This window comes from Doryrhamphus excisus, chromosome 17 (assembly GCF_030265055.1).
Source record: "Doryrhamphus excisus isolate RoL2022-K1 chromosome 17, RoL_Dexc_1.0, whole genome shotgun sequence".
NCBI classification, from domain to species: Eukaryota; Metazoa; Chordata; class Actinopteri; order Syngnathiformes; family Syngnathidae; genus Doryrhamphus; species Doryrhamphus excisus.
In genome coordinates, this window is record NC_080482.1 from 13,047,975 (window position 1) to 13,192,153 (window position 144,179).

A 144,179-nucleotide genomic window follows, 5' to 3' on the forward strand; every position below is an offset into this window, starting at 1 on the left:
TGTGTGTGTGTTGAAGGTGTCATATGAGACATGTGCAAGGTGGCGTCCATACAGAAGGTGCAGAGGTGGGATAAATTTAATTACGGCTTCAAATATTCATTTGGCAAATATATCAAGGTTGCAGAGACAGGCCCAGAAAAGGCAAGCGGGCCTGGCAGGCTTCACAATGGTGACAGTAATCCATGAAAGGAGAGCAGACATTTATAGAATTTCCAGGGAGAGGGACTCCTCGCCGCTCTCATGCGTAATGTTTGTGGTGCGTTAAAAAATAAATCAAGGAATCAGCACCTTGTTGCAGACTGATGGAGGTTAATTACTGAGTCGACGTCTCGTACCAGCTTCCGAGAGACTTTAGTGAAAGTCTGTCGAGTTAAGAACGCATACGTTGTCTCAGGTGCACGCCTTGACATTTCTCATCTCCTGGCGTACGCTTGCAGAGACAGGAAGTGCCGCCTCTCTGTGATGTCTTGTGTAGATGTGTTTGAGACACAGGTGGAGGTGCGCCGGGGCGCTTCCTCTTCCTGTGGCGGCGAGCGCAGGCGGCCTACTTTGGCGACGTTATCACGCCTTGCCTTGATGTAATCAGCAAAGATGGGGGAGGGGCCTGTCTTGGCACCCTCCCTTGGTTCTGAAGGAGGTTCTAAAGGCGAGGCGGGAAACTGGATGACTTAACCACAAACAACGCTCGTCCATCTCATTTCCTCCTGGTGGGGGCGACCCTGAACACAACATACCCACGCAGGTGTAGCTTTGAACTAACACCCAACTGACAATGACCTACATCAACTAACCTCAACACCATCTTTGCTTTTTGACTCTGTTTTTACATCTCCTAACCCAAATTAAAACATACAATTGAACTAAAACTGCCATTCCATTTCATTTGGTGCTGCACCCATCTCAAAGACTAACTTGGCATTGGTTGTAGCGAGCGCTATCCAAGACATTGCCTCTTGTGACATTGACTAACTCAATTAACTCATATACCGTAAGTTAGTCACGAGGTCATTCAACTAACTCACTTTCATACAACTTTAACTCATATCAGTTATATGACTGTACAAATTCACTAACACATACTATAGACCAATCTATTGGCGACCGGTATTTGGACGATTTCTGTGAAAAATCATGTGATCGCCATATGCCGATAAATGCCTTTCAACGCCTATCACCTGTAGCTCGTACCACTGCAGCCCGCAGTGATCCCTGCGTGGAGTGTAGTTTTGGGCAATGTCCTCCACCCACGGTCCTTTACAGTGTGCAGGAGAGCCAAAATAAAAACAACCAGCCAACACATGTCCCCAAAAACTATCTATGCTTTAAATTGATATGACATATGAAGAACAAACACTTGTATGGTGAGTTTTTTAGCCTCACAACGAGATAATCATGCAGCTAACGCAGCTATATGGACAACACTCACTTATATGTGCACGACAGTCACAGGGCTAAGCAAATAAACCCCGAAATATTGAGAATTTATTGGATGGGATGACCAGTGTTTTTCAGCGGTGGCAGACACCAGGTTTGCTGATTATTTATTACAATAATTACCAGGTTTTATTACCAGGTTTGCTGAGTGGGCTTTTATCTGGATAGAAATTTCATGACTGACAAAAAGAAAGCAAATTTTGTTTTTGTCTCAATTTTATGGTTCCTTTTTTCATATCATATAGCAGCAGCAGGGGTACACCCAGTAAATCTGGATCCCATTTTAAAAAATGTAATTAGTAATTACTGGTTTTCGGGCCCCAACAATCAAGGGACATTGCAATTGTCCTGACTTTTGCCCTTTATACGTCACCCCTGCCCAGTAGCACTCACCATAAATACATTGAAAAATGTATAATTGATCCATGTGATCAGTATTGTACCATTTCAGTCCTGGATGATTCATATAACTCAACTAATTCACTTTCTTATGAGGGTAACATGGGCGGCACGGTGGTCTAGGGGTTAGCGCACAGACCTCACAGCTAGGAGACCAGGGTTCAATTCCAGTTTGCATGTTCTCCCCGTGCATGTGTGGGTTTTCTCCGGGTACTCCTCCCACATTCCAAAAACATGCTAGGTTAATTGGTCACTCCAAATTGTCCATAGGTATGAATGTGAGTGTGAATGGTTGTTTGTCTATATGTGCCCTGTGATTGGCTGGCGACCAGTCCAGGGTGTACCCTGCCTTACGCCCGAAGACAGCTGGGATAGGCTCCAGCACCCCCCGCGACCCTCGTGAGGAAAAAAGCGGTAGAAAATGAATGAATGAATGAATGAGGGTAACATAGTCACTCACTCATATAACTCAACACACACTCAATACTCAACTAAATCACTCATATACCGCATATCACTCATTCATAAAATCAACAAACATATGACTGTCTGCCATATACTGTAAATCAACTCACTCACTGATAGAACTCACTCACAATACACAAACTCATAACTCAACTCACTCAAAACTCACTAACTCACTCATAACTTAACTCACCCATTCACAAATAAAACGAACTCACTCATATATTAAACTAACTCAGCCCATTTATTCATATAACCCAACTCACTCACTCATATAAATGGCTCACTCATATACCTCAACACACTCGGTTACTGGTAACTCACCTCCTTCATTCATAACACACACAGTCATTGCATGACTCACTAGTACTCAATTCACTCACTCATAAACTCAACTCATTCCTTCATATCACACACCTCACTTATATAATTCAACTCACTCACTTGTAAGACACACACTCATGCTTCAACTCACTCAATATTCAACTTACTCAGTCATTGAATGCAATTCACTCACTCATAAACTCAACTCGCTGACTCACAAATCACAAACTCTTTAACTCACTCACTCGTGACAGAAAGACTCATAATTCAATTCTCTCAATACTCAACTTACTCTCATATGACTGAACTCACTCACTCATAAACTCAACTCACTGACTCATAACTCACACACTGTCGGCACAACTCACTCTATACTCGACTAAGTCACTCATATAGCATAACTCATTGAGCTCTAATTTTATTAGACCAGGCGCAGCGCAGGGCAGGGCAGGTGCCAACGAGGTGTCGACAGCGCACTTTGCAGCGCACCAACGCCTCCGTCCCTCCCACCGGCACAAGTAGCAAAGAAGGAGGAGAGAAGGTGTGAGAGGGTTTAACACAGCCCAGTGTAAGCTTAACCAATCAAATGAATGCCTCTCATTACCTTTAAATGAACTTCACATCAGAGGCCACCATGTGCGTCATGCACCACGTAGACCACCTTGTGAGACACGTCATCTGTTCCTGACAGTTACATTGAACACAGCAGCACACTAATCCAGGCATCTTGCTTGGTTTCCAAAAGCATTCCTGCGCTAAATCGCTATATCGCTATATCGCTATATCGCTATATCGCTATATCGCTATATCGCGAACACACTCAAACTGTATAATTCAAGTTACTCACTCATATAACTGAACTCACTGACTCATGTAAATCACAAACAGGGTGACTTATACAACTTAGTATGTAACTCACTTATATACTGTAACTCAATCACCCATAACGCACACACTCATGGCACAGCTCTCTCTGTACTCAACTAACTCACACATATCACTCAGCTGACTGACTCACTTGTAACAAGTGCCTCACTTATTGACTCCCTCATGTAACTGATTCACTTTTAATTTAACTCAGTCACTCATAACACAACCCACTCAGTACTCAACTAACTCACTTGTAGCACAACTCCCTCACTCACTCATGTAACTGACTAATATAAGCCAACTAACTCACTGTATGTATCCAAACATAATAAAACACTAAGTCATAAGTCAACTCACTCACTCACTCACTCACTCACTCACTCACTCACTCACATAGGTCAAATAACTCACTTATACAACTCACTCACTCGTAACACACAGACACACTCATAATTCTAGTTACTCTATACTCAACTAAGTCATATAAACTCAATGGTTTAAAGCAGCAAAGCAAACAAACATGAAGGCCATCCAGGTGTGCTCCATCCATGTGGAGGTATGGGGTGGGGGGATTGATGGTGGGGAGGGCGGGACTGAGGTGTGAGGAGCTAATCGTGAAGGGAAGGATGGATGGAGGAAGAAGATGAAAAAAGAGGGGAGGGTGTTGGATAAATCCTGATCTGTGCCACGGGGCATTTTACGGCAGGCGAGTGGGGTGCCTAAGGCATCCCGGGGGACGAGGATACGGGGAAACGGGTGGGAGGACGCATTGTGTGGCGTGTCCGCGCCTTTATAGGATTGAGCTCAAGTTTTCTTTGTGCCTCCATTTTGTTGAGGGATTATGTTCTTTGAGAGAGCGCAGCCAGGAGAGTGGAGGCGGCGAGGACGGCCGAGGGAGGACGTCTTTGTTCGCTGTGGTGATGGCGAGCGAAACAGATAGCACTCTGTGTGTGTGTGTGTGTGTGTGTGTGTGTGTGTGTTTGATACGTGTGTGTGTGTGTTTTTCATGTGTGTGTAAAGTCAGGACATGAGACAGTTTGGCCTCCCAGGAAAGAAGCCCACTCTACGTGAAGTTCCACTTGCCCAGCGTAGCGTGTCCATCTTGGGACATGTTCAGTGATCAAACAGTGGTCACAAGGACTGGGGAGGGGGTGCGGCGCTGTGAATTTCAATAAAACACCTGAAACTCAGCATCCACTCCAAGCAGTCTGAGCTTCCTCGGACAGGCTGAGTTGGGCCGAGGTCCGTTTCCGCGACGAGCGCTCCATCATTTGCATCCCAGCGAGCGCGCTCTACTAAGCGTAATTACACGTGACACCAATTACTCTGTTACTTTGTATTAAATTATAATGGAAAATTCCACTGGAGAATTGGAGCCTAATTGCATCTTAATTTGCATAATTTTGCATATTAATCACATCTCAGATGAATAATAAATTTCGACAGATTTTTTTAATTTATGTGCAGATTAAAAAAACAAGTGTGAAAATAATTTGTGAGTAGAGGGCTGCAAGGGACGTCCACTATTACTTGCTAATTTCTCTCATTAGGTCAAACTTAACTCAAAGATGTCAGACGTCACATCATAAAATATTTTCACTGTGAAGATGACAAATATATTTGAATATTAAATCAGTTAATCATCATTATCTCATATTTCATCATATGGATTTCAGCTATATTATTATTGAAAAGCATATATTTCAAAGCATTGTTATTAGAGTGGTTGGAATATCTGCACTGCTGATCAACACCACTGCAAACTACAACCACAATAATAAACATATCATTAACCTTAAAAGGCAGAATATTAGATCTCTTATAGCATATACAAATAAAAATGTTATCAGTCACTTCTTCTCTGGGACTCAACCTACACATTTTTCCCCTGATATGAATTGACATTAAGTGTGAAATTGTATATTGACTTGTAAATTTAGTCTGCATTCCAATATCACACATTGGTTCTTCACATATTGGACTGACAGCCACACATGTCATACTTATGCTTCTAAGGTCTTGGGTTACCATAGATCATAAAATACTGTAATGATTTATCAGTGGCAACACAAATTGACTAGTACATTATGTATTATTTTATATGTGTTCATAATTGTATGTCAGAATGAAAGCACTACATTCTTTAAGAATGCTTTTGTAATTATTTAATCAATATTGCGTGATTCATATTTGAACCATTGTTGGTATTATTGAGCCTTTTATTGTAACCTGTCACAAATGACATTTATTGCATGATCTTGTTTTTAATTCTGTAACACAGCACAAATTATTTGTGTATTATAGACCACGTAGATCTTCATGCTGCTGCTCAGATTAATAATAGTAATAATAATAAACATTAATATTTCTTCAAAAATATATTGTCCCCTCAGCACTTTTTGTATTGTAACTATTGAACAATATGATTGTGATCCATATTTTCATTCAATACCCTGTACCAATACTCCAATGTCTCACAAATGAGTAAAAAAAATGCTAATTGTTGATACATTAAACCCGGAATGGGGGCGTGGCTAACATATATTTTCCTAATTATTTTTTTCACTATTTTCAGACTTTCATACAATTAGTTGTTGCAGCGGTGCAGAAAAGTGAACCTGGTCCACATTGTGTGTGTGTGTGTTTGTGTTTAGAGTAAAAAAAACAACGTAATAAACTTCAGTGTGTTTTTTTAACCATAAATGGTTAACGGAAATATAGCTAAATGGCGCTCTCTGCCGGATCGATGAAGTAAGGACGTGGGAAAAAATGTGAAAAGTCCTTTCAGTAAGCAAATGTATTTGTTAATTGTATGAATACAACAGATGAGAGGGTGAATAATATAAATGTATAAATAAAATATTTATGCCCACACAAAACCGTTTGTGTACATTTTTACACGAGAAATGTTTCATGGTTCTTAAAGCAACATGACTTGGTTGTCCGATGTCCAACAGTATTTGAAAGCATCAGTGACGTCAGCAAACCCCAAAGCATTGTGGGGAAAAATGGTTACTCTGTGTGATGTTGTCCAAGGTGGATGTAAACACCGGCATCTGGGCCTCCTGCTAGCTGGTCCGACGCCGCGTCCCCCCCCCCGCCGTCATGCTGCGCAGCAGCCGCCTCGCAGCCTACCTGGAGCTCACGGCCTGCTCAGCCAGTATCCGCGTCTGTAGGAGCGGGCTTTATCAACCCGGGGTCACGAGGTTGTGCCGGTGGGCATCCTGCCGGCGAGAGCTGGTAGCGCACGCCGGGAAGAGGGTCGTATTCTGGGGTCAGAATCAGCGAATGTTCTGCTCGCAAGTGGGAGCTGAGGACCCGGGAGGAGAGAGCCCCGGTCGGCAGCCAGACATTTCGGTTGTCGGAATCCCGGACCCGCTCACTTGGATCCGGTGTAAAGTAATATTCTTCTTCATTGAGCTCTACTTCGACCTGGACGTCAACTCCAAGGACTTTGAAAGAGGAGTGAAGCAGGTATTATTTATGAAGATAATTGTCTTCACTTTCCAGATAAACACGTTTATTCTTATGGTTGAACTCTGCTGTTGCATTATACAATTTTTTAATATAAATAGGTGAGTATCCAAGTACTAAGAACAGCTGTAATAAATGGTGTTCAGTGTGTTTGAGTGACAGTGAGAGGTTGAAACAGTGATGTTTGTGTCCCAGGCAGTGGTCCACATATCCAGCTTGATGTCCAAAGGCAAATACTTTCAACTGAATGGGGTTGTGTCCACTGAGGTAACACTATTGACCATAATACCATAATAATACTCAATATGTCTACTAGAAAGTACGTAGTTTTACTTGTCATTCCGTCCATGTGTTGTCATTCCAGATGATCAGGTACATTGAGGAGAAGTGCCAGCCTCTCTCAGAGTGTCAGAGGCAACATCTCTCCATCCGCTTGGAAGATATTTTGTTTGTCCACCCAGAAGACATATCTGTGGTATTTGATGCTCATGGTGAGTTTGGTCTGGAAGCTTCGTTGTACTGCAGACTTCATCAAAATTCAAAATTCCTGCTCTTTGTTCTGCAGGTAGAAAGTTCTGCAACGTCGTAATGAGACTTTGGCACCTGTCCTCACATGAAGGCCCTGATGACCCTGAAGGCAGCAGAATATTTGAAGTGTCCCCAAGCAGAGATGGCGTCCCACAGAAGAAAATAGCAACAGCCGTCTATGAGTACGTTTGTCAATTTATGAGGCACCTTTTAGTATGACTTCTTTTCTACTAACACGCCAAGCTAGGATGGGAAGGATTGGAATATCTTACTTTACTTTCAAGGTCAGACAAGAGGACAAGTTGCTGCTTCACAACAGAAGAGTTTTTATCAAAGTTAGACAATTGTTTACATTATGAAAACTGGGGAACGGTACCAAAGGACCAGTTTTTGGCCAAGCACGGTGGTAGGGTACCAGAAAGGTGTGGCGCCAGACACAGTCATGCTGTAGAGCTCAACTGTGTAACTTCATTGATGTGACGCTTGACTTCTTGTTTTCACTTTCAGGTTCCATCAGGAGTTAACAGGCAACGCATCTTCGGACTGGACCGTAACCACAGTTTGGCACTGGACCTGGAACTCAAGTCAATCTGAGTAACGGAATATTATCAAACTAAAAGCAGGCAGAGGACTCGAAACCTGGACCCAAAACCACATAATCCTCTGGTAGGACTTTAAAACAGGTGTGTCCAAGGAGAGACTATTTTCGTGCCTTAGTTTGTTTTTATTGGCCATACATACATATGCAGTGGTGGGACAACAATTAACACAAACAATTTAAACACATTTAAATATTAGTCAATGACAACACAACTGAACACAATATGCTGCTTTTAATTAAACTAGCAGCAATGACTCATCCAAGAGGTCACAAAAGACCCCACAACAACATCCAAAGAACTGCAGGCTTCACTTGTCTTAGTTAAGGTCAGTCTTCATGACCCCACCACAGAAAGGACACTGGACCAAAACCACTGCTGACAAGTTGAAGTTTTTGGAAAGAGTACATCTGGCGTAAAAGTAACGTCGCATTTCAGAAAAAGAACATCATAGCAACAGTAAAATATGGTGGTGGTAGTGTGATGGTTTGTGGCTGTTTAGCTGCTTCAGGACCTGGAAGACTTGCTATGGTAAATGGAACCATGAATTCAGCTGTCTACCGAAAAATCCTGAAGGAGAATGTCTGGCCATCTGTTCGTGACCTCAAGCTGAAACCAACAATGATCCAAAACTCACCAGCATGTCTACCTCTGAATGGCTGAAGAAAAACCAAATGAAGATTTTGGAGTGGTCTAGTCAAAGTCCTGACCAGAATCCTATTGAGATGTTGTAGCATGACCCTAAAAAGATGCTTCATGCTGGAAAACCCTCCAGTATGACTGAATTACAATTCTGCAAGAAAAATGCCTCCACAGCGCTGTAAGAGACTCATTCCAAGTTATCGCTAACACTTGATTGCAGTTGCTGCTGCTAAGGGTGACCCAACCAGATATTTGCATTAGGGAGCAAAAGTAAAATCAGGAGGAGAGTAAACACGTTTTCTACTCCCGTCAACAACAGCGAGAACACTTACATTGTCTGGTCTCGTTGGGGTGGCTGTGTCTTCCAGCACAAGACGTGTGCTCCAGTCCTCAGGTAAAAACTGCTGACGGCAAACGAGCATTTTCTTGAGTCTTTGTAGCGAAACAGAGAGCTTGGTATCCACTCTTCCATCTGTAAGCGAAGCTGACACAAACCGCTCGCTTGTGTTAGTCCGCCGGATATCATTTTTCGTGTTAGCTGCCACAATAACAATATCACTGTAGCTTGGTTAATATAGAAGTCCGTTATGTAAATGTAACACTGTTGCCATTTTTTGAGTTTTTTGTGTGAGGGCTTTTGTGTCAAAATACGTATTTCCCATCATGTGCATTGTTAGCTAGCTCATATTAACTTTTTTTTTCTTGAAATAAAACAAATACTTTATGTGATCATGTTTCACATAAGGATTGTGAACGTTGGGCAATATTCCCCAAAAAGTGCAGTTCCCCTTTAAGGCTCTTCTTTGTCTGTTTATTTTTTTCAAGCAAGGCGGAGCCGGCCTGGGGGTGCTTTTAGATGGAGGAGGGGCCCACAGCAGCACCCAGTTCTCCTTGAGAACATATACAATATATATATTGTATACATATATACATACATTGTATATTGTATACATACAATATACAATACATGCTTCTGTTGCCAAAAGTCTCAACTAGTTTTGAAAAAGAGTACTGGTATTCACTGGTGGACAATGTGCGTTATACTGAGTTTATTAGCGAGGGCGGACAGGTAGTGCCATATTTATTTGTGTTAGCCCGCCCTACATAGATGAATGTATGCTGCTTGAAAATGTAGAGACTTGTTATTTCGAGTCTGAACGGCTTGTTGCCTGCTTTAACATGTTGGACCGTGACACATTTGTGTTGTAAGAAGAACACAACAAGAAAGTGCACAAGAATGTAGTCATAGGAAAAAGTGTCAGACATGTCAGCAACATGAAAGCGACGTGTCGACTCATTCTGTCAACACTCTTGAGTCGCTTATGTTGACAATCAAGAGCGTTGAAATTCACGCGTGACAGGATTAATTCTTATTTTCTTTGTGTGTGTGTGCTCCAGTGGCATCCTAATGAGATTACTTGTAGCGCCGTTAGCTTAGCAACACGATGATGGACGTTAAAGAATTTGTCACCCCGCTGCGTCGTTCCCTTTTAAAGACTAAGAACACAAAGAATACGCCGACATCTCCTCTTATTTTATTTATTATTATCATTATTAGTTGCTAAACTGCGTGCGTGAGTCAAGGCCGCCTGCCAAAACCCTTCATTATTCCACTTAGCGAAACTGATGGCAGCTTCAAGGAGCCATAAATGAATTGTTTTGTCTCTTTAATACAATTACAGCTCAGACTGCTTCGAAATCCAACCTGATATTGTCACAGAACAGATGTGAAATTATCACTTTGCTTGCATTTCCAGGACAAATAAAGGTTTAGCAATTTTTAAAATGATTTTATGGAAACATCATGACACATAAATATGTCACATTTAGTAACAAAATAAACTTTTCCACTCAAACATTGCCTGATAGGCAGTAAAAACAAAATGTTCTGGTTATAAAGCTTTTATCTCCTTTAGGACCCTTCGGAAAGCCTCGACACAGACGTCCCCCTCGGGATGCTTGGCTGACGCCAGCTTCCAGGCCTCCCCAAACGTCTCCTCGGAAATGTTCACACCCACATTCCTGAAGATCTCTGCAATCTGTGAATGGCAGGGTGGAAACTTAGAAACCAAAACCTCTTTAAGCGAAACAAAATTACACCAGAACTGTGTCAGTTCTTTTTGCATTGCATCATTTTTGCTATAAGTATTAAAACTACAGAAAAAGACAACTAGTTAGGCGCACACGGCAAAAGAATATGTAGCCATGCGACCATACTGTGGGGATAATTGTCACTTTTGATCTTATTTTCAGTTCAACTTTTCATTATGTGAGGCAGACTCTGAAATAATAGTTTCACAAATGAAAGTGTAGAACTAGCCGCTACAAGTGAACGGATAACTTTTGCTGTTATAGGCATTTAACTGCTGAGTTAGTTTATCCGTAGTTGGAATGATAAAGATGAACGTTGCATTTCCGTGTGACACATTTCCCTACTTACTACAACGAATCAGCTTTTAAGCCAGCTGATGATGTCGTAGAACATCTAGAGGTAAGGTGATGATCGGATAATCCCCAATGATCACAGCAGGCAATTATCATTACACATCAAAATGTAGCGCTGAAAACAGTGCGGGGTCGGTAATGAGTCAACAGGGCCTACCTCTTTCTTGGAGCGTGGACAGAAGAAGTCGTCTTGGTAGACGCCGTGGCGGCCGTTCACTGATGGCAGCAGCAGATCTATTGCCGCAGTCAAATCGCCGTAGTTAATGTTGTCGTTGACTCTCCTGTTGCGTGGGGCTGAAATGTCTGTGCGGACCGACGGGATCCCGAAGGTGCGAGCGTCTACCGAGAAAGACAAAGGAATGTGACATCCTCAATAGACTGTTGCGTACCAACCCCCAATCACCAATTACTTGATGACAACGGTTTCCCAATGGCAGCCCCGATGAAGGAGGAGGAAGTAACGAAGCGGTCTGAGGGAGATTCCGGTCGTCGGAGCGTCCTCACTTTCTTCTTTGAACTGCCCCTCTTGAAAGGCTTTAGGTCTCCATGTTTTAACAAAGCACTGGAAGCCGAGTCGCCATCTGAGCTGGTCTGGGTCGGGGCTGGACAAGACAGAAGAGGACTAGAATTGTTATTTTGCAAGAACATTCAAGAAAAGCCAAAGCTCACCGTGCATGATCAGATCTTGCTCTTCTCTGTTTAGAGGCATCTTGTCCTTCCAAGTGAGGAAGTTGGCAAACTCCAGAAAGTCGATGAATCCGTTTTGATTGGTGTCGCAGAATTGAACCAGGTCGTCCAGGACCGACTCGCTCACATCCAGCTCAAAGTTGTGGCACACTTCCTTAAGGTCCTCCTTGTCAATGTACCCCTTGCCTTTCTGGGGACAAACATGCTTCTTGTCAGTGTTGACTGCCATGATTGAAATGGGTCATGAAGGTCTTTCTGAAACCATACAGAATGCCATTCCCATGGTGTGTCCACATGTACCTTGTCATAGTGCCTGAAGGCCTCCAGCAGGGACGAGAAGTTCTGTAAGTTGATCATCTTGAGGTGGTGTCGCACTGCACCAGACAGTCTACGCTGTCGCTCTGCTTGGACGTTCTTGCCTGGCTGTGTGCAGTGGATTAATTCTGCAACGCCTAAGGAGGAAATACGGAAAATGTCACCATCGCATCGCATCGTCTCGGCTCAGATGTTGGGATAAGACAACTCACCGAATTCATCATGAGGTATGTTAACTCCAAAGGCATGGTTTGGTGGCACCTTCAAGCTACTTCCTTTCCTGGGATAATGACAAGTTGAGCATGTAAACTTTATTTAAAAGTGAGTTTTACAATACATCATAAAAAATCACTCACTGTTGTGAATGCAGCCTTTCACTGCAGTCAGGATTTGGATTGTAGAAACTTCAGGAAAACAACAATGTAAGACAATCACTATAACAATACGCCGCATCATAATACAGTCAAATATTGTACACTCCAGTTTTCATAGGATTCCGATTTGGATAGCATTTGTTTTGTTATGGATGACTGTGCATTAATGACCATTTGCTTGGGACTGCATTCAATTATCTTTGATAAATTATAATTGATTGGCTCCAAATGAATGGAAGATCTGTCAGCTGTGTCTCCTGGCAACAATCGCTGCTAGGCAACCATATGGTCTGACAACACTACTAGAACTGGGCCTGGTTGAGCGTAGGCTAATTTAAGGTCTAGACTATTAGGTGCAACTCAAATCAAGTCCTGGCTCACTTGGTCTCGCCCAGCCAGTGTAGACATCTGCTAACATAGCGTCCGTCGTTGAAATGAGGCGTTGGGTTCCCAAAGCGGCTGTCTTTATTGTAGTGGCCCACTGTGTACTTCCTGTCTACTTGCTCGCCTGGAATACAATAGACAAGATCGCAGGTACACAATCCAATGAGATCCATTAGAAGATCTGTATAGAAAAATGTGACTGTTCATTAGATTCTAAATTGCTACATGAACAAATTCCGATGGAAAGAGTTTGGACACCCTGGAATTTAACCATATGAGAGGGTGAAACCAGCTCTCTGTATGAATACAGTAGTTGGACATAAACCTCAAAGAAGACGTTATGTAAACATGTTCTCACCAACAAAATAGTTGTTGTGACTCTGGACATAAAACTTGTGTGCCTCCTGATCCTCCCTGTCCAACTCCTCGACTGTTTTAGGAGGATAAATAACATCCCAGGCGTCCAAATCTGCTCAAAAAAAAGAGGCAAAGAATGAGGGATGAGAGTAAGCAGAAAAGCGAAGGTTTCACTTGGCGCGATACGCACCTCTTACAGTTCTAACTCCAAACGTGGTTTGGTTGTTGTACCAGGCGGGTAGTCTAGAGCGTTGGTCGGGTATCTGCCCCAGCGGCGCCTTCCTTTGGGAAGCATATACGGCCTCGCTGAACTCTTGTAACGTCTGCTGGAACTTGCTGCTTGGGGGCGGGTTGAGGGAGGCTCCTGCCTGTTGGACCAAAAAGCAGCATGAATTAAATAACGGATATTCTATGGTGAGAATCTTGCTCACCGTCAGGGAAGACTTGTTGCATATGCCGTGGACAAGTGTGTCTGCGATTCTGGGGTCATTGGCCTTCCCGTGGTGCACTCGGATCACGCCAGGCCCGGGTCGGTTACTGTTGTGGTACTTCCTAATCGTGGGCGGGGTCGGGGCCTGGGACAATAAAGATGGCGGCAAATAAACTTACTTTATTGTATTGTTTTGATTGTTATTGCATAGGATTTTACAGTCAAGTTCTATTTGGAACATATTTACATTTCACGGATTACAACAGTACTTATGAGGATGCTCAGTGTGATACATTGTGATTGTCTAAGAACCTATAATTCCGAAAAGTCCAACATGGTGGCTTCAGGTATACCAGCCCTGAGCTGGTACACCTCAAAGGTTTTCAGTAAGTACCGTGGGCGTTTTACGTCAGTTTTATTCATAGAGACTACCAGCCAAGTTTCACGGATGGCCACACGGTGGACTAGTGGTTAGCATGTTGGTCACACAGCCAGGAGATCTGGAAGATCTGAGTTTGATGAGTCCGATGGGCATCTCTGTGTGGAGTTTGCATGTTCTCTCCAGGCATGGATTTTCTCCGGATACTCTGAGTTCCTCTCACATTTGAAAAACATGCATATTAGGTTAATATGCTCTAAATCCCAGACTATAAACTGCCCATAGGTGTCAATAGATGTGTATCAATACATCTATTATAATACATCACGGCTATATAATACATCTCCTTTCTTCCTGCAGCTGTCAGGCTGTACAACCAGCACTGCTCCCATAGACTTCTACACCACTATGTACATCTGTGTAATACTTGCTTTTATAGTCAGTATAGTTACTCCAGACCCCATTTACTGTGCAATATCTGATCAACCTCCATGTGCAATATTAAGGGCTTTAAATGCAATATACTAAGTTCTATGTGAAGTATTTCCATAATGCCTCATATTAACTCTCTAACAAGATCTCAGTGTATAGACTGGTCATATATCTCATCTCGTTTCATATTATCTACATACTGTATTGTATATAACTCTGGGAAAAACTGTTGATTTTGTTAATACTTGGGTTGTTTATATTGTTTATTTTTCTATATTGTGTATTTTGTACTGCTTAACTGATTCTGTACTCTTGCTGCTGTGCAATGCAAATTTCCCCACTGAGGGACGAATAAAGGCATATCTTATCTTATCTTATCAATATGTGTCCTGAGATTGACTGGCGACCAGTCCACAGTGTATCTCGCCTCTCCCCCAAAGTCAGCTCCAGCATCTACTACTTATCCCCGTAACTCTAGTGAGGATAAGCGGCGTAGAAGATGGATAGATGAGTTTCACTCAAGTCTTTGTCAAGCACCTGAGTCAGTGAAAGTCAAGTCTTTGCTGAGCCCCCTTTTGTCAGTGAGATCTGAACACTCATGAGTCTGTGAAAGTCACTGGAACTTGACTCTTTTTTCCGAACACCCCTGAGTCAGTCAAAGTCATTGTTGAGCCCATGGGAGTCAGTGAAATCCAAGCCTTTGTTGAGCCCCTGTGAGTCAGTGGAACTGTAGTCTTTGTCGGACACCTGTGAGTCAGTGAAAGCCAAGTCTTTGTTGAGCCCCCATGAGTCACTGAAACTTGAATCTTCATCAAGCACTCGTGAGTTAATAAAATTTTAGTCTTCCTTTGAGTCCCTGTGAGTCAGTGAACGTTGAGTTTTCATTGAGTACCTAACTTTGTTGAGAGATGCAGCTCGGACAAGAAGGGGAAAACAGAGTTGATCTGAGGCAAGTGTAACAGACGCCCGCTGTGTAGTACGGTGTAAGTACGTTGGTAACCCTCGCTCCCTGACGCCTTAAAGAGCCGGGCTGGATAACGAGTCGACAGCTCAGGCTTTTAGCTTGTTGCTCAACTCTAAGTTGCCGGGAATCTGTGAATGCAGGTTTGAGCTCAGGATGCAGAGCTGGCTGGACCGTGGGTGTCAAACATGCGGTTAAAACACTTGGCGGTGCTGTGAAGTCTTTTAAAACCAGACAGACGAGCCTCCGAACAACAGAAATGGACTCAAAACAGTATTTTGGCATATTTAGACCATATTAATGTTTACAATTTCACATCTTAGCTGTGAGTCCCTCAGATGACTCCTCTCTAAAATACAAAGTTATGCACTAAGACTTACCCTTTTTACTTCTCGAAGACAAGACTCAGCGCTGTCCCCTATGGGGACTTTCTTTCCAGCCTGGAACCCAAAGGTGCACATAGTCTTTAATGTGTTTCTAATAATATCAAGGTATCTATTGTATTTAATATAAAGTCAGCATTCAGTGTTCATTATCAAAGGTACAAATTGTACTAAATTGAACTTACACTCGGTAGTTGCGTCAGTCTGTCTGTCAGATTCATTCCGTTCGATGTATTCACCTAGAAAGTCCTTTAAAAAATATTTCATACAATGTATACTGTATGTTAAAAATATTCCCTGAGGAGGAAATGTGAGGCCTAGCTTGCTAACAGTTTGTCGTTGCCTAGCAACGTGTCCATTGCAAACGCCGACAGTTTTGTGTTGGGAATACTTTAGTACTGAAAAGATGAGAGGATATAACAATAATAAAATAAACATTATAAATATATTGGGAAAATTGACCAAAATTTGACCCCACAATGTACGAATGATGTACGAACAGCCGAGTTACATTTTTACATTTTTACTGTCTTATATTGTTATATTTTTTCCGTTGTTGGTTTGTAGGTTTTGTAGGTGTATTGTCGCGTAGCATGCACTGTTAAAAGACATTTATTTTATTAGATAAAGCAAATGTGAACTGCGTGTTATGATTGGCGGGGCTCGACCAGACGTAGGATTGTCATACGATCTGTCATCATCGTGCTACAAAGCCAACCGGGAAGTTGAGACAAGTGGCGGAGCCTGCTGGAGAACAACCGGATGTTTCACTAGCTCGCCCGGCCGCAGCGCACATTAGACAGCCTCAAGTGGTTGTTTTTTGGGGAGGACATTTTGATCACATTCAACGGCTTCGTCTCTTGGCTGGGTGAGTAGCCAGCATTAGCCGCCGTTAGCTAGCAGGTGGGCTAAGCGGAGGGGGCTCCTCCCGAAACGAGCCGCCCCCAGCGCAGCGCCTCTTTAGCGGGCTAGCTTGTTAGCGCTAGCCGCCGTCGACACTGGAAGGGCCGGGTAACTCGCTGGCGTGATGACTTGGGCGACTCCGACTGGCGAGTTTGCGTCATTTGTCATGTTCGGGTGAAAAACACTGACTCCAGTAAAGCCTTGTGACCATTTTCCACCACTAATGAGTTGACCAGTTCGTAGTGACAGCTAGCCAGTAGCGGCTAGCACAGCTAACGTCAGCTATCTGTCACTAGCCGTGTGTACACACCCAAACACATAACTTACACCACATTAGATATGTTTGCCAAAGCAACATTTAAACACGCAAACTACACGCGTGGGTTATGTCTGTGTGTCCAGTTGATACGACACAATGTGTTGCAGACTTGATCGCTGTGAAAGATTTGTCTTGGGGAAGACATTACGAACTTTAGTTAGCTGCGCCGCTGACGCTAGCACGCTACTAGTTTGTGCTAAAAAACAATAACAGGACGACAGGTTGCTTAAAATTTCGTCTTTGAGCTAGAACCGCAACTGTTATCTCTTACGTCTTACTGCAATGTTACATGATAATTAAGTATTATATATAACTACGTGGCTGTCATAAATTATGTTTCTGACTTTTAATATGTGCATCATAGTTCAGGAACTTTACAATATGAATTCGAGGCTATAAATGAGAACATTAATGCGTGGTGATTATTGCTATGGCCGACACACCTTATTTGTTTAGTCTGTCAAGCAACCACTGTTTGCCTTTTTGTTGTGTGACCCGGAATACAAAACTCTGGCGGTGACTCATGAGTCCATGTGAAGCATTACATTACAACTCATAAGGATGTTCTTTCTCTTCACACCAAAATATCAGCTTACTGATAAAATGTTTTATGAGAGCAAATTACCTTCAAAACTACCCCAGACGTCAAACGCAATCTATTGAGGTATTGATATCAACATCCCATAGCATGTAAATAGAATTTCACCTGTTCCAGTGTCAAACTGTGGCCATCTTAAAATGCTTCCAAAGTGTACAGCTAATGTACTAAGTCACATTTTAACATTCTTAACCATCATACTCTGTGTCGGTCAAATACGAAGATACGATTACAATTATTTAGTTACTTTTTTTTTGCTGACATTGCAAAGTAAAGGACAGTGCAGGTGGCCAGAGCCAATGTTAGCTGTTCTTCCAATATTTTTCGGGTCAGTCACCAAAACTTGATTAAACTGATTAATGCGGTAGCCTAGCCGGGACATTGAGAGGTCAAGAAGTAAACAAACCTCAAATTCTGCAGAGCAAGCCCTTTTGAAAATGACAAAAATAAAGAAAGATAAGGATTATGGTGAACAACTATGCAGCAATAGAAGTCACATTAATGGTAAGAAGTATTTTATTTATTACTGGTTCACTTCAGCATAACAATGTTATTAATGAATTCAGAAACTAATATACTAAAATTGTTGGCCTTATTTCTTTTTGCATAGTCTTTACACAAAGTTTGTAGGTGGTTTCCCCAGAGAATGATGTTAAAATAGTATTTAGGCCTTTTAACTTTTGTGCTTTTATCTATAGTTTGACCCGCTAATACTTTTTTTTTTTTTTTTTTTATGTAATTGAACCAGCTCTTAATATGATGCAGGAGCAGTGTTTCACACTGCCATAATTGGCCTTAAAGCATTTGCAAAAAACATGAGTAAAAAAAACATACTCTTACGCTTTTTTCTGTTTTTTTATGTCACAAACAAGACTGAGCACCCTGCAAGTTCTTTCAGAAGGGCCCAAAGCAGCACACCCTGTGCGTTGATAAGAGCGATATGTGCTTTCATGTCATGCTTTCATGTCTCTTCACTAGATTTGTCACCAGCCACTTTTTTTGAAAGCTTATCTGATGACTGGCTAAATAGCTGGCAACACTGATCCCCCTCCTGCTACATTTTCTTATTTTGCTCTTCTGTGGCGGCTCCACACAAATAATTAAATGTAAGGGAAACAGGGTGTAAACTTGTACAAACTTCATATATCGTTACATTTAATGTAGCTCAGGCATGTCGATCAAAATTGAGCAGGTTATTCAAGGTCATTTTTTTGTGTGTTCCCCAGCATCCGAAAGGAAGCGTCCGGAGAAAGTGACATGGCAAGTAGAGGCGGAGCTACCCGACCCAATGGGCCCAACGGCGGCAACAAGATCTGCCAGTTTAAGCTGGTTCTGCTCGGGGAGTCAGCGGTGGGGAAGTCCAGTCTGGTGCTCCGCTTCGTCAAGGGCCAGTTTCACGAATTCCAGGAGAGCACGATTGGAGGTTTGGACCTTGACTGAATGAATATATAAAGAATAATATGAATATTCCACTGGATGATTGAAACGATTTGAGTTCATGTCATGGCCACACCTCCTCCCCATGCTGGTGGCGCTTATTCAACAGTTTTCAACAATGCTCCCAAATAGTTACAGCAATGATTGACCTTTGACCTGCTCTGTATCCACCACAGCTGCTTTCCTGACCCAGACGGTATGTTTGGATGACACGACGGTCAAATTTGAAATTTGGGACACAGCCGGCCAGGAGCGCTACCACAGTCTGGCTCCCATGTACTACCGAGGCGCTCAGGCCGCCATTGTGGTCTATGACATTACCAATGAGGTGAGGTCGTATGTCTGTTATTCCAGTGTAAAAAGAAGTGATCTACTGTTAACACTAATGTGTCGGTCTGTGCACTTGTGTAGTGCACTATAAGTATGTGGATGTTGTAGTCAAAACTGCCTTAAATGGAGAGTACCTAGTGATGAGCGCTTACTATCCTCTTTAGGTGCCATGTTATGTTCAGTCCTAACACATTTTTAATGACTGTAAAATCAAGAAGTGGGTGAGTTTAATAAGCAAAGTGATTACATCATTCACAAGTTTCTCTTGATGACACGGAACCGTCTAAACTTATCGCATATTTGAAGCAGCGTTACACGGGAAACACAATAAAATGAAAGTAGATCTGTGATCAATTCATAGTGAAGCTGAAGTTCATTCATTTTCTACCGCTTATCCTCACGAGGGTCGTGGACGGAGCTGGAGCCTATCCCAGCTGTCTTCGGGCAAGAGGCGGAGTACACCCTGGACTGGTTGCCAGCCAATCACAGGGCACATATAGACAAGCAACCATTCACACTCACATTCATACCCATGGACAATTTGGAGTCGCCAATTAACCTAGCATGTTTTTGGAACGTGGGAGGAAACCGGAGTACCCGGAGAAAACCCACACATGCACGAGGAGAACATGCAAACTCCACACAGAGATGGCAGAGGGTGGGATTGGTCTCCTAGCTGTGAGGTCTGCGCGCTAATCACTCGACTGCCGTGCAGCCCATAAAAGGTTCATATCATTTAAAAAAAAAAAAGAGTTCAGACTTTTACCAGTCATCCCAAATGAACTCGGGTTTGCACCCTCAGTTAAACCATGCAGACTTCTATGACTCTGCCTCTTAAAAGCATTGGAATCGGGAATCATTAGGAACCAAAAACGAAACGAGTATTTGGTATCAGAACCTGATTTGTTCAAATTGTTCAATGATGCCCAACCATGGTCAATAGTGATAACAGAAAAGATGACCAGACCCCATTGGTGGTGAGTACAGTCGGGTTTAAACTCTTTTGCCTATCTGACACTACATTGTGGATGAAACTATTAAAGAAGGAAATGGGGCTGTTTTTCTCATACTTTGTAATATCACTTGTTCAAGCCTTTTCTAACATTCCACACTACAAATGCTGTAATAAAAGTATACATGTGTTGTGCTAGTATCGGATTGCTATCTGTATCGGCCTACATTCAAGGCTGCAATGTTGGCACCGGGACACCTCAGAAAAGAAATGAAGCAGTTTTAATAATATGAAAGAGTATAAAAAGCTATTACTTCAAGTCAGTTGGTGTAGTCTATGTTGGAGTCTTATTGCTTTGAATGCTTTTGAAAACTTCATTTATATTCTTCTCTTACCACCACGTGTTGAGACTGAGACTTTTTCTGAAAGAAGTGTTGTGGAAGTGGGGAAAAAACAAAACAAAACTGAGGTTGATGATTTGATGACCTTTGACCTGGCATCCTGGCTGATCGTCCTCCCAAATATTCATATGGTCTTCCCATGTGCAGGAGTCATTTGTACGAGCAAAGAACTGGGTGAAGGAGCTCCAGAGACAAGCCAGCCCAAACATCGTCATCGCCCTGGCAGGGAACAAAGCTGACCTGGCCAACAAGCGAGCGCTCGACTTCCAGGTTGGTCCATTTCTTTCCACTGCATCCACAAAGACTAGTCATGTTTGTAAACAGACAGGACTTGATGGAAAATGTCCTTTGTACCAAAATATGGTAGTTACAGGAGCCATCTGTACTTTATCTCAGCCATGGGAAGGAGTTAAATTCTGGGACACGTCATCAGTAGTGTACCTTAGAATCAGTGGGTGTTTCGGCCTTTCACTAGACATCCTCATCAAAGGTGGCCAGCGACAGGGTGATCAAGTCTGATCATGAGTAAAGTAGTGCCTGGAGGGGTTGGGGGTGGTCAGGTGTCGTAAGTTCAGGATCTGGGAACAACCCCCCTCCCCCGGGTCGTCGCTCAGCCTCCCCCCTTCCACCCACATCCCACCCTTATTATTTTTCAAGTACAAAATACTAAGGATGTGTACTGTTTTTCTTCACCTTATACCTTCCCTTTAAGAAGGGCCTGCAGGTATACCTAATGAGGTGTTCAGGGAGTGTAGATTCTAAAAGGTGGATTTGTTAGTTGTCTGGTCACACATCGCACGTCTACCAGCCAATTAGAGAGGTGACGCTGATGATGTTTTCATGTGAACAGGACGCACAGTCGTACGCCGACGACAACAGTCTGCTCTTCATGGAGACGTCAGCAAAGACCTCCATGAACGTCAACGAGATATTCATGGCCATTGGTAAGTGTTTCCTTTAAAACACTTCACCTGACACAGTACTTAACATGTCAGCGTGGCACCTTGTTATTGTCATGCTTTTATAGCATGTTTTTTTGCTAAAAGCTTGATGAAAAGTGTAATTTACCAACCTCCCCACTCGGGGGAGCAACTCCACCCATACTGTGCTTTGGGCCACTTGTATGTTGCAACTAATGTGGGAAAAACCACAGTACTTGTGGTGGGATACATTGTGGCCAGTTCTTGCTACCTTTTATTAAGTTGTGCGGAGACGTGTACGGGGACGAGAATGCACAACCTCCTCCTGACAGGTGAGCTCACTGTGTGGTGTCATCACAGCCAAGAAGCTCCCCAAGAATGAGCCACAAGCAGCCGGTGCCGGCAGCGGGCGGAACCGGGGCGTGGACCTGACGGAGACGGCTCAAGCCAACAGCCGCAAATGCTGCAGTAACTAAGACCACCCCCCCCCCCCAACACACACACACACACACAAACACACACACACACATCGGGCTCCTCAGCTTCCTGACGTCAAACCTTGGTCTTCACCCCTTCCTCCTGGAATAGCAAAAGACTTTGTATAGCTGCATTTCTAAACCTCTTGTTTTGTTAATGTTCCTCTTTTTTTTTTTTTACTTTTTTTAAGAAGAGTATCTCAGTATAACGGATGCATGTTATCACTACAACGCCTGACGAAAACTAACCGCCCACCTTCAAAAGACCAGCCTGCCAGCATAAGGGCGGGGCCCCGTTAGTCGCAGGTGGATGCGAGCGGGCACCCTTTCACTAACTAATCCCAACAAAAGCGGTCTTTTCCTGCGATGTCCCGGCCTGGTTGAGCTGCTGCTTCTTCTTTTGGAAATTCATTTTGCTATCATGAGACCTCGGTGAGATGCTTCCTGTTGTGTCCTGCCGCAGCAACCTTCGTCAGCATCATCACCCTGCGGCTCATTAGCTTCATGGGGAAGGGGGGGGGGGTTGTTTTTGGATGTCATCGCTGATGAAGAGAAGATGCAACGTCTTTGTCTGGGAACAAGAGACATGGCTTTGGATTTCGGACAGTCAACACCACAAACGACCACAAGGCTTGTGTGGCTGCCGGCGAGCTCGCCAAGAGATTCCGAACAATTGTACAGTCCTAAAGGGTCCTTGTTGCTTTTTGTTTTTATTTCATATTCTCTTCTTGTCTCCAAAACTGGTCAAAGCATAACGCTGTGGTGGTCTTTTTTTCGTATTAGCTCTGTGTAGTGTTATTAACAAAACAAAAAAAAACCCTCTGGTGTCGTTGAAAAGGAACTTTTAATTGCATTGCACAGTGTTGATCATCATGTCTTCATTTTATATGAGCGAGTGCTTGTTGTGACTTGCTAACTCTCAGCTCCGTCACAGCAAAGTGGATTTTAACCATGAAAAAAACATGACTATGATGATGGACTGATCACCTACAACTTAATAAATTCAATAAAGAAGCTTCTTCTACGCTTTTTTGTCTGGCTCTGGCTGTGTGAAGTCATGTGTTGCAGTCCCATTGGTGGCCGCGCGGGGGCAGTAGTGCACCGTGACCTCCACAGGCAACCCAAACATCAACTCCATTGATTTATTACACAAGTGGCATTTCATTATAACATAAAATCTGATCTATAATGGAATAAATGTTACACGTGTCATAAACTCTTGAGTGCTCGTATATGACACGACCACACAGGCTTTGACCTTGAGGAGGTCAACATGAACGACACAGCCAGTGGCATGGCGCCATCGTCATTCGAGCAACAACTCTTGCTCTGTGCTCCCCGGAGGGAGGAGAGTTGGGCAGTATGGCAAACTTTGTACTCGGGCGCTGACGCAAGCTGCAGGCTCAAGGCTGGGCAGAGGAAGCGGTTACCACGGCGATAGGGTGCAGCTACTTGTGAAGGTCACTGCTGTGATACACCTCCAAATAGACCTCGTGACTCCTACCAAGTGCATCATACCACCGCATCACCTTCACCAGGGCACTCAAGACAAACAAAATAACACAATGTATATTTTCCCTTTAAGCTGTTGTATTTGGTATATTAAAACCTTTTAAATATTTTCTTCATTTTAATAACTATGAGCAACCCCTATTGACATTTTAAGAAGTATTCTACAAAGGATGTGCATCGCTGTGGTGAGGCACAGAGTAGCAAGTCAGCCCATTCTGACATCGTGCTGATTGCCACAATAATGATTGACAGCACATAGCAGAATAATGGAGGGCCCGATGAGGGTTTTCATTGAATGAGGCCCAGAATTCCTGGCAACACCCCTGTTGAGGCAGGCATTTTGTAATGGGGAGGGGACTCAAATTCATCCTGGGTTGTCCCTGAGGCCTCCTCCTGGTCTGACGGCCCCCTGGGGGGGTGTCCGTGCGGCATCCTGACCAGATCTCCAAGCCCAGTAGCTCTACTCCCGAGTTTCTCCCAGATTTTTTTGGCTGGGAATGTTGTCCTTTTGATCCCTACTCAAACCTCATGACCGTAGTCAAGGGTATGAACGTAGATGAACTGGTAATTTGAGAGTTTACCAGGAAGCTGAGCAATCAGCCGTGGATGAAGGAAAGTCCATTTTTATGGCAAATGTTTCTTAAGTGAATAATATCTCCCACTCACTGTTGTTGGTGTTGGTGGCAGTAAAAATGTGTGCTGGCAAGCAAGGAAGAGATCAGATGAGCTTCCGGAAGGTTCTATTAGGAGATTGGAATCTGGCTGTTACACCTCCACCTCATGACTCACTTATCCACACGTTTAAGACGTCTTCTGCTGGCACATTTAGTAGCAGCATCCTATATGATCCTATATGATCCTATATGATGGTTTGAATGACTTCACAGGCTCCGTATTGTCTGTCTCCCATTTCTATCTGAGACAAAACGTACCCAATTCTGCAGCAAAGGCCTACTTACTGATGGCTATTAAAGATGAGTTTAGATGTTTTTTTCTCAGTCGTATATCATAAATGTTAAACATTCAATTCCGATACGGTGATTGCCGGTGTGGAACAAACAATAGCCAATCAAGAAATTGGAAAGAAAGCGAAAAAGACGAAGCTTGGAAGCACACCTGATTGTGTTGATGCAAACAAACAGATGCGTGTTGTTTGTATGTGTCCCAACAAGCCTGATCCACCAGAGATGTACCACTCACCACTTTGGTTTTTATGCCATCCGCCATCCCATAATGACATCTGAAATGGGTATCTTGGATTTGGAGTAAGGGTTGTTTTTTTGGTTACAGGTGTTTGAGTTAGGGTCTAGGATTAGGGTTTTGGTCCGGGTAGGGCTCGTGTTAGGTTTAGGTTTTGGGGTTTTGAATGGGGTTGGTGTTAGGAGTCATGGAGACCTCCACCCTGATCAGGGGTTCTGACAGGGCAGTTGTGGCTTTGGTTATAGATGGGATGGGGCAGTTAGGGTTAGAATTGAAGTTAGGGGTAGGGTATGGATGGGGCTGAATCAGGATTAGGGTTAGCTTTATGGTATGGGGTTAGAGTCGTGGTTGGGACTAGGCTTTTTGTTACAGTCAGGCTTAGGGCTAACTTTAGGATTAGAGTTGGGATTAAGGGTTACAGTTGAGGTTATGAATCGGGCACGGGTAGGGTTTGGGTTTTGGTAATGGACAGGCCTGAGTCAGAATTCGGGTTAGCTTTAGGTTAAAGGGTTAGCGGGTCGGGGCTAGGGTTCTCATTACATATAGGGTTAAGTTATCTTTAGGCTCTGTCCACACGGGAATGTTCCTGGGATTTTTTGGACAGTTTGGAACCACATGACGCTCCAAACTATAGAAGAACGAAGGCATGTGCATAAGTTTGTCGTCTTTCTGTTTTCAAGGCATGGATCATCGAGACTGAAGACGGAGGGGAGTTACTTTTACAAGACACGGAATATAAGTCAAAATATCATGAGAATGTCAACTGGGATGAGTCATGTCCTTCAAAATATTAATATTTATGTTGGCTTGTTGTCAAAATCACTTCTGGTCATGTGACGGCAACGGTTCGGAAACGTCATAATTTTTATGACACGCTGGCGTTGGGATTTTTCTCACTCTAATAACCGTTTTCAAAAAATGGATGAAAGGATGAAATACTTAGCCTGAAAACGTTTCTGTGTGAATAGGGTTAGAGTTTGGGGTTTGGGTTATGAATGAGCGTTATGGTAATGGTGGGGGCTCAGTCAAGATTAGGGTTAGGGTGATTGGGACTTGGCTTTTGGTTATGGATAGAGCTGAGATGCGGATAGTTTTTGTGTTGGGTTAGTCTTCTTTACTTGTTTACATCGCATTTTAACTTTCCCATCCGTCCATTTTCTATGCAGTTTTTTACTTGTAATAATTTTAGACCCGCACTTGTACTTGAGTAAAATGTCCTGTGTGTCTATCCATTAGCACTGATGACACTTTGGCTTCTAGCAAACATTTTGAGACACTCAGCATTTTAGAATTGTGCTCTTGAGCGCCGGACAGAAGGCCTGTGTTAAAACTCTGAAGTGAATTGAGTTTTAAGCCACAGAGAGGTTTTGTTTGCAATTGAGTGACTCCAAAGGTTTTGCTCTCATTGTGACATTCTCAGGAGAACAAAGCTGAGAGCCTAAAATAGCTCGGGAGTCAAAAGTTGAACACACAAACGCACAAGAGCATCAACCCACACATGACCGTAAAAGCAGCTGCATTTTATGTGAGCAAATACGGAACGGGTGTTCATCAACTGCCGCAGCAATTTTAACACTTGCTAGGTGTTAGCATAACTGTTTGCATGTAAGCTATTTTACTCATGTCAAAATGCAAATATTTACATGGCATGACGTAAGAATGCCATACAACTATCTTTGCACTTTCGGAACAGACCCTTAGCTAGCTAGGTGTTACCAAATAGCATGCTAACTGTTAGCATCATAGCCATTTCACCCATTGAAATACTATATATCTTCCTATATGACGTGAACTCACTATAAATGTGACTAATACCTTTCAGTACTTGGTGCTATCTTGGTAGGTGCTAACATGTTAGCTATTAGCATTGTGAGCATTCCCGTTTTCCGATGGATGGGGTTAGGCAGCAGAACCATTTCAAATTTCTGCGACAATTTTTCTAGTTTTTTTCGTGTTATCAGTCTTAGCATTTAGGTCAGAGTTCATCATCAGGGCATTAGTTTTTTTCCCGGTTGCAAATGTTTCTGGTTACTAATCACGAATGTTTCACAAACATGTGGAAAAAGGTTACACTCTTAATGAAGTCCGGTGACCTAAAACTCCCTCCATTTCTCCAAAGGAAGTCCTATTTAGGTGCACACGTGGAAAAGGATTCAGCGACACAGACTCACACACGGAAAAGACGACAAAGACCAATGAGGGAAGAGTGACAGTAATTACCAGACAGTCAACATAGTAAAAAAAACGAGCTTGTTAAAATTTTTGGGGGGCCAATTTCATCAGGTCTGAGTCACAACTCAGACCAATCTGACCTAAATAAAATCGTCTTGGGTCAAGTCCATTACACAACACGTTCTACCTGGCAGCGCTGACAATGTGGGGAAGAGGCGTCATGGCGGGAGCATCCCCCTTCCAGATGTTTGTCATCACGGCACCTGGGGGGGTGGCAGTGTGTCACATGGGGGAGAGAGGCGGGGCTTGCGAGCCAAGCTAGAAATGAGGGATCTGTGAGTCATATGATGGGAACAAATGATGGATGTGCCCAAAGTTTTCATCAATGCATTCAAATATTTTCTTGCATGTTTAAAAGCTGCACCCCATCCGTGTCCATGTTAAAGTATCAGTTTGTTCAAATTTACTGTAAATTCCAGGGTATAAGCTGCTGCTTCTTTCAAAACTTTGAACCTTATGATTTACAGTCATGTGGCTCGCGAGTCAGTGAGGAAATGGTAGCTGCTTAAGCTATATCAAGCTTGTCAACCCGCTGGAAATATCAGGAGGTCATTATATATAACAATATATATATAATATAATATATATAATATATAATAATATATAACAGTCTGGCTTACTGTGTCATCTAACAAAGAACACTAAACTCATCACATCACTTAACACTCAAAAGGTATACTTGTGAAATATACATGTACTAATACAAGTAATATAATAACTATTAGTTTTCCCATAATTCTTTGCATTTGAGCAACGTATTCACTAGGGCGCTGCAATGACGTCAGCCTCCCTCTGGGCTCCAGGCTCCTCTGACTCTCTCTGGTGGACAGAGGCAACATTGCCTCACCAGCCATCCATTTTCGATGCCGCTTGTCCTCCAATGAAATGCGTTGCTTGACAAAATGCATTCGAGGAAAACTTTGAATTGTTTTTTTTTCTTTTTAAACTCATACCTAATGTGAAGTTGCTGTGTGATGAGTATAGTGTTCATTGTAAGATGTGAATTTTTGCATAGCTCACAGTATCTGTGTCTGCACAGTGTCCTGTGCATACGGACTTGTGCGTGCCACAATATGAAATTTTATTACGTGGACACTTGACTCATGTATTGGACATTTGCGTATATCATACACCATTTTCAACTCCACGTTTCCTACCTGAGGCTTGTCACTCACTTGAAGAACCTACAGTAACTGCAGCACTTTTACCAAAGTAGGACTCTTTTATTTCCGTCAAATGCTTCACCTTTGACACATAGACATGGAACACAGAAGCATGGGTGGTCCGTCATGTGGTCTCAGACATGTCGACAAGGATGCCTGGCGCATGGATGGAACGTTCACTCAAACACACACACACACGTAAGGACAAATAGAAAAACAACACACACTGTCACCATCAAACACCATCTAGTGTCTTCCGTGCACGTCAACAGAGGCTGAAGTGCAAACACGAAGAGAGTGACACGAACATCATCATGAAGTCTGCATAGTTCACATGTGGTTTACATTATTGCCGTCAAATGTGCATCCGCGGTCTTCGGGCCCCTTCCCCTTCGTCAGAGAGGCGCGGTCGCGTCTTAGCTGTTCATGTAGCCTCGTCGGGAGTGGCGACAGGTGTCAATCACGGCATGAACCCTGAATGCATAGACTGGTTGGAGTGCTGGTGGGAGGAGGAGGGGGGTCAGTAGGGGGCAAAGAGGACTTGAGGGTGGGAGGTCCTGACAGGCCCGGGAGCGGGGCGGAGCAAGGCGGCGGGGAGGGGCTGTGTCTGGAAGAGGGTGGGAGCTGTGGCGCTGTTGGCGGTGTGGCCGGCGGTGCGATGCGTGAAGGTGTTGTTGATGGCGGCCGCCATCGCTGCCAAGTGGGCGGGTAGCATGTGGGCGGCGAGGGGCGGGCACTGACGCTCTTTCCCCAAGGTCAGCTTTATCTGCTGGAGGACAAAACATGGTCGGTGGGGGGGTCAACTGGCCTGTACGAGCAGATTTGTTTAACAATAATTATTAAAATATTTTTTGTCATTGGTTGTATATTTCTACATTATTATTATGATTATTGTTCATGGATTTGTTTGATGTATTAACAGAACAATTTTCCAAACAAAGGTATTTGAGTACTAGTAGTAACAAATAGAAAAGGTAATCTAGGAAGGGTACAATACGTAATATATAAATGAGTACATATGATTCAGTATACTGTGTACTTAATTCCAGAGTGTTTGAGTTTTGAAAAATGAAATTGCAATGTTTACGTCCTACTTCTCTCATTTTTAAGTTTGGATGGGTTTTGTAGGTAGTACTGCTCCTTCTGCTACGTAGCCAAGATGGCGACTATTGAGCGTGGTCAGTGCCTACTTCTCAGAACTATGAACTGACAGTTTTTGGCCATTTGGGTAATGAACAGTGCACTGCAATCACCTAAGCACCGAAAGGTCAGTACACAAGTGTGCCAGTTGAGATCATTTGAAGAGGAATATGAACAAACACCAAATAAACTGATGATTTGAATGAATCACGGTCAGCACACTTTTGATTGTTCACCACGAATGGCCAAGGCTTCCAAAGAGGAAATATATTTTGGAAGAATGACGTTGATGCCTCCAGAGACTTTGCGAGAAAGCCTTCCAAGAAAGCATGACGATGCTGAGCAGACACCAACATGGACTTTTTCTTTCCATTTGTCACCTGACTGTACCTCGCTGCACCGCTTTCCAGCTGTGGAAAGTTCCTCCTGGGTGGAGCTCACGGCCTCAAGGTCACACATTTGCAAAGCACAACCTTGCCATTGAGGGGGGTTTATGCGCATTAATGCAATTTTTATTGCAATTGTATATTTAACAGTGTTATTTATCATAACATTACAGCTTTAGCATCTGGTATTGTTTCCGATGGTCTTCATGTCTGCAGATAGCAGCAGGCGGCGGTGTTATTTGAGGTTGTCGTTGGCGATGCAGCGCAGCAAGCTAATAGGGTGAAAAGGTGACCAAAGTTATCCGGCCTAATCTTCTGTATCCGTGATGAAAACGCAGAGCTCTTGCGGAATCGGGATGCCAGACGATGTCACGGGTTATCAATCACCGACTCGGGCGATGGGGGGGTGGGGGCGCCGCACATCAGAGAAGCTCCTCTCCGTTAACTCGGTCAATGATGGGTTTCACAAAAAGCCATTTCGCCTACACAACTAAGACACCCGACTCCCAAACACAACTTTCAGAGAGCACGAGGCTCCTTACGTGACGTCTTTGTGGGCACCTGCAAAACTGCTACAACAAAAACATACTTTCAAAATGTCTTTTATGAGCATCTGTTACACAGTTGATGGCCAAATCATATCCAGCGTTTGAAAGATTTAGAGACATAAGGTGGGTTACCATGTACTCTACCTAATACAGTCAAACCCAGTTTTCATATGATTCAGTTTTCAACCAAAATGTTTTCTTGGTTTAGGTACAATGTCTTAAACTAGTCCCTGAACTGCATCCTTCCACAAAACCAAGTACCCAAACAAAGCACCCTACAAACTGCTGACTCAACATCTATTTATTGGCTTTTATTGCGAGCGCCTGCTACTAAATAACCAAAAATGAGACTTGATAAAGGTGAGAAACCCTGTTGATTTCAAGAAATAACTCATTCCAAGGTAGAAAAATGACCCTCCCCCCTCTCAGTTGTAATTTATAATGGTTTGGCATTGTTTTCTGCATGTTAAAGTATAATTATGCTCTAAAAAGTGACTTTTTTGCTCATATGTTGTTGTGTCTGGATGGATTTCCACTGTCCCCTATCAGAAACATTTATTTGATTTGGCTGCATGGTGGGCTAGTGGTTAGCGTGCAGGCTTCGTAGCTAGGAGACCCGAGTTCAATTCCACCCTCGGCCATCTCTGTGTGGAGTTTGCATGTTCTCCCCGTGCATGCGTGGGTTTTCTCCGGGTACTCCGGTTTCCTCCCACATTCCAAAAACATGCTAGGTTAATTGGCCACTCTGAATTGTCCATAGGTATGAATGTGAGTGTGAATGGTTGTTTGTCTATATGTGCCCTGTGATTGGCTGGCCACCAGTCCAGGGTGTACCCCGCCTCTCACCCGAAGGGATAGGCTCCAGCACCCCGCGACCTTCGTGAGGATAAGTGGTAGAAAACAAATGAATGCAAGAAAGGTTCTGTCTGACCTTTTGGAACAAATTAATAAGTGAGGTACAGCCATCCCTCGTTTATCGTGGTTAATTGGTTCCACACCTGATAAATTTCAGCTGAATTGAATATTTGTGTAGATATAGCATAGAAAACCTGTTTATGACTTTCTAAATACATTTTGTTATACCATTATTAGAGTCCTGTAGACATGAAGTAACACCCCAATAGTCACTTGAGCCTACATCATGCAGGCTCCAGGATCTCTGCAGGGACATAACAGGCGGTTGCTATGCTAGCAAGCTAACTAGTTAGCATCTCCAATGTAGTTATTCTAAACTTATGAAAGTGTTTCAAATAGAGTGGGGACAAAGGACAAAGAAGCCAAAAATGTACCACTTCCACACAGAATGAGAGGAGACTCTATCTCAGCCATGGCATGTAATTTAAAGTCTCATTACATTGCTGATGCCAAATGACCACAATACTATATATACTGGAACTCGTCTTTCAATATTTTTGACTCGTAATAGGTCATAGTCAACCACGTAACAGCAATTATTTATTTATTATTATTTTTTAACCAGGATACAGTGAGAGGGCGACATTCAAACCTATGATATAGCGATAGACGACGGTACTGTTGTACTTGTAAGCAACTACAGGTATGCAAAAGGCTTTGTACATTTGTAGATAAACACGACACCTGAGTGGATTTGTTATGATGAACCTGTGGGAAGGTCACTAGGGAGGCGTGTGTGCTCCTTTTATGAAATTTCAATCATAAAACTCCATTCTGTTCTTAACGCACAAGCACCACTTAAGCAGACGCTGCATTGTGTCTCAGACACCCGTGATGAATCCGGGTCAATGTCAAGAACATTTTGTGACAAAAAGCAAGATGATGTGGAATAGGAATATATAAGAAGTAAGCAGCAATAGCAAACTTTGCAGTGACAAAAGTCTTATAGTTCTTCCTGAGAAGAAGCGACTGTTACGTGCTTTCAGACTCACCGTCTGCTTGGTGGCTCCTTTCTGTGGTTTGCTGTAGGGGCTGTATTTGGGCTTGGCTGGTTTCCCTGCGGCTCTGTCTTTGTGACGACGACTGCTGATGTGCTGAGGACAGAACAAAACGTCACATTCGCTGCTGATGAAGTCTGATTTTTTTCAACTGAAAATGCGCCAATTGAAACCGGGTGCAAACCGGGTCCGTCGTCTACAGCAGTGATTTTCAACAACTGTGCCGCGGCACACAATTGTGTCGTGAGAAATCGTCAGGTGTGCCGTGAGGAATTATTCAATATCACTTTTTTTAATTAACATGTATTAATAATTTTCTGCAAATATTATGTCATTGGTGTCAAGACTGGCAGAGCAATGTAATATTCGTCCGTGTGACAACACGTAGCTGATTGCCTCGTTCCTCTAATAGACTTAGTGATGCACGTGAGAGGTAGTGGTGACATTTTGTAACATTGTTGGTTACATTAGTACGCGGATCAAAAGGATCTGCTGTGGCGAGTCCGTAATCAGGAAAAAACTGAAAGAAGCAAATAATGTTGGTTATTGGTGTGCCGCAAAATTTTTCCAACGTAAAAAACGTGCCGTGGCTCAAAAAAGGTTGAAAAACACTGGTCTACAGAAGCAAATAATCACCAGGGTCCCTGATTAGCGCTGGGTCAAAAACCATCAACGTTATCATCTGTCAGGAGAAAAACTTCTGCTGTTGGCTCCAAAATAAATGACAGGGAAGACAAGTTCTTTGAGAATAATGACATGTAGAATGTAATAACACTTGTCTCCAAGGAGACACATCAATACAACCTAAAATGACAGCTTGTGAAGAAAATGTCTTGACTATTCACACTAAAATGTTACTAATATAGGAAAGCAAACATGCCAGGGGAGGGCGATCGCTGCCTCCTGTGAGAGACAGAAATGGAGAAGGGAAGAATGTATAGTGGTGCCTCAGTTAACATCCGGCCTGGTTAGCACATTGTGCCTTGGTTTGCCCTGGTTTTTGTTAGTTTCAATTATTCATACATTCATTCATTCATTTTCTACCGCTTATCCTCAGAGGGTTGTGGACATGCTGGAGCCTATCCCAGCTGTCTGCGGGCGAGAGGCGGGGTACACCCTGGACTGGTGGCCAGCCAATCACAGGGCACATATAGACAAACAACCATTCACACTCACATTCATACCTATGGACAATTTGGAGTCACCAATTAACCTAGCATGTTTTTGGAATGTGGGAGGAAACCGGAGTACCCGGAGAAAACCCACGCATGCACGGGGAGAACATGCAAACTCCACACAGAGATGGAATAGAACTAACTATGTGGCCTGCACGCTACCCACTCGGTCACAGTGCAGCCACTTTCAATTATTGTCTATGGCAGGGGTGCTCATTAAGTCGATCGCGAGCTACCGGTCGATCGCGGAGGTGGTACTGGTCGATCGCTGGTCGATCGCGGCGTGACATTAAAAAAATATCATCCCAGCATCAATGCCGTCACTTGATTGATATACAGGGCAGCCATTCAGATGACAACTGAATGTTGCCCTTCGGGCGACCAATCAAATCAAACAACGTCTCTAAGTGCAGCAGAACTTACGATGTCAGCCTATCATCCATCCCCGTTACTTGATTGACATACAGGACAACCAATCAGATGACAACTGAATTTTGACCTTTAGGTCACCGCTCATGCGTAAACAACGATGCAAAGTGCTAAGCTAGTCGGCGAATTGCGAGATTTTAAGCCCTCGCTAAAGTTTATGGTCACTAAAATGAGCGAAGGAGCTGGACCAAGTAAAAAGGCAAAAACTGGACCAAGTAAAAAGGCAAAAAACATATCACTTCCATACGGATATGGAATATTATATGGATATTATGATACGGATATTATCCATGACTGATAAACATTTGGAAGTGTGCTTGAGGCTGGCTATCAGCAGCTACTGTCCGGACTATGCATCCCTGGCTGGTTCAATTCAGTGCAAGTCATCAAAGTAAACTCAGGTAATTACAAAAAATGTTAATAGTTAATTATGTGTGTTTTGCAATATTGGCTCATTTGGTTATGTAAGGTACATCAACATACGTTGTACGTACAAATAATCCTCAATACATTTGAAAATAAATAGATGTTTTGCATTTTTGTAGTGGGTAGATCATTTTGACTCGGTCATTTTAAAAGTAGCTCGCATGCTGAAAAAGTGTGAGCACCCCTGGTCTATGGGAAAAATCGCTTTGTTTCGAATCCGCTTTGGTTTTGGTTTGAGCCTTCCAGACAGATTAATGATGTGAACCAAGGCACCAATGCATGTTACTACATAATTATCGTTATTATTAGTACAGTCAAATGAACTCATCATCTTTCTAAACGTACATTAGTTACTACCAAACAATATAGCGCTGCGGCATAAATGTTGTTGTTATGTGACTTAATTATACTTAACACTGCCTCTCTTCCTTTTACACTTGAGTGACACTCCAGTAAGTTAAAGTGTGCCTTCAAACATTACACCTCGGAACTGATTCTTTTTCCTATTGTCTGAACCGAGACTGTTCAATCTCCGAGGCGCTTGCAGACGACTTCTACTGTTTGACTGCTTATATCGGGAAGTCCTGACATGAAAAATTCATACAGAGCTTCTCTTTTTCCCAGTGATAAATCTCAGAGTGAGCCCAGACAAAAGCCAGAGCAGACTTACACATAAAATCACCCCCCCCCCCACTCTACCCTTACACACACACACACACACACAGTGACAGAATAACGGGTGGCGATAGGAAAACGAGATTTGAAACCTGAAGTGATGACCCAAACACAGAGGCATGGTTTAGTACAAGAGACGTAAAGCCTCTATTAGCAGAGACTTATTGAACTTCACTTTGGCTACAAAATGGTGTGTGTCTTCTTAGGCAGGGCGTGAATGTTAAAGCACAGCAGAGGAGATAAAAAAGATCCCTCCTGAATGGAAGCCTGAGAAACAATAACTTGAGCTTCACAGCCTTTTTCAATAAATAAAGGATCTATAAGGGATAGCAAGGGCGCTAATCTGATTCCACTGTTTATTGCTCATAAGCAGATGGCAACATGTATGCACCCATGAAAAGCCCGAATATGGTAGATGAAATGATGTTGTCATCTAATTTGCATAATTGGCAAAGACGCATATGCGTGTAATTGTGATGGACGCTACAGGCGAGGAGAATAACATCAAAAAGAGAGCAAACGACATGAAAAGCAAAGCGAATATGTTTAGAGATATAAATTCAGTTGCTTCGTTTTTAAACTCACAAAACGGAGCCAATAGTGACTTCTGTCCAATGTGGGAGGGGCCCACAGCAGCACCCGCTGCTTGTTGAGAAGAGCAATACATAATTAGTTTTTTATCAATAGGGCTCAAAATCGCCAAGATCCCTCCTGCTCCATCTACTTATTTTCTGGCAGACCGGATGAGCTAAGGGAGCGCCTAATCTGTTTGTAGCAGGCCACCGCAAATAAGCAAATTATTACAGTAGAACCTTGGTTAGCGTTATTAATTTGTTCCAAAAATCATGAAAATCCAACTCATCCATTCCAGAAAGCCAAAAAATATGAATCGAAAACATGTTTTTATTGTTTTACTATTGTAGTTTATATAGTTTATATAAAAACAGATAAATGGGATAAAAGAACCGACTCCAAATTGTCCATAGGTATGAATGTGAGTGTGAATGGTTGCAGTAGAACATTGGTAAGTTTCAGCAAAATATATGTTCTCAACAAAAAAGGGAGGCAAAAATGGCTTTTTGGGAAAAGATGAAGTCATTTTTTAAAGAATCACTTTCATTTTGACCCAAATTTAGCCATATAGCGTATTTTCCGGACTATAAGTCGCACTTTTTTTCATAGGTTGGCTGATCCTGTGACTTACACTCCAGAGCGACTTATGATAAATGAAAAAAGTGTTTATGTTACATAAACACTGGACACCTTTTCTGTTCATGTTTATTTTTGTGTAGCTGAATAAGCATTGTGTTAGCATATCTTACACCTATTCAGCCTGTTCTCTATTCTTTTATTGTTAGAACTTGCCTTCCAAGAGGACGTAATGTCGGTTTTGGTCAAGTAGTTTGGAAAATAAATTACCCGCAAAAAATGCGACTTATGTATGTTTTTTTCTACCTAATTATGCATTTTTGGCCCTGTGCAACTTATACTCCGGAGCGACTTATAGTCCAGAAAATACGGTATATTTAGCCTAAACAAATGTCTAAACAACAATTATTTTTACAAATCAGCTATTTACAATTTTCACATATGTTCAGATTTCCCCTCAACACTTAATCTCTTAGTCTTCTCACCTGCTGGTTGCTGTGCTGCATATTTCAATGGAAGAGATACTTATAATGTCACGATTGGGCTTCACCCCCTCATGACAGCTCTCTTAGTTTTAGTTTTCCTCTGTTCCTGGTTCATGCCCTTATTTTGAATTCACTTCCTGTGTTCCTCTGTTTTGTTTTCCGTTGCTTTCCATTATCTCCCGCACCTGTTTCCCATTTTCTGTGATGCCCATTTAGTTCAGGTGCGCGCTCCTTTAGTTGTTGGGTCATTGTCGTTTTTATGTTGGACATGCTAGTGAGTGGTGCTGGTGCATAGCATCTACAATAAATACATTTTTACCTGCAATTGGGTCCTCATCGCTACACTACACGACCTTGCCCGAACGTGACATTATAAATTGCACTTCTTAAAACTGCACCAAACATGCTCCATTCTACTGTGGAGTTGTATCATCACCTCTTTGTGTCTTTCACTCAATAAAACAAAAAACATATAACTACATCTTTGGGAGTGAGCGGTTGGGTTGAAAAAAAAAAAAACATATAAGTATGTCTTTGGTAGCGAATGAGTGAAGAACACAGTTGGCCTCACACAGACTATTAAATATATGTACATATACATTTTCACCGTTAACCGAAATACCAGGCCGTACGCTAACTGAGGTTCCACTGTTTTCAGCGTGCTAACCTGGATTGTGGCTACACAACATTAGGTACACAATCCAATGAGATCCATTCCTCCAAGAATTGTCCAAGCACAATAATAAGCATATTGTTTAATGAACACACCTCTTACAGCTCTTGTAGTGGGTGTCATTAGAGTGTGTGTCTAATGGAGTGGCCAGTGAGAGTGTGTGTGTGTGTGTGTGTGTGTGTGTATGTGTAATAACTTCACATTCAAGTGCAGTGTTGCTTACTTAATGTGCACGTGTTAGTAAATGGAGAGCTCCTCTAATGCACTGCCGGGTGAATGATTTCATGCAAAAAATGTAAGCGATGTAATGATGCACAGCTGCCAGAAAGAGAACGCTAATGACCGGTTTTGAAAAGCATCGCTGGCTCTGCGTTGGCCAGCCATCACTTCCATCGACACAAAGCTCGTCAAAGAAAGTATTCCATATCCCGGAAAGTTTACTCAAACAAATTCACTATCCTTTAATTTGACATGCTGTCACACCCGCCGGACTCAAATGAGCGATGTCAAAGTCGTGTTTGTGTTGCTGTTGGCTTGTTGCCGCGGCAACGTTTCATGTTTCTTCACCTGATGTAGAAAGATTCCTTTTTTCCTGTGTTTCTGATGAGCTGTCTGATAATGATGCAAGGAGAGCGTCACCATGGCAACTCTCCCTGCATCACAACATTAGTCACAACAGCAGCCGCTGTCAATCATACTCAGTCTTTCCCATACATTCATTCCGCTGTGGTAGCCCGCCACAAATACATTTGGCGCTACCTGTCCGTGCTTGCTCAAAAACGCATGACAGCGTACTTGGTCTTTACTTTATACTTTTACTTGATATCATTATGTTATCATGACGTTAGTTTTTACTCTCACCTGCTTCAGCTGTGTCTCGGAGTTGACGTGCACGTCGCACGTCTCACAGTAAAAAGTTTTGTTCTGTAGGCCCGTCGACGTTTTGGACGGCGGCGCCAGTTTGCCTTTGACTCCAGCCCGTGGGAAGGACTTGATGGAGCCAACCCCACTGCGGGCCTCCAACATGGTCTTGTGCTTGGTACCTGCAGGATGTGAGCAGGAAATAGCTGGTCAGGAAGTAAAGTCAATAAAAGACTTTAGCGACTTTATGATGAAAGTTTTTGTTAATACAAATATCCATGTTTGGGGGCAAATGATTTCACGATTGATTTCAAATGATACTTGTTTGGCACGATTGACTTCATTCATTCATTCATTCATTTTCTACCGCTTTTCCTCACGAGGGTCGCGGGGGTGCTGGAGCCTATCCCAGCTGTCCTTGGGCGAGAGGCGGGGTACACCCTGGACTGGTGGCCAGCCAATCACAGGGCACATATAGACAAACAACCATTCACACTCACATTCATACCTATGGACAATTTGGAGTCACCAATTAACCTAGCATGTTTTTGGAATGTGGGAGGAAACCGGAGCACCCGGAGAAAACTCCACACAGAGGGTGGAATTGAACCTGGTCTCCTAGCTGTGAGGTCTGCGCACTAACCACTAGACCGCCGTGCCGCCCACAATTGACTTCATTTACTTAAAACAATTGCTATATATGTCATAAGAGGCAATAACTATTAACTTATTGACATTGTTAATTAAAAGCTTTATAAGTTTGATTTTTTTGTGTGCCTAAATTTTAATATTTATTCTGACTATAATCCCGATCAACACATTAGAGGTAGAAAAATAAAATCATTCAAATTAAAATTAGCAGCATCTGCCATCAGTAAACGGACAAAAGCGACAACTTCCGTGTCAGTTTAGCATGCTAGCGATTAGCATGTCTTCATTCAAGCTCTTTTCACTGTGTTGCTCCCGACGGCCGAAGTACACTTGTTTATTCCCTTGCCTACTCGCTTGTCCGTGTAATCATTAAAATTAGCGACAAACTACCTTTTTTTCTCTAGTATCTACACCAACCTTTTTTTGGTCTACATTTTGCACCCGCCGCCGCTGACCAATTGGAGAAGAGAGCAAAATCATGTGACACATTTAAATACGCTTGAAATGCTTACTGTTTTGAACAGGAACAGCAATAAGGGAGAAAGCAACTATGTGTGAAATATTCCATATTTGACTGTATTTAATGAATAGAAAGATAAATGATGAGGTAAGACACATGAATGTTTCTTGAAGCTCTCACCACTATTGTGAGCCTCCAGCTGCGATGCGGAGTTGACCGCCACCTTGCACAGCGAGCAGTAAAGAAGACGCCGAGCTTTCTCCTCCTCTGTCTCTGGGTCTGGCTCCTCCTCGGCTTCTACGTCAGGGTCCAGGTCTGGTTCTGAGGGCGAGTGGAGCTGTAGCGGCCCCTCGTCCATCCCGGCAGCTGAGGTAGTCTCTGGGGCGTCCGGGACTGGTGGCGAGGCACTGACTGCAGGTGTCGGGGTCGCGAGGGTGGATGTAGGCTCAAGGGGATGTGGCAGTGTGAGTACGGGGGACACCGGAGTCACCGCTGTGCAGGGGACACCCTCTGGAGAGACATCAATAGACAGAGTCCTTTTACCTTAAAATATCCTCTATAGAACATCCTCCTAGAATAGGCACAAAAACAAGAAATAACTAACTCACACCTGAGTTCAAGTTGAAAAGGTTATAAAGTAATTTGATTTGGGACTCCAGAAAACCACAGTGAGAGCCATTACCCACAAATGGCAAAAAAATGGAACAGCTGTGAACGAGTCATCCAAGAGGTCACAAAAGACCCCACAACAACATCCAAAGAACTGCAGGCCTCACTTGCCTCAGTTAAGGTCAGTGTTCATGACTCCACCATAAGAAAGACACTGGACCAAAACAGCCAAGATCTAAACCACTGCTGAACAAAAAGAACATTAAGGCTCGTCTCAATTTCTACAACAATGTCCGGCCATCTGTTGGTGACCGAAAACTGAAACCAACTTGGTTGTGCAGCAGGACAATGATCCAAAACACACCAGCAAGTCCACCTCTGATTGGCTGAAGAAAAAACAAATGAAGACTTTGGAGTGGCCTAGTCAAAGTCCTGAGCGGAATCCTATTGAGATGCTGTGGCATGACCTTAAAAAGGCTTCATGCTGGAAAAGCTTCCAATGTGCTCGAATGACAACAATTCTGCAAAGATGAGTGGACTAACATTCCTCCACAGCGCTGTAAGCGACTCATTGCAAGTTATCACCAACGCTTGATTGCAGTTGTTGCTGCTAAGGGTGGCCCAATTCAGTTGTATTGTCATTGACCAATACGTACATTAGTTTGAGGTATTGAAACATTTACTGTGTGACAAACATGCAAAAATATAAGAACTCAGGAAGGGGGCACACGCTTTTTCACACCACCGTATTTACACTATGCAGCCAAAAGTCACATTCCTGAAGGGTTTTACTTGTTTAGAAGAATGTAAACAGCAAAAGCACGAAAGGAAACAACTCATAAAAGTGTCACGATTCAGGCTAGTTTACAAATATGCAGACCAGTTGTGTATGTGATCTACAATACACCTTAAAGGATCCACGGGTCTAAATGAACTCTGCTTTGGGGAAATCCATACAGAGAGCCATGAAAATGATGGATGACAGTGAAGATGCACGTCTCTGCAGTCACCAAAATATAAAATAAAATCAAAACATGAGTATGCCGAGGCTATTTCTATTATCCCAAACGACACGGCAAAGTCTACGTTTGATTAGGTACACCTGTGTGGGTAAATGCCTCTCAAAAGTCAGCATTTTCGAGGCAGCTCCAATGTATGCAAATGGGGCACTGAGTGTTTGTGAACATCATTAACATTCGGAATGAAGCGCATTTAGGTTTCCTTGAATAACCTCTGACCCCCGACCTACTCCCACACAGCACTTTGCAGCACAACTTTTTAAAAGTATATATATGTATAACAACTCACGATGCATAATATTTAGTAGGAAAAGTGAGTCCAACGGATGAAATAACTTTCTGGTGCTATATATCCATCCATCCATTTTCTATACTGCTTATCCTCACAAGGGTCGCGGGCATGCTGGAGCCTATCCCAGCTGTCTTTGGGCGAGAGGCAGGGTACGCCCTGGACTGGTGGCCAGCCAATCACAGGGCACATATAGACAAACAACCATTCACACTCACATTCATACCTATGGACAATTCGGAATCACCAAGTAACTTAGAGTGTTTTTGGAATGTGGGAGGAAACCGGAGTACCCGGAGAAAACCCACGCATGCACGGGGAGAACATGCAACCTTCACACAGAGATGCCCAATGGAGATTCGAACCCAGACCTCTAAACTCACAAATGGACCAAAATTCCTGTAAACATATTGTCCATATTGTATTGCAACTTTCTATAGGGGGTCCTCGTATTACGGCATATGCACTCTTATTAATAGACACGGGTTACAGAAGAATTCCATTCCGACGGCACAATGTTAGTGTAAGTTGGAACACGTGCTTTAAATTAACACTCAAGTCACTCATATTGTGCAGAGAACACAGGACATTAAATACAGTAATTAATTAAACAGTAATAAGAAAAAAACATAACATAACATATAAAAGATTATAAGAAACTATGCTGCTTAGTTATTACTGTTGCAGATTCTTTTACATGCTCAAGCACACTGTAGCACCCTAGCAGTTATATACAGTGTTAAACAGTGTTGTGATTTCCAACTGTCTGTGAACCTGACATAAGTCCCGACTGCGTGAGCTCAGTTTGCTGATGTTGTTCTGGTGACATTTGTCTGTTTTGTTTTCACAATGAATATGATTGTTGATCGACCAACTCGTTGTCATTCTCGCAACATCAGTGTTCCAATAATTTTTTCCTATATTATACTTTTTCCACTTTCCTGATCTATAAATGTAGTTAGAATGTTGTATTCTCTGTATGCTCATTTCAAAGTGAGCCCTGAAAGAAGTTTGGGATGGCTCAAAACACTGGGTTGCAGAGGGCGTTGCAAAACTGACACTTTGTCACAGAGGAGCAGACTTTCTTATGGCTGTGGCTGCAGGGCAGATACACTCTGCCACGTAAGGGAAAGCCACCATCAGGCACAAGTGGTTGGAGTTCCCGATTCCCAACCATCAAAATAAATATATTTTAATCTGTAAACAGCATTTCACACTGGACTGTTTTGGTACTGATTCTGTAAGAACTAGAAAGCTTTGTGTGCTGGTCATTGTGTGTAGCTGCTCTATAGGAGTCCAAAACGCAATACAAAGGGACGAAAAATGAGCGTAATAGGTAACAATGGTTGCGACAGTCCAGTGTAACTACAGTTGTTTCTCAAGTGAATCTCAAGTTTTTGATGAATTTATGTGAGTGTATATGTAACCACGGAATGCTGTAAACTGAGGACCACCTGTACTTTACAAAAAGAAAAATAACTATAGTCACGTGTGCATAGTGGATGATAATATGGTCATGTTGCTACACTGAGGACATCACTTTTGTTTTGTCTTTGCGTCTGTGAAAAGGAAAGTGAAATTCAGCGTTGAAACACAGACCGGCATTGGCTGCATGCCGGTCCAAGCCGTTCAAAAACAGCGACCATCATGGAGGATAACAACGGTATCTTGGAACATGTGAAAAGATCTGCTCCTATGAAAGGGACAGTGATAACTAAGCAAAAAAGTGGTCTTCCTTCCTTGCTTTTCATAAGTCTCGCCCTCCTTTGCAACGCCCCTTCCAGTGTGCAAGACAACCACAGGGATAAAAGTAAAGAATTGTTCTCTTCCTGTTTAAATCATGTATATATTTATTTTATTATTATAATTTCCTTGACCTTCATGCGTTCGGAGTACAGTGTGAGTGTTAGTTTAGGTATTGGCTTTCCCCACGTTTCTTTTTCCCTGCATGATGTCATAAAATTGCCAAGGTGACGCCAATCAACTCCAAGGTGACGGTATATTTATCTCCACCTTGTTCCATGCTGAGTCATTTGTCCTGGTTGTTGGCCAGCACCATTAAAGAGACTTTAGAGCTGAAGGTGATTAAAGTTTACGTTGAGGGGAAGCCTCCAGTATTCCGTATCTACGCATGGCCCACTTTGGGGAAGTCAATCGGCTCTCGTTAATGGCGGTAATGACTGCCATCCATCTCATGTCGGACGGCCGACAGCAGCGAGATAGAGATTGAAAGAGAGGTGACGCTGCGAGCTGAGCAAACGCGGCGAGGAGCACGCTGGATGAAGAAAAGGGAAGCAGGAAGTTAAATGAAAGTGAAAGTGGGGAACGTGAGCTCACTCTGGAACCAGAGGAGAAAAAGGGAAATGTGGAGGTTGGCGAAGGACAGGGCAAGCTGAGAGGAGAGATAAGGCCAGAGGAGAAGGTAATTAAAAGGAGGGGACGGGCGACAAAGGAGAGAATAAAGGGAATGGTGACCCTTGGAAACAAGTCCTCTTTTCTTCCCGTCATTCACATCAAGTCCCACATGGAGCAGCTCATTTAAGCCTGTGGCACCTCCTAGCAATAAAATGAAATTACTACACAAAGCTGAGATCATTTTTATTTACATATATTTGATAAACCTGCAGAGAAAAGTTCAAAGTTAAGGGTAGACAGGTATGGTGAAGACTAGCATCCACCCTCATCCTTTCACTTTTCCCTACCGTGAAAAAGTATGGACATCCCTCCCTTCCACCTGGATGCCCTCCTGATGCTCCTTTGCAAATCCTTCCACTCCACTTGGGCCTTCACGCAAATCACATGACTCCCCGGAGATCTGATTAACTTTCGAAAGAAGCGTTAGATTAAAAGCTTTTAATTAAAATCATTACATGCTGTCACTACTTAAAGGACACAAATCCCTCGTGGCTCTCAAGTGCTGTCAAATTTCTTTTAGCCTCAGTCGGCATCGTGTCGGAATATTGATAAGCTCCTTAAAGGAGCGCACCTTCATGTTTGCAATCTGCACTGAAACGAAGACTCCACAGCAGCACCAGAAGTTGCTTTCACTTGTATTTCCTTTTTTCCCCCAATTTCATCTGAGGGCAAATGATCCGCGGCTAATTTCTGTTGCTCCGTCTCAGTGGTTTGCACGCTCGCACTCCAAATCTCATCAGATGAGATCGCCGGCAGCTTGAGAAACAGCCAACATCATCACACTGTCATCGGCAGGCATCTGTCTTTACAAGGAGGCAGCATGAGGTGGAGGAGTGAGGATGCAAGGTGAGGAGATCACAGAGGATACACTGTAGGACCATGCTGAGGGAAGCTGGAGGAGGCAGAAAGGTCAGGGAGAAAGGACAGGACTGAAGGAGACTGGGGGAGGCAGAAGGACGCAAAGTAGCAAGAAGGAGGATTGAGGAGACTGTGTGATATAATGGCAGGATGAGGGGGGAGGATGTAGGCAAGATGGAGCAGGTAAAGGAGTAAGAGAAGCTAAGAGAAGCTGGAGGTGGCAAGAAGAGGCAGGAACGTCAGTGAGAAAGAACAAGACTAAAGGAGAAAGATTGCATGAGAAGATTAGAGGCCTGGGGAGACTGGAGGCATGAAGGAGAAATGACTGGGGTAGGCAGAACGAGGCAAAGGAGGAAGGAGGAGGCAGAATGTGGATGGATGTTGCAAGAGTGGGGGTGCATAAAGAGGAAGGAAGCTGGAGGTATAAGGAGGATGCAGGATCCTGAGGAGGAGGCAAGATGAGTAAGGGGGATGTTGATGGAGACTGGAGGAGTGAGGATGTAGGGCAAGGAGATTAGAGGAGGTACGTATATTGTAGACATATACCAGAGGAAGCCAGAGGAGGCAAAAAGAGTAAGGGGGATATTGATGGAGACATGGAGGAGTGAGGATGTAGGGCAAGGAGATTAGAGGAGGTACTTATATTGTAGACATATGCCAGAGGAATCCAGAGGAGGCAAGAAGATGTAGGAACCTCAAGGAGAGAGGGCAAGAGTGAAGGAGACAGGGAACATGAGAGAATTAGAGGAAGCCTGAGGAAGCTGGAGGAAGAAGGAGAGGAGACTGTGGGAGTTGCAATAGTGGGGGTGCATGGAGAGGAAGGAGGAGCATGATTTTAAAAGATATTAAAAGAAGGAGAAAACAGGAGTTTGGAGGAGGATGTTGAAGGAGACTGGAGGAGTGAGGCTGTAGGGTGATGACATTAGTGGTGGTAAAATTTAGGAGTACTGTATGTTGGAGGAGGCACAAAGAAGTAGGAACCTCCAGGAGAATGGGCAAGCCTGAGTGAGACATGAGGGGATTAGAGGAGGGATGAGGAGACTGGAGGCAGAGGGAGAAGAGACTGGGGGATGCAGAAGGAAGCAAGGTAGGAAGGAGGAGGAAGAAGGCTTCCACGGTGAGGGTGCATGATGAGCAAAGAGAGCATGCTATTGAAATCTGAAGAAGAAGGAGGAAAGACTGGAGGAGGTGTAGGAGGATGCTGAAGGGTAAGAAGAGGCAGTGACATGAGGGAAATGGAATACGGCCGAAGGAAACAGCTTAAGAAGATGCGTGGGGAAAAGGAAGGCAGAAAGAAGCAAAGGAGGAGGAGGCTAGAGGAGGCAAGGAGATGTAAACTGAGATGTGAGGATTCAAGGGGAGGAGGGAGGATGGAGGAGGCGTGATGCAGAAGAAAGCTGGAGGTGGAGGTTGTAGTCTGTATGAGGAAGAAGGCCAGAGGAGAGGAGGATACCGGTGGAGGAGAAGGGGACCAGGTGGGCAAAGAAAAAAGCAGGAGAAGGAGGTTGTGGGAGAACGGGGGAACAGCAGGAGAATGCAGACATGAGTTGGCCTCCTTTGCTCCTCCTCCTTGTGCTCAGCCTGTGGTGACAATGTGATCTTTAATAGCAAACATCAGGCTACATTTCATCACCACTCAACTGGAAATGAAAGATGGAACACCTGAAACACATCTCTCTCTCTCTCACACACACACACACGCACACACACAGACCGTCCAGCTGGCCATTTAGACATCACACAAGTTACTTCTGTAAAAAGTCTTTGAAGACAAACTTCATGCAGGCAGACATTAATGCATGAAATGTTTTCATTATAGATCATAATGAAAGCTTTGTGATGACTTCACTTTTTACAGCGTGCACAATTTGCCCACCTGCGGTTTACCGAAGTGACTGATAAGCACAGCAGTGACAAATGCCACTAATGTACAAGTAAAGTACTAACTTCAAATATATGACAAACAATAACAAAAAAACAATAGAAAAATAAGAAGTGTGAAAGTGGCCTTGAAAACACATTTTACCCTGCAGCCTTTTTACTTAGCGCTCGCCCGCCTCCACAATTAATTCCTCTGACATCTAAGTTCATTAATATTCATTAGCAGGTGCCACCGGTGACAAAGCGGCGCCCCGGCCTGATGCATTGTGGGTATACACCACGACGGCGATACGCTGCAGAAATGTGCAGGTGTCTTTCAGGAGCTGCGCTGAGATGATTAATGGCCGATGGTTTGCACGCTTCTACCATGGCGGAGTGTTGCTGAAGGTTGCAGAGGTCGCCGCTTGGTGCGTGATGTGTTTACATGATGTGTTTACACAGCTATGTGATGCAAGGAACTTCCTATAGTGTCCAACAGGGATCCATTCCTCTTTTTCACAATTGTGCGTGTAGATTTTTTCCTAGTTTGGACCTAAAAGATGAAGACAAGAAGGTGCAATCTGCCTTGTTTGGTCACTAGATGTCACTAGATCTACAAAACACGCCAATTAGCGACAAGTTATGCTACGTCTGAGTATTGGAATGCGACTTTGGATTGGATTCTCGTTTGGCCCGCCGATGAGAACAAACCTTGAATGTGAGTTCTAGCAATTTCTCTGATTCCTGTCAGATGTTCCAAGTGGCAGCTTGTCTTTAAGTTGAACCTCCCACAGGAATAGTTTTGTTGCTGTCGTTTTTTGTTTGACATCTGGCTGAGATAATTAGATTTAAACATCCACCTGGTAGCGATTTGATGAGTATTAAGTTATACCGGCAATAAAAATGTAAATAAACGTTGAATAATGGGCCAGTGAATGTTTATCATTGCTGGACTGTGCCAGTTATCCTCAAGTATGGAATAACATGGAACTTTATTGTCATTGTTAAACAACACTAAAAGGCAGTTTGTCTATTTGATGTTAATTCTAAAGTGGAACTATTTGTTTCTGCGAATACTTTACAGGTTTTAAGCTAACAAATCTATTAAGTAATGCTAACATAACATGACAAGTGTAACAGATGCCAGCTGGTTCCTTGGTGAACCTCACCCCCTGACAATAGCCACGTATACATGGACCCAAATATAAAAAAAATGTAACCTTTGTATACACCTCATTCCGAAAAAAAAGTGCCAATCCGAATGAACAAATAATTGGATTCCCTGGGGTGGAATATTCCTTTCCCCAATCCGATTGAGGTATCTTGTACCCCCTCAAATGGAAAGTTGTCAGGGTGCGTTCTTCTTCGTGGTGTTTTTCTTCTTCTGCTGCGGAAAGTTTGTTTTTCATCCAAACTAACTTTCAAGACTGGACAAACGAAAAACTCACAATACGGAGTTATTCCAACAAGTGAAAGAAAAACTCGTGGGAAGTCGGTATCACGTGTTTACTCTTTACTGCGGATGCCCCATTGACTATTCTGGTTGATTATAGCGGCGCATGTAGACAGGATATTGGAAATATTCCTTTCCATGTATACCATTGTTTTCAGAAAAGTCATTCGGAAAGACGAAAACTCCTCATGTAAACGTGGCTATTGTAAGAGTTGCACTGGACAGAGGCTTTTAGCTCAATGGCTAGCATGTTCCACTGTTGGTTGGCTGGACCAGGTGGAGAAAATGATGAGAATGTCCGTGTTGTCATAAAATAGAGGAGCATTGATGTAATCCTTGAGAGGCTGCCGTGTTGAAGTAGTGTTGCCAAAGAAAAAGCAAAACATCCTCTGACACTGGTCTTGTAAAACTGAGGTTTTCATGCACAACTGCAATTCAAAGTTAAGTTCTTGTGATTTTAAAGGGCACATTTTTCCAAAAATATTGGTTACATTCCAAAACGTAACAGCGTTTGACCTCAGTTTCTGTTTTTGGAATGTTTTTTTCAACGATTTTGAATGTCCAGTAAACAAACTCAACGTCTAGTTTTTGGAACAGCAGCAGAAACCTCTCCTGATCCAGTCCAATGGTCTTTGGTTCAACTTGATCGCAATGCACATGTTGTGTGTGCAGCTGAGCTAAAACGCTAACAAAAAAGTGGAGCATTCTGAACCAACCTTTCCTTTCGGCGCTGCCGGCGACCTGCGAGTTGTTGACGCCTGCGGCAGCCTCCTGGCCACCCGTCTCCTTGGCGACCGCTGAGCCTTTCAGCTTACTTTTGGGAGTGTCCAGGGCTTTTAACTTCTTGGCGTGCTTGGTCCCCTTGTAGTGGGCCAGGGCTTGGCTCTGCCAGGAGAACAAACAGCAGGCTTGATTGAGTCACCTCGCGCAGGGACCAGGATGAAATGAAACATGAAAACTAGACGAGCACGGAGGCAATGAAGCAGCTTAAAGCTAATTAGTCCCGCCAAAAAACGCTAACATTTGATTTTCTCGCTGCCAGCTTTGAGCAAATCTTACAGGATGATTTATTGGGTCATTTCAGCTGCCATTTTTCTTCTTTTTTCACCCACTGGTGGACTTATTCACTTGTAAATCACACTATTATTTTATTAGCCTTCAACAATGAATGCCTGAGACCAATATTCCCACCATGTTTTGCCTGGAGGTCACAATACAATACAAGTGCTGTATCAAAAATTCCAAACTAATAACCCTCACTTTTGTTTGGCATTGTCAGAGAGGTGTTCGTTACCTCTGCCAAGGTTGGCAAAAAACATCCATCCATCATCTGTCTATCCGTCCAGACCTTCATCAGCTATGTGTCCATGCTTCCATCCGTCCATCTGTTCATCTATACATCAATTTGTCCATCCATCCATCCATCCATCCATCTATCCATTAATTCATCCATCTATCAGGTATCCATCTATTTGTACATGTCTATCTACGTATGAGCTATCATTTATCTTATTATCTGTCCATCCATCTGTCTATCCATAAATCCATCCATTCATTCATCTGTCTGTCTATCTGTCCATCAAGCAATTCATTCATCCACCCATCAGCTGACTGTCTATCCATAAATTTGCCTTTCCATCTGTTAATCTATGAATCCATCCATCCGTCCATCCAGCCATCATGCCATTCATTCGTCCACCCATCAGCTGACTGTCTATCCATCTATTTGTCTGTCCGTCTGTTCATTTATCTATCCATCCATCTGTCCATCCATCCATATATCCATTAATTCATCCATCTATCAGTTATCAGTCTATCCATCTATTTGTTCATGTCTATCTATCAACTATCCATTTATCTTATTATCTGTGTGTCCATCTGTCTATCCATAAATTCATCCAGTCATTCATGTGTCTGTCTATCTGTCCATCAAGCCATTTATTCATCCACCCTTCATCTGACTGTCTATCCATTGACTTGTCTTTCCATCTGTTAATCTATCTATCATCCATCCATCTGTTAATCTATCCATCCATCCATCCATCCATCATGCCTTTCATTCATCCACCCATCAGCCGACTGTCTTTCCATCAATTTTTCTGTCCGTCCATTTATCTACCCATCCATTCATCTGTCCATCCATTCATCCACCCATCCTTCCATTTATCGGTCTATCCATCCATCTGCATGCCTCTGTCCATCCATCCATATATCCGTTCTTTCATCCATCTATCTACCTGTACGTCTATTCATCTGCCCATCCATTCATCCACCCATCCCTCCATTTATCGGTCTATCCATCCATGCATGTATCTATCTTGGCTGAGTAATGAAATCCTTTGAAGGGTGTGAATGGGTTTTATTACATACCAAGTCAGGAATTTATCCATCACTTTTTTTTTTTTAGAAAAGGTCATTAAAGTGCTGAATTCTCTCCTCATTCTTTTTGAATGAGCCAAAAAATGCCACTCAGTCAAACTTGTTTTGAACATCCATTGTCTTGGTGCATGCTGCAGAGACAGATAAGAGCTTAATGCCACGCTGGCACTAATGTCACGTTCATCCCAGCAGTGAAGGATGAAGGGGAGTCAAAGGTGGCACATGGAGGACTCACATATAGCAACTTCTGATCAATCCAAATCAATTTCCGACTTAAAATAAGCTCAGCTTCAAAATCTGCCCATTTATGGTTCAACCACACCCACTTCCAATGTATGCCCCGCCCACTCCAAGTACAGATACGGATACAGATCATTTATATGGGTGAACAGATACAGATAGAACCAGAGAGCAATAAACAGTGTGGAGTGACTTTTGATTGAGAACCAATTTTGCTTTGTTCAATATTGAAATATTTCTCCCCATCTTATGTTGTACAATATATTTGTGATATATTTTTGTTCGTGACGTAATGTCACTTAATGTCAGATGTCATTGATGTACAAGTTGAACAGTTTTGGTCCCAGTATTGACCCCTGGGGTACTCCACACGTAATATCTAACTTGCAGATGTGTGTTCTCGTAGCTTTACATAATGCTTCCACTTCATAGACAAAATAGATGTATCCCAATGACAGCATTGTAAGCTAGCTGAAATGAACTTGTTTCTAGTGTTGTAATGAACAGAAAAGGGAAAGAAACTTCACTTGATACAAAATAGTAACAAAAAATTATATCAGAAAGGCAGTAAGTAAACAAATGTAACAGTTGCTGAATGTAAAAGTACCAGATAGGGTTTAATAAGCTTTGCTTCTTCCTACTCCTTTTGGACATGTGGAACTGTGAACTTATTATGTGATGCACTCAATTGTAATCTGATGCATGTTCAAATGAAATGAAACCATTACCATTACCATTACATAAAGATTGTGAATGATGGGCAAATATTTTTTAAAAAGTACAGTTCCCCTTTAAAAGGTACAATGACAATAAACACATTGCCATCATATAATAGCTCATTTAATACAGAAAAGTTTTGCTTGCGCCTCCTCTGGCTATAACTATGGTCTTGGACCCACGTTGCCAAGGCGACACCAGCAAGCCGTCATTTGCTGGGTGTAAGCACTCAGCAAGACGAAAGCGGCTCTTTAACTGCTTTACGATTTGGGCTTGACTCAATAATGTGAATCAATTCAAAGTTGATAGTGTGTGCTCAAGGTGGTACAGTTACCCAGAATGCATTGTTTCACAAATGAAACCATACGGATAAATATCCATGATAAATAATGATTCAATACGAAAATGTATTTTTTGTGTGATGTATTATAAGTATTTCACGGATTATAAGTCACTCTGATACGATGGAGTATTAGGGCCACAGTGAAATAAAAGTTCGGAAATTTTAAGAATAAACTTGTAAATTTAATCTAACAATATTTAAAAAGGTAATCAATCGAGTGAACCAATACTAGGAAATAAAGCATTGGATTTAAGCACGGTAGACTTTATATGGATGTGTGGCTTTAAAACAAAAAACCCATCCTCATCCGAGTATGTGGTGGTCATGTGAGTTGTAGTGGACCTGTGAAATACAGTTAATCCACTTCATACAGTATTCAAATTTAACTCATCCGTCTTTATTTGAAAGTCACTTTATGTGACATTTATGGGGACAATATGCAAAGTGCTGTAAGGACGTTTTGTACATCTAATCCAGGGGTCGGCAACCTTTACTATCAAAAGAGCCATTTTACCCCCTCGCTCACTGAAGAAAAATAGAATGGAGCCGTGAAACATAATTTAACAGCAGAATATAGGGGCTGCATAGTGGTCGAGTGATTAGCGCGCAGACCTCACAGCTAGGAGACCCGAGTTCAATCCCACCCTCGGCTATCTCTGTGTGGAGTTTGCATGTTCTCCCCGTGCAAGAAATGTGTAGCAACATGCTCACATCCAGAGCAAATTGCGAGTCTCCCAAGATTTTGATTGACTCCCAGATTTGGAGGGAATTTTGGGGTATCAAAGGGAGGAGAAAAAGTGGAGTTGATCAAGTACTCTTGCTAGTATACGGTCTCACAGAAAGTCCCATTTTTTTCAAAAGTAATTACAAAGATGCATATTTTCCTCATTTGGGTGTTAAAACAAATATTTGAGCATTGCAAAGGGAGCCACAACAAAGAGGCTGAAGAGCCACATGCGGCTCTGGAGCCGTAGGTTGCTGACCCCTGATCTAATCTATACGGCCTACGGTCCAGTAACAATGACCCTTAGTCATCATCGAGCGCGGCATGTGCAGGTCAAAAGACATATGTGCTCATTTGTGTATTCTTGCTAGTTGCTGCAGCGTTGTTTCAAATGGTTGCTCAGTCGGATTATCAGCACAAACCAAAGAGCCGTTGCTGCCATCAGCCCAAACAGGTGAGAAAGTTTCAACACCTAATTTAAGATACCATTTGTTGAGGACTTTGCACAATGTCCCTCAGCTTTGGGTGCAAAGTGCAGGTTTGGATTGCACAAATTAAATAATTCATCGTGCGGCTGCACAGCTGCCTAGTGGTTAGCGTACAGGCCTCATAGCTAGGAGACCCGAGTTCAATTCCACTCTCGGCCATCTCTGTGTGGCGTTTGCATTTGCGTGGGTTTTCTCCCAGTACTCCGGTTTCCTCCCACATTCCAAAAACATGCTAGGTTAATTGGTGACTCCAAATTGTTCATTCATTCATTTTCTACCGCTTTTTCCTCACGAGGGTCGCGGGGGGTACTGGAGCCTATCCCAGCTGTCTTTGGGCGAGAGGTGGGTCCAAATTGTTGAATTGTTGAGGTATGAATGTGAGTGTGAATGGTTGTTTTTTCTATATGTGCCCTGTGATTGGCTGGCCACCAGTCCAGGCTGTAACCCGCCTCTCACCCAAAGACAGCTGGGATAGGCTCCAGCACAACCGTCACCCTCGTGAGGATAAGCGGTATGAATGAATGAATGAATTCATCATAATACATAATACAGTATACTAGTATATTCATACTATTCATCAACTACACCACCCTCTGTTTTGTTTTGTATTTTTAACTAACCTTTTTGTACTGATTAATAATTTATTCCAAGTATGTCAGCATTATTAATAATTTATACCTGATTCATTTACAAAAAACAAGCGTCACCTTCATTGTCCAGTATCTAGGTATTTATTACACTGGTTGAATTTTTGGCTACAAAGTCATTGAATCAATTTAAAGTGACTGAATCGTTTTAAATGAATTGTCCTTGAATATTGTCCTTGAATTGTATCGGCAACCACGAATCAAAAAATGACCATTGCCCAAAGCCAAAGGTCACATCAGTCCCCCCTTTTCAAAGCTGTCTCAGAAAATGCCTGTTACAATGCAATATTAAAATAATCTGAGATTTCCAGAAAAAAGTTGTAAATGTATTGAAAAAAAGAAAGAAGAGCAGTTGAGATGTTGACAAGTCACACTGTAATACAACATCCACGCCAGCAACAGAACAGCACTACAAGTTGCAGGAAACTTGTCTGTTGGAAAAGCGCTGGGTTAGCTGTTTAAAAAATAATAATGGAGAATAAATATTCAACACAAAGACTTGCATGCGTTGAACATTTGTGCTGACACATCACTTTCTTGTGCAATTGATATGGCCTGATTTAAAATGTATAGCCCGAATGTACAACTAATTCTATTCAAATGTTTTATTGATCAACATCAGCAGCCACAAACACACACACTGACACACACACACGCGCGCACACACACACACACACAGTTTTTATGAGTAACAAAGAATGTTCTGGCTAAAGTGTGTTTGCACATGTGGACTGATGGTCTCTCACAAACCCAGTGGTTCTGTGGATTGTACTTGACCAACTATTTTTAAAAGTCTCTGAAATTAGCAGGGGGCGGCACGGCGGTCGAGTGGTTAGCGCGCAGACCTCACAGCTAGGAGACCAGGGTTCAATTTCACCCTCATCTCTGTATGGAGTTTGCATGTTCTCCCCGTGCATGCGTGGGTTTTCTCCGGGTACTCCGGTTTCCTCCCACATTCCAAAAACATGCTAGGTTAATTGGCGACTCCAAATTGTCCATAGGTATGAATGTGAGTGTGAATGGTTGTTTGTCTATATGTGCCCTGTGATTGGCTGGCCACCAGTCCAGGGTGTACCCCGCCTCTCGCCCAAAGACAGCTGGGATAGGCTCCAGCACCCCAGCGACCCTCGTGAGGAAAAGCGGTAGAAAATGAATGAATGAATGAATGAAATTAGCAGAATACGACCCCTTGAAAATATCCAAATAATAATTTTATTTGGAAGGGGGGGGATTATGTTGGTATGTCAGTTTATGTGTCATATTGCTAACCTGCGAGTTAAATCTCAGCTGGCAGACACTGCAGGAGACGTGCTTGCGCTTGGCAGCGGGTGGGAGGCCAAGGGTGTGATGCAGGACGGCCTTCTGGACCGGGTCCATCTGGAGGACAAGCAGGGGAGACACAATAGTGGATGGAGGTTAATTGAAGATCTCTGTGAATCAGACTTCACAGTGCGATGAGATATAACAGGTTGCGCATCGACAAGTGCTTTGTGGTTGGACCCAAATACCCAAAATACACACTGGTCATAGTCCAGGAGACCACAGACTGGCAGAGATGCAGAAGGACAGAACAAACCACAGTGTGGACAATGTGCTGACAAACAAGAACCCTAGACCTATTTATGTAACGGATACCATCTGGTGCAGCTGTGTGAAAATATGTTGGTAAACATCACTGCCAGATGCCTTCGGAGTTGCGCTGGACATCGAGTTGACAGCTGGGGCTTGTGGCTCGATGGCTAGCACGCTGAACTCGCTTTCGGTGGAACCTGGTTGGAGTACCTGGTTTTGTGCAGGAGTGGACCAGATGTGTTCCATTACAGTAATCCCTTGTTTATGGCAGATTAGTGCAGAGGATTCCTTGTTTGTAAATGAAATATTTTCAGACTTAGAGCACAGAAAACATGTGTCAGAATGTCTAAGTATAGTTTTTAACATGAGAGCTCTCTAGACATTATATAACACCCCTACAGTCAACATTAAAGCCAGTATAGTAAACATAATAACACATTTAAGACATATGTAAGTGAGATGGCTTGTGTATAATCACCCAACATGACAGTAACATTACTGACACCTAGTGACCAGTGTAAAATACTACATATCATCACAACGTCTAGGAATGCATCTTCTGAATGCCTTTTATTTTAGCTCTTTTAGCTATTTTGTGCTTTAAAATGCTTAATTTAGTTTAAAGAGGGGCTTTTTTTTTAAATCTGAATATTCTTAGACTAACAATATGCTGTATTCAACCACAAAACAGTAACGTTTATTCATTCATATATTTTTAAGTGAAGGCCGCAAAAAAGGTTGTTACTGTGCATACGCGATAAAATACTTTGCCATCTTGACCTGAAATAATTTCCATGTGGACAGCCTCTCGGTGTCTTCCACATGACAAGATAATGCAAACAAGCTAACTCCGTGAACAGCATGCTGGTTGCATGCTGGTTGCAACCTGTTAGTGTGATCCAAGTAACTGCTTTAACGGGCCTGATTGCAGACTTTCAGAATTCCCTGGCGATGTCTGATCGAGTTTCATACCTATATCCATCCGTGATGAATTCCGAATGATGTCCAGGTGCAGTCGGAAAGAGTTCCCACAGACAGATGAAACGATGAAATTAGGTTTGACTGGGCGGACACGTTCATATTCATGTTGGGGAAAGAGACAAGATGTCAAATGGTTTCGACAGCTGCTGTTTATGTACCAGCAGAGGAGGATATTTAACGCATATACAGCATAGTTAGCCATCTAGCTATGTCCATCATTCCATTTTGAAAGAAATGTATGCTGAACAGCTGGGGCGTGAGTACAAAGCCTTGAGGAACTCCACTCCACCCTGTCAGTCAGTCTATTAAGCCATCCATCTGCGCCCACATCTAAAAAGCGCCTTAAAATGATTGGAGTTCTGCGTCTCCGTACAGCGAATACCAGTGAACTGCATGAAAAATCTCTCTATTCAGCAAGACGGGTTTTTGGCGTTACGCAACTGCAGCTCTCACCCAAAACTTTGAAAAGGGAGCAGTTGTGGAGGTGTGTGACACATGGAGTTGGCGGGGCGTGTTGGCGGCACGGAACCAGACGTAGCTCAGCATGCGGGGAGACCAGAGCTCGCACTGTGGAAAGGTAGCGCCAGTTAAAAACATCTGGGCCATGACAGAAGGGATGACCTGTTGTTAGAAGCACGCTCTGGCCTCCAAATGTTTTTTTTTTTTAAACATTCTCTCAAGCGTGCTTACATGTGGCCCGAAGACACGGCAGCAGCATCAGGACCGACTCATGGAAACATCCGTCATTAGAGGATTGAACAGAGGATTTATTATTTTTGGCTGGATTGAGTTGCTAATTTACCCACAATGCAGTGAAGGATTTCAACCTACACCTACATCTAAATTTTTTCATTCATTCATTTTCTGCCGCTTTTCCTCACGAGGGTCGCAGGGGGTGCTGGAGCCTATCCCAGCTGTCTTCGGGCGAGAGGCGGGGTACACCCTGGACTGGTCACCAGCCAATCACAGGGCACATATAGACAAACAACCATTCACACTCACATTCATACCTATGGACAATTTGGAGTCGCCAATTAACCTAGCATGTTTTTGGAATGTGGGAGGAAACCGGAGTACCCGGAGAAAACCCACGCATGCACGGGGAGAACATGCAAACTCCACACAGAGATGGCCGAGGGTGAAGGGTGGAATTGAACCCTGGTCTCCTAGCTGTGAGGTCTGCACGCTAACCACTCGACCGCCGTGCCGCTTCCCTCTAAATTCAGTCATGTACCATTTCATTCCTTCATGGTGTGTTCAGGGCTCATCTGCAGAGTGGGGAAAGTGTTTTGGTTGCCATCAGCCACCCACTGAGCTGCACGCGGGACACGCCTGCAGGCGACAAAACTGCCGCCGCCACTGCTGGGACAAATGAAGCGCTGTACTCGCATAATCACGTCTGAACCCCCGCACGCGTCACAAAGCATCCCATGCTCGCTTTTCTGCAACATCACTCAGTCTAATCTGCCTAATCACTTCCTGTGTGATTGTACAGCACTCCTATCGCACGGGGGGTGGGGGGGGGGGGGGATAAAGGGAGCCTCTCTCCTCGCTCTGTGGCGCTCAAACCTGTCAATCACCCGATGAGCTGCCTGACTTGAAGCAGCCCCAGGCGGGAGGAACACTAAGAAGCTGCAATCACATACAAGAACTTGTTTTTGCAGAATTGTGTCAAGGGAAACAACATCCTATCGTGGTTCTCAATTATTTTCTGTCACTCCCCAATATTTTTTTCACGCCCCCCCGATTTGAAATATTACTGAAAAGCTGTAATCTGTACAAACCACTGTATGAGTTGCTGGCACCAGCATGAATAAACACATCGAACCTGCCAACCTTCAATAAATTTTATTATATAGTTCCCCCCGGATCTTACGCCCTCCCTGACACCTCAACAGACTCCCCCCAGGGTGGCCTGCCCCATTTATGAAAAGCACTGTCCTACATAAACCAGGGAGTAGCCTAAAAACACATGGACATTCCTCCATTTATGCCTTAAATGATTTATTTTCGGGCGGCACGGCGATCTAGTGGTTAGCGCGCAGACCTCACAGCTAGGAGACCAGGGTTCAATTCCACCCTCGGCCATCTCTGTGTGGAGTTTGCATGTTCTCCCCGTGCATGCGTGGGTTTTCTCCGGGTACTCCGGTTTCCTCCCACATTCCAAAAACATGCTAGGTTAATTGGTGACTCCAAATTGTCCATAGGTATGAATGTGAGTGTGAATGGTTGTTTGTCTATATGTGCCCTGTGATTGGCCGGTGACTAGTCCAGGGTGCACCCCGCCTCTCGCCCGAAGACAGCTAGGATAGGCTCCAGCACCCCCGCAACCCTCGTGTGGAAAAGCGGTAGAAAATGAATGAATGAATGAATATGTCTCAGTTTTTGTACAGACGAAAAAAATGGTTTGTTTTCCCAAGTATCATTCCGTGTAATGAAGTACCCAAACAAAGACTCACTTTGGAACATGAACCCCCGTCTTCGCAAGCATGATAGTGCAAAACATTACATACGCACTTTTCATAAAACAAAGGAACCCACTTCATTTTGCACAATGAAATGAAAACGTAATCTTTATAATGTCAATTGACTTTGCTTGACTGCTATTGTTTTTTTACATTTGGTAACAGTGGAAAGTGGTTAGCATGCACGCCACACAGCTAGGAGACAAGAGTGCGATTCCACCCTCAGCCATCTCTGTGTGGAGTTTGCATGTTCTCCCCGTGCATGCGTGGGTTTTCTCCGGGTACTCCGGTTTCCTCCCACATTCCAAAAACATGCTAGGTTAATTGGTGACTCCAAATTGTCCATAGGTATGAATGTGAGTGTGCATGGTTGTTTGTCTATATGTGCCCTGTGAGTCCATGGCGTGCCCCTCCTCCAACCCGAAGACAGCTGGGATAGGCTCCAGCACCCCCGAGACCCTCATGAGGATAAGCGGTAGAAAATGTATGAATGAATGAATTTGGTAACGGCAATTATGCTTCTTCTTCTTTCTCTTTGGGCTTTTCCCTTCAGGGGTCGCCACAGCAAATCAATCTCCTCCATCTGCATCTGTCTCTCTCACACCAACTACCCTCATGTCCTCCTTCACTACATCCATAAACCTCATCTTTGATCTTCCTCTACGCCTCCTACCTGGCAGCTCTAAACGCAGCATCCTTCTACCAATACATTCACTATCTCTCCTCTGGACATGTCCCAACCATCTCAGTCTGGCCTCTCTGACTTTATCTCCAAGGCCTCTAACATGTAATGTCCCTCTGATGTACTCCTTCCTGATCCTATCCATCCTGGTCACTCCCAATGTGAACCTGAGCATCCTCATCTCTGCTACCTCCAGTTCTGCTTCCTGTCTTGTCCTCAGTGGCACTGTCTCTAGACCAAACAACATGGCTGGTCTCACCACAGTTGAGGTGGTGATACCTCAATTATGCAGTTACGGCAATTATGCATTGGGCCCAAATGGAGTACTGACCCAACCGATCCTGAAGATGAGATTAGATTAGATGTATTGAGGGGAATTCATAGTCAATGACCGTACCTTACATGGACAATAGTACAAAGACAACAAAGCATATCCTGTACCGTAACAGTAATGACATACAATCAGCATGACAAATAACGGCAACAGTGACAGTACAGTAGCAGGTCAGATCAGCGGGGCCCGCTATTCAGGGCGGCTATGGCTTTTTCCAAGACAGGCCCTCCTGAACTTAATTGATCTGTATCTTCAGCCTGAGGGAAGATGGTCCTGTTTTTCTAGAAAAGCCTTAGATTGGATATTATTATGAATAGACTAGAATAGTTATTGATCGCACCGTCTGACACGAGAAAATTGCAGAGAGGGTTGTACTATATAAAAATACACGCAGTTAAGAGGACATCATTAAAAATATTTCAGCCTCCAAGCATTTTGGGTTTTTCTGGCTAAAACGCCTAAAAGTAATTCCTAAAGTAAATGTGAAGCTGTCATTGAAGCATTAGGACTAGAGTCATGGCTTTGGGCTTCCTTGGAACCTTCTTTTATCCCCAGCAGTCAGAATGTGTGAAAATGCTACTGACACTGATTTAATATGTGTCAATACACTAAGAAGAATATTTTTGGTAAGGACTGGAAAACACAATGGGGGCATACTTACTGTATGCCATTTCAAATATGACAATAATAGTACAAAACTAGAGTATTTTATACAGTTTTTTTCTGAAGTTAGGATCAGACCATTTGTTAAAAATAAACAAACACACTGAAGGAATTTAAGGGTGTGTTTGCGGTCCTTTTGGCCCAAGGGATGGAACTGTTTGTTAGTCTGCTTGTCTGGGGCTTAGTTGACCTGAAGCGTCTTGCAGAGGGCAGCAGGTCAAACAGGTGGTGGGTGGGGTCCTAGTCATGGTTGATTTTATTGCTGCAGAAGAATCTGGATATGTCGTCCAGGGAGGCCAGAGGGCAAAGGTTCTTCTTGAGGACACACAAGAAGTGAAAATGCACCCAATTGCTGTGTAGGTGAAGAAATAATAATTTCCCAAAGTAAGAATATTTGACAAAACAATAATTGGATTTTTGCCAGATTATTTTGATTAGTGTAAGTCCTGGGTGTCTAAAAGGTTTTATTCTCTGATGAGTATTTTTTAGTGGCCCTTGGCAAATTATATTGAAAAATAAGTGAGATAAGCAATACAATTGATGCTTTACTATCACGAATTTAGGAAATTTAGGGGAAATGTTATCTGATTTCTGATGACCTACTGTATTTTTGGATTTACCCCCCAAACCCCCTTCTAAAAAAAACAAAATTACTTTTTAAAAATTTACTAAATATTTTTTATTTATGATTCATCATTTAATCCAATAATTCATTAAAAAATAAATGTTTAAATAATTGCTAATAGTAATGGTTTTATTTAATTTGAACATGCATCAGATTACAATTGAGTGCATCACATAATCAGTTACATTTGTTCACTTCCTGCTTTCCATAATACAGTTTAAGTTTATTTATTTATTTATTTATTTATTTTTTTAATAATGCACCTCGTACTTTGGTAAGAGGGGATATGAGCATCCAATGACATAATGTGTACCATAGTAAGTGTCAATATAGTGATATATATAGCACATCATGACTGGTTCAAGACTCTTCATTCTTGTATTTAGCAAACATCAACTGCTTGTATTGTTTCTTGAATTGGCTCATTGTTGTGCATTGTTCGAGGGTCTTACTTATTTTATAACAAAATTGGATTAAAACATTTTAATATTCAAATTTGAAATGGAAAACGTATTAATTAATAATATTATATAATTAATTATAATTAATAATTCTAATAATATATTTTTGACTAAAAGTAAGCATCTTTGCAGGGATTCACTATACTGACCTACACAACGCATTGGTTTGAGAATCTTTAATGTACTAATGCATGAATGTGCCCCCCCCCCCCACAATTGTTCATTGGCCGTCATGGAAACATGTTTCAACAGCCCTGGTTTAATCTAAAATGTTACTCAGCCAAGACTTCAAATATGATGCAAATATTGTATGCCATATTGGTAGACAGTTCTAGAACTGAACAGAAGGAAAGTGGTGTAAAATTAAAAATATACATGTTCACGTTCATACGTTTTTTTTTCCCCCACCTTGTGGGAGGTTTGGAGTCGCCTGAATGGCGTTCTATTTATCTTATTACGTGCAGATGTTTTGAGACAGCTCTTGGATCTCTTGTATTGGATGTCAGGGTTGTCTGGCGTATGCCTGCAGGTAGAAGGAAATATTTGGATACTTTTTTCCTTCCATCTTATAATCTAAATCAAATCTCTCCTCACCGCCGCCCGAGGTCATCTCCTTTGGCGCGTCTGATTCTCGCAGACATGCGGCCATCAGGGGAGACCATGGCAGCATGCTGACAGCGATGGAGCTAAGCGGCCTCATTTAGCGGATGTCATGCGACAGCCCACAGAAGGCCTGTCCGTCTGAAGGTCCGACGCTCACCCGATGCCGCGGGATACGTGACAGGAGGAGACAGTGATGAGCCGCCACGAGCCGACGACACCGTCTGACTTTTACAGGAGACAACTGATGGGAAGGACAAAAACAAACAGTGATCTTTGCGAAGGAGGCACCAGCTGAGGCACAGCGCGTGACGATACAAAAAAAAAGCCACCTTTAAAACACCCAGCAAAAAGCCAGGGAATCAATTACTTGACATTTTGTTCAATTCGCGTGTCTGAGGAATCGATATGTCTTACTGGGCCTAAAACAACTGAACATTGACCACCAATCTTTCATTTCTGCTGTTTGCTTTATTGCTATTGACTTTCATCATTTGAGTGTTTGGCAGCGCCGATTTCATTCTAATACAGCAAACATTCAAATACGTATTGATGATACTTCATCAATATAAGCTCTCAACTGTTTTTCTATATAACAAGATTTTCTTTGTCGCCCCATTTTGCTCTTTATTAGAATTCAAGTTTGTTTTTATATGTTGCTAATCAAATTGAACCCTTGAAGCCTGCAAATTACTTTCATTTCAAATTGTTTTATTGCCTCCGTGCATCATTTTCTATACCGCATATCCTCATCATGCTGGAGCCTATCCCAGCTGTCTTCAGGTGAGAGGCGGAGTACACCCTGCACTGGTCGCCAGCCAATTACAGGGCACATATAGACAAACAACCATTCATACGAGGCACCAGTTAACTTGCATGTTTTTGGAACTTGGGAGGATAAAACCCAGACACGCACTCGGAGAACATGCAAACTTGCGAACATTCGAACTCCGGTCTTTCCGATGTCCTGACTGTGTGGCCAACATTCAACATGCCAACCACTCGCCTACAGTGCGGCCTAAAACCAACTATTTGAGCTGTTATTGACCTCTATTTTTTGTCAATCTGGCCTTTGGTATATTTCCTTTCTGGTTGGTGATTGTCATTTTTCGTCTCTCTTTAAATGTCAATGTGTTTTATCAAATGTGAATGTCTTTCACTTTTTGTTAATGTGTTTTTTGAAATAATCAATTGACTTTTGTTAACATGAATGTCAATTTGTTTCACTTTCTGTTCGTGTGAAATTAAGTTTGTGTTTTTATGAAATATACATGTATTTCAGGTTTTGTTTTTTTTAATGTTTCCTAAATTGTTCATTTGTTTTGCATTTTTGTTGTTTTTTCAGAAACGTTGACTTTCTGTTCATGTGTTTTCTGAAATGTTAATTAAAAAATTTTTTTTGCTCACGTGTGTTCATTCATTCATTCATTCATTTTCTACCGCTTTTTCCTCACGAGGGTCGCGGGGGGTGCTGGAGTCTATCCCAGCTGGGAGGCGGGGTATACCCTGGACTGGTAGCCAGCCAATCACAGGGCACATATAGACAAAAAACCATTCACACTCACATTCATACATATGGACAATTTGGAGTCACCAATTAACCTAGCATGTTTTTGGAATGTGGGAGGAAACCGGAGTACCCACGCATGCACGGGGAGAACATGCAAACTCCACACAGAGATGGCCGAGGGTGGAATTGAACCCAGGTCTCCTAGCTGTGAGGTCTGCGCGCTAACCACTAGAACACGGTGCCGCCCCACATGTGTTCAGAAATGCAAATTTTATTTTTTTTTGTTCTGAAATATTGGTGATTTACATTTGGTTAAAGTGTTTGTTCCCCAACTTTTCTTTAAGCTTCCAGCTTTCTGAGTCCCGAAATGATGACTTGTCATAAATGCTCCCATTAACGCTTCTTGACGATCACCTGCAGTCTACAAAAGCAAATAACCGCCAGGATAATGAATTAGTATTATCATTGTTTGTGGTCTCACACCCCACATACAGTAATACAGTAAGTCAGATGTGTCTGTGATCAAAAGACGTACTTAAGCTCTTTTTGGACACACGCCTGTCTTTGCTACCATTCATTACAAGTATAATAATTAACAAAATAAATTCATATACCTATCCATGCAGTGGAGGAGTAGGTGCGGTGCGGTCCGAGAGCTTTGCTCAGCGCCGCCGGCCTGGCTTTCTATTGGCCAAAGCGGGATGAATTGCCTGTCACAAGTAATCCTCGCTGTTAGGTGTCTGCTAATTACCTTCGGTGCCTGACCCGCGTGCTTAGTCCATCATGAGCCGCTGTCACTGGATTAGCAAGTCAGATCTGAGGGGTTAGGTCTTCCAGGTATGACACAGACAAAATGAAAAGGATCCATTCGCTGATGGATAATTACAGCTCAATGATGAACATGACAACGACTCAGCAGGTATGAAAGGGCAAAACGCTTGCTTTCACAAGAACGAGAACAGGTCCAACAAATAAACCTATCCTGAAAGGCTTTAGTAGTAGAAAAAAACAACATAAGAACATAAGAACGCTGATGAGACGTTATGACTGCAGTAAGTGTCTGTGGCTTCAATAGAGCTGAATGATGGAGTGTTGCAGGTTGTGTGTCTTGTCAAAGTAAAGCTACTTGTGATGATAAAATGATGAGTGAAGGTAGTGAAAATAGATGCTGAATCGTTTGAATTGAAGTGTTGCCCCGTTCAATTCCTGTCCTTATATTCCATTCTGCATCCTTGTTTTCCAGCAGGTACCAATGTTCTTTCTGCTCTTCCCCACTGACCCTCTCCCAGCAGCATGTTCCATCAGGATGATATATTGAACCCCCCCACTCCAGGCCATTTGGCCGCTTGGCCGGTCATCTCCTCTCCAGGCCAAATGAAAGAGAGAAGCGCAGCACCGCTAGCTCCAGTCACACCTGGTCCTGCCGCAAAAGTGCCACAGTGGACTTCTGTTGGCTCTGGGCTGTCACGCAGTCATCATGCTGTCATTGCTGTGATTAAAGATTTATTTGGATTCTTTCTCCAGTGTGTATATCACCCTGGCCTGTGTGACCCGCTCACAAGCATGTTTACCAGGAAGAGTTCACCGCGGGGCGGCATGCACGTGACTGGCGGCCCCACGGGGCCTATGGGTGCTGCTGAGAGGTGTAATTTATTAGAAGTGAGATACCAGAGCACCTCAGGACTGTTCCTGAAATAGCTTTGTCCTACTTATGGATGCTGTGGCTTTTATCAATATTGAATGCGCAACGGACACAAGGTGCAAAAACTAACAAGACCAGCATTCAGAAAAAGGAAAAACATGTCTAAGGCCGGCGCCAGTTGGTGCCAGTTCGCGGCAATGCAATTTGCTGTGGCGCCTAGTGTCGCCAATAAAGTGCCTAGTGGCGTGCAGTGGCTCAAACTGCCTCCCAACTGGCTCGTGGTGGCCCATAACGGCAAAAATTTAATTTGGCGGCAAGAAAATTTCAAAATGTTTAAAATCTTTGTCGCACCGTTTGCTTGATGCAAGTGTCCACCAAGTGGAACCAAATGTCCCAAACAATCCGCCTATTGGAATCCACTGGAATGTAATGGCACGTGCCAAGTTGCTGGGCTCGCGCCAGATTATGTGATTGGCACGTAGTGGCTCACTGTGGCGCCGAATAATAGCAAGATGGCAACATGCCGAGCCAACATTAATTCAGCGCTACAGCGAGCCACTATCGAATTCTTGCTTTTCACTTTTCTAATTAGCCAATGTGCTCCTGGCTTTTCACTTTCGAATTAGTCAATCAACCCCTGGCTTTTTACTTTTCTAGTTTGTCAATCGACTCCTGGCTTTTCACGTTTCTAAATAGCCAATTAGCTCCTGGCTTTTCACTTTCTCCACTACCCATTTGACTCCTGGCATTTCACTTTCTAATTCATCACAAGTACCGTAAAACGGGGTTGTAAGGTACGGCGGGGTAATACGAGACAATTTTCGGGAAAATGTTTTTTGAAAGATTTGTTCAAGAATATATGCTTCTTTTAAAAAAAAAAAACAGCACAAAGCAGCTTTGTCTTTAACATGAAAAGGCAGAATTACATTTAAAACATTTTCCCGAAAATTATCCCTTATTATCCCGAAAATTGTCCCTTATTACCCCGAAAATTGTCCCTTATTACCCCGTCGTCCCTTATAACCCCGTTTTACGGTAACCAATCTGCTCTTGGCTTTTCACTTTCTAATTATTCAATTAACTCGGGCTTTTCACTTTCTAATTAGCCCATTTCACTTTTCCAATTAGCTAATCCTCTCTTGGCTTTTCACTTTCTAATTAGCCACTTGGCTTTTTCACTGTTTTACATGGCCAATGAGCTCCTCGCCATCAGTCTAAGGGTTTATTTGAGTCAGGTCTTGAAAAACCACTTCTTATTTCTTCTTCTTTCATAAGCAGGAACTAGTATGTGTACGTCGCCAATACATGTGGTTTGTACACTCGGGACATGAAAGCGTGGTCTTCCTGCCCTCCCACCTCTGATGAAAAAGTGCAAGCGCAGCTTTAAGAAAATGTACCTTGACACGGAGTTTACTCAAGTGTTTGCCTCTGAGTGTAGAAGTGCAACGTCAGACAAGGCAACGTCATCTCCTTTATAAATCCTCATCTGTTGGACCACCGAAATGCCAGTGGATGGAGTTCGATTGTGTTTTTGCAAAAATTCCCTTATAAGCTAATTTCTAATCCATCATGCCACCATGCGGCTCGAGAGGGGGAGGGCGCGGAATAGGAGGTGTCTCGCCGTGACAGCGTTCAATGAAAACTAAGATTAAACGATTTATCTTCCCATAATATTCCATCATGAATCTCAAACAAGGCTGCTAGCACTGTAATGAGAGAAGAGCTGTGTGGACGGCTATTGGATTTCCAAAAATCGATGTCCTCGGACGAGAAACAAAGCACGAGCCACATGCAAATGATGAATGTTAACAAGGAAACGTGCACTGTGTCCCTCAAAGACGCTTCCTGGCTTCTACGTCCAATGAAGGTGAGCATATTGTGCTTTTTCAAAGACGACGCTTGCCAGGGAAAGGCAGACGTCTAACGTTGATACAATATCGATTGTTAACAACACAACAAAGACAAAACAAGAATCCTAATAGGTCTACCTCAGCAATAGAATTTCTAATGCTATTTTTATATTACTGTAAAATCTGATCTTTTGAATCATTCCAATGGTTTCTAAAGTGAGTTTAGTTTAATTAACTTTAGTATAAATATATACATATATATACATATACATACAAATATACATAACATTTGCTTAAATATGCATATTTTTACACTAATTATAAAAAAAAATGATGATTTATTGATACATTTTGAAAAACTGGAAAATTTGAAGCGCAATGTGGCAGTAGATTTTTATGCCCCATTTTTTTTATGCCCCATAAAACAGTAGAACCCCCCCGGTTCTACTGTTTGTGTTTTAGTGTTTGTCGCTTTCAACAAAGCAATTGAATTAGTAATGAAATAACTCCTTCACATATGTAATTAGTTATCAGTGGAAGTAATTATTGTGTTACTTTTTTTTAATATCCTCAAATATGTAAACAAATTTGGCTTTTATTTCACTTCTTTAGCAAAACACAAGGAGGAAGTGTTTTCCTAACAGTGAACAACCACAACTCTTATTGACTAGCTATTTAGCTTCCTGTGTAGCATTAGTGAACAATGGCGGCTGTAGCCACATCCAGATGGCTGATATTGGTACCAGTGCATAATAACATTTCAATATCGGTGATTGTAATGCTGGAATATAGTAATTAATTATATTAGTGATGAATTATTAGATGACTACTAACACATAGCTGTGGATGACAGAGGCATTCAACCACTTTTGTTTGGTTTCTGACTGGACTAAATATGCAAGACAACTTTTAAGAACTTTAGACAAAGTATGACAACATGCTGTCTAACACAGACACAGAAACACCAAACTCGGAAGACCTTTCACTTGAAATAGATGTGCACACACATAGTTTCTAGGTATGCCACCATTTTAAAGAGCAAGTAGCTGGCTGATTCCTAATATCCCGACTACTACTACAACAGTTATGGCCATTGCACCACCTATGACCAAAGTCATAAAAGGAAGCAGATCAAGGTTGCTATTCAGAGATCAATCAGACTTTGCTAAACCTTCGCTGACTGCTAATCGCTCTCTCCAGTCCTTGCTTGTAATTTACTCCTGTTTGAAAAACTCCTAGACTGATTGCACAGCACATGAATGCCGCTGGTGTGGTACACTGAATTGGGGGGGGAATGTGTGTTTTTGAAAATATCTATTTTCGGGTGGACATGGCCTACATTGGAAGTTCAAAACAAGTTCTAAAAATAAATATGTATCATATTTACATATTTACTGGTACAGCATGTACAGTATGTTGGAAACTCTGACACATTAAGAGCCATGCTAGACATCAACAGGGCTCGACAATAACGATGTACCGCTGGCCCGGCGCAAGTTAAAACCAAATTGGGGCAAGTAAATCCAATCAGTGATATTCCCGTCGGGCAAGTGCACTTTGGCATGCCATACTGCCAAGAGTTTTTTTAAAAGCGGTTCTTATTGGGTGTTGGTAAAACACGGACTGCATAATTCCGGTGGTAATTTGCAAACCAATCCTTGCAAATCTTGAAATGGACCAATCAGAATCGTTTATTTAGACCGCGGTCCATAGTCCACAGTCCGTGTTTTACCCACACCCGTTCTTGTTGGCGATCAACCAATCAGCAATGGTTTGACTAGGAAAACATCTATCATGGCGTCCCTGCCAACATGGTCTAATACTTCAACAGCAAAAAGTGATGAACCAGTGCCTCCTAAACAAGTATTTTATTAGCGGCAGCAAATCAAATGATGGCACAGGTGAGTGAATCACATTGCTGTGACAATTTGAAGTGGTCACAATGAAACACCACCCATTAGATCCAATACAAACACAAGCTACAAAATCTAGAGGTTCCATTTCTCTGTGTATTTTTCTCACCTTTGCTTCACAAATTATTGTTTGACCATTGAGCATTTTTTTCTGGATTAAAAACACTTTACTAGTACACAAATGTGCCTATTCAATAATGTTTCATTGTGGTGCACAACTTATAAATATCACTGCTTTCTACGACTACCATGTGTAAGTTAGTATGGCATGCCATGTTAACATACATCTCCACTATTTTTTTTTAAGCACAATGTTTATTCAATCATGAATGCACTTTTATTTATCAAGGCAAAGTGCCTAGAAGTCTCTTGACAATCCAGATTTCCATGCAACGTCATGATCTATGGAGGAAAACAACCACAAGAAATGATAATCATTTCATCTTTATTTGAGATTCTCATGTGATGCCACAAAAATGAGATGATATCATTATGGCAGTCTTTTCATTTTACATGGGGCAAGTTTGGGCAAGTAGTTCTCACCTTAAGGATTCCCCATGGGCAAGTCATTTTTGTTTTTAATGTAGAGCCCTGCATCAAGTTGAGTCCAGCCTTCTAACTCGATGGCTAGCGCTCTCGAACGGGCAGGTTCCATATATATAGAGTGACATTCTGACTGGCAACTACGCCCAATCACAGTAAAAACAGTGACTCAAATGCTGGCCAATTATTGCAGAGTAAAAAAAAACTTGAGGTAATAAAAATAAAACAATGCCTAGATGCCTTTTTTGTCTTTCTAAACTTGCTTTGATGAAGACAGGATCTGACGTGCCAGCGCGCTGTGCCTGTGCATTAGCTTGATGCCGCTTCATAATCAGCTGCATTTCAGAGGCGAGTTGTTGCACGTCATTGAGATTTGACCGTCGGCCTTGTTTCTTTCAACTGCGGGGCATCTCTTTCTAAGAGCGGAGTAGCATGAATGATTTATAGACGACCAGGAAGTGGACAAGCACGACGGCAGCGAGTGAAGGCCAAGGGACCCCCAGGCTGCCTCCAAATGACAGCTCAGTCCAAGAGCCCGTCAGTCACTCGGATGTCCTCGGTCAACTTTATCCTCGGGCTTAATTCTCCCTCTGGGATGGGTTCGCTTTTCAGATAATGTGATTGGGCGGTGCAGAGCAGTGAAACAATGCAGGAGCACAGATGTTGTACTCCCAATAATCACATGCATGGCGTCCAGACCACAGTAAGTGCAGTGGAGAGAGTTCCCACTGTTTCACATACAAGATTGAGGTGAGGTGGAGCAATAAGACTTTATTCATTTCCCAAAGGGAAATTGGTAACACGCCCAGACAAATTTGATTATGTATGCTTCACGTAGTTTGCACTCAAGAGTTTGTGCTCTTTCATGGTTAAATGTTCACATTGTGGCAACTCCTGATGTATTTTTGTGGTTTGGGTCACGGGTGAATGTAGACGCCATCTTTAGGGGCTGGAGATGAATATTTATAGCCTGGATGAGCAACCCTAACATACTTAGATTGAGCGTGAAGTGCTGGTTTGCAGGTTGAACAAAGCAACGTACGATAGAAACATTTCAAGTGAAAAGAGACAAAACCAAAAAAGTGGAACAAACTAAAAGAGAGAATGTGTTGCTCCTCCCTCAAGCTGATAAAATACAAGCGGACAGCTTGAAGCCATTACAGTTATCAGCAGAGTTGTGACTTTATCTCCAAGTCGCCTGGGCAACAGATTCCTAAAGTTGTTGGTTGGAAACCTCACAGGTTGTAAATCTTTTGGAGTTCAAACGATCCCACTCTTGCTAAAGAAACCTCGTGCCTGTTGTTTGGTCTCCACGAAAACATTGGCGCTATTTTGCATGTATGTTTTCTTTCCATTGGCTCTTAAAGGTTTTTTTTATCCCTGCTCTCTTGACACCTTGGTGCAACACTCATGACCTGAACTCCTCCTCATGCCTCAGTCCCACGCCTACCAAACACGCAAACCAAACCACAACATCTACGACATTGCTGTTGTCTTCTAGATGTGGCAGTGTTTCTCATGTCATTTTTAAGATGCTGAAGCAAAATAAATATGTTTAGATATACAAATGAACTTCACCTGTCACCTATTTTTGTGTTTTTCTTTCTTGTCACAACCAAGACGAGCCACTCGGATTAAGAGTCTCCAGAAACAATTGCCAGATTTGCACCGTTGGTGCCGTGAAGCCCAAAGGCCGGACCTGAGGGCGTTGTGTTTACTAACTGCAGACAATCTTGGCACAACATCAGTTGTGGAAATGTGACCATTGCGCCTTTTTTGCCAGACATCGGTGAGCACTGTGGTTCTCTCCACCTCTGTGGATGTGCAGCCTGTCCAAGATTAATGCACCTTTCCCGGCGCGAGCACGCTGCTTCTGGCTTTACGTTTACGTTCACAAAAACAGAGCTTTGGGGAGGGCAGAGAGCGTATCGTATAAGGAACCCCGCTCCTCTGTGACATCACAAAAGAACAGTTTTGAAACGACCTCTGAAACCGAGCGTTTTGAGCCGTCCCGAACTTCTTTCATGGCTCACTTCCAAATGTGCAAACCTCATTATCTGATACTTTGGTATGGTTTAACCTGAGAATATATAAGAAGACAAGATGCATTCACAGTGGAACCTCAGTTAGCATAAGCCTCGGTTAGCGTGTTTTTCGGTTCATGACAAAAATGACTACAGCATTGTGTTATTATACACATCAAGGCAAACTGACACGGCGGTGTCAGTAGCATAAAACTTTGTCGAGCTCCGCCATTAAGGCATTACTCTCCTCCGATCACTGCAACTCTTGCCTGAGTCATTCTATTGGTATCTGTAATCTTTCTTTAATTACTGAGGTTTGTTATTTAAACACCGCTGCACCCATCTTGCCTCTTGTAGCGTCCTTCCCCGTTACAAATGTAAATGGACAAGAGACAGCGGGTTTCCTCCATGTTTTTATAGCGTTATCCATTGTTTCCTATTTGTTGTTTGTATTGCAATGCGATATCATAACAATGGAGGTAATTTGCCTGAGCCTGAGTTAAACCAAAAAAGACCACGAAATTCAAACTGATTGTGGAGCCATGACAATGGAAAAGCAAAGCACAAAAGAACCAGCTCCAAAAATGTGAACCAATAACAGTGGAAAAAGGGGCAACAGAGATGCCCGAAAGCAGATTCAAACCCTGGATCACAACCCCAGGCCACACAGTTTGGAGACCCGAGTTTGATTCCACCCTTGGACATCTCTGTGAGGAGTTTGCATGTTCTCCCGTGCATGCGTGGGTTTTCTCCGGGTACTCCGGTTTCCTCCCACATTCCAAAAACATGCTAGGTTAACTGGTGACTCCAAATTGTCCATAGGTATGAATGTGAGTGTGAATGGTTGTTTGTCTATATGTGCCCTGTGATTGGCTGGCAACCAGTCCAGGGTGTACCCCACCTCTCGCCTGAAGACAGCTGGGATGAACGGCATATAAAAACAGCATATAAAATGAACGTATGGAAAGAGCACGGTCTTGAGTCATCTTTTGTTGTAGGATGACCATTTGGACCATTAAAGCCAACATCCTTTTGTCCATCTCCACCACCGATAAATAAGTAGACAAAGACTGACGCTTGTCAACCATCACTCAGGCAACACTAGACATGGATTGACATGAGCGTTTGTGGTGATTGTTTGATATCAAACTTGCTTTCCGAAAATTCAGTCAAAATTAAATAAATGAGACAAAAACTCTCCAAATGAGCTGTGAGAGATGTTAGTGTGATGGAGGGTTAGTGGAGGGTTAGACCTGGCTGTAAAAGTACCACCAAGTACCCCCAGGAAAAAAAAAACTCTTTTCATCATCCGTGCAGAGCTATGGAAGAAGGAATGGGAAGCATCATCAAGGGAGAGCGCATCAAGACTGCCTCTCTCAGTGGTCGGTGGAGGGTTTAAGAAGCCGCACAGCAAGATGCTAACAGGTGCAAAGACAGCTGGCAGCGTGGCGGTGCCCCCCCCCCCCTGCATCATGTCACCTTTGATCGCTCTCTGCTGTCATGAGCGCTCGCCAGCTTCCTGGAGAGATGCCACTGAAAGGGACTCCACCGGTTGTTTTCGGAGGAAGAAAACAACGGCGTGGAGTCACCGCTTTGTTCTTTTCATTTGATCAGCGCTTCCTGCTCCGAGCCATCCTCTGTTCATGTCAAGAACAAAAGGAGGAGGCGGATGACGGATCTATTTTCTGCCCTGGTAAAGCCAAGGATGGGATTAGGGAATCAGGCAGGAATGCTCCAGTGATGATTCAGTGAAAACATGTGAGTCTTGTAAACCATCAAAATGGTCACATGAGCGCCACGTGATCAGGACGGGGAGGGCTGCAAGGCCCAGATGGAAGAATAACATGAAGGAAAACCTCACATTACCATATTTCAAACTTATAATACCATACTTCCTGTGTATGATTTTTCACATATGCCACTGCCACTAGGAGAAAAATACCATACAATAAAAACCGACTCCCCCTGGATGTCGACGCCTCTCAAACTGGCTGACTGGCATCAATATCAGCAGTTGTCAACATAACCAAAACCGAAACTAGCATGAATACAGAGAAACGTCGGTTTTCGTACGTCCCACTTTTCATATGATTCTGTTTTTGACTAAAATTTTCCCCAAAATGTTTTGTATATCGCCTGAGCTAAACATTGTGCACAACAAATTAATCTCTTTGCCCTTGTAACGTTCAGTGGAATTGGGTCCCCGAAAAAAGCATCCACACATCCAGTATTACTGCAAATAACCCACCATGGGGCCTAAAAAAAACCGACTGAATTAATGAAAGAAGTCATCGCAAAGTAGAAGGTTGTTGTCTCGTCTTCTTGCTATCTTGGCCAAAAAAGGTCTTTCATTCATTCATTTTCTACCGCTGATCCTCACGGGCAGTGCTGGAGCCTATCCCAGCTGTCTTTGGGCGAGAGGCGGGGTACACCCTGGACTGGTCGCCAGCCAATCACAGGGCACATATAGACAAACAACCATTCACACTCACATTCATACCTATGGACAATTTGGAGTCGCCAATTAACCTAGCATGTTTTTGGAATGTGGGAGGAAATTGGAGTACCTGGAGAAAACCCAAGCATGCAGGGAGAGAACATGCAAACTCCACAGATGGCCGAGGGTGCAGTTGTACCTAAACACTTCTCCACCGTGCAGCCCCAAAAAGGGTCTTCAGTAAAGATGAAAAATTGATAAATCAAATCACATCAATAAACCAATACCAATACCTCTCTGCCTCTCTGTCAGTGACAATGAAAAAGAATAAATATCACCCAAATAACAAAGTTGAAATGACAAATACTGTCATTGAATAAATGACATAATAAGAAACCAGCCAGAAGTGAGTGAGAAACTCCTGATCTACTATTCAGCACAAACGCTAACACTCGCTTAGTGATGGCGGGTCCACACCCAAATGGACTGTGATGGAGGTCTGTTCGTGTGTGCGTGCATGTGCACGTGGGACTCCAAAGCAATTTCCCAGCGTGCACGTCAGCATGCACAATCAATAAATCACACTCCTGATTACTCTGCAGGGGGAAATGGACTTTGTATTGTTTCTCTAAGACAAATGTCGGCTGCGGGCGAGACAGATCCTATTTTCAGGCCTTCAGCCGCACGCACACACACTTTCACACACACAAAGTTTGTGTGTTAACCAGAAAGCTGCTGCCCCCTTTTCAAGTTTCTCTTTCATTACACTCCAAAAGGTTCAATTCCATGCGAGCTGCTCTCCTCTATGACTCCATCCATTGCAAGATGGAACTTTATCCTGACAGATCTTCACGGCTCACTTTCTTTTCTCTGTCTTTTTTTCCCCTCAGCTCAACCATGAGTCTGAACCAAAGACCGGCGACACCCCATGACATCTACCTCACCCTAAAGAAAAAAACAACCTTGTTATGCTACATATGACAAAACATTTCCAGTTCCAGTATCAGATTTCTCCTCTCACAGTGCCTTTGGCCAAGTGACAGAATGTTCCACATATTTCTAGTACTAACTCATCATTTACATAACCTCCATATGATTTGACTATAAAGAAGTATGTTTAAAAAGGGTACATTTTCAGTACATTTTCTATTAAAAACACGTAATAATGCTATCCGATACAAGACTCTATGGATGCATGTGGTGACTTCATGGAGGAAAGACTGCATCCTTTTTGCAATGATGATTTCAAAGTTTCTTGCTTCTGTGAGGCATGTAAGCAAGTTCAAGTAAAATGTCTTCTTATTTCATTTTATTTCTATTTCTCTCCATGACAGCCAGTCTTCCCTCTGTTTGCTCTGTTTTTGCAAAGACACGATTAAAATCCAGACTTGCGATAAAGTTTGAGAAGCATCCTTATCAATGCGGAGCTTTGCTCGCTGTGCAATCACGCCCTCAAATAAACCCACCTTTGTTGCAGCGGGGGTCTCGGAGGCACGGCAAAGCCAGCGCAGGCATAGAGGGAAGCTCCGCTTCCTTTAAATCCTTTATAATAACACTGCTGCTATCATCTTGGCGGAGTGTTTAATGTGTGTCGGCACTGCCTTTTCATTTCCGGGGCAAATTGTGTGAGAAAATATGCCTCTTAGTTGCAAAAAAAAACTTCCACTAAAAGAAAGACGTGGGAAAAGAAGACGCACACATTCCTGATCAAACTTTAAAGACCAGTTGAAAAAATTGCAAGAATTTAAGGAGGTTCTAAGTAGAGCTTCAAAATGGGAACAAGACAAAAACATTTTTGAGAAAGTAATTTATTGCACACAAGCATTAAGGTGAAATAGGCTGTTCAGAAAAAGAAATAAAATGTTGAAAAAAAGAACTCGGTAATGAGTAGCTACCGCATTTTTGCTAATTTCTTTGGTATGCTTGATACCACAGTGTTTCCACATGGTAAATGGAAATGTTGCTCCAGGTGGAGCTTCACACAGGACTTCACACTGTCTGGAACTGATGTCCTTTTTTGTAACCTCCCATTGTCACCCATCTGCAAATGTTCCAAGTTGGATTTAGATGAGGGGAACATGCTGGATAATTCCAAAAGAGTTATTCCTTCCTCTGGAAGAGTCCTTTGTCAGGCGGGTATGTTGAACTGCAGCGTAGTCGTGTTGAAAAAGCCAGTCATTACCACACAGACGAGGGCCTTCAGTCATGAAGGCATCATCTCCAGATATCCTGTTGCTGTTTGACGCCCCTGCACAACCCGAAGTTGCATTGTTCCATTGAACATCTCAGGTGGGATCTCCATGTCATGCCAGCAACATCAGGACTGTTAAGGTTCAATGTCCCATGCTTGATGCTCTCATGCAAATTGCAAATGGAAAAATTTTTTGCGTTGAAGAACGTGAGGCCTTCAAAGACCTTTTTTTTGCCTTCTGGACTGCACTCAGCTTGCAATTGGCCACCTTAAATACCCTATACCAGGGGAACTGTGCTGTCTCCTGTTCTGTTTACTCTGTACACGTCCCACTTTAAGTTTAACTCTGACTTCTGAATGGACAGGAGGATGAGTACATAAAATGAATCCAGTACTTTATATCAACTGGTGCGATTCAAACCACCTGCACTTCAACACCACCAAGACCAGGACTTCAGGAGAAACAGGACACACCATTAAAGGTGACCATGTGTAGGTAGTTCATGCCTACAAACACATGGGAGTGCATCTGCATGATATACATACTGAACTGGCAACATACAAGAGATGCTTTGTGCAGGATCGGGCAGATACTACATCTGTACTTCTTCAGAAGGCTGGCGCCCTTCAACATATGCAAGTTGCTGCTACAGATTTTCTACCAGACTGGTAGAAACCCATTACAGCAGATGAGTCAAAAACCTCACCCATCTCTAACCTGGAGGTTCGACTATAAAAAGCACGTGCAAGGGTATGCAGATGAGGTTCTGCCACATCTACCAATAGCAGGTAATTGGAAGCTAAGCTTAAGAAGAAGATGTATGAGAGTTCCTATCAGCCACTAAGGTTCTTGGTATCGTTACACAATTAGCGATGAACTCCTGAACCTCTCGTCTTCCTTCCCTGTGGGCTGATCTCCATTTCCTTCCACCGCCTCCGTCATTCTCCAGCTGTGCTCAACACATCCAACCTTCTTTGAAATTGAACCACCCTCATATTTCAAAAGGAAGATACCAAGGTGTAAAATATATATGCATAATACATATAATGTACTGTATATAGGTATATATTTTTTTAAATCAATTTTGCTTCTTTGTTTTGGAGCCGATCACAAGGTTTTGATGACTGTGCTGATTCCAAGCGCAGCCTGCCTCATATTTCCTCGTAATGACTTTGGAAATGGAAATCAATCGAGAGCACACTAGAGGGAGTGCACTGATTCAAAAATCCACATTTCAAATTTGCACAATTAAAGAGTTATAAATTTAGACATAGAGAAGAGGTCGGATCAGATAAACTTTGCTTCTTCCTGCTGCTTCTTGGACCAAAAAGATGTACTGTCGTAACTCGCAAATTTGCTCTTACAATTTTGTGGCTTCACTCTTATAGCAGTTTTTCAAAAATATATTCATCAATAAGCCATGCTATTTTGTGGTTGAATACGGCCTTCATCAAAACATTTGACGAATATGACAAATTTTTGCCCTAAATGAAGCATTTTCAAGCATTAAAATGGCTAAATGAAGTAAAATACAAATAAGGCATTCAGAAGACCCACTGAATGTGATGAAATGTAGTATTCTACACTGGTCAGTAGGTGTCAGTGTTACATTGATGAGACAATAGACACGACAGGAAGTGCTGTACAGACACCGGAAGCCAGCATGTTCTCCCCGTGCATGCGTGGGTTTCCTCCAGGTACTCCGGTTTCCTCCCACATTCCAAAAACATGCTAGGTTAATTGGCCACTCCAAATTGTCCATAGGTATGAATGTGAGTGTGAATGGTTGTTTGTCTATATGTGCCCTGTGATTGGCTGGCGACCAGTCCAGGGTGTACCCCGCCTCTCGCCCAAAGACATCTGGGATAGGCTCCAGCAGGCCCACAACCCTCTTGAGGATAAGCGGTATGGAAAATGGATGGATGGATGGTAGATTCTAAAAACTACGAATAAAACCATGTGGAATTTTGTACTAGTATGTGAAATAACTGTAAATATGTCTTATATTTTAGATTCCTCAAAGCTGACACAAGGGCTGCAACTGATGATTATTTTAATAACCGGATTATTTTTTCGATTCATCAATAAATCTGTTATTAAAAAAGTGCATGAATTGACTTTTTCCTTCCCCAAAATCATAGCAAAGAGAATGAGAAAGAGGACACCGAAAATTGAAGTAGAGAAGATTAAGATTAAGATTAAGATATGCCTTTATTCGTCCCTCAGTGGGGAAATTTGTATTGCACAGCAGCAAGAGTACAGAGTCAGTTAAGCAGTACAAAATACACAATATAGAAAAATAAACAATATAAACGACCCAAGTATTAACAAAAATCAACAGTTTTTCCCAGAGTTATATACAATACAGTATGTAGATAATATGAGACGAGATGAGATATATGACCAGTCTATACACTGAGATCTTGTTAGGGAGTTAATATGAGGCATTATGGAAACACTTCACATAGAACTTAGTATATTGCATTTAGAGCCCTTAATATTGCACATGGAGGTTGATCAGATATTGCACAGTGAATGGGGTCTGGAGTAACTATACTGAATGTAAAAAGCAAAGTATTACACAGATGTACATAGCAGTGTAGAAGTCTATTGGGAGCAGTGCTGGTTGTACAACCTGACAGCTGCAGGAAGAAAAGACCTGCGATATCGCTCCTTCACACACTTGGGGTGAAGCAGTCTATCGCTGAAGGAGCTCTCAAGTGCTGTCAAAGTGTCCTGCAGGGGGTGGGAGTCGTTCTCCAACATGGATGATAGCTTAGCCAACATCCTCCTCTCTCCCACCACCTCCACTGGGTCAAGAGGGCAACCCAGTGCAGAGCTGGCCTTCCTGATGATCTTATCCAGTCTCTTCCTATCCGCAGCCGAAATGCTGCTGCCCCAGCAGACCACTCCCTGGAAAATGGCTGAAGCCACAACAGAGTCATAGAACGTCTTGAGGAGTGCCCCTTGCACTCCAAAAGACCTCAGTCTCCTGAGCAGATAGAGTCTGCTCATGCCCTTCCTGTAAAGTGCTTCCGTGTGATGAGTCCAGTCCAGTCTATTGTTGAGATGAACACCCAGGTACTTGTAAGATGTCACCATCTCAATGTCCATTCCCTGAATGTTCACTGGTGTTGGAGGAGAGTGGATGCGCCTGCGGAAATCCACCACCAGCTCTCTGGTTTTCCCCGTGTTGATCTGGAGGCAGTTCCGCTGGCACCAGTCCACAAAGTCCTGTGTCAGTCCTCTGTACTCCAAGTCGTCCCCATCTGTGATGAGGCCAACAATTGCAGAGTCGTCAGAGAACTTCTGCAGGTGGCAGGTTGGTGTGTTGTAGGAGAAGTCTGCTGTGTAGAGGGTGAAAAGGAACGGAGCCAGGACCGTTCCCTGCGGAGCCCCCGTACTGCAGACAACTGTGTCGGACACACAGTCCCGTGTCCTCACATACTGTGGACGGTTGGTGAGGTAATCCAGTATCCACGATGTGAGGTGCAGGTCCACCCCTGTGTTCTCCAGCTTGTCCCTCAGAAGTGCTGGCTGGATGGTGTTGAACGCACTGGAAAAATCAAAGAACATGATTCTCACCGTGCTCCCAGGTTTCTCCAGGTGAGAGAGCGCTCTGTGCTGGAGGAAGATGACAGCGTCGTCCACCCCAGTGCCAGGTTGATAGGCGAACTGGAGCGGGTCCATCGAAGGACCCACCAGGGGGCGGAGATGGTCAAGGATCAGCCGCTCCAGGGTCTTCATCAGGTGTGATGTAAGTGCCACCGGCCTGTAGCTGCTGAGGTCCTTGGGGTGCGGCGTCTTGGGGACAGGAACCACGCAGGATGTCTTCCACAGCTGTGGCACCCTCCCCAGCTTCAGGCTCAGGTTGAAGATGTGCTCAACAATCCCGCACAGCTCGTCCGCGCAGGACTTCAGGAGCCTGGAGCTGATGCCGTCTGGTCCCGCCGCCTTCCTCGCCTTGGTCTTCCGGAGCTGGTTTCTCACCTGGGATGTTGTGAGGGTCAGGTTGGAGCAGGGGGGCTGTGTGCGGGGGGAGGTTAGTGAGGAGGTTGAGCTGATTAGGTGAGAAGTGGTGGGGGATGGCTGTGTGCAGGAGGGGGAGGTGGGGGTAGGGCTGTCCACTCGAGGTGTCGATGGGGGGAGTTTCGGCAGAAGTTTCGGCAGGAGGTGCTGGGCCGGGGGATGGGCAGATGGTTGATCAAACCTGTTGAAAAATAGATTCAGATCGTTAGCCTTTACCTGGTCCCCAGCAGCCTGGGAGTCGGGCCCCTTGTGGCCAGAGATGGTTTTCAGGCCTCTCCAGACTCCTCTGACGTTGTTCTGCTGCAGCTGTTCCTCCATCTTTTTCCTGTAGCAGTCCTTCCCCTCCCTGATTTTCCTCCTCAGCTCCTTCTGCACAGCCTTCAGCTCTTCCCTATTTCCTGACTTAAAGACCCTCTTCTTCTCCTTTAGGAGAGCCTTTATGTCCGGATTAATCCACGGTTTGTTGTTGGAGAAACACCGTACAGTCCTGGTGGGTACAGTGTTTTCCACACAGAAGTTTATGTAGTCTGTGACGCAGTCAGTGAGACTGTCTATATCGTCCCCATGAGGATGGCAGAGTTCCTCCCACACTGTTGTGTTGAAACAATCCTTCAGAGCCTCGTCGGCTTCATCAGACCATCTCTTCACTGTGCGGGACACAGCTGGCAGCCTGCGTACCAGAGGTTTGTACACAGGCTGGAGATGTACCAGGTTGTGGTCTGATCTTCCCAGGGGAGGAAGTGCTGTTGAATTGTATGCCTCCTTGGTGTTGGCATAACACAAGTCCAGTGTTTTATTGTCTCTGGTGCAGCAGGTGACATACTGGGTGAAGGTGGGCAGGGTGGAGGATGGAGAAGCGTGGTTGAAATCACCTGAGAGAAGAAGGAGAGCCTGCGGATGTTGTGTCTGTAGCCGGCCCACGGCAGAGTGGATGACGTCACAGGCCGCGTCGGCGTTAGCAGAGGGGGGAATGTACGCCGCTATCGCGATAACGTGCGAGAATTCCCGCGGCAGATAGTATAAGTATAAACAATCAACTGACAAACATCTCAAACACTCAAATACTGCAAACCAACGAGTCGTCGGCACAGACAGCTACATGTGCATCACCAATGAATAAACAAGAAATAACAAATAAACAATCTTGAAGGGGAGGCTTTGTGTTTGGCATTGGCTCGTCCACTATGGGGGAAAGGGCAGTGCCTTGTTTGATGGTCAAGTTGTGAAGCACGTAGCAAGATAATTTACTGGACAGGCACAGCCATAGCTATTTGTAGTTTTACTGTTCTACCACAAGGTTTTGTGTGTATACACGTATTTTCCTACACAATTACAATTACAAGTGAACAAATCCCATACTTTGCTTGGGAATGTTCTTTCGCACGCTCTACCACACATCCCTGCAGTGGTTTGCTTTGCAAGATATCAGGAAGAGGCAATAATGATTGCTCTTTTCCAAAGTCAAAGCTGATACGTGTGACTATCTTGTTCTGTCTGAAACACAAAGATAACAGGTTCGCTTTCATGGATGGATGACTGCGGAAATTAAAAAATATTCACATTTAAGAGGCTGAAATTAGGATATTTACAGTACATTTTGAAATGAAACGATTAATCAATTACTAAAATTGTTGTCGATTAATTGTATAATCAATTAATCATTGATTCATCTATTCATTTAATCATTGCAGTTCTAGTAGCCACCCTTTGCTATTTTGATAGCGCTGCAAACACTTGGTGGTCTCTCAATAAGCTTCATGAGGTAGTCACCTGAAACAGTTTTCACTTCACAGGTGTGCCTTGTCAGGGTTACTTAGTGGAATTCTTGACTCATCAATGGGGTTCAGATTGTGTTGTGTGCGTCCAAACTTTTGGCCTGTACTGTATATTTGGTCATCGGAGTGTAAAGGTGACTATAGGGGTTCTATTGTATGTGTAGAGGGCTCTAATGATGTTCAAATATGTATTTAGAACTTCGTAAACAGGTTTTCTATGCTCCAACTATGAAAATAGTCCATTTCAAATTAAGGAATCCTACCTTGCGGTAAAGCAGCTCCCCAGCTCCTTCCTGAGCCTTTCTCAGGTGAGCAGAGTTTGCAGCTAAGAGGGAACACGTGTGAGCATTAACAAGGAGATGACTCGTGCTTGGCAGGCAAATGCTGCTAAGAGGAATAATGTGCTCCTCCAGCCTGAACATAAATCAGCAGAATATGAAAGTCGTTTTCAGAGCAACACGTACAGCCCTGCCACACACACACACGTGTCTCCAGAATGTGTAAATCGCCACTGAAATTCATCACTTGTCTTTTTCTCTTTTGAGTGTTTTATGATTTTTTTTCTGTAAAGGAAATATTCCCCCATCTTTCCTGCACACAGCTCTCTCCTCTCATGACGGCGCTGACATTCTTTTGTCGAGTGCGCTCTTACGGTTGTGTTCATGACTTACATTTTGTAGTATGGCAAACACTCCCTGCTTCCACTCGGTGGGAACAAAATTACATAAAATAATAAAAAATAATCATGTCCAGTTGGAGAAGCTTGCCTGCCAAACACTGTTGGCATGTGTAGTTACCATAGTGATTATTCAGTATTTTAAAGCAAATTATGTTTTCCAAATGCTCTTACCAACAGACTGACAGAAAGTACAGTCAATAAATGAATTACCCAAGTCTGACATAATTTACAAGTATTGGTAAACATCAGTGAGGATTTAGTCTTCAACAAGATTTTACAGATTTTATGAACATTAAAGACAATGTATATCCTTCAGTGAAGGTAGCAAGCTAGCATAGATGTTTCTGTAAAGAGCAAAATACTAATCTGCACAAAGGGATCATGACAGGCTGCAATGGCCAAAGGTGATGGGCGTTTCCACAGAAATCAGCCAATACTGATCGGTGACCTATCGATCAGAGGATCCCTATCTGTCACCAACATTACGCCAAGACAGTTAAACGCTGTCTTTGCACCATTCCAAGCAACCACTGAGCGTAGCTGACGTTTGGCTAACACTGGTCTGCTAAAAGGCATGGACAACGTGATGTGACTCACCGCGTTGAATCCTGGGAAGAGTCTGACGGCTGCTGAGGCGTTGTCCAAGGGAAAAGGAAGAAAATGCTTCATGCCAAGTGCGCTGTGAACAGACGGCACGGCGGGCCGGGCGTTGGCGGGCACAAGGCCGTTGTGACAGTTGTTACCTGCGGGTGCGGGTACAGGGGTTGGGGGGACAAAGCCAAACACAACACGGTTATGAAGGACTCGCCACACTAGTATGTCACACTGTGGGGCTCTCTGTCATTTTATTGGGCAGCTGAGATATGCCTTTGCATACGTTTATTCCAACACGTCCATTAGCTTTATGTCTTCAATATTTCATTTTATGCTTTCACACTGATGACCAATTTTACGCTTGAGCATTAATTATAACGATTTTATTTTTAGCTCTTTCTTCACCTTGCAGTGATGATGAAGATCACCGCGAGCGTTATTATTCTTTGCCGTTGTGACACTTTGGACTTCATGCCTCCATGCAAACACGTCCTAATAAGCAAGGACACTAGAATTGAATAGGCTGTCAACTCTGCATCCACCTCCGTAGTGTACCATGAACGGGTTTGGCCGCCATGATGGTGTGCAGAATCCAGAAACATTGCATTGTAAACACTCTAATAGATGGTCCAAAGACAAGTTTGGAATTTTCAAGTTCCCCAAAACCAAAGACAAGTATGTGTCATGAAAATGTAGGTCATTTCTGCTGTATAATATATTTTTACACAGAAATTTCAGTTAACTGTATCATATAGCAGACGAACAGTGATAGATGAGAAGTCAAATGAAGTTTATAGGATTTACAGAAATTGTGCAATATTTATTTAAACAAAAGTAAGCAGGTGCATAAATTAGGGCACCCTTGGTGTAATTTGTTTGACTTTGCAATTTGTTCTCCTCTTTGCATCTTCTCTGAAGAGTAGCACCATGGTAGCCTCAAAACAACTGTCAAATGAAGAGTAAAGATTGTTCAACATCATGGTTTAGGGGCAGGGGTCAGCAACCCCCGGCTCCAGAACTGCATGTGGCTCTTCAGTCATTTTGTTGTGGCTCCCTTCGCAATGCTCAAGTATTTTTTTAACCCCCGAATGGGGAAAATACGCATCTTTGTAATGAGTTTTTAAAAATCTGAAAAGGGAAGTGTTTGGCTGCCTGCTTTGGTTAGGATGTTACATTTCTTACCCCAACGTAGTACACTAAAAATTGAATTTACCCCCCACCCCCATTCACATTTTTTATTCTGCATGGACAGTGCGCTTCACACTTTGAGGCATTCAGGTACACTCATAATTTTGAGTGTTAGGCGCTAATTGTTTGTCATTTTTATTCACATACCTCTTATGGCAATAGACGTACCCTGAGGGGTACCCCACTTTGGGAACCACTGATATACAGTATATTCATGGAGGTCAGTAAAGTGTATGCACAGCGTATAACATTATTTTATACTCAGCTCAGACCTAGTGAATACATTGTACACTTTTGTCCGATTAGCCCCGCCCACCCGTCTTGCTCACTGTTATGGTGGACTTTTTGCTCTGTTCCTTTCATTTGCAGCCAATCAACAGTCCTATTCAATTCTAGTGGACTTGCTAATACGTGTTTTTATTACATATGTGTGTTTTGTTTATTCCTTCCATATGCAAAGTTCTGCTCCAAACATCTGTTCTACATGAAGGACTTGGCACCGTGTGTTTTCTCGAACACAGACTATAACCCCCCCCCACTCCGGAATAAATCCCACTCCCATGGTCTTGCAAACACAATTCTTTGAATGTGACTCGTTTATTAACAATTAACCGCTTTCCAGGCCAGTTTTAATCAGAAAGCAAGCACTCCATCAACACGCTGAGCTCATGTTTACACATTCCAATAGTCACCAAGAAACACAAGTGTATGTATAACGGATAGGTCACTTCCACCTCCACAGGAAGCTCCTCCCACCAAGGAACTGTTAAACACAACAATATGACTATCCAGGCCAAATGTGGCATAAAAGAGAGACAAGAGAAAAGACTGGACGATGTTGTGTTATAAGGTAATCATGAAAAATACCAAGTAAAAGTCATCTTTTGCAGCATTCTGATGGATTCTGCTCATTTCAAAGCATAGAGCAGGTGTTCACTATTCAGTCAAGCTAAAAAGATTGTTCACATTCCAAACACCATCATCAACTGTTCAATATTTTTTTTTAAATAAGAGGCAATTCTGTATATTTCCTACAATATTAATTAGTGTTGCTGCATGGTGGACAAGTTACACAGGTTACACAGCTAGGAGACCTGGGGTCGATTCCCCCCTCAGTTCTCCCCATGCACGCGTGGGTTTTCTCCGGGTACTCCGGTTTCATCTCACATTCCAAAAACATGCTAGGTTAATTGGTTCATGACAAAAAATTATGCAAATGCTTTGTATCAGTTTGCGTATTTTCCGGTTAGCTTACAATATGGCACACATCTTGCGTGTTATTAATACACACCTTGAGTGCAACTGTGTTCTGTGTATGTTTTATCCCAAAACCTTCTTGTTAGGCAGGGAAAAACAGGAAGCGGAAGTACTCCGGCTCCCTTCCACATTCCAAAAACATGCTAGGCTAATTGGTGACTCCAAATTCTCCATAGGTATGAATGTGAGTGTGAATGGTTGTTTGTCTATATGTGCCCTGTGATTGGCTGGTGACCAGTCCAGGGTGTACCCCGTCTCTCGCCCCAAGACAGCTGGGATTGGCTCCAGCACGCACGCAACCCTCGTGAGGATAAGCGGTAGAATATGAATGAATGAATGAATATTATAGTAAATAAATGATTTTGTATTTCAAATATTGTATCTGTATGGTATCACAAAAATGTCCTGCAGTTTTTTGCCACACTTATGTGTCATTTCATACTTTCCTCTTTCAATAGCAAGGAAATCTGTTTAGCTCCAAATATGGCCAGGGTATGAGTCATTGTTGCACTGAAAAAAATGAATATAACCAATGCAGGGTTCATAAAATTGCTCTTCACACCATGAAAACACATCAATATCTCATGCCAAGGCAACAGATGGCGCTACAACCCCTGAGTGTAAGGTCATTTCTGCCTGTCAACATAGACAACAAAAACGAAAAGAGAATGTAGAAAACGGGATAAACACGATAGGCAATGATGCAGAGTTACACCTGAATTTTAAGGTTGAAGCTTCGAAATTAAGCAAGAAGATAAGTGTGTCTCCTGTGAGAAGATAAAGGCGCACATAGTGACATCATGCAAACGAGGAAAGCCAATAAAAATCACATTTTCCTGTCAACAAAGTCAGTTTTGTCTTTATCCTAGCTGTGGTTTTCCAAAAAGTCAGTTTTCAGCAACGTAAAGCCAAGCTTGCGTGCGGAGCAAAGGCCAAATAGAATAGAAAAATATACAATTTGAAATATACTCATGTGGACATGGCCTGAAGTGACCACCTGTGTCCTATCAGATGGTAGACCGCATTCACAGTGCGGGTCATGCCAGCTGAATGTTTTATAAATCACTAATTGGAAACAGCATGACATGCGGGGGGACGGTGCCAGTATTAAAGAAGAAAAAGCAGATAAAACCTTTGAGGCCTTCCAGAAGTTTTAAGGAATTAAAGGAGCCATTTGAGCTGTAATGAAAACCAGAGGGAGGATTTTAGGTTTTTTTTGCCAACATGACTCTACAGGACATCAAATGAATTAGAGAAGGAATAAAACCAGGGCGGCGGCGTTTCAGTGTCTCTGCCCGGGGAAGGAGTAAATAACAGAAGATGTCGTAAAGAAGACAGGCGAGAGAAGAGGGAACTGACAGCGCCGCCATATGCTGCCAGGAGGCCGCATGCAGCGACTCATGCGGTGGCTCGTCCAGAAGAGCTCAGCCTTCAGTGGCGAGCGTGCAACGTGCCAACGTTGACGTCAGCCCGCAACAACGCCGCACGCTTGTGCCAGGGACACGTTTGGTTGGGACGACGTGACACAGCGTAAAATATGTGATGACGGTTTTCCACAACTACAACTAACCTAATTAAAGGGTAAAATGTCACACACATGCACAATTTAGCAAGAGCACTGTTTATACTGGGGGTGTACCTGTACATGCAGTTTGCCCGCAAGGTATGCAGCGGAAGTGAGGGACAGAAAATGTATATTCATAGGACGTTTCACGTCCAAAACCCAAAAAGGTGAGGCATTCGAAGCCAAGCTATAGCCAGGTGGAAGAAAACAGTGCCTCCTGAGATTAGCGAGACTCACGGCTAGCAATATTTTCTGGATGCCCCTTATTTTCAGCAGCAAATGTTGAGCGGTACATGCATTTTATACTGGCAAATTAGAAAAAAGTTGAAATAAACATATATCCATCCATCCATTTTCTATACCACAAATTCTCATCAGGGTCACGGGCATACTGGAGCCTATCCCAGCTGTCTTCGGGTGGGAGGCAGGGTACACGCTGGACTGGTCGACAGCCAATCACAGGGCACATATAGACAAACAACCATTCACACTCACATTCATACCTATGCACAATTTGGAGTCGCCAATTAACCTAGCATGTTTGTGGAATGTGGGAGGAAACCGGAGTAAACATGCAAACTCCACACAGAGAAGCGCAAGTGGGGAATCGAACCCGGGTCTCCTAGCTGTGTGTTTGAAACAAAGTGGAAAGAAGGACAACACAAGAAGCCAAAAATGTACCACTTCCACACACATGCAGTGTATAAGTAATGTAATCTAATGTCTCATCAATCCTAGTGACCAGATTTTTACATATAACTTGTCTTGTCACGTTCGGGCTTGAGAGCTTTGCGATGCGACCCCAGGATCCACAGATGAGGACCCAATTGCAGGTAAAAATTTATTTATTGCGGCCAACATAAAAACAACAATGACCCAACAACTGAACTAAGTAGACATCACAGAAAATGGGAAACAGGTGCTAATGGAAATGGAGATAATGGAAAGCAACGGAAAACAGAACATAGCAACACAGGAAGTAAATACAAAATAAGGGCATGAACTAGGAACTGAGGAAAAGAGGAACTAAGAGCTGTCACAAGGGGGTGAAGGGGTGATGTCTTTCAATATCTGTGGACTAATAATAAGCCATAGTCATAGGCCACAAAACGGTGATGATCCATTCGTCCATCCATTTTCTATGCCGTTTGTCCTCATTAGGGTGGAGGGGGTATGCTGGAGCCCATCCCAGCAAACACCCAGACACCAGCGTTCATTTATTAATTAATTAACTTTTGAAAAATCGCAATGGGTAGCGATGTTCAAACTATGTGGGACGACTGTACATAAACATTGTGAGACGTTGAATGTGATAAGCTAACATTTGTGACATACTGGACACACTGAAATGACATTTTGGTGGGTTTATGCAATCATCAACCACAAGTGTATGGTATTATTAAAAATATATATGGCAGTTCTCTAGAGAGAGCCCCAGACTGTTACGTTTAGGTCAGCGATTCTCAATTATTTACTGCCATACACCCACCTCCCACGGGAAAATAAATGTTTTACATTATGTTATTTGAAAGACTATTGAGAAACTGTAGTACACCCGAACCTCGGTACTGATGAATTGGATTTATTATTTCTCTTGGGAAAAATTCATCTGGTTAATGTCTGACCTTCTGGAATGGGTTAATGAATGACACTAACCATGGTTTCACTGGTTTCACTGGTTTCACAAACCACTGTATGACTTGCTGGCACCAGCATCTGACTTGCCAGCATTGACCTGCCTCTCACACCCCCTCGGCACCTCACTGTGCACCCCCAGTGACTTAGACAAGTAGTTTCTGTGAATTATGCCATATTTTATTATACTGTATAATACAAAATTAGGACTTAATTCTGGTACACCTTACTACTACTATGCACCATCTCTCCATAAAGTGAATTTGTTTGGGAGTCATCCTGCTCGCCAACAAACAAACAAAGAGCGATGACAGTCATCTTGGCGGGGTTAATTACACCACGTCTAATTAGGGGGCTTTCAATCTTAGAATGTAATGCTCAAGAATTCCCTTGGGAATAACTCTGCTATGTGAGGAATGACAAGAGAAAACGTTGCAAGGAACTGCAGGACAGCGGTGACATGCCCAACGTGTCCCAACACACACGGTACATTCCAGCTGTCCGGCATGTTTACCATCAATGCATCATCTGATCAACTGTATCAGCATTTGGATGAATATTTGAGAATCCGGCGTGGAACTGTGCTTGGATCACCAAACAGCTGTCCATGACATGACGTTGTGATAATATGTAGAATTCTACACTAGCTGTTTGTAATGTTACTGTAAAATTCAATGAGACATACAAACACCAGACTGGATTGCCGATTTTTAGGTTTTCAGGTTTGAATGATCTCACAACAGGCACAATAATCCCTAGTCTCTGTTGTTTCCGTAACCTATGCCAGGATAAAACTCAACTCTGAAGTCCCTACTTCCTGTCCATCCCGCACTCAGCTCCTGTAGCACCGGAACACATTTACAGCAACACACATAAGCACATGAGTCATATTTATGTTTTAAATGTTTTCTCTTATTATGTCGACTATATTGGGTAAGGAATGTAAAGGTGACTATAGGGGTGTTATTTCATGTCTACAGGGCTCTAATGTGAAATAAACATATTTAGAAGGTAGTTAAGACGTTTTCTATGCTCGAATCCCAAATTCACTTATCACAGCCGGGTGTTGAATTAAATTAACCTCAATAAGCGAGGGATTGTTCAGCACATTTAACCCAGACAACATTTTGCCAAGGTTTGTGTCAAAAACCGAATCATATGGAAACAAGAAACAAGAGTGTGCGAAAAATGAACAGGAAATCATCGCCAGGAGTCCATTGAGGACAGTGCGATTCGGACCGATGGAAGTTTATCAGTGCACTTACAAGTGGAGACGCGACCGTTCCCAGTAAAACAGATAAGATCCTTCTACAGACCCCTAATGACGTCTCTGGGGCCGGGCCAGATCTGAAGACGTCTGATGCAAAAGTGCTGCAGGATGATGACTATTTTAACGATGGACATGGTGTCCTCTGTGGAGGCTGGAGAGGAGCGTCCAGATTGTCGGCAGGTTAATATGGAAACGCATCTGTGATGAGGAAGGGGGGATGTCAGGGCTATTAGTGCCCCATTGCATGGTGGGTAACTTGCACATCTGTGAAGTCTACATTCCTGCTGGAAGCTCAGAGGAGACTGTGGAGCAACATATGCTTCCATCCACCGTTGCCTGCAGTCCTGTCTCCTGCCTTCAATGCATGTTTGCGCACCGTGGAGCACAACCCAGGACAACGCAACAGCACTACAGCGTTAAAGCTAAAGCTGTTTATCAGGCACAGATGGGAAATAAATTAATTTTGGAGTTGTCAGATCCCCAGCGCTTACTGAGCCTTGGCTAGGTGATGTAAGAGTGTGGTAAACACGCTGCTGCCCTTTGAGGAAGATGACGCACATTTCACAGTGTGGCTCTTTTGTTGCTTTATTGACAAACCCAACTGTGATAGCAGAAAGAGCGCGGACTTACGCCAGGGATGAAGTGAACAAAAGCAGATGAACTTTCACTGATGTGTCACTGGATGGCATCGGATGAAGGGAACGTACCCTTCGGGGGCATCCGCGAAAGCAGCACAACAACCCCCTTCTTTAGTTGCCTGATGTATGGCCTACAAACTCCTGATGTAGGTTTAGACCACACAAGATCATACTGATGAAAATGGATGGATAATGACTGTCTTATCAACGTAACGTTACTGACACTAAGAGACTGGTGTAGAGTACCACTGTACTACCGCGGGTTTGTGGTTAAGGAGAGACTCACCATGATCTTCCACTGCTTTATTAACAAACAGAGAACATTCACACAGGGGCTGCTGTCAGCCACTCTCTACACTGCTAACCATCAACTCTACATCACAAGTCACAGATAATGTATTACTTCATATCGCGACTTTTGAATGCCCTACATATGTATTTTCACTCATTTATCTTGCTTGAAAATGATTAATTTAGGCATTTATGAATTAATTTTTATAGAGGAAGGGCGCGATGTTCAAACAACAATGTGGCTAGAGACGCCTGTATTAGTAAATACGACTGCCAAGCGTGGCCTACCAAAGCAAGTGTATTGTGTATTGTCTCCTAATTACCGCCAGCTTATAATTAACCACTGTGGCAGTAGGCAACCACCTGATGGTGATTCTTACTGGCCACTGATAATATTTCAGGTGCAGCAACTGAAGTATGTAGCTAAAGTGCAAAAAAAAACCCATTCCATATTTTACCAGGTTGTATGTAGTCACAAAGCGTATCAGCATATCAAGAGAAAGGGTTCAGTTCTAATTACAGTATATGCTTTACATAAACTGTGAAAAACGGGTGTCAGGGAGATAGTTCCCTAACAGAGGAGCCTGATAACTGAAGGCTCTACATACCTGTTCTACTTCTAAATATGACAGGAGTGGCAAGTAAATGTAAATTCTGTGAGTGCAGTGTTTTGCTGGGTTGATAGGGCATTAGAGGTTCTATATACTGGTGCAGTTCAGGGGTGTCAAAACGTTTTCCACCAGCGGCCACATACTACACATACATTTACCTAATATTTCAACTTTCTTCTCGTCAGATTTCTTAGGTCATTATTTCTGTATTATTTTGACTGTATTTCCATAGTATGTTGACGCATTTTACAATAATTACATTATTCTTCATTTTGTTTATTTCTCAAAATATTACTTTTTTTTATTACATTATAACAGCTTTATTTTACTTCATATTACGTGACAACTTTCTTTTAACATTTTGACTTTATTTCGTACACTTACTGCAGATTTTTAAATTTTTGCTGTTCTTTTTTTTTGTTTGTTTTCATGCTCAATTACATTTTTGGCATGTGCCAAGTGCCAGTAAAAAAAGAGCCACTGACCGAAAATAATTTCTTCACAAATTTGACAGGTAACCAGTGCAGTGAGGCTAGTTCATAAAAAATATGAGCTGTTTCTCTGGTTCTGGTTTAGACTTGTGCAGTAAGATATCTCTGGGCAACCTTATTAACAGGGAGTTACAATAATCCAGCCTGGTGGTCAGAGAAGCTTCACTTGAGTAGATTCTTTATGGATCCAAACTGCAGGCCATCTGACGAGTAACCAGTTTAATGCGGTTCCTTGAATGCCGAGGGCAAGTTCTAATCTCTGTATCAAAATTTGATATGATGATATATTTGATATAATGATCGTGCCGAGTGCCGCTGTAAGATCTAATAAAACTAGTACTGAAACCAGGCCTTCGTCTAAGGCAATGAGGGGGTCGTTTGTAACTTTTACGATTGCTGTTTCTGGGCCACAGTGCATCCTAAATCTTGATTGAAAGTCCTCAAATTGCTGATTGTTTTGTAGGAAATCCTGTTAACTGTTTGGCAACTGCTTCCTCTAGAATCTTGGAGAAAAATGTCTTTTGGTCTGGAGTTCGATAAGACATGAGGATCAAGGTTAGGTTTTAAAAGAAGCCACTATGAATGACTGTGGTACATACTGTATCCTGTCTCTAGTCACAGAGCTGTGTTAACCAGTCAAATGGCATCCTTGAGCAAGCCTGGAACGATGCAACCTGAGAAACACTAGGTCAGGAGGAAATAGTAGAGGAGAGTTCAGAAGAGCTGATGGAGCAAAACTACGTCAGATTTGCTTAGTTTTGGGGTATGAGCGATCGCCCGATCCTTATATATGAAACCGATCTTACCAACTAATCTTATCTACCGCCACAAAGCTCTGAAAATCAGCCACTAACAGACTGACAGCGAACAAATCAAGTTAAGGCTAAATCAGCTAAAGCTAGCCGGAGCAAAGAACCAGGCAGCGGAATGCTGTTAGCGCTTATGAGCAGTGAAAAGAGCCAATCACCTGTAACTGAGGGTTTCAGAATGCTCGTTGATGTTAAGTTGGAAGTTCGGGGACCACTGCAGCAGAAAGCACATTTATTCATGTACACAGCTGATTCCCTTGCAAAAAAAAAAACGAGGAAACTTCATCTTTCATCTGCACTGTGCAGTATCCAGGTATTTATTTCACACTCACATTGGTTTCATGTTTTGCTAAAAAGTTATTGAATCAATTTTAAAATAATTAAATCGTTTTGGATCGTATCATTCTAAACAATATCGTATCAGCAACCATAAATCCCTATTCGAGTCGAATCGATATTAAAGCAAATTGTTACACATCTAGTGTCAAACAGGGAAGAAGGATAAAGATGACATGAACTTACCACTTCCACACAGAATGGGAGGAGAACCTTTTTTCTCTCCCTCCCAGCCATGGCATGGCGGCTCGGCTCTGCAGGCTCAGTAGCCAGTCTCCAGCTTGTCTTTCAATATTTTTTGACTAATAATAGACTAAAGTCATTTCTTTATTATTTTTTGCAAAGCAGCGATGTAGTGAGGGAGCACTATTCAAGCTGCAAGATAGCGATGGACGACTACGGATCACTACCAGGAAAATGATGGCGTTCATGGCATTGGATGACCAGTCACCAAACAGGCAAGAAGAGAGTTCACTCTTTGTATTGATTTCAGCACCTTGGCGTGTTTGTTCCATAGAACAACGGCATGAATGGAGTGAGACATTTTGTCAGTCATACAGTCTTTGTGTCAATGGGTGGAGGCGAGGTCGTTAGAATACACACAGAGTGCAGATGAGTGTAACGCAGTAGAAATTAAATGAGTACACTGCAATATATTGTCATCCATTCATCCATTCATTTTCTACTGCTTATCCTCACGAGGGTCGCAGGGGGTGCTGGAGCCTATCCCAGCTGTCTTCGGGCGAGAGCCGGGGTACACCCTGGACTGGTCGCCAGCCAATCACAGGGCACATATAGACAAACAACCATTCACACTCACATTCATACCTATGGACAATTTGGAGTCACCAATTAACCTAGCATGTTTTTGGAATGTGGGAGGAAACCGGAGTACCCGGAGAAAACCCACGCATGCACAGGGAGAACATGCAAACTCCACACAGAGATGCCAAAAGACGGCCGAGTGGATGGCCAAGCATGTTCCAAATATACTAAAACATTACATCAAGTTTGAAAAGATGACTAATAGACTAAAGTCATTTCTTTATTATTTTTTGCAAAGCAGCGATGTAGTGAGGGAGCACTATTCAAGCTGCAAGATAGCGATGGACGACTACGGATCACTACCAGGAAAATGATGGCGTTCATGGCATTGGATGACCAGTCATTTTCTGTGGCTGTGCACATTGTTTTTGGTAAGAGGCTCAAATCAGGTCTGCAGTGTAACCTAACAAAACCCTCATAATAACTGCCAGATTAATGCTGCTCAAAAATGTATAACTTGTAGGCGTTTTTCTCTCAAATAGTGTTGACAAATCGGCCAACCCTGCGTTAGTGAACACTCCTCTGCTGAGATAATCCACCTCATCCACCTCACAGGTGTGGCATGTCAAGAATGATCATTGCACAGGTGTGCCTTAGGTTGCCTTCAATAATAACTCCAAAATGTGCAGTTTTACCATATTGTCATCATCTCATCATTGGTGGAAGAACATTCTCCATGTCTGCGTTTAATTACATGCCAAACTCGAGGGAATCCAGCCTGACATTTGATCTCAACCCCGATCACCCCAATGATGCTCACACCAAGGAGATGTAGGACAGGAGGAAAACATCCCCACAAGACGCTGTCACAAACACGCACACTCCGCATCGCTGGAGGTGTAAATATTTGAGTTCATGTGCACACGGAGGCAGCAGCTTCTACTTTTGGGCTCCGAGGACTCAGGTGGGCAGAAGAAAAGAGTTGACAAGGAGGAAATTTGCATGACGCCCGCGAGGTTCAGGAGACCCAAAACTGTAATAAAATGAAAATAAAAAGTCTACTTTCTCCTCCAGGGGCTTATAAACGCCATTGAAAGATGTGGCAGGCAAATAAGGACGTGACAAATAGAAACAGGAGAGAAAGCCTGCTTGTGTGCTAAATGTGACATTTATGAAGCTGCTGAGCTTGTCAAATATTTGCCATGTAAATTATAACGTCATATTTTTATCCCCGGCCACAGACAGCGAGCACATAGCTGAACTTCTGCAACGTGTCCACAAACGCAGGGATGCCAAAACAAGTAAACATAACATTTATTATGCACTCGGAATAGATTGTAGTTATGGGCTACATGGGCAATCGCCAACGGTGGCATTCAATCTCTAAGGGGCGCCGCAGAAATGAGGCAGGGGAAAAAAAACATTCATATTTATTTGGGCTCAGGATATCAGGATATGTCTGTCAGATGGCCGCCCCCTCATACTACTTACATGAAGTGGATAAAACCAATCCATTGAGAGGCAGTGACATACGTATCTATGTCAAAGTAAATAAGGAAAATAAGTACTCTATTGGGGGTGTCCAAAGTGCAACCTCGGGGCCATTAGCAGCTCATGGCTGTTTATGTATTGGCCCGTGGTACATTCTAAAAATAGCAGCACGAGGCCGGGAAATATAACAAACAAATTAATTTATCACACAATAAATTAAAATAGGCGGCACGGTGGTCGAGTGGTTAGCGCGCAGACCTCACAGCTAGGAGACCAGGGTTCAATTCCACCCTCGGCCATCTCTGTGTGGAGTTTGCATGTTCTCCCCGTGCATGCGTGGGTTTTCTCCGGGTACTCCGGTTTCCTCCCACATTCCAAAAACATGCTAGGTTAATTGGCGACTCCAAATTGTCCATAGGTATGAATGTGAGTGTGAATGGTTATTTGTCTATATGTGCCCTGTGATTGGCTGGCCACCAGTCCAGTGTGTACCCCGCCTCTCGCCCAAAGACAGCTGGGATAGGCTCCAGCACCCCCGCGACCCTCGTGAGGAAAAAGCGGTAGAAAATGAATGAATGAATGAATGAATAAATTAAAATGAACTCAATCATTTTGCTGGTTTTGATATATTGCCATGTGCATGTGTCTGTTTTTCTTGTCTCCTGCCACCAAACAGGCAAGAAGAGAGTTCACTCTTTGTATTGATTTCAGCACCTTGGCGTGTTTGTTCCATAGAACAACGGCATGAATGGAGTGAGCCATTTTGTCAGTCATACAGTCTTTGTGTCAATGGGTGGAGGCGAGGTCGTTAGAATACACACAGAGTGCAGATGAGTGCAACGCAGTAGAAATTAAATTAGTACACTGCAATATATTGTCATCCATTCATTTTCTACTGCTTATCCTCACGAGGGTCGCAGGGGGTGCTGGAGCCTATCCCAGCTGTCTTCGGGCGAGAGGCGGGGTACACCCTGGACTGGTCACCAGCCAATCACAGGGCAAACAACCATTCACACTCACATTCATACCTATGGACAATTTGGAGTCACCAATTAACCTAGCATGTTTTTGGAATGTGGGAGGAAACCGGAGTACCCGGAGAAAACCCACGCATGCACAGGGAGAACATGCAAACTCCACACAGAGATGCCAAGAGACGGCCGAGTGGATGGCCAAGCATGTTCCAAATATACTAAAACATTACATCAAGTTTGAAAAGATGTTGTGTTTCAGGGCCTCAAATGAAGTTAAACTGATGAAATTAGCGCAACAGAGGAGGCACGTCAGCTGATCTTGTGTGTTTGCGCTGGCATTTAACCAGGTTGCACCAACGTCTACATGTCACCATGCGAGCAGAAGCAGAGCAAAAGCAGCACCGGCATCTCATTGGACGTCTCTGGACCGCGGCCGTCCTCTACCTTGCCCTTCAACATTCACTTATCTGGGCTCAGCGGTGTGTCGAGAGTGAGTAAAAATGATGTCTGGAGGACGCCGAGGGCCATTAATAATGAATCACCTGGCGGCGCTCTCGTCTCTTTAGTGCCGTAGGCCTTAGTTCCGTAGACCTGAAGCTCAGCCCGGACAGGCTGAGAGTCCAAATAGCCTGTGTGGACACAAGCTGCACGGCCGCTATTCCCTCAGCAAATAGGAATCCAATTATTGTTATTATGAGCCCAGTTCTGCTGATAGTTCTACTGCTGACAACAATTACAGCCCCAGCGCAGTGAGCGTTTCTGTCTGGGCTCGCTTACTATTATTTTATATACACGACCATCTCAATGCTTTAAAGCTGACTTCATACTTTTAGTTCACTATTTAACATTCACACTAGCATTTTTGCTATGGTACACAAGATTGGACAATATTTTCACATATAGCACCGGAACACAACCAGTCCAGCTGGGATAAGCTCCAGCATACCCCACGACCCAAATAAGGCTATAGCGGTATAGAAATGGATGGATGGACGGAGTCCCTGAACAATTTCCCTACTTGCAGAACAATCGCACCACTGCTTGATTCACCTGAATGAAACCTGGGACAGTAGAACCTGGTTAAGTCCACAACCCTCAGACCATAATGAATGCAATTCAAGGGAAAAATAGGCAAAGTACAAAGGCAAGAAGGCAAATTAGTTGCAAAGCATATAAACACACCACGGCGCATACCTAGCTCACTAACTGCTTGTGCTCATCCATTCCAACTGTTCTATCGTTATGTGATAGCGTCCTCAAAAATCAAAACAATTCAAAAACGAAACTGACAAAATCGTATTTAATACATTTTATGACATTGTTACAGAGCTGCATTCATGTATTTTTACATTCTAAAGCCTTACATTCAAGGGCTGGAAACTTTTAAGACCCTGCGAGTATACATCGAGATGCAGAGCCTTCGTTCTGACAGTCAGCACTCACTTCGTAAATCATTCATTCATTGATTCATTTTCTACCGCTTATCCCCACGAGGGTCGTGGGGGTGCTGGAGCCTATCCCAGCTGTCTTCGGGCGAGAGGCGGGATACACCCTGGACTGGTCGCCAGCCAATCACAGGGCACATATAGACAAACAACCATTCACACTCACATTCATGAGATGCTGATTTTTAATACAGTTAAAAAGCCAGCATTTCAAGAAATGCTCCAAATGTTTGACAGACAGTACGAATTGCCTGTGAGAAAGTACATGTTCCATAAATGGAAATTCCACAATTTTACAAAGTGAAATATTAATATTTTAATATGGAAAATAAAATACTGTTTATTATATATTAATTATTGATTATATATTATTATATATTATTGTGACATTATTGGCTTATGTTGATAATAATATCGTTTAGCTTCAATATGTGGGACAATAAACATTTCAATATGTACCTGCATTGTTTTATGACTTAGTGAAATGTAAAAGTTTTTTTGTCCAGTGTCTCTTCTCATTCTCGCAGAACCAGGCTTGTGCATCGTCTTGTGATTTATTTTATTTTAAACACAATCCTCAGTTTTGAAGGTGTACAATTGATTTGGCATCACATTTCTTAAGTACAAACCCATCAAAGTACCTTGCAATATGCATGTAACAATGCACCCTGCATTGTTACAAAAAAAAAAAAAACACAATTAATGGCATCTTTCAACGTGGACATACAGCAGTACCTCGGTTTTGGTTATTTATTTGTTCCACAAGGTCTGACGCAAAAACGAAATGTTCACATTGAGGGTAGCCAGTTCAGGTGGCTCCAGAATCACCTCCCTGGTGATGTGTTCCGGGCAACAAACCGTGTGTTCCAGTCCCGCCAACGAGCGCTTGGCCGCATCCTCAGATTAGCATACTGACGCTGCGAGAGGATCGCTAATAAACGCCTGTGAGCGGGCCTCCTACAGTCACTCCTCATGCACTCTGTAATCTGAGGTTAGCCGAAAAGACGCTTTATGCATACCGCAAAGCCAGGCGCACACCCAGTGCAGTTTCTCCGGCCCTTTGAGTGTGTTTGTCGTGTGTGTGTGTGAGAGAGCGACAGAAAGACCACTGCACGGCCTCTTGAACGTCCTCACCACATGTTTACGATCCACTCCCTCTCTTTTTTAAGCAGCGGGAAGCTGACGTTCCAGTTAAAACTGCAGGACAAACTGTTGCATGAATAATTGAGAAGCCGTCAAGTTAGCAAACGGGTGCACTCAGGAGCCATAAAGGCTGAGGGAGATTTTAAGTGCGCTTGTTTCACTCTGCATGATGCAGATAAGTTAAAAAGATTGATCCGGGCAGGCTCGCAACAACAGACAATGCAGCCACGCTGCCTCCTGGCTCTGCAGGCTCAGCTCGTGAGTCACGAGCACTACTTCTCTATATTCACAACATAAAATAAGATGAAAGAACAAATGTTGCTGTATCTTTCAGCACATTTAAAGAAGTCACCTTGAAAGGGACACTAAATGTCACACGTCTCTGAAAATCCCCCTCAAAGATAGCACAGAACTTATATATATATAACTGAAATTATATCTAGCAAGCAGAGCTCACTTAGCATTTTATACCATTAACACTTAGTGAAGCTTCCACAGTTTGACCCTGGAACAGATTATTGCCATTACCAGTCTGTCCTGTAGAAAAATGGTTTCAAAATCTTAATGATAAATTAATTGGAGACTCTCAATTTTCCAATACGAGTGTGAATGGTTGGCTGGTGACCCGTCCAGGGTGTACTCCACCCTCACTTGAGGGCAGCTGGGATAGGCTCCAGCATAACCCTGACCATTTTGAGGACAATTAGTACAGACAATGTGGATGGATGATTGGGAAATGACGTTTTACTACAAATAATGTAGGCAGCATGTACATGTGTTTATACAACTACGTGCCTTGGCTCAATAAAGGTTGATCTGATCTATCACTGATCTATACTGTCTTGCTATCATCTCCAAGAAGGGTTATGTAGCTTCATTTTTAGCTTTGCTTGGTAAAATGACACAAAAAATACACGGGTATTGTCGCATAAAAAAGGTGGATTTGTTTGCACAGCGCATATTTGGCAGGAGCGTAGACCGTGCAGAGGGAAGCTCTTGTTTTCTGTTCAAACATGGCCTCTTACTGTACTACTTATAGACAGCTTATCGATGTAATATATGACCTCTTTGTGTTCCCATGAGGATTTAGGGGAAGGAGTGAAGCATAATGTTAGAGAAACAGAATGAATTCAGAATTTAAAGTCATTCATGTGACCCCCTAGTGGAGAAAGAATGAACTTTCCTGATACTTGTGTGTTACGTTTTGTATTTCCACCATAAGAATATGAAAATATATTGTATATATTTTTAAATGAGGATATGGTTTAAAATTTTAAAAAATCTAAAGTGTTAAAAGGGTTAATAGTACAGTCCGAAGTCGTGAATTTAAAAACGTGAATATTTAAAAACAACAAGCACGTGGGTTTCTGTTGAGAGGTTCCACACCATCCATCCATCCATCGGACCTTTCCCCTCCTTCCTTCCATCCGCCCCAGATGCCTTTAATCCCTGGGATTACTTTCATGAAGAAGGTCACCCCGTGAGGAATTGAACCCGGTTTTCTCATATGCAATGCCGTTTTGTAATCCGTGAGAAGAGCTCTTGACAAGGAGGCTGCCTCCTCCATAACAATGAATGAGTCCGGAAGCTTCCTTGGGATCAAGTGGCACCGGGATCGTATGGATCTTATTTTGGCTCACAATGAAAGCGAACTCAAGTGGGTCACCTGTGGGACCGGAACATCACACACTTGGCGCGCTTGTCCTGTCTTTGCTACTTTTTGCCGAGGAAGCACTCATCTTCATGCTTTTTTATTCGTGGAGTTGTGGCAACATGCTGGCTTACACACGCGCGCGTGCACACCTTCTATGTACGTGTGTGTCACCTGACATATCAAACATGAGAGGAAAAGACTCACCGAAGAAGATGCTGCCCTCCATCGCTCCTCTGCTTCACTCCCGGTCAGTGTATGTGTTTGTGTGTGTGTGTGTCCAGCATGGCTCATACACTCCTCAGGCGTGTGTGTGTGTGTGTGTGTGTGTGTTCTGTGTCTGCACGAGGATCTGTTTCTCTGGCTCGCGCTTGCCTCTCTCTCCCCCTGCATTCTCTGGCCTAGCTCGTCCCCTCCCCTCCTCTTCAGCTTCCTCCTCCTCCTCCTCCTCCTCCTCCCGCTCCAAAGTGTCTATCTACATTTTCCAGCCTCTCCTCTCCCAGGAGGTATCTCATGTTTGTTTTATGTGTCAACCAAGGCTGTCTTTCCTGCGCGTCTCGCCGCTCTCACCTTTTCATTTCATCTCATTCCCTCCAGTGTGCTCCCATCTCCAAGCTTGTTGTCTCCCTGTTTAATCCCATGTTTTCCATGCATCCACACATCCATGCTTCATCATCTTTACTTGCCCTTTGTTGCCTCTATATCTTTTGCTCTTCTTCCTCACACTCCCGACAAAGAACACCGTGCCAACTACTACAATAGTGGAAGGCAACCACAATCAGGGACTCCCAGTAATTCTGGGCCCAATGACCCCCCCTCCAAGAGATGAAGGCTAACACAACATGCTAGCACTCTTTGTGGGCAGTAGCTAACGGGTTGATTTCCACGACACACAGCCTGGCTGGGCTAGAAAAAAATTGGGTCACACATTGACACCCCTTTCTTCTCTCCACTGTTGCCAACTTATCAGTGAGAAAAGTAGCTATTGGCTGCCCTAGAAGTTGGTAGATGATGCCATCGAGGAATTTGCATATGAATTTGTGAGATGCCGCAGGAAAAGAGGAAAAATACCAGAAAATACCCCAACAATGCCAGGAAAAGTGGATAGATTTATCACTAGTCCCTTTTGAGACAACCAACTACTCTCTTGCTCTTGCTTACTTACTCTCTACTCTCTTTTTGCTCCCAGACATTATTTTACTAGGCACTGGCAGCATAGTTTCACTCTGCTCTGTCACAACTGCTGACGGCCAACATGCTGCAGCTATGAAGCCAAAGCAAGGTGAAGGTAGTGGTGGACCAAACCATTTCATGTAAATATGACGGGGTAGTCAGTCAATATTTATTTGGTAAATGTTACTACCAAATACAAGCGACTGTTTTAATCATTTTCCCACTACAGTATATTTAAAGAAAAAATCAAAACCAGAGAGAAAAATTTGTTATCTCCTTGTCAATCATGGGCCATTGGAATTGTCCTAACGCGCCACCCCCAATGTATTGCACAGGACATCTTGCTAACACAAGTAGACAAACATGATTAGGGTGTAGTTGCTCTACCTAGTGGTGTTGTTGGATAATTACAGTTCTATCAACCCCTTTCTAATGCCACAAAATCAATAATATTAAAGGAGGAGATCCTTTTTTTTGTCCCATGTTGTTGCTAATACACAAATAGATTGTACTTGCAAGTGGTAATTACAGTAATGGCCATTTACATAAAGATGCTACAAAATCATCAGAAATGAAGGAGATAGTATTACTGGCCATGTTTACTAATACAAAATGAAAGTATAGTTGCCTCACCGTTTGTGTACTTTTTGCTTTTTGCATGGTATTCATCTTCTTCTCTGCCTGGCCTTGCTGCCATGTTCGCTGCCCGGCCGTCCTTGCTCTGTCCTTCAAAGGTTCCCCCTTCCCCTATTCATGGACGATGGGCATCAATAACTGTCTTATCTACTCACACTAAAGTGTCTGGATTTTGGAGTTCAGCCCACAAGCCCAAACCTCATCCTTTACACTAATACACAATTAGAGCGTAGGTGCTCTACCTAGTGGTGTTACTGGTCATTACAGCTTTATTAACCCATTATGTTGACATCAAAATGCCAGAAAATCAATAATATTCAAGAAGGAGATGCTTTTTTGTTCCATGTTGTTGCTAATACACAATTACTGTAGATCATAGTTGCTCTACCAAGTGGTGACTTTGGTCAGTTACAGTTTCATCGACCATGTTCCATTAACATAAACATGTAAGAAGATCATCAAATTGACCTTAAAGTACATATTAGCAACATTATCAGCTGCTTGGTCATAAGTCCTCTAGGTGTTAATTGTTCGCCTAGGTGCCAAGGTCATTAGAGCCCTTTCCCTGATATTGAAGCTCACAAGGACAACGTGGAATCGACCACTCCAAATGCAGGTACATGATTCTGGAACCCCTCGGCTTCCTGTTTGGATCTCACATCCCTTAACGTCACTGGTCTGACTCGCTGGGGCTGCTGTCATCCATCATGTTCACCGCCGCTAGACGGTGGTCTCCAGGGGAAAAAAGGTAAATTTTACGCTACCTGCTTAGTATCAAGACCACAGCTGCTTATTTCCCAAAGGAGCCGCTGCAGACCCAAACAGGACTAAAAAAAGAGTTAATGTGGGACCCGGCAGGTGGCCTCTGAATGAATAGAAATCTCACACCGATCAGTGCGTCACATGCGTCTTGTGTTGCCCAAAAAAATCCTTCAACATAATTATGCTTGATTTCAGTAAAAATAAATTAATTGCCCTTTTCAGTTTGGACACCAACCACTAGGGGCAGTATTGAGCGCCTTTAAGCTTAAATGTGGACATCCACAAAGCATTATCTCGTCAATGTTTGCCTAAGTGAAAACCACTTCTTATATTGATACATTGTTGATTTATGTTCTTAGACTACATTATTTTGGTAAACTCTTACAATTCATTCTTACTGGGGATGTCACAAGATCTTGCAAGATTAACAAGTAACAGTATTTACAGGTCAGGTCTGTCAGACTGTGAGCTATGGCTTTGCTACTGTGAATGATAATACATGGAATATGGAAGTGGCAGTGTGCGAGGCAGGGTTGGAAATTTACATTAAGTGCTTTACCCACACTATAAACCTTGCAATCCAACTTACCTCAGTGTTTCTAGCGCATATGTTTCTACACACAACACACGTTTGTCTGTTTTTCCCATCGGAGTTGAACAGGTGGTACCCAGCTGTTAATGCCCAAGCAGAAGCTGTAGTACATTTAGTTCCGTTCTACATTTGATCAAAGCAACCTAAGATTTGTCAGATCACAACACAATCACTGCATCAGGCTTCTATCCAAACGTGTGATAGGAGCGTCTTTCTCATGATTTCCTGCATCTCTAAGCATCTTGGGAGCTGTAGTTTTTTTATGTAAACACAAAACAAATAAACTGCATTCTGCAATCTACAGTCATGAAAAAAATTAGTAGACCACCCTTGTTGACTACCAACTGTACCTTTAGTTGTACCAGGTATGGCACGTTCTTACGATACAATGTGCCAATACAGTCTCACAATACATTCTTATGATGCAGTTTCACGTTCTTATGATACATTTTTAGGATGTGTACATTCTTACTATATGTTACTATATGTTCTTATTAATCACATTTTGTCCATATTTAACTCAGTAATTGCAGAGAGAAAGATGTTTGTGTAGCATTATAGCATCGAGGAAGTGGGGTTGGTAATAGCCATTTCCCTCCACAATTGATGGCTCTACCCAAGTTTTTTACACACTGGTAGTCCCGCAAAACACATTACGTTACCGATGCTGTAGGAAAAAAAATGCTAAACTGCCAAAGCTACTTACCATTGAGAGACGTCTTGAAGTAACCTCTTTCCTTGAGAAACTTTGGCGTGTACAGTCTCTACTTCCAGATCGGATTCTGGATCCAACACATATGGCAATATGTTAAAAGCAGACATTTAAAAAGATAACTCACCGTTTATCAACTCCTATAAAGCTGGTGGCACATACCAGAAGTCTTTCTCTGCACTCGGCAGTGTGACCAACCACAGTAGTGTGGGCGTGCCTGGAGGCGGGCCGTGGGTGGAATCCATTAAAACAGACCATTTTCACAGGAACCACATAAACCAAAGAAATACAGTTGAATAGGTGCAGATTCTGGAAGAACTAGAACGCTTTCCGTGTTGGTTATTGTGTGTAGCTGCTCTATAGGAGTCCACAACTTAATACAAAGGGCTGGAAAATGAGCATAATAGGTTCCTTTTAAAAGTATGAATTGTCACTGCAAAAACAACACAAATCGTATTATGCAAACAAAGCAAAAAACAAAAAACATCAGACAGCAGATAAGATCAATTTTAACGTTGCTGTCGTGAATGCATTTGTTGTTTTCATGTGATTTACAAATTTTGCATGGAAAGAGATAAGCCACATTAGTCAGTGTAAATGTGCATTTTCTTATGTAAAAATACAGATTCAATTCATCCTGGAATTCAATGTTTTGTGCTAATGTGTGAGATGGAATATATCGACTCCAGAAGGCTGAGAAAAGAGAAAATTATTCACTTGGAAAATGAGCGAATGAATGGCACTCCTTCTTGGAATTACCGTATTAGGCCGAATATAGAACACGACTCCTAATACAATATCAGATGAAAGAGATTTGTTAAAAATATATAGTGATAAGAAAAAATCAAGGACAAAAAATGGAAGGAAATACCATATTTCTTCCAGCCCAATGAAATACATGAACATTTTGTATTTACACACCTTTTTATTAACTTGTAGAATAGAATAGAATATATAATTCTATACAGTGTATTTATTAAAATTAATTCATTTATAATACATTTTCTTTTATTTTGCAGCTTTCCAAAAATATAGAATTTTATTTTATTATAAATGCCATTACTTTACTGTGCTTTTTTATTTTTCAAAGGCATATTTAATATCAAAATTTCGCTAAAAGAGTGTGACATTTTTGTATCAACTGCAGGTCAAATGGATTTGTCACACATTCTAACCATGTGTTCATTTCAAAATAGCTGCTGTTGCTCCTTAACATAAATTTATTATTTTTTCAAATATAATAGCAACAGCTTGGGTGATGTAATAATTGATTAATTGTTGTGTTAAATTATTGCAAAAGGTCTGTGTCAAATGTGTGTTGTTGGTATTCCCGCAAATCCTGCACACATGCACACACACAAAGTCTGATTGGTCCACTGTAACGTCACCGCTGAAGGTCAGACAGAATTGACTGATTCAAGCTAGAGACAACGCTATCGACTACAAATGAGGTGCTTTCTTTATCAAAACGATGCACACACACAAAGACACACACACACAGATGTCCAGCTGATGTGTGCGACGTCCTCGCCTGCCTTCAGGAGGAGAGGGAAGTAAGTAAATGAACAAATCAAAAACAACAATAAATGTCGTGGATCTCTGCGTGAGATGTTCCTCAGCTGGCGTGGCCTTTAGGCTGCACAGATGTTTTCAATGAATCCTCAAATCCCATTCTTCCCTGTCCACCCTGCCTCACCCCCACAGAGCCTTATTCCTGGAAATACATTTATTCTACATATGACCGTACCCCCCCCCCCCACCCCGTTCAATGCGGTTTTTTTAACCTTGATTAATTGGCGCCGCTGGCAGGACAAGGTGTTTTTTGTCAGTGTATAGCACGTTTAAGCATCCGTGCCAGGAAAGCCCTGGTGGGCGTCCACGTTAATACCGCTGTCATTTTCACAGCACTTTTCATTAGTTAGAAGACGACCCGATCAACACCAGCTTGCACACGTGTAAAGGAACAAAAAGTAGCCGCAAGGGAGGGGAATTCCACCTGTTAACCCCTTACAAAAAAAGGTTCCCATTGGAAATAAAGTCCTGTACCAGGGTCAAGCTTTGTCAAACCACCATATGAGTGTAAACAGAAGTGCTGTAAAGAGTACAATATAAAATGTATGTTATAAAATGTTAACTTTGCTCACAAGTGACTAACTGAGCTCTAGCGACGTATGTGGAGGTTTCGTGGTACCGTTGCTTGAACCACTTAGGAGACGTGTTGCATGTTGAATTTCAGAGGTTCCTGTGTATTTGTAATTTACATGCTTGCTAAATGTGCCTGAGCACAAACATCAGAAAATAGAGGCTAGCTGTTGGCAAGTCAGCACCTTATCTAACCAGGTCGAAATCCCCCTATCCGGAATCAGGTGAAAGTTATGAGAAAAGTTGATTGCAGTCATCCCTCTTTTATCGCTGTTTGTGCTCTATGTGAATTTTTGCAAAGTAGGGTTCCTTATAAATGAATATTTTACAAATATTTTTGTAGACGGAGCATAGAAAACCTGTTTAAGACATTCTAAATGTTTTTTAATCATTATTAGAGCCCTCTAGACAAGAAATAACACACCTATAGTCACTTTTATGCTTGTATTCCCCAATATAGTTGACGTAATAAGAGAAAAAAGACGTCTGAGATAGGGTGCACGGTGACCGAGTGGTTAGCATGGTGGCGCCACAGCCTGGAGTTCGGGAAAACCTGGGTTTGATTCTCCACTTGGCATCTCTGTGTGAAGTTTGCATGTTCTCTCCCACATTCCAAAAACATGCTTGTTAGGCATGTTATTGTCCATAGGTATGAATGTGAGTGTGAATGGTTGTTTGTCTATATGTGCCCTGTGATTGGCTGGACACCAGTCCAGGGTGTACCCCGCCTCTCGCCCCAAAGTCAGCATGGATAGGCTCCAGCGACCCTAATGAGGATAAGCGGCATAGAAAATGGATTGATTGACATCTTAGACACTTAGTGGCCAGTGTAGTGGAAAATCACTGCAATGGTACAATGAACATTCACACAGGAGATACTGTCAGCCACAACTCCTGCCAGTCACTGGCACTCGCCACACTGCTAACCACACTTTACCACTTTACAGCAGCTGCCTGATACACACAACGTCACAGATATCATCTTCTATATACCTTTTTTTTGTTCATTTAGACAGTTTATGATTGAATATGCTTAATTTGTGCTACAAAACATTGCTTAATATTTCTTAACATATGCATTTTGGAAAAAACGTGAGCACGAGCGAGTGATGTTGGAACAGCAGTGTAGCAATGGTCGACAATATGTGAATGTTATCTAAAGCTTCCTTATTAGCATCTCTGTCTTCTTAGCTCAACGCTACAACGCTAACAACTACATTATCGTGCAAGAAGAAAAATGCAAGCTCTGCACTGTGTGGAAAATGTTTTTTTACATAGGAAACATTTTTCCCGTTGGATATGAGAGCATTTTTTGGCATGCATTTGTGTCAGCACTCATTTTCTCTCAGGTGCTCCAGAATGAACGTTTGTGTCAACTTGTTCACGCTGATGAGTTGGCCGGTGTACAAAATGATGTAAGACTCGGCGAGATATACGCGGCTGCTTCACCTCTCAAGAATGCCGAGCGTGTCGCTTCACGTTGCGCTGATATTTCCCTCGCAGCGCGGACCACATGTAGGGAAATATTGGAGTTAAGTGGAAGGTTTCCCTGCAGGTCACATGAGACTTGTAACGTGCGCTGATGTTAGCCTGTTGGGATTCATCCGCCACATTTCCCTCCACCATGTGTTTCTTATCAGCGGGGAGGAGATAAGCGCTCGTACCTGCAGGCTGCGGCGGTGGAAGTGGATCCGTGGCAGCTGGAATGAGCGGCAACATCTCCAAACTGTTCTGGCTTTTTCCATTTACAGCCCAGAGTCATCCAGGATGACGTTATTAATGCAAGAAGATGGAGAACGACACTAGTGGGAGACTGAGACGGGAAGAATAGGAAGAGTTCAAGGGGCCCGATCCTGTTCATTTCAGGGGTTTTGTACATTTATGTTCAGTGGTTGCAAGTCTGAGCCACAAACGTGTTTGTACGTTTTTAGAAATCTGAAAGCCCGATCCCAAAGATGTAAAGATTCATCTTTTACGACATTTTCCTCCATGAGAGGCAAAAAGAGGTGATGATGTAACTGCACACTAATAGATGTCCCTTATAAAGCAGTTTTAAGCCACAAAACGGCCACAAGGTGGCAGAAGTGCATTTAATACGAGCCGAAAAAGACAACCTAGAGGTGTCACAATATTGTTGCAAAGTTGACAACACTGATCCCTCCTTTCTTATTCTCTGGCAGATCAGGTGCATATGAGCTGTGTTAGGGGACCTTATTATGCGAATTTTTCATCCCTTTGTATTGCGTTGTGGCCCTCCATAAAGCAGCTACGCACAATAACCCACACAGAAATATTTTTAGTTCTTCCAGAATCTGCACCTATTCAGCTGTATTTCTTTGGTTTATGTGGTTCCCGTGAAAACGATCTGTTTTAATGGATTCCACCCAGGCACACCCATTCTACTGTGGTTGGTCACCAGTGTGTCCTTACTCAGCTGTATTTCTTTCCCGCAAAAACATCCCGCCTCTATGCACGCCCACCTGACTGTGGTTGGTCACACCGCCGAGTGCTTAGAAGGACTTGTTTAGAAGCTGCAAACCCAAATTTATAGGAGTTGATAAACGCTATAGGTGTATGCACACTCTATAATGCTGCACAAACGATTTTGTTTCATGGCTTACACAAAATAAACACAGTTAGGACACTGATAAATTGTTACTTATTGCTTGCTCTTCTGACTCTTGCTGTTCTTCTTTTGCTGGTAGGGAATCAGGAACTCCAACCACTTGTGCCTGATGGTGGCGTCTTTAGGAATTGGAAAACAAATGTGTCTTTCCCTTACATGCAAAGAAATACTTTTTGCAAGCCATTGCTGGCAACGTAAGAACACAGAAACAGAGCTTGGGTGAGGGCAGAGAGCTTATCTGGCTTACAGCCACGGCCATATAAGGAAGCCTGCTCCTCTGTGACATCACAAAGGCACAGTTTTGCCACACCCTCTGAAACAGAGCATTTTGAGCCATCCCAAACTACTTTCAGGGCTCACTTCCAAATATGCAAACCTCATTATCTGAAACTTTGGCATCGTTTAACATTAGAATACAACATTCTAACTACATTTATAGGTCAGAAAAGTTGAAAAAGCAACATAGTTCCCCTTTATGAAGCAGAATTATGATGCCGTCTACTGTATGGAATTCACAGACAGTCCCATTATAAATGTGTGTCTGAACAAGAGTGAACAGGTAGTGCCAAATGTATTTGTGACAATTTATTGGATCCCAATGGGGTACTATATACTCCATAAATCTCAAGTTGTGGTCTCTTTGGATTCCACAGCCTCCTACTCCGGCCACGCCTGCTCTGTGGTGATTGGTCAACAATAAGCAAGGGTCTAATGCAGGACAGGGCTCCTTTCAGGTTATCAGGTTGGAAATCCAGCAGAAGCAGTTTGTGAAAGTCAGCAAACTCTTGAAGCCTCAGCCCAGCCTGTTCTAGTTTGTTCGCAGAGAGGATCAAAGTGTCCCTGCAACAGGTTTTCTTTTTTATCAGTGTGGACCAAAACCTCCGCTTTTAGCCTGTGGAGTAATTGGAAGCAGACGGTTAAGTCACAGCGCCCCGGATGGTCGCTGTGATTGCTAGCAGGCGGCCTTCAAACATGTGGAAGACAATGAAGAAGTTGGTGCTGTATAGCGTTTCACCTTACGTGGCTCTGGTTTGTGATGTAATTGCCATAATAACGCTTTACACATTTAACAGTGGCTGTGTTGCCATGGAGACCGACAGCCTTACCTGAATAACACAATTGGGACGTGTCACTTCAAAAATCTTCCATTTCTACGTCGCTTATCCTGACTAGGGTCGCCGGTATGCTGGAGCCTATCCCATCTGCCTTGGGGTGGGACAATTTGAAACATGGACAATTTAAAACATGCATGGTTTTGGAATGTGGGAGAAAACCGAAGTACACAGAGATGCCAGGAGAATCGAACCCAGGTCTTCCCGATCTCCTGACCACTCAGCTACAGAGAAATAATAATAATGGATATGAAAAAGACGCCAACCGGCATAGGGGACAAGCGAGTGAACACAGGCGACCACACAAACACAAACTAGAACACGACTGAACACTTCTGGACCGAATTCATCTAATTCATCTGTTTGAAGTTCAACAACGCATATATTCAACATATATTAAACACATAGTACACATATATATTAAATAATTAAATATACAGCACATTCATTCATTCATTTTCCTCACGAGGGTCGCGGGCATGCAGCCGCCGTTCAGCCCATATGCAGCAAATATTTTATTTTAAATATGAATGTAGTAAATAGCTTCTTCTTTATTAATATAATTTATCAATCATCACATATTTTCATTTATGCTATTATGAAGTGTATTATTATTTTTCCAATTGAAATTAAAACATTTTATTATGTAATTCATTCCAAATGAATTAATCAATTAGTTATTGATTACATTGCACTTTTTGAGTGTAATGTAAATATATTATATGTGTAGTGGGAATACCTAAATTACCGCATACTGTATGGGCCAATATCGATCGGCCACCAATCGGTATCGATACTTGCTTTAAAATGCTGATCTGCTCCGCCCCTGCAGCATTCAGAACAAGCATGTGTGCCATGTGCGGGACTTCCTGTCTTTGTGAGACTGATATAAATTTTGCACCCTGTAAAATGTGCCTCAAAAAATGTCTCACCAGAGTGGCGCTTTGAAAAGCTTTAGATTGGTGTGGCATTTAGGGCCAAACACTTGGCAGGGTGTGTTGGGTTTGAGGCTGGAGATATGATCATCCGTCAGGCAGCGGCTATAAAGCTCTGGTCCCAACCCGCTGTACTTGCGAGTGTGGACAAAATTTGGGGATGAGTACTGCCTCAGTACGCATTTGGGAGCATGTAGACATTATGTAGCACTTTTAGTACAGGAGGAACTTTTGTTGTGTGCGGGGTGGCGTCAGACTCCGGATGATGTGTGACGTATGACGAGTGAGTGTTTGAAGCGGGTGTTCTGCACACTGATATCACATCGATATTGTATCTCCTCTCCGGGCACAGAAGAGGGAGTCGGCTGCATCTGTACTGCAGAAGGCAGCTTTTCTAATTTATATATAAAATATTTATAATTTGTAAAAACAAATCTTCAGCTGTGGGCTGCACTTTGGACACCCCATATTTACCTAGCAAAAGAACATGATACATTGCATATTTGGTTTTGGTTCACTTAGCGTTCATATGGTCATTCTTCATAGAATTCAGGCCGGTCCACAAGATCCAATTAAAAAACAGTGCATGAAGTTGCAAACCATTTTCTCATCGTCAAGTTGAGGCCATTCCAATCATACCGAGTCTTTCATAAGTGAATTTAAAAGCGATAGTCTCGCCCGACTGGGTGATAATAATAACGCGTGCCTCTCTGCCCCGCTAATCTTTAAAAAGAAGAATTATATTTTCAAAAGGAGAGTTACACGAGTCGTAATTATTCCGAGGCTTTATGACCCAAACACTGAAAACCTCAAGTGGTTTCACATTGAAGCTAATTAAAAAGTCCACAATAACACCAAAGTAGCCACAAGATGAGGGAAGTCACAGCCGCGCAATAAAACCACATTCAGCGGGCGGCTCACTTGTTGTCATTCCCGGCACAAGTCCCTGTGCGATCGGCTGCCTCCTCCTCGTTATCTGTCTTTACAGCTTGTTCGCCACAACAGAGCCCGCGCATGAGCACAGGTATTGATCCTGGCGGGAGGGAAGGGAAAATTGTCACCGTCTAACGAGCGCAAATTGGAGTCAAAAGCTAAAAAGAGTGTTTTGTGCACAACGACATGTCATTCCGATGAAGTAGCGACACAAAAGAGGCGTCGTAGCGCTGACAGATCAAACTGAAAGCTTTGACAATATTGCTACATTGCTACAACAGCAAACAACAAACAGATGTATGCGGCCCTCTCTGGAAACAAATTGGAACTTGCAATGCGGCCATTTTGAGTTATTTTGCAGGCATGCTCAGTAAGCGGAGACTTGTGGCGTAACTGTGTTAGTTAACTACAGAACTACCGAGTCAACCACTGACAGGCGACAGAGCTGGGGGACAATGACTCCCGCTTCTGGTTCCCACACTAACACACTGTTAATAAGAACATTTTGTGGTAATAATACATTAAAGGTGGACCTATTATACTCATTTTCCGGCTCTTTGTATTAAGTTGTGGACTCCTATAGAGCAGCTACACACAATAACCAGCGCAGAAAGCATTCTATTTCTTCCAGAATCCGCGCCTATTCAGCTGTATTTCTTTGAATTTTGTGGTTACCATCATGTATTCCACCCATAGCTCCGCGGTGGTTGGTCACACTAGCGAGTGCATAGAAAGAGTGCCGGTTTGTGCCACTAGCTGCAAACTGTATAGGAGTTGATAATAAGCGGTGATGTATATTTTTAAAATGTCGGCTTTTAACATACAGCCATAAGTGTTGGATTCCGAATCCGATCCAGAAGCAGAGACTGGATAGTCTGACGTTTCTCAAGGATAGACGTTACTTCAAGACATCTCTCAATGTTAAGAAGCTTTAGCATTTTAGGCTTTTGACAGCATCGGTAACATCTAATGTGGCTAGTCCAGCTGCATACCCGCCCATGTTCACAAAACAGTCCAGTGTCAAATGATGTTGACAGATTAAAATACATTTCTTTGCTGGTAGGGAATCAGGAACTCCAACCACTTGATGGTGGAGGATTTGTAAACAAATGTGGCTTTCCCGTACGAGCCATTGCTAGCAAGTAAACAAAGGAGCAGAGCTCGATGGAGGGCAGAGACTTTATCTGGCTTACAGCTGCACCCATATAAGGAAGTCTGCCTCTCTGTGACATCACAAAGGGGCAGTTTTACAACGCCTTTTGAAAGCGAGTGTTTTGAGCCATCCCAAACTTCTTTCAGGGCTCACCTCCAAATGTGCAAACCTCATTATCTGAAACTTTGGTATTGTTAAACACAAGAATACAACATTCTAACTACATTTATAGGTCAGAAAAGTGGGAAAAGCATAATAGGTCCCCCACAGTTGTAATCAAGCAGTGTATTAACAACACATTTATAATTACAATATGGTATAATAATGTACACAAAGGAAAAGTACACAAATGAGGCAACACTCTTTTTTAATGGAGAATTTGAGGAGATGTCTAGCGAGAATAAATTGACGGGTTGCGTCAGGAAGGGCATCCAGCATAAAAACTAAGCCAAAAGTATTAAAAGCCTACTAGTGGTAGGCGTTTTTTTTATTTAAAAAATCCTTCAAAATCTGTACAAGCAAAAAAAAAAAGCAGTTTTATGTTTTGTATTTTGTTCCCCTAAATGAACCAAATGGTGACCTTAAAACCATGGTACCAAACTGGGACTGCGTTGTACCGTTCTACCCCGCCTGCATTCATCAATCTGCTCTGGTTGCAATTGTCCAGCGTCTGTCCGGCTCAGCCAAGTACGCAAGTGTGAGCTGCCAGTGTGACACTCTAATTGGACACTGATGTGTCCCCTTGTGACCTTGTCCTTAACGCTCTGCAAAGCAACACTGCTGTTAAATCAAGCAGGCAGCAGATGGTATCTGACTAAACATCTCCGTTTTTACGAGGAACATTCAAAGTAAACTGTAGCTTTGTGTGCAAATGGTAAGCCCTGGAAGGCAGCGGGGACACAGAAGACTGGATTAAGACGAAGGACAGGCTTTAGGAATCGTCAAGACCAACCGTGACTCAGCGGCTGTACGGCCAATCATCTGACTCTTGTTATCGTGAAAGACGAGGAGGCATTAGTGCTGGAATGTTACCAGCTACGTGCTGTAAATGGTTTCGTTGGAGCTCAGGACAAACTGTGCGAGGACACGGTGGAGGCCGCTTAAGTCACTTTGTCGCTGCCGGTGTCACAGAACTCGTTTGGATGGGAAGACCGGGCGCTTGGTAAGCCTCCGTAGCTCGACGGCAGCTTTGTCTGATTTGCATTTGGGTTTGAATGTAATCCTCATGTCTGCTGTTAGCGCTGAATAAGAAGTGACATCATCACCACAAGAGGACGAGCACAAGACGCCTCCCTTGGCAGACACCCTCCAAACTGTCACATCAAACATGCTCAAAGTGCCCCGACACACATCTTCATGCATGAAGTCATTGAGAGTCTTTTCTTTGTCTTTGCAACAACTGTTGCACAAATGCATACATTATTAACATTATTATTATTATGAGCATACATTGGAATGGTTTTGGGTCTGATCCTGCTAATTTCAGAGGTTTTTCAAATGATATTGGATCCCAGTGGGACATTATAGTAAGCTTTGTTCATTAAAATACTCCCTAAATGTCAAGCTTGTGTACAGGCTAAATCTGCATTCTTCTCCTCTGGGCCAAAATGTTCAGATTCTGCAGCATCCTTCTCCGACAACGCCTTCTGTGTTGCAATCAGTCCAGGGTTAAGTTAGGTGGTAATGGTTATCAGCAAACACTGAAGAAGAACTGACTGAATATTGGAGAATTCAGCATCAACAGTGTTTTGTGTGGAGAAAGCAGAGGCCCACTGAGCGGGAGGGAGGCCTTTCGCTCCACAGAAAAACAAACAATCTTCCCATTGCTGTCATACTCCAGTTTAGACACACAATTCTTACATCCAAAAAACACTTTACGGCTGCCATTGTCAAGAAAAATGGTCTTGCGCAGCAGTCGCCGGTTCCTGCTGTGCACCCGGCAAGCTGTCATACCTCAGGGGTGTCTAAACTTTTTCCATCGAGTGCCACATAGTGAAAAATGACAGGCTGCAAGGGCCACTATGATATTTTGTACTGCCGTACATGTAGATATATCTATTTCACGGAAAATCTTATCTTTTTTTCTTCATTTGTGCTGTTGTTTTTTTCCCCAAATTTCTTTTAAAACAATCCTCATACATTTTCTTTGTAACTTTTGTAGCCGTTTTCCCCATGCAAGAAACATCTATATGCGCACCCTCGCTCGCTGAATATAGCAACCATCTCGCTAAATTGTCAACACGGATCTCTTCTATGTATGAGGTGTGGTATGGAATGAATCTTTTGATGGCTGGGACTTGATAGTTGCCGCTGAGCCAACTCCAAAAAGCATCAATACAACCACTTGGTGATGGTGAAGGGTGTGGACAAGTCCAAACATACACGTAGGTTGATATGACAATAGTCAATTTGAACAAATGTAGAATTACTACATTACAAGCTTTACGACATTATTCTTCCACTAAACATTTTTCTTGTCAAATTTTGATTTTTTTCCCCATTTCTATCATTGTTTCTCGTAATTATTACTTTACTCCCATACAATTTAGACTTTATTTTCATAAAATTAGAGCTTTTTCCACAATTTAAATTTTTCTAACTTTATTAGTTGTTTAGTTTTATTGGAAAAATATGTTTTTTTCTTGAATATTTATCCTTTAATATATTAAAATATTATTTTTTCTTATAACATTACAAATGTTATTCTCGTAAAATTACAACTTTTCACGTTAGATTACAACTTTCCTCTCTTAATATTTTGACCTTATTCTCGTAAGTATCAGCATGGGAAAAACAGTGTTTGTTTCCACAAACATTATTAAATTCTTCTGCAAAACGCACTTTTATTGATCTCAGTGTAATTACAACTATTACAACTATTCAAGTTTCCTGTCTTCTAATAACAATAGTTTGTTCTTGTCAGCACCGGTCGTGTTTTATATAAAAGTGTACTCTCTGCGAGTAATAAAAACAAATAAAGGCTTCAAGCATGTGTGGAAAAGTCCACAAACGTGATGGGGTGTTTTCCTCCCACACAAGAAGCACCCATCCAGGACTTTTCCCTCCAAATCCGTCTTCATTAGTTCGTCCACAGTCAGAAATATCCTCCGCGTCAGTACGGCGTGAGGCGCCGCGTCGTGCATCCACTCGCACCACTTAAGCTGCGGTGCCTTCCGACAGTTTCTGGGCTCCTCTACAAAACGGGCCTTTGTAAAATACCCGAGTAAAAGTTTGCTGTGGTTTCAGCACCGCTGGATTAGTGATGAGCGGCCGCGCAGGATTTCATGCAGCAGTACGCCATGTTGGCACATATGCAACAATATTGCTCTCAAACAATGACGGCACTCTGCATTTGGTGGGATGGAGAGTCAGGATGGAGACTAGCTTGGACCCAAAACAAAAAGCCACTGTTCATTTCCCATCTAAGACTGTTTAGAACTCCAGTCGTCCCTCGCCACATCATGGTTTGAATTTCGTGGTTTCACTGTCACAGTTTTTCAGACATATTAATTAACACATGCTGTTTTGTGCATGAATGTGACCTATTGATAATCCAGAAAGAGGCATAATGAAGCAAATGTTATGTATTTATGGCTGAATTCAACATTCTCAAGCATAAAAATGGCCAAATGAACTAAAGTACAAATATAAGGAATTAACCCTTGTATTATGTTACGGGTCAATTTGACCCGTTTCAGTTTTTGTGTTGACCAAAGTACTGGTTATCCTTTCTTTTTTTTCCATGAAATTTTGTGACTTTTCCTCATCTAGGGTCATTAACACAAAAACTGAAACGGGTCAAATTGACCCGTAACATAATACAAGGTTAACTAGCATGATTTGTTAACCCTTGACCCGTAACATAATACAAGGTTAACTAGCATGATTTGTTAACCCTTGTATTATGTTACGGGTCAATTTGACCCGTTTTCAGTTTTTGTGTTGACCAAAGTACTGGTTATCCTTTCTTTTTTTCCATGAAATTTTGTGACTTTTCCTCATCTAGGGTCATTAACACAAAAACTGAAACAGGTCAAATTGACCCGTAACATAATACAAGGTTAACTAGCATGATTTGTTAAGAAACCATTTTAAAAGTCTGACTGTAGTATTCTACACCGCTCACTAGGTGTCAGTAAAGCAGTGTTTACGCTTGTACGCATTTTGCCGCGACATGGTCCCGCTTTAGCGCACTTTTTACGTTCTGTTTACGCTTGGCATGCAATTCGTGACCAAAAATGGAACGCACTGGCAAAATACGACCACGCTCCCGCACGATTTTATTTTACACCTTGTCAAGTAGTGTTTACATCTTGTGCATGATCATGGTATGTGTGACGCGTATCGTTCTAGTGGATATGCATTGTCACCACCACTTCCCACATCTGGGAAGCAGTTGTGGCATTATTTGTTCCCACGTGGTCCACTGCGTCCCGTGTGACGCCACCCAACAGCAGGCATCACCCCTGGCTTCAATAATTCCTCTTTTTGCAAAGGACCTACAAGATATTGAATTCCAAAGAAGCTCTCATTGCAGAAAAAAAGGAAGTGTATTACTTTTATTATCTCAAAGCTGCAGAAAGTAAATGCAAAAAGAGCAGGAAGGAGGCAAACTAGTTATTAGTTATCATGACAGTGAATGCACTGCATTCACGTTGCGCTCATGACTACACCATGGAAATTATACCTGCCACAAATTTTGAACATTTAAAAATTGTCTTTGTGTGCTGCCCTGGCATACAGACTTCACATACGTTGACCACCAATTTACTCACTGGCATGCAAAATTGCATACAACTGCAGGGACAAAGTGCATGCAAGTGTAAAGGAGGCTTAATTATTTGGTGAGGCAATCACCAGAATTAATAACCAGAGCAACAGGCTTTTATTGCAGATTTTAAAGCTGTACATTAAATTGTCCAATTGCAAGGTACATCTTCTCTGAAGAGTAGCAACTTGGTAGCCTCAAAATGACCTGAAAACAAAGATTGTTCAACATCATGGTCTAGGGGAAGGATACAGAAAGCTAGCTCAGAGATTTCAGCTGTCAGGTTCAACGCTGAGGAACATAGTGAGCAAATGGAACACATAGACACAGTTCTAGTTAAGGCCGGGAGTGGCTGGCCAAGAAAAATCTCAGATAAGAAGAGGCGAAGGATGGTGAGAACAGTCAAAGTCAACCACAGACCAGCTCCAAATACATACAACGTGATGACCATATTCATTTTGGAATAAGGTGCTCTGGACTGATGAAACAAAAAGTTAAAAAAGAGTTATTTGGACATAACAAGGGGCGGATGTATGGTGGATGAAGAACACTTGCTACCCACAGTAACATTTGGTGGTGGTTGCATCATGCTGTGGGGTGTGTGGCCAGTGCAGGTCCTGGAAATCTTGTTCAAGTTGAAGGCCGTATGGATTCCGGTCTATATCAGCAGATTCTTACCAACAATGCTCAAGAATCAGTGACTTTTCCACTTTATCTGCTCTTGTGTGTATGTAATATACACAACTCTTGTGTACTTTCGGTGCTGTAAAGGTGACATTTCCCCTTGTGGGACTAATAAAGCCATATCATATCATAATAACAACATGGGTTACTGTTGTGGCTCTAATTCAGATAAAACTCAACGCTGAAACCCTACGTCACTTCCTGTCCATGAATTTTGGAAGCCATTTATAGCAACACACACAAGCACAAGTCATATTTATGTCTTAAATGGCCTATTTTCTCTGATTATGTCTACTATATTGGGTAATATGAGTGTAAAGGTAACTATTTGGGTGTTACTTCATGTCTCTAATAAGGACTCTAATAATGTTAAAAACCATATTAGCACATCTTACATATAGTGACCAGTGTAGAATACTACATAGCATCACCGTGTCTTTGAACATGTCTTCTGAATGCCTTATACTGTATTTAGTACTGTATTACTGTATTACTGTATTAGTTCATTTAGCCATGTTTATGCTTAAAAGGCAAAACATGTATAGAATTTGTTTTTCATAATAGAAGTATAAGGCTGTACGGCGGTTGAGTGGTTAGCGCACAGGCCTCACAGCTAGGAAACCTGAGTGTGATTCCACCCTGGGCCATCTCTGTGTGGAGTTTGCATGTTCTCCCCATGCATGCGTGGGTTTTCTCCGAGTACTCCAGTTTCCTCCCACATTCCAAAAACATGCTAGGTTAATTGGTGACTCCAAATTGTGCATAGGTATGAATGTGAGTGTGAATGGTTGTTTGTCTATATGTGCCCTGTGATTGGCTGGCCACCAGTCCAGGATGTACCCCGCCTCTCGCCCAAAGACTACTGGGATAGGCTCCATGGCCTATCCATAGGCTCATCCAATGAATGAATGAATGAATGAATACTGGCCTTAAATGACCCCCAGGCCCCCAGGCTGCAGTTAGGACACCACAGTTTTAGAGGCGATTACTCTGAGGTCACCGCGACTGGATGTACAGTCGCCATAAGCAGATGAAGTTACTAATAAAAGAACAGTCATCCTATATGTGTACATTCTACTCTTCTATGACAGTGCTAACAATGGCACTTCCGTCATAAATCACAAGTCAATAAAAGACCTTTCAGTTATTTACAGGAAGCTGCCATCATCTGGACCGTAACGCTCGTAAAGAACGTGCGGCTTGTCACAGGATATGTCAGCCCAAGCCTGATAAATCCTGCCGCTGCAACGTGAGATAAATGGAAACCTTCATTTGAACACCTTTCCCCGCCCACAGCCACCACCCCCCCAACACACACACACACGCCATTCAACACTGACCACCGTCAAGGTTAGCCAAAGACATTCTCTCGCTTTAAGGGATCAGCACTCTTCATTTTCCATCATCACCATCATGAGAGCTAAACATGTCCTCTGTGAAGGAGAGGAGGGTCATGACGAAACAGTTGGTGGGGCTTGGAAGACCCCAGCCAGCCATTGGATATTAATATTACTACATTTTACAATCCACTTCATATACGTGATGTCTGCTTTTCCTCTCTGTTTGCAGCGCTAAGCAAACATTTAAAATAAGACGGTTTCTTCCTCAATTTATTATTCATTTGATTTCCATTCCTACGCCAGGCAAAATATCTCTGACACAGATTGGAGTTTTTGTTAGACAAACACAGCTCTTATTGCATGAGGCAGAAATAATCAAAGCAAATATAGATTCTTCTTTTTTTGTTTTTTTGTGTTTTCAAAGTGCCGGAAAGAACAAAAGATGTCAACAAATGAGAAAAGGAGTATTAAAAGTTACAGCAATAATAACTACAACACTATGTTTCCTATCATTTGGCCAACTGACACCTTACCACACCACACCGGCTCGCTACCAGAAATGCGCCCAGGTAGGAAGCGCATAAAAGGACTAACCTTCGGCAAAAAACTGCGATTACATGCTACCATGAATGTATCTGTTACCTGTACCTTGTGAGGGTTTGGAGTTTGGAATGGAATGGCCTTTATTGTCATTATACAAGATGTACAACAAAATTGGAGAGCTTCTTTTTTCAGTGCAGTAGTCAAGTTTAAAAAACAAGAAAAGTATATAAAAGTAGAGTAAAAAAGACAATTTAACAAGATATATACAGGATATATACAAGTGCAAATAATGACTGGTGTGTACAGATGAGTAAAGTCACATATGAGTGTATTGTATTGGGTTGTTAAATAAATAAATATGATTGAGGTAGTAACAGAGTTTTTTTTATTCTTTTATTTATTTATTTAATTTTTTTTTAATGGAAGAGCGAACCGTGTGTCAAAAATAGACATTTTAATGAGTCTGTCAGTTAGTCGTAATTTTTTGCCATTCGCAGGTGGTCTCGGAATGTAACACTCACAAAAAGCAGGAATCGACTTCGACTTTTCCATTCCTTTCGGAACATAGGTCAGTGTTTGCCCCGTGGCTTCCACGTTAACGCCTGTTTGGTTGTTGCTGTTTTGTTTTTCTGAGGCTGTGACCAACCCAACTCCACTTTCTCCTCATCAGCTGGACCACTGCTACTTCCTGTTTGGTGTGTTCTCCTAAGTCAATGTTGTTAGTTTGATTCGCCCAGAAGATCCGGAGAATTCATCTTTTCATTCAATTCATTGTGGTCAATTGGTGATGTCATATGTAGGTGACCCTCCAGGTTTTGACCCTTCCTATACAGCAGTACGGTCTTTTCATTGGAGTTGAGGAGCTTCAACTTGGTATTGAGTGAGATGTTTTGGGTTTTTTTTTTTCTAGATTCTGTTCAGGAAGTTGTTCTTGCTTTTCGGATCCTCTTTACATCTTCTTTCATCCCACCATCTGCAATGATTACACTTCCATCCATCCATTCATTCATTCATTTTTTATGCCGCTTATCCTCACTATGCTGGAGTCTTCGGGCGAGAGGCAGGGTACACCCTGGACTGGTCGCCAGCCAATCGCAGGATTACATTTCCGAGGTATGTAAATTTGTTGGCCTCTTCCAGTGAGTGATGGTTATGTGGTTCATGCTTTTATTGTTAATCTGATTGATTTTTGTTTTTGATCCATTTAATTTTGAGCAGAGATCTACTGTGTTTTTATATTCTGATATTCCGTCAATTCTGGCAGATAAACTGCTACTTTTGTCTTAAATTTTGAACCCCATGGCTTATAATGTGGTGTGGATCATTTTTGGCTAAATCCCCTTTACTTTAGAATTACTACCAATTGTTTAACTAGTATGCTGCTCATGAATTAGAGAAGAATCTGTGCCTCTTTCTTTGGCCGGAGGTCATTATAAATAACAGTAAACTGTAAAACAGTAAAAATATAACTGTCTAACGGTCATCTTATTAAGAATAAACTTATCACAGAGCAACTTAACACTCAAAAGGTTTGCCTGATAAATATGCAGACATGTACAAATATGAGTTTAAGATGCGATAAAAACAACCCTTTTCATTTTTCCCATAATGCATTGCAGTCACTGAGGTGCTGCAGTGACGTCAGCCTCCCGCTGGGCTCCAGGCTCCTCTGGCTGTCTCAGTGGAAATAGGCAGAATTGCAATGCCATCTATCCATTTTCTAGATTTATAACACTGGTTAATTAATTGGTAAATTAATTGGTAAATTAATTAACTTAAAGTGTACATTGTATGGGACTCTTAGAGATATATACCTTTAAGCTGAATTAATGACAAGTCGGCCATGATGATGATTTAGATTATCGTCTATCAAGTCTATTAACAATGCAATTACTGAAATATGTGTTGCATTTCTTAAATACGTCCAGTTAAATATCCAATCAAATTTTTGTTGTCATGATTATTTTTTAAACTCAACTTGGAATGAATGAATGAATTAGTGGAATGGTAATGAATGATGCCATGTGTGGTTCTACCCACACGTGCATCTTATTTTCTTATATTCTTATTGTTTAAATGATATACATACTGTAGGATCTTAAGTTGGGAAAAATGGCCTCTTACTAGCCCGGGATAGCCCTAGCATCTGAAATGCACACCAGACATGAGCTTGAGAGCACTTCAAGTTTATTTTGCCAGACCGTGCAACAGCATTTCCCTCAGCACACACAACAGGCCTCTCCCCAACCAATTCACCCAGCCCCTTTTACCCATGAAGGGCCAACCATAGTTCCTAATGAGAGGGTGAGGCAATACCAAAAGGTACCCTATTTACATTTATAACACCCTTCTTTGATGTTACAAAAGTCTTTCACTAGTACCACACTGAAGTTTCACTTCCTGTAAGCACTCGATTACACATAACAACTTAGATTACCCAACTACTACCCACTTAATCCCCCCTCTTCCAGGTGGCACTAGGGAGAGTCCAATCAAGGTGATCAGCCTCTGGCCTGCACTCACATGGGCGCGCCTCCATGTTTCAATGTTTCAATCACCTCAAAAAAAGGAGAAACTGATGAGAAATTAGGAACAAAACCAATGACTTCTAAATGAAAAACTAACTAACTAAAGTGGCAATTAAACAACTTAAATAGCAAACAAATATAATTAAAGTACTAACCAGAATATATGTAAATAAACATGACAGTGTGTAGGTGGGGCATACACCTGATCAGTGAGGGAGGATTGGCAGCTCCCTCACACATACTGAATAATACATTTTTTAAAAAGTTGCTTGTTAAGCCTTAGTAGCAATGTAAGGGAGAAAAATATAATTAAAAATAAAATCACTTTTATTTATATATTTGTATAATACATTTATTTGTATATGATTTATATATTTTATTTATTCTATCAATTAAAATGATTAGAATTTGTATTATTTTGGATGTTGGCTGTTACGTGTCGGTAACACTGACAAGAAGGGGGAAAAGGAAAATTCATTCAATTTCATACTTTCAACATGTAGGTCCTATATCTGCAGTGTAGTGGATATTTACAAGGGATGTCCAACCATGGCCTTTTTGCGATTAACTGATATGCCGATATTGTACAATTCTCAATTTCCGATTCCGATATATGCGATATATGTACCACCACATGTACTTTTCTTGAGTAAAATAATTTTAAAGCAGTGTTTCTCAATGATTTTCTGCCATGCCCCCTGAAGGGACATAATTGTTTTCACCCCCCCCCCCCCCTCATTTGAAATACTGGAGAAAGACGAGTGCCAGACTTCTCTTCCAATTGGAGGGAGACCTAAAAGTGTTGTGGAATGTAACTGGAAGTCATTCCTTGTCATAAAATCGTCGCAAATTGATGTACCCTAACTTCTCTGATCTAAAAAAAAAACAAAAAAAAACGGTATAATAAATTCAGAAGAAAATGTTTTGGTTATAAAAGACCTGGAACGTCTTGGAATATGACGTTAAAATATGCTTTAAAATCCCATCTGCATGAAGTTATTGCTGACTGGAGCATGTATGTCATGTTGACTTAAGCTTAGCGTTGACTTGAAACTTTTTAGTAGCAATAATAACACGTCGGACCTGGACTTGATGGGTTCACCGTGGATGGCTTGTGGACATATGTGGACATACATTGTCTTGAGACAAATTCCCCTTCCAGGCCAACATCTTCCATCTTACCTGCAGCACCATGGCCACTTCCAGAAGCGACATAGCTTGTAGACTCCTTGCACACAGAAAGGAATGTTTCAACTCAAACGTGTCAGCATGAAGCCAGTCGCCGTGTATGAATCATGCAAAGGTACGAGCGTTTCCTCCCTTTTCCCTGCACACAGGAGGCCTGCTGTTAGCCATCACCTGACAAATAGGAGCTGACAACCCGTTGGCTTGTTCATTTATCAGCCGGTGTCCCCTTGCATACAGAGTGCAAAGCCTGATGGGAATCTCGTGCGGCATCAAGGTCTGTTGACTTTTGCGTCACAACAAGACTTTAAAGTCGACTTCCAGCTTGTTCGCAGAGTCGCAATGATTTGTTTCCAGCAAAAACAATCCGACAAAGTGCTGCTGGCTGGGAATGAGCAAACACAGATGAAACGCTGGAAAAGATCCCATACTGGCATTCCATGCTGTAAGATACCACTTGGGTGCACAATATAATGTCTGCAATATAATATAACATGTTCAAAATTGCACACTGCAGCATGGCTTATTTTCCATCATCAGCGCCCCCTATTGAACCCCACCAGCATGAGTCTACTCTGAGAACAATCCGTGTCACAGGAGAGGGGAACATTATTCATTTATTTCCCTCTAACCACATTTTTCCAGTCGTTTGCGAGAACGGATGGCTTCCCCATCGGGGAGCCGATGTGCAACCCCAGCAGACAGCTCTGCAACAAGCCCTTTGCATAAAGTACCTCATAAATACTTTTTTTTTTTTTTATCTCCGTGTGAATAATGACTCCAGGATCCTCTCGCTCACCACCAAGTGATTCACACATTTTAGTTTTTTCAAATCCCCATTCAAATGCACAAAAGTGTTGATACTCTCTTGATCATAATTTTAAGACCGGTTGAAAAATTGCAAGAATTTACACTTTGCAGCTTGTTGGATATTAAGGAGGTTCTTAATGCTGAGAGCTAAAAATGCAAAAAGTAGAAGTGGAAGAGTAGAAGAAGAAGAGTAAGCAATTTATTTAGTAAAGCGTACAAGAGAATCAGAATCAGAAAAGGGTTTATTGCCAGGTATGATCAAACACATACTAGGAATTTTTTTTTTTTAGTAGGTGCAGACACATCTATTAAAAAAGAATGAAAATACAAAATATACAGAATAACAGTATAAATATATGTACACAGTCTGTTTTTCTGATTGTCTGATTGTTTTTCCTAAAAAGTCCAAACTGGGCATTAATGTAACGCATATAGTGCAAGTGTCAAAGTGGCAGGATGAGGCAGAGGTGGGGTGTGAAGAGTGTCAGGTGGGGTTCCGGGCCTTGTTGATGAGGCTGACAGCAGAAAGAAGAAACTGTTCTTGTGGCGTGAGGTTTTGGTCCTGATGGACCTCCTGCCAGAGGGGAGCGTTTCGAAGAGTCTATATCCGGGGTGAGAGGGATCGGCCACAATCCGTTCTGCACGCCTCAGGGTCCTGGAGGCGTACAGATCCTGGAGCAGGGGTCGGGAACCTTTTTGGCTACGAGAGCCATGAAGGCCAGATATTTTAAAATGTGTATCTGTGAGAGCCATATACATTTTTTTTAACATTGAATGCAATAAAATGTGTGCATTTTTATGTAAGACCAACAGTTTTAGATATAATGGGCTCTAATTACGTAGACCAGGCACACTACCCCACGCCAAGGGGGTGTGGCCAGCACACTTTTGTGAGCAGCGCAGTGTCCAATAATAAATCAAATACTTGCTGCCATTAATGAAACTTCTGCTGCTGCATGGTTTTGCACCGTACTCCGTACACATATTTCATTCTTTCGGCCATCTTCATCAGAAGGCTTGGTTCTGCAGCTTTAGCTAGGTGACTATTTGACTAAAGGAGGAAAGTTTATATTTACATGTTGGCCGAGGTACACTACCGCATTACCCAGTAATAATCAAGTTTTGGTGTTTGACCTGGAAAATATCATCAGGAAAGATGGATATGGTCGGCCGTATTGCAGTAGAAAATAGATGGATGAATTAAAATGCATAAGAAAGTTGTTGATTTTTAATATTATTTTTAACAGTCATTTCTGTGATGTTTACTTTAAAATTTTAGCAAAAATACATTTTTATTGTGGTAAGAAATGCTTGAGAGCCAGATACAGTCATCAAAAGAGCCCTACCTGGCTCCCGAGCCATAGGTTCCCTACCTCTGTCCTGGAGGCTGTTCATTGGCTGATTTTCAGAGGCCAGCATTTAAAATGCAAAATCTGTCATGATCTCTTGATGGGAAAGGCAAAAACGCTTTCTCTCTTTGAACGCATTCGAGGTTGGACGCAGTCAGGTTATTTAAAACGTTCCCCAGAGTTACAGAACAAAAAAGTCAAGGGTCGACCCTTGGCTGTCCGTCAAGACACAGGTCCATCCTCGGCCCAAATGAAGGTTGTAACCATCAGTAACCATCAGATGGCATCTGCGAAAGAAGCGTTTTAAGAAGAAAAAAGGTCAACATCACAACAACAAAACACAACAGCTCCAAATATGGGATATTGAAAAATAGAAGATAGTTTGTTACCTTAATGGTCCTGATGGCTTCCAGCATTACTGGCATGACGTGGAGATTCCACTTTTTTCTTGAATGGAACAATGGAGCTTCAAGTTGTGCAGGGGCGTCAAATGGCAGCTGGCTATGTGGAGATGTTGCAGGAGGCATCCTTCACAACTGAAGACCCTCATCTTTGTGGTAATGACGCCCGACAAAGGACTTCTTCCACAGCAATAAGCTCATTTTTTTTTATCCATCGTGTGTGTTCCCCTGATCTAAATCCAATTAAGAACATTCGGGGATGGACGGAAAGGGAAGAAATGAACATCCGTTCCAGACAGTGGGTTCCAGAGTTTTTTGAGCTATGGTCTTAAAGTTTTGGTCAACTGATAAAATAAACCTATTTCAGTTGAATGCTTATTTGGTATAAATTGCTTATTACATTTTTTTTAGATCTGCTTACTGCCTAGTTCCATTACTAGTCTGGAAAAAGTCAACATTGTTGTTCCTGTGTTGTGTGTTGTGAACCGTCATCTCTGTCACATCTTTGCTGTCTGCTGATCGGACTGCAATCTCATCGATCCAGTTGTTCTGCTACACTTCCCAAATAATGGAGTCTGTCCAGTCATAGAGAAAGAGAGATATTCCTTTATTAGTTCCACAAGGGGAAATTTCATATTACCATACAATAAACACACCCATTGATAGCTACGCCTGATCCCAATGCTAATGCTGTCATCGTACTTTAAGGTTTTGGCAGTTTGGCATTCAAATTCCGCTAAATATGTCTGGAAAAATCCAGAATCTGAGCCAAAAACGGGAAAAAAGTGGCTGAAACATTTGGAACGAATTGGTTATTGTTATAACTTACTTTCTTCATTTAACAGCATGCTATGTACGGAATAACACAATTCATTCTTTGATGATACCCAGAAGATGTTTAAGGTCAAAGATAGGGTGACCATATTTTGATTACCAAACACCAGAACACTTGGCCTGTACATTCATTCATTTATTTTCTACCGCTGACCCTCACGAGGATCCATAAGTGCTGCCTATCCCAGCTGTCTTTGGGCCAGAGGCGGGGTACACCCTGGACTGGTCGCCAGCCAATCACAGGGCACATATAGGCAAACAACCATTCACACTCACATTCATACCTATGGACAATTTGGAGTCACCAATTAACCTAGCATGTTTTTGGAATGTGGGAGGAAACCGGAGTACCCGGAGAAAACCCACGCATGCACGGGGAGCACATGCAAACTCCACACAGAGATTCCCAATGGTGGAATTGAACTCGGCCGCCGTGCAGCCATGGCTCCAGGCATGAGATACTCAAATAATACCCAAAGTTGAAACATGCCTTATCATTTAAATACATTTGTTACATTACATTGTTACAAAATACTGTCTATAAACAAAGACACAAATTCGGAAGAACGAAGATGATTCCAAAAACAGAACAACACAAGAACCTGAGGTCAAAGCCTTGATAAGTTTTGGAATGTATCGTAACGTCCAAACTATTTGGTGCTACGTTTTTTCAAGCTTTGAACCCTACGGCTTAAACGATGGGGCTAATTTATGGCTAGAAGAACTACAGTTTCCATGTTGCTTAGAGTGCTGAAACAGAAAGTTGTGCATGTCCGCACTAGAAGCCAACATCACATGTTTTGGAGTCTTATGCAGTGATCATCCGACAAATCTTCATCGAAAAAGTTTAGAGAGAATGACTACAGCGTCTACTTGGAACATGGAACCTAAAGAAGGCGCCTCATGTCTCATCATAGCTAATGAGTGATGCTGGGACGCCAAGGGTAGGTAGAATTACAAGGTTTACATTGTGTTTTTCTGTTATTGTTCTATTATGGGCTGCACGGCGTACAAGTGGTTAGGGCAGGCCTCACAGCTAGGAGATCGGAGTTCAATTCCACCCTCGGCCATCTCTGTGTGGAGTTTGCATGTTCTCCCTGTGCATGCGTGGGTTTTCTCCGGGTACTCCGGTTTCCTCCCACATTCCAAAAACATGCTAGGTTAATTGGTGACTCCAAATTGTCCATAGGTATGAATGTGAGTGTGAATGGTTGTTTGTCTATAGGTGCCCTGTGATTGGCTGGCAACCAGTCCAGGGTGTACCCCACCTGTCGCCCAAAGACAGCTGGGATAGGCTCCAGCACCCCCGCGACCCTTGTGAGGATAAGCAGTAGAAAATGAATGAATGAATGGTCTATTATGTTACAATGTGAATCTGTGATTTATCGACAATGCTGACTATATATGTCAAAAAATAAATCTCTTCAAATTTTGTGGGCGTGACTTGCGGTCAACAGTCCAGAATTTACGGTCAGCAATATTTTCACGAAAAGTGTGCCGTTTAAAATCGCTTGAAAACTTGAATTTGCACCATCCTTATGCATGACGTCCCCAATTTTACAAGACTTTGACTACTGCGGATTAACTTTCTTTGGCTTTTTGGCAACACTAATTCCAAAAGCCGCCGACACGGCAGCCTCTGTACGATTATGTCACATCACATGCAGCACAGTGTCCTAATGCTGCTCAATTTAATGGCCCAATGAAAACCAGGACATTTTTCTCACTAGACTTTCATTACAGGACAGAGTTTAAAAAAAACGGTCGTGTCCTGGGAAAACAGGACGTTTGGTCACCATAATCAAAGCTCTGGCTGAGGACACAACACCCCGGAGTTGACAAGCAAATCCATTACGACGCCTATAGAATTCCATTTTTCCTGTAAGGCGTGACATCCCTGTGAGACCTCATCACCGTCTCCCTGGACGTGGAAAGACTTTGGCCTGGGAAGCCTCATTTGTCTGGAATATTGTTACTCGCGGACAAGAAGAGATTTGTAAAAGTTAAAAAAAGAGACTTGGACATGCATTTGGAATCATGTTGCCTGTTTAAATCTGGATTTTATCGCAGCTAATCATGGAGTTCTGACCCTAAAGCTGGCAGCGAAAACAACCAGTGTCGCACCAGAAGAAATATCTTCCCTCCAAGTGGAATCCAAACAAAAGCCATGAGGTGTTTGTGATGCAATTGTTCTCCACTGACAACAAACAAGGTGCCGCTTTCCGGGTTCATTTCCATGATGTGAACTTTGAAGAGCAGCTCCTCATCCGTTTCCAGAGGCAACACTGCTGACATCACGCTGAGCTTGTTTCTCTTTTATGATGACATCAGCACAAATATGTCTGTTGGTCCTGCCGGTGCTTCTGTGAACTTCATCCAAGAATGACACGTCCTCTGGGTGACCATAATCCTTATCCTCAGCGAGTGGAGACTTCAAGTGCTGCATCAGCTGCTCTTGTCGGAAGAGGATGCTTAAGTGTTTATTTTGTGTTTGCAGAGGACGTTTGGTGACTATTTCCTACTCAGATACACCTGAAGGTTCCACAAGGGGCACATGCATGAAAACAATGTCATTCATGCATGTCGGAATCCAATTCATCTCATTTAAACTTCATTTTAAACAGTTAAAATGCTTCCATTATGCAAAAATGACTTTTTTAATGATGTTTTAAGAGTAATTTCACAACGTGTCACACAAGCTACCATGCTAACTACCCAAAGGGGTTAAAGGCAGCTTTGTGCAAACAGCAATCTTTTTTCACCATCCATCCATTTTCTCTGTTATTTATCCTCGGGGGGATATGCTGGAGCCTATCCCAGCTGAATCCGGGTGAGAGGCAGGGTATCTTTTTTTCACAAGACCGGTTAAAAACTCAGAAGAAGCAAGCGAAGCCTTATTGGGTTAAGAAAAAGGCCTTTTCAGACAGGGAGTTTGTCAAAAAAGCAATGATGCTAATTGCTAAGTGTACTTGAAGACAAGATGTAATCACCACTCTCTTTGGCGTTCAACTGGGGGCAACTACAATGGTAAGAAGAGTGTTAAATGTGTCAGGTTTGGTGTCAAGTTCAAAATCTAATCAGATTTATTTAAAAATCTGAAAGTTGATTTTGTATTTTACATAATTTTTGGTGCAAAGAAATTCATTCATTCATTCATTTTCTACCGCTTTTCCTCACGAGGGTCGCGGGGGGTGCTGGAGCCTATCCCAGCCGTCCCCGGGCGAGAGGCGGGGTACACCCTGGACTGGTCACCAGCCAATCACAGAGCACATATAGACAAACAACCATTCACACTCACATTCATACCTATGGACAATTTGGAGTCGCCAATTAACCTAGCATGTTTTTGGAATGTGGGAGGAAACCGGAGTACCCGGAGAAAACCCACGCATGCACGGGGAGAACATGCAAACTCCACACAGAGATGGCCGAGAGTGGAATTGAACCCTGGTCTCCTCGCTGTGAGGTCTGCGCACTAACCACTAGATCGCTGTGCCGCCCGCAATGAAATTCAATATTTGTGAAAAATTTAAATCATTAATGTGTCTTCGCATAGATGAATATCAATAATTCCTAATAATAACTTAATAGCTTCAAAATTAGCATGAAGATTAAAAGAGAACGACACAACCTGTGATGAAATACTTGTTAGGTGTTGGAATGTACCGTCATTTCCAAACTATACGGTGCTAAGTATTCATAAGCAGCTTTAATGATGGCGCTAATTTATAGGTAAAAGAACTACAGTTCCCATGAGTTTCCATGAGTGCTGAAACAGTAAGTAGTGCACGTTTGCAGTAGAAGCAAATATCACATGTTTTGAAATGTTTTGATTTGAAAAATATCAATTCACTAGCTGTCTGTGTCAAAAAGGTCGGTGACGGTGCCTTAGATAAATCGATCGTGGAGACATTCACCGGGAATCGCAAGAGAAGCAATTGTTCAGTTGACAGAATGTTTTTTTATGAATGTGAGAGCCTGGGACTGAAAACAACAAATAGTAGCAGGCATGCTAGCACTAGCTAGCTCGTCACCGAAGAAGAATCTTCGGACATCTTTGGATTTTACAAGGACACAAAACTGGACAAAAGCCACGCCATTTATTAGTCCAAAAGGAGCATGAACAGGTACAGTACCTTGTTTGCTTTGTAAATTGTTTACTTTGAAATGCTGCATCTTTGTTACCCATCTGGAGTGTTGCACTCTTACTATTGTTATGACACAGTCAGTATGGCAATGTTTACTTTTCCAAGCTAAAACAGATATTTTCATTGCACACACGGGAAAAATAGTGCTGTTTACCTATCTTTGCTTGGACACATTTTGCCACTTTTGAAGAAATATGTCATTATTTGAGGGGCTTTGTGCTATTTATTTATTTTGTATTATTGATTGGACCAAAGGCTAAAACGTTGGTTTTTTTCATTGTTACATTTTATATTGATCCCATCAAACAAAAAGATGTTCAATCACCAAGTCTTTTTTTTTGTGTGCGTCTAAAAAAATAACTTTATTTTTGCCAGTGGCTTGGGAGTATGATGTGTCATTTTCATATAACTGGCATTATTGTTTTATAATGTATTAATGAATCAAGTCATTTGTATACTGTTTTGAATCGTTCAAGTAGTGTTCCCTCGCTCCATCACCTTTTGCAGACTCGTTGTTTTAGTGCTTTTCAAAAAAAAAATTTACACTATATGAATGCTGTTGAGTGTTGTAGTCTTCTGTGTCCTGATTGGCTGTAGACCATCTCCTGTTTTGGCCATGGCTATACAAACTAGTTGTTTGCTAACCGCTATTACCATGAACAATAAAAGGAACAGGAGAAGCCAATCATCCGAATGCTGCACGGCCACAACCCCCACCCCAACAAAACCCATAATGCCGACAAAACGTTCGGTAACCCAATGGCAAAGGAAGGAAAGGAAGGCAGAAGCCACGTGGCTGCAGGATGCTACCATGGAACAAATGAATCCTCTTCCCACGGAGGCGTAAACATGACAGCAGGAGCAACACACTACAACAAGGACATGAAAACGCCACAGCCGAACGGCAAGCAGCAATGAACTAATTCCTTGCATATGTTGTGTTTTTTTTCTTTGTCCGTTTGCAGCTTTTTGACAATGTTTATTGTAAAAGTTTCTCATGGATTGCATCACATGTAGGACATTTTTATCAATAGAAAAAGGATGGGACGGGACGGGACATAAAAACAGGTACTACCTGTGTGTTTAATGCATTCCGTTGTATTCCACCCCATGAGGAGATTGGTAATGGGAATGGGAATGGGAATGGTTTTATTTCATTTGAACATGCATCAGATTACAATTGAGTGCATCACATAATCAGTTCACAGTTCCACATGTCCAAAAGGAGTAGGAAGAAGCAAAGCTTATTAAATCCTACCCCTCCATCTGGTACTTTTACAATCACTAACTGTTACGTTTGTTCACTTCCTGCTTTCCATAATACAGTTTAAGGATTTTTTTTGTTGTTGTTGTTTTTTTTTTTAATAATGTACCTCGTACCAAAGTACGAGGTGATATGACCATACAATGACACAATGGGTACCATAGTAAGTGTCAATATAGTGATATATATAGCACATCATGACTGGTTCAAGACTCTTCATCCTTGTATTTAGCAAACATCAACTGCTTGTATTGTTTCTTGAATTGGCTCATCGTTGTGCATTGTTTGAGGTCCTTACTCAAGCCATTCCATAGTTTGATTCCACATACTGAAATGCTATGGCTAGCATAACGTAGTCCTAGCATATAAATGTTTCAAATTTAGTTCTTCCCTGAGATCATGTTTCTCCTCTCTTGTAGAGAAGTTTTGGATTACATTTTTCGGTAATTGGTTATTTTTAGCCTTATGCATTATTTTAGCTGTTTGAAGATGAACTATATCAGCACGTTTAAGTATTTGTGATTTTAGAAATAAGGAGTTAGTATGTTCTCTGTAGGCGGCATTATGAATTATCCTTACTGACCTTTTTTGCAGTACATTTAGCGAGTGAAGATTGCTTTTATAGTTATTAGCCCATATTTCCACACAATAAGTAAGATATGGTAGAACCAGAGAGCATTAAAGAGTGTGGAGTAATTTCTGATTGAGAACAAGTTTGGCTTTGTTCAATACTGAAATATTTCTGGCCACCTTATGTTGTATATTTGTAATATGAGGTTTCCAGCTCATATTTTCATCTATTGTGATCCCCAGAAATTTATTTTCGTTCACCCTTTCAATGTCCACACCGTCTATTTGTATTTGTTGGTACGTGTCCTTTCTACTGTTACCAAACAGCATGATTTTAGTTTTACTTAGGTTCAAGGACAATCTATTATCATCAAACCATCTTTTTAGTGTGACCGTTTCTTCTCTGACCTTTCTAATGATTTGGTCTGTACTCCGTCCGGAACAAAAAGCAGCGGTATCATCCGCAAATAATGGCACCTTTAAGTCTTTCGTAACTTTGGAGATATTGGCCCCAGTATTGACCCCTGGGGAACTCCGCACGTAATATATGACATTGCAGATGTGTATTCTCCTAGCTTTACGTATTGCTTCCTGTCAGCTAAGTAGCTTTTGAACCAGTTCAGAACTAATCCTCTTATTCCGTACCTTTCTAATTTAGTTATTAGGATGTCATGATTGATTGTATCAAAGGCTTTTGTCAGATCCATGAATACTGCGGCTGCACACTTCCTCTGATCTATAGCGTTAGTGGAATCCTCCGTAATTTTAATCAGTGGCATGGAGGTAGAAATATTAGCTCTGTATCCATACTGACTTTCTGATAGTAATTCGTTCGCATTAATACATGTATCCAGCCTGTTGTTGAATAGCTTCTCAATAATTTTGGAGAATTGTGGTAGTAAGGAGACTGGCCGATAGTTTGTAAATTGGTGTTTATCACCATTTTTTAATATTGGAACAACCTTTGCTGTTTTCATTTCATTGAAAAGATAAATTGCGGTTAATAAATCGGCGGTTCTACGATCTTGTTAACTACCGTTTTTATAGTGTCCTTTTCGATTCCATTACAATCAGTTGATGTTTTTGGTTTACAATTTTTGACAATGTCGATGATTTCCTTTTTTGTTACACCTGTCAGAAACATAGAATTAGGATTCCTTTCTATTGTTTCATTTCTTTCCTGGCTTGTCCTTTGTTTCGGAATCCCTTCTTCTAGTTTGGGACCAATATTGACAAAGTAGTTATTGAACTTTTCAACTGCCTCATCCATATCATCATTATAGGTGTTTCCCACCATGAAATAATTAGGGTAATCTGTCTTCTTGCTACCTTTCCTGATAATACTATTTAGTATGCCTCCGGTTGCTCGAACATTGTTTTTGTGCTGTCTAATAGTTGGCTATAATATTCCTTCTTACATACTCTTAGGATTGTAGTCATCTTATTTTTATATGTCTTGTATGTTCTTTCTGATTCTTTGGTCTGTTGAATGATGAATTTCCTGTATAGTGTGTTCTTCTTCTTGCAAGCATTAGTAAGGCCTTTTGTCATCCATGGCTGGTTGTTTTTCTTTTGCTTCTTTGACTTTTCTCCCCAGGGACAGTTCTTATCGTACAGCTTCATATAAGTATGTAGAAAGTGTTCGTATGCTTTATCCACGTCTTTGGCACTGTACACACACTCCCATTTTTGTTCTTCTAGATCCTTCTTGAAAGCGTTGACTCTGTCCTCAGAACGTAGTCTTTGGACGGTCTTTGTAGCCTCCATTGGTCTGTTGTTGTAACCATGGTTATAAATTGTAAACACTGGAAGATGATCACCGATGTCTTTGATTAGCCGGCCACTAGTGGTTTTTTTATCAAAGTCATTGGTGAATATATTGTGGATTAGAGTGGCACAATGGTCTGTTATTCTACTTGGTCTGGTGATTTTGGGAAACAAACTCAAGCTGTACATTGTATCTATAAAGTCCTCAATTACCTTGTTCTTGTGTGGATTCAGCAGATCAATATTGAAGTCTCCACATGTGAAAATTGTTTTTTGATTGTTATCTGAAAAGGGTGTTTTGATCCAATCTTCAAACATTTCTATCCTTGAGTGTGGCGTTCTGTATAAACAACTTATGCTTTGTTCTTTACAGATTTCAATTGTTATGCATTCTAGGATATTGTCAATAGCAACTGACATATTCTTTAGCACTTTGTAACGTAGTTGTTTGTCCACATACAGGGCGACCCCTCCTCTCCTCGTGTTGTTCCTGTTGCAGGTCATCGCATAACCTTCCAACTCAAAGTCCGTGCCTTTATTCTCGTTCAGCCAGGTTTCCCAGATTGCGATTACTTTGAAAGGTTCCTTGAACACATTCAAATATTGTTTGATGTTGTCATAGTTTGCATACATTCTTCTGCAGTTTATATGTATGATTGACAACTTGTTGCCAATATTAAAATTGTTGTTGTATTCCTCTTCTGTATAATAATGACAGGCAATTCTCATGTGTGAAACAAAAATTTGTGTCCGGATCTATGTCCTTTTCCAATTCCAATTGTTTGTGATTTGTAGAGCCAAAGGTGTCCAGTTGCAGATCTTCTTGTGTCGTAATGGTAATGTTTAAAACGTTTTCCATTTTCAAGTTGGAGTAATCTTAGAATTGATCCAGATCTGCGATATTTTTGACAACGAGCACACTGGCTTCCGGTCCTCCATTTAACTTTATGAAATTTTTTATTTAATTAATGTGTGCCTCAGCATACCTCCTAGTGTGCTTGGTTATTTGAGTATTATAGTATATTTTTTTTACTTTTTGTATGCATTGTCACTCTGAGTGAGCTTATCTTTTGTTAATTATACTCTCATTGAACCGACCTGCCACCATGGCCTTGAACCCTGCGGTAACGTTACATGAAACCATAGTGATACTTGACAGTGTTCTCAGTAGGGGCTTCCTGAAAGCACTTTTAAACTGTCTTAAATTCCAACGTCAAGGCGAGATTTATGTCAACACACTATTGTGGGACCTCTCAGTTTCAAATTGGTAAGAAATATTATTGTCCTTTCCTATGCTATTATAAAGCTTTAATGGATGTTCTTCACAGTTTCTGCAGTTTATGTCGTGTATCAAAACAAAAACAGTAATAATTTGGAATGCGACACATTTGTAATTCTTTCTCTGCTGCAAACAAACAAGTTTCATGCTCTGCAATTATTAGCAGTCATGTCCGTCACTGCAGCGTCCCCCCCCATGCAAGCCTCTTAGCGAAGACTAAATGTAATTTCCTGTCAACTGTTGTGAAAACAGTGTGACTCCTGTTTAGCAAATTCCAGCGACTTAACTCCACCAACAACACATGAAGCCACTCAGCGGGACAAAAACACACAGTTTGACTCGTAATGTTGGGTTCGTGTTCCCCCTCCGAGCGGAATCCGCAGGTGAAAAAGGAAATCTTTAACATGCTGGAAGGTTTCTTCTGCCGACTTGTTTTGGACCATTTGTGGCTGTAATGAGGCTTAATACAGAGAACATTTACAAGCTGCTGGAAATCTCACATTTTCAAAACGGAGGGGGGCCTTCCTGTTTCTACGACGACTCGTCACAGTGACGGCTGCGCTGACAGCAGTGACACGCCGAGCCGTGCAAATCACAACATAAAGTGAAAAATAGGCTGCCGCGCTTGACTTTTGTCAGCCGCTACATTAGCATGCAGCGGGGGGAATAATGGGGTGACAGTCACATTTGGGAGCAATTATCGCTGTGGAGGCACTCATACAAATCTGAACGTTTGTGTTGGGCTATTGTTAGCTTCAGGGCTTTAAAGGGACCCCCTGTGGGCATGTAAAAGGGGGTGAAACTTGCTTTTTTTAAATGCAGGATCAATGGAAACAGTTCCAAACACAAGAATTTGAATGATTGACACAAGCTTCGGGTATTATTTTTCAACATGAATGACGTATAAGGTGGTGGTAGCATTAGCGTGTAAGGCTGTATGAGTGCCGCCAATTGGGGAGCTGCAGAAACATGAATTCCAATATGTACTGTGACATTGTGAAGCAGGAACTGGGCCACGTAGCATTATAAGGACTCCAAACACACCTCAGAAATGAGGTACAACCACAGCGCCCCCAGTGCTGGCACCACTCGTGGTCACGACCACTACCACAATTATCCAGTTTGGACTTTTAGGAAAAACAATCAGACTGCACTTCCGGAATAACAAACAAAAAACAGACTGTGTACATATATTTATACTGTTATTCTGTATATTTTGTATTTTTCATTCTTCTTTAATAGATGTGTCTGCACCTACTATACCAAAACAAATTCCTAGTATGTGTTTGATCATACATGGCAATAAACCCTTTTCTGATTCTGATTCTGATCTTGCTGCTCGCCGGTGTTATGAGCTATTTGGATAATGTTGACTCATTTACAGTGGATAGGAAATCTATATTACAACACAAGCTGTACACTGACTACTCTTTACTGCCCGGATTGTCCCTTGACCAGATAGACTACTGTGAAAAATGTAGTTTCTGGCCCAGTTTTTGCTGGAATTCAACGTTCTCCTCAAAGAACCGCAGCATTCATGCACGCTACCACCATTGTGACTGTACACAATACACCACTATATTTCTGCTCTCTTGTGTTGCCAACTATTCAGACAATACTGGCTGTGTGTTGACTCATTCAACACACAGTGGATAGTAAATCTATATAAGATGAAGCAATTTCAGAAGCTGCTGCATGTGAATTCTGAAACTGAACTGTAGTGTATGAGTAATTAGCAAACAAAAAAGCGGAATTTGAAATGTTGGAAAATGGAGAATTATTGTTGAATTACACGAGGACTGAGGATTGAACCAGCAACCACCGGGTTGGGAGATGACCACCCAGCCGTCTTCGGGCGAGAGGCAGGGTACACCCTGGACTGGTGGCCAGCCAATCACAGGGCACGTATAGACAAACAACCATTCACACTCACATTCATACCTATGGACAATTTGGAGTCGCCAATTAACCTAGCATGTTTTTGGAATGTGGGAGGAAACCGGAGTACCCGGAGAAAACCCACAGATGTTTTGTGGTTGAATACAGTCAAAATTGCTTAATTAAGCAAATTTTATGTATTGCTTGCCTAAATTAATCAATTTAAAACACAATGGCTTAAATGAACTCAAATGCAAATACAAGACGCATTCAAATACATTGTGTGGTATTCAACACTGGTCACTAGGTGGCAGCGATGTTATGAGACAATTATAGAAGTATTATAGTATTATAGAACAGGAAGGGAAAAAAACACCAACTATAAACTTTCCCAATACTAAAGTGGGAGTCTATATTATGTCTTATGTCTGATGTCTTATGTTTACTATATTGGGTTAAGGTGACTATAGTGGTGTAATAATGCTCTAATAATGTAAAAAATGTATTTACGAGAGTGTAAACAGCTTTTCTTTTACAAAATGTTAGATTTATTAATAAGGATACCTACTTTGTGGAAATTCACTTCAATGGAACCATCCATCTATTTTCTATATTGCTTATCCTCAACAGGGTATGCTGGAGCCTATCCCAGCTGTCTTCGGGCAAGATGCGGGGTACACCCTGGACTGGTGGCCAGCCAATCACAGGGCACATATAGACAAACAACCATTCACACTCACATTCATAACTATGGACAATTTGGAGTCACCAATTAACCTAGCATGTTTTTGGAATGTGGGAGGAAACCGGAGTACCCGGAGAAAACCCACGCATGCACGGGGAGAACATGCAAACTCCACACAGAGATGGCCGAGGGTGGAATTGAACTCCGGTCTCCTAGGTGTGAGGCCTGCGTGCTAACCCTACTGTAGGATAAGCAGAATGTTACAGTAATTTAAAAAATGTAGAATTATTTTCCACTGGTAAGTGGGCACCAAATAAATTGCCCAATCATGTTCAATGGGAAAACTCTTCATTCATTCATTCATTTTCTACCGCTTTTTCCTCACGAGGGTCGCAGGGGGTGCTGGAGCCTATCCCAGCTGTCTTTGGGCGAGAGGCGGGGTACACCCTGGACTGGTCGCCAGCCAATCACAGGGCACATATAGACAAACAACCATTCATACTCACATTCATACCTATGGACAATTTGGAGTCACCAATTAACCTAGCATGTTTTTGGAATGTGGGAGGAAACCCACACATGCACGGGGAGAACATGCAAACTCCACACAGAGATGGCCGAGGGTGGAATTGAACCCTGGTCTCCTAGCTGTGAGGTCTGCGCGCTAACCACTTGATCGCCGTGCAGCCCAATGGGAAAACTATTGGAGAAAATGGTAAATTATAGTAAATATGGGAATTTGGGGGAAATTCCAGATAGAGTGTCAACACCTCTAGAGGAGGTGATCATTTGGGGTTGGATTAGTTTGAATCGGTTGAGAAATGTGGCACAGGTCAGTGGACAAAAAATGAGGCAGAATAAGTAGTATTAATCGTAGTAAGTAATAAGATATAATTAGATGAAAAATAGTGTAGTATTTTATGTGTGAATGTTTCATGGGCAGCATGGGCACTGACTATTCTGAAGTAAATCCCAGTTTGCTTTCTATAGTACTGTCCTTGACTAGCTAGAATAAAGTGCTTGCTGAGATGTGTGGTCTGTACTCACTTATGAATATACAGCACATTATGTCAGCATAAACAGGCCGCACAATGACTGATGTGTCAAATCCCACGTTTTGGAATCCCACCTTCTTTAGTGCCTAGGTCTCACAGTATATACATCTTCCTCGCTCCCGTCTGTGATAACTCCCGGAATCCCAGCCTGCTTGGGCCACAGCTTATTTGTCATCCCTCATTTGGGTTTTTTTCTAGTCGTTTCCAAGGCTCCAGCAGCGCGGGCCATCCCCATCGTCTTCTGGTAATTAATAACAGGCTCCCCTCGGCATATCTTATTTGTTTTCTTTCTCATTCATAAGCGTCCAGATGTGTCTGCGTGAGTCTGGAGGTAATGGTTCTCCAGCAAGGAGACACATCCATTGAGGGGACGGGTGTTGGATGTTCTTGCCAGTAAGCGAGGTTAGGGTGTTTTTTCAGGTTGGTTGGCCCACCATCAACTCCCAGCGACTTGATGGGAATCAGCAGCTCCTTGTTATTCTCTTGACTGAGCTAATTATTATTTGGGTTCAAGGAAAATGTACGAGGATATTGCTTTCTGCCGGGATGGATCCATGTTATTGTTCACTTATCTGCTCTGGCTGCTCCTCATTAGTTGGAATGAATCCGAGAGGAAACTGAACTGGAGGAGCACCAAATGAGCTGGAGGGCCCGTGCAACGCAATACTGACTCCGATCAAGCGTTGAATATGTTCAAATACGTTTTTGGCTTTCTGTCAATAACCAGGATTGTTCCCACTCGGGAACGCCACTGGAATTCAGTTGTATGAATTGTTAGTTTGACCAAAATCTTGAGGAAAAATATGCCTTTAAAGCAGGGGGGGGCAAATATTTTGACTTGTGGGCCACATTGAGTTAACAAAATTGTCCCGGGGGGCCAGAGCATTTAACACACACCCACACTATTTTATGCTTGTAATTTTCCTTGAATTATAATTTTATCTGTAAAAGTGTTATACTGTCAGCTGGATGTTCTCATGTCCCTTTTTTCAGGAGCACTTTAAACACATCAAACTATGTCATTTAATTTTACAGTTTTGTTTGGGTTTTTTTTTACTAAATAAGACATCCGACTTGCAAGTCATGTTGCCAGTTTGTATGTTAAAAGTTGAAATACTCAGAAAGCAACTGGTGGGCCAGATTCAAACGCTTAGTGGGCTGCATGTGCCGTAGTTTGCCCACCCCTGCTCTAAAGCGTTAATGTGACTGGCGACCAGTCCAGGGTGTACCCCACCTCTCGCCATCTGTCAGCAGTCAGCTGGGATAGGTTCCAGCACACCCATGACCCAGTGAGGATAAACAACATGGAAAATGGATGCATAGATGGAAGAGTTCATGTTAAACTGTGACTTTTAAACAAAGAGTGCAGCACACCCCGCACAGTGGTAATTTAGTCCAGCGCACCACTATGCGCAGCCAATTTGATAATTTGGTAGGCCAGGCTGAGGTGAGATGGGCGTGGCAGCCCACCAGGGGAGGTGTCCACATTTTCAGCTTGGCGCAGTGAAATTTTGTGACAACACTCGGCTGTGTTAAACCCTCTCACACTTTCTCTCCTCCCTCTTTGCCACTTGCGTCAGTGGGAGGGACGGAGGCGTGGGAGCACCGTGGTGCGCCGTAATATGCTGCTCATGAAAATTGCAAAGTGCGCTAGCCACACCTTGTCGCCCTGCGCCTGATCTACGAAAATAGAGCCGTCACTGTTAAAATCTAACTTTAAAATCACATTAACCTTTTATACTATACATCTTTGCTTATTTTTACACTTGTACAACACGCATCCATCCATTTTCTATGCCGCTCGTCCTCTAGTACGACGACTTAGATAAACAAAGCTGACATTTTATAATATTAACACAACTTCAATTCTTTTTACACTTGCATGACACAAGTGTTAAAATGTGACTAAAAAAACAAAGTGAAAATGTACACTATTAACACTGATTCGCTTCTTTTGGATGACAATGTTTCTAAAAATGTGATGCACAAGGTTTATCTGCGACACAGCTTCTTTTTACACTTGTATGACCGTTAAAACCAATAAAAAATGTGACCTAAAAACACTTAACAAATATTTCATGGTGACCAGCGTTACGTCCTACAAGCATCACAGGACTTTGGTTGGTCTGGTCTTTGAGCAGGATTACACCAACCCCCATTGGACCAGCACTCGGGGAGCAATGAGCCTTGTAGGTTGCGGTCTTTTGAACACAATGAAAACTGCACATTTGTCTCTGGCATTGGCCCGCGCTCTAAAAACTGCTCTTGTAGATTTACTAGCTAAACATGACGAGCGTGTCGGCATCTGGGTGCCAGCTCAGTCGTCCGTGTGGAGTGGTGATCAAACACTCACACATACGTTCATCACGGCTTTTGGAAAATGTTGCAAGGTTCTTTGGAAGACACACAACCGGAGGAGCTCGTATCACCTCTGACCTGCCTTCCTGTCTTATTGATTTTTTAGTGAAACCGGGGAATAGAAGCCTTTACACTTCCACAAAGTGACTGTCCAACTCAAGAGTCAAAAACACAGGAGGTCAATTTAGGTGAGCAACAGCACCAAAATGAGGCCAATATAAAAAGGTCTGGAAAGAAATATTAGCACAGACCTCCGCTAAAGCCCAACAATATCCTCAATGTGTCCGCCTGACTTGCCCCAGTGGAGATACTCTTCCACCCCAGCTGTAGGTGGCAGTAATGAGCATTACAAACTACTCACATAACAAGTACTACTTGATGCGGTGGGTCACTGCCCCACATTGGCCCTAATGTGAGCAGACTGTAACAAATGAAAGTAAAACAATATTCCTCAACCTGCAAATGTAGCCAGCGTTTTGCCGGATATTTTTTTATGTGAAGATGATTTTAACATCATTTTGTAGTGCAGGGTTGCACGGCGGTTGAGTGGTTAGCACGCAGGCCTCACCCTCGGCCATCTTTGTGTGGAGTTTGCATGTTCTCCCAGTGCATACGTAGGTTTTTATCTGGGTACTCCGGTTTCCTCCCACATTCCAAAACATTCCAAATTGTCCATAGGTATGAATGTGAGTATGAAAAGAAAAGTTGAGGAACAAACACTTTAACGAAATGTAAATCACCAATATTTCAGAACCAAAAAAATTAAATTTGCATTTCAGAACACACGTGAGCAAAATTTTTTTTTCATTAGCATTTCAGAAAACACATGAACAGAAAGTCAACATTTCTGAAAAAACGACAAAAATGCAAAACAAATGAACAATTTAGGAAACATAAAAAAAAACATTGACAAAACCTGAAATACATGTATATTTCATAAAAACACATTAAGAAAACTTGAAACACACGAACAGAAAATGAAACAAATTGACATTCAAAAATGATTATTTCAAAAAACACAAAAAGTGAAAGACATTCACATTTGATAAAACACATTGACATTTAAAGAGATGAAAAATGACAATCACCAACCAGAAAGGAAATATACCAAAGGCCACATTGACAAAAAATAGAGGTCAATAACGGTTAGCTGAAATAGTTGGTTTTAGGCCGCACTGTAGGCGAGTGGTTAGCATGTTGAATGTTGGCCACACAGTCAGGACATCGGGAAGACCGGAGTTCGAATGTCCGCTTGGTCATCTCTGTGTAGAGTTTGCATGTTCTCCAGGGCGTGTCTGGGTTTTGTCCTCCCAAGTTCCAAAAACATGCAAGTTAGGTTAACTGGTGCCTCGTATGAATGGTTGTTTGTCTATATGTGTCCTGTGATTGGCTGGCGACCAGTCCAGGGTGTATCCCACCTCTCGCCCAAAGACAGCTGGGATAGGCTCTCTCGTGAGGATCAGCGGTAGAAAATGAAAGAATGAATGACT

General features: G+C 42.4%; 4 protein-coding genes across 7 annotated transcripts; 2 read left to right on the plus strand and 2 right to left on the minus strand.

The window, feature by feature from the left end:
- Positions 1-6,508: 6,508 nt before the first annotated feature.
- Positions 6,509-11,124, plus strand: si:dkey-82o10.4 (uncharacterized protein LOC797793 homolog). The gene is made up of 5 exons (XM_058053660.1): positions 6,509-6,966; positions 7,162-7,233; positions 7,331-7,457; positions 7,532-7,676; positions 8,002-11,124. Exons 1-5 carry the CDS (start codon positions 6,598-6,600, stop codon positions 8,090-8,092), a joined length of 804 nt encoding a protein of 267 aa, XP_057909643.1. The 5' UTR covers positions 6,509-6,597; the 3' UTR covers positions 8,093-11,124.
- On the minus strand, positions 10,312-17,165 carry efhb (EF-hand domain family, member B). The gene is made up of 13 exons (XM_058053659.1): positions 16,068-17,165; positions 15,880-15,939; positions 13,729-13,872; positions 13,488-13,665; positions 13,299-13,409; positions 12,938-13,064; positions 12,539-12,586; positions 12,395-12,462; positions 12,168-12,319; positions 11,850-12,057; positions 11,591-11,782; positions 11,338-11,519; positions 10,312-10,774 (listed from the first exon to the last, which is right to left on the minus strand). The coding sequence occupies exons 1-13, from the start codon at positions 16,101-16,103 to the stop codon at positions 10,628-10,630; spliced, it is 1,653 nt and encodes a 550-aa protein (XP_057909642.1). The 5' UTR covers positions 16,104-17,165; the 3' UTR covers positions 10,312-10,627.
- Positions 16,581-23,242, plus strand: rab5ab (RAB5A, member RAS oncogene family, b). The gene is made up of 6 exons (XM_058053661.1): positions 16,581-16,750; positions 18,929-19,125; positions 19,316-19,467; positions 20,970-21,092; positions 21,673-21,766; positions 22,103-23,242. The coding sequence occupies exons 2-6, from the start codon at positions 18,960-18,962 to the stop codon at positions 22,216-22,218; spliced, it is 651 nt and encodes a 216-aa protein (XP_057909644.1). The 5' UTR covers positions 16,581-16,750; positions 18,929-18,959; the 3' UTR covers positions 22,219-23,242.
- A 4,879-nt stretch (positions 23,243-28,121) lies between these two features.
- Positions 28,122-100,798, minus strand: znf385d (zinc finger protein 385D). Of its 4 annotated transcripts, none has more exons than XM_058053389.1 (8): positions 100,675-100,798; positions 82,912-83,057; positions 54,607-54,714; positions 48,516-48,684; positions 39,477-39,806; positions 38,186-38,367; positions 32,307-32,408; positions 28,122-29,091 (listed from the first exon to the last, which is right to left on the minus strand). In XM_058053389.1, the coding sequence occupies exons 1-8, from the start codon at positions 100,694-100,696 to the stop codon at positions 28,846-28,848; spliced, it is 1,305 nt and encodes a 434-aa protein (XP_057909372.1). In that variant the 5' UTR covers positions 100,697-100,798; the 3' UTR covers positions 28,122-28,845. The 4 variants fall into 4 exon arrangements, with proteins under 4 accessions (XP_057909372.1, XP_057909371.1, XP_057909373.1 ...); XM_058053388.1 differs by having other exon boundaries at positions 28,122-29,094; XM_058053390.1 differs by lacking the exon at positions 82,912-83,057 and having other exon boundaries at positions 28,122-29,094; positions 100,675-100,756.
- Between the last annotated feature and the right edge of the window lie 43,381 nt (positions 100,799-144,179).

Excerpts from the sequence above, each read along its gene's own strand:
- si:dkey-82o10.4 (XM_058053660.1), top strand. The coding sequence starts at position 6,598 with ATGCTGCGCAGCAGCCGCCTCGCAGCCTACCTGGAGCTCACGGCCTGC. Across the intron at positions 6,967-7,161 it reads TTGAAAGAGGAGTGAAGCAG|GCAGTGGTCCACATATCCAG; the intron begins GTATTATTTATG and ends TTTGTGTCCCAG. Across the intron at positions 7,677-8,001 it reads ATAGCAACAGCCGTCTATGA|GTTCCATCAGGAGTTAACAG; the intron begins GTACGTTTGTCA and ends TTTCACTTTCAG.
- znf385d (XM_058053388.1), bottom strand. The coding sequence starts at position 100,696 with ATGGAGGGCAGCATCTTCTTCG. Across the intron at positions 83,058-100,674 it reads GGAGGGCAGCATCTTCTTCG|GTAACAACTGTCACAACGGC; the intron begins GTGAGTCTTTTC and ends CCGCACCCGCAG. Across the intron at positions 54,715-82,911 it reads TCTTCCCAGGATTCAACGCG|ATGGACCCGGTCCAGAAGGC; the intron begins GTGAGTCACATC and ends CTTGTCCTCCAG.
- efhb (XM_058053659.1), bottom strand. The coding sequence starts at position 16,103 with ATGAATCTGACAGACAGACTGACGCAACTACCGAGT. Across the intron at positions 12,463-12,538 it reads GAAAGGCTGCATTCACAACA|GAAAGGAAGTAGCTTGAAGG; the intron begins GTGAGTGATTTT and ends TCATTATCCCAG. Across the intron at positions 10,775-11,337 it reads GTCCACGCTCCAAGAAAGAG|ATTGCAGAGATCTTCAGGAA; the intron begins GTAGGCCCTGTT and ends TGCCATTCACAG.
- rab5ab (XM_058053661.1), top strand. The coding sequence starts at position 18,960 with ATGGCAAGTAGAGGCGGAGCTACCCGACCCAATGGGCCCAACGGCGGC. Across the intron at positions 19,468-20,969 it reads TCTATGACATTACCAATGAG|GAGTCATTTGTACGAGCAAA; the intron begins GTGAGGTCGTAT and ends TCCCATGTGCAG. Across the intron at positions 21,767-22,102 it reads CGAGATATTCATGGCCATTG|CCAAGAAGCTCCCCAAGAAT; the intron begins GTAAGTGTTTCC and ends GTGTCATCACAG.